General features: G+C 36.1%; 3 protein-coding genes and 2 long non-coding RNA genes across 11 annotated transcripts; 1 reads left to right on the forward strand and 4 right to left on the reverse strand.

The window, feature by feature from the left end:
- Positions 1 to 8,136: 8,136 nt before the first annotated feature.
- Positions 8,137 to 20,970, reverse strand: LOC107870360. The gene is made up of 4 exons (XM_047412523.1): positions 20,535 to 20,970; positions 19,691 to 20,039; positions 9,593 to 9,660; positions 8,137 to 8,286 (listed from the first exon to the last, which is right to left on the reverse strand). The coding sequence occupies exons 1-4, from the start codon at positions 20,703 to 20,705 to the stop codon at positions 8,176 to 8,178; spliced, it is 699 nt and encodes a 232-aa protein (XP_047268479.1). The 5' UTR covers positions 20,706 to 20,970; the 3' UTR covers positions 8,137 to 8,175.
- A 3,449-nt stretch (positions 20,971 to 24,419) lies between these two features.
- Positions 24,420 to 42,081, reverse strand: LOC107870359. 7 transcript variants are annotated; one of them, XR_007055639.1, is made up of 11 exons: positions 41,940 to 42,081; positions 39,165 to 39,235; positions 37,496 to 37,563; positions 33,246 to 33,311; positions 33,029 to 33,128; positions 32,092 to 32,317; positions 31,346 to 31,407; positions 30,112 to 30,188; positions 26,954 to 27,881; positions 24,863 to 24,951; positions 24,420 to 24,740 (listed from the first exon to the last, which is right to left on the reverse strand). It is a non-coding gene; the product is annotated as an uncharacterized LOC107870359 (long non-coding RNA). The 7 variants fall into 7 exon arrangements; XR_007055640.1 differs by having other exon boundaries at positions 26,954 to 27,788; positions 31,346 to 31,393; positions 31,474 to 32,317; XR_007055635.1 differs by having other exon boundaries at positions 31,346 to 31,393; positions 31,474 to 32,317.
- Positions 42,082 to 44,284: 2,203 nt separating this feature from the next.
- LOC124898869 lies at positions 44,285 to 46,571 on the reverse strand. Its single transcript, XR_007055641.1, has 2 exons — positions 46,255 to 46,571; positions 44,285 to 45,564 (listed from the first exon to the last, which is right to left on the reverse strand). It is a non-coding gene; the product is annotated as an uncharacterized LOC124898869 (long non-coding RNA).
- A 4,591-nt stretch (positions 46,572 to 51,162) lies between these two features.
- LOC107871622 lies at positions 51,163 to 51,630 on the reverse strand. Its single transcript, XM_016718546.2, has one exon. It carries the CDS (start codon positions 51,628 to 51,630, stop codon positions 51,163 to 51,165), a length of 468 nt encoding a protein of 155 aa, XP_016574032.2.
- Positions 51,631 to 107,040: 55,410 nt separating this feature from the next.
- On the forward strand, positions 107,041 to 107,495 carry LOC124898421. The gene is made up of 2 exons (XM_047412071.1): positions 107,041 to 107,230; positions 107,335 to 107,495. The coding sequence occupies exons 1-2, from the start codon at positions 107,041 to 107,043 to the stop codon at positions 107,493 to 107,495; spliced, it is 351 nt and encodes a 116-aa protein (XP_047268027.1).
- The last annotated feature ends 4,400 nt before the right edge of the window (positions 107,496 to 111,895 follow it).

Raw genomic sequence — 111,895 nt, forward strand, 5'->3', positions numbered from 1 at the left:
AAGATAAGAGGAGTTTCCACTAACTGATAAAAATACAATATGCAGTGTACCTTGGTGTATGCTATATGCAAATGATGGTGTGTCAATTGACAGAAACTTGCACTTGAAAGAGAGTCAACCAAAATTTGGAACCATGATGAAGTTGTATAGGCTCGCCAAAGCGAGAGAGTGGAGGGATTAAGACTTGGACCAAGTGATGCCAAAGACAAGAAAGACAATGTGTTGGTGGAAGAGTCGCACATTAAAAGAAATTGGAAGACGTACTACCATAAATTTTTGAATGAAGAAGCGGACAAAAGTATCGTGTTGGGTGATTTAGAGTTCTGTGAGAGTCGTCGGTATTTTGGGTATTGTAAGTGTTAGAATATGTGTAGAAATAGGAGTAGTATATCAAAATCCTACTTGGAAAAGGATTTACTATAGTGTCTATAAATAGGATCTCTATGTAATTATGTAAATACACAATTTCAATAATATTTTCTCTATTAATTCTCACATGGTATCAGATCGTTGGTGAGAAACTTCAGAAAAAATAATTCCAGTCACCGTCGTCAATTCCGGTGATTGATTTGTACTATTTTTCATTTTGTGGGTTGTGCGAAAAATAAAACACCACCAAGAGGATCGGAAAGCTCAGGCGACACAAACCCGACCCAAACCACTGGAAAATCACCCTCCACGCGCCTGCCGGAAATCCGGCAACATCAATCACGCGCCGGCGAGTGAGACTTCGCCGGTTGAATTTTTTGAGTGGTTCCCTTTTTGTTGGGGTCGACGTTCTATTCCGATCCGACCACTTATTTTTCTTTCAAATTCCGGCGAGGTTCCGGTGACTGGAAAAAAAAAATCAAGATTTCCAGATCTATTTCCAAATCTGTTTCTTCATATTTCAGATTTCCAGATCTGTTTCTTCATATTTTCAAGTTAAAATTTCCAAGATGTCTTTTGGGTATGATGTTTTTGGTCCCAAAACTACCGGTATCGGAAATTCAAGTCCTATGATCACTTCCGAACCATTAATGGGAAGTTCAAATTATTAGCATGGGCTTCCTCAGTTGAGTTGTGGTGCAAAGGTCAAGGTGTCCAAGATCATTTAACGAACAAGGCTAGTGTGGTAGATGAAAAGGGAAAGTCTAGCACGGAAGATGCGAAAGCTAAAGAACAATGGGAGAAAGTTGACGCTCAATTATGTAGTCTCTTATGGCGATCTATTGATTCCAAGTTGATGTCTTTGTTCCGTCCATTCCAGTCATGTTATTTAGTTTGGGAAAAGGCTCGGGCTTTATATACTAATGACATATCTCGTTTTTATGATGTGATAGCTCGAATGACCAACTTGAAGAAACAGGAATCCGATATGTCTACTTACTTGGGACAAGTACAAGCAGTCATGGAAGAATTTGATACATTGATGCCTGTCACTGCGGATGTAGAAAAACAACAAGAGCACAGACAGATGTTGTTTTTAGTTCTTATACTTGCTGGACTTTCTACTGACCATGATGCTGTACGTGATCAGATTTTAGCTAATCCTACGGTTCCTACAATTGATGAGTTATTCTCTCGTCTGCTTCGCCTTGCCGCGCCTTCCAATCAAAGAGTAGTTTCATCACCCACTGTTGACTCATCTATTCTTGCATCTCAAACCATGGAAAAACGAACATATCAGCCTATGGAAAATCGACGAGAAGGAGGTCGTTCTGGCAAATCTCGATCGAGGTGTAGTTATTGTCATAAAGTTGGACACACTCAGGATATATGCCATCGTTTGCATGGTACACCACCCAGTTATGATCCTATTGCTGTAAAGGAATATAATGAGTTCCTTTGGAATCGAGCAAATAAGCAGATATCTCCACAGCCTAATCGACCACCCAATAATGCTCATATTGCCCAAACAGAATATGATGAGTTCCTTCAGTATCAAGCAAGCAGACATCTCCACAAGTAGCCTCGGTTGCCCAGCCTAATGCTTCTGTTGCTGGTAATCTTTTTGCTTGTGTTTCACAGGCTAGTACCCTTGGATCATGGGTTGTGGACTCAGGTGTTTCTGATCATATTTCCGGTAACAAATTACTTTTGTCTGATATTGTTTATTCACAATCTCTTCCTGCTATTACCTTAGCCAATGGGATCCGAACGAAACCAAAAGGAGTTGGACAAGCCAAACTCCTATCTTCTGTCCCTCTAGACTCTGTTCTTTATGTCCCTGGTTAAATCTTGCATCTGTTAATCATTTGACACGTGCCCTTCATTGTAGCATAACTTTTTTTATGACTCTTTTCTAATGCAGGACCGCAGTACAGGACAGACGATTGGCGCAGGACACGAATCACAAGGCCTTTACCATCTTACTTCTTCAAATTCCTTCACAGCATGCTCCGTTACAGACCCTCCCGACCTAATTCACAAACGTTTGGGACATCTGAGTCTATCCAAGCTCCAAAAGATATGCCTAGTTTGTCTAGTTTATCCACATTAAATTGTGAGTCATGTCAACTTGGAAAACACACCCATGCTAGTTTCTCACGTAGTATTGAGAGTCATTCAAAGTCTATTTTCTCATTAGTTCATTGTTTGGGATCCTAGTAGAGTCAGTTCACCTTTAGGTTTCCGTTATTTTATTAGCTTCATTGATGATTTTTCAAGATGTACTTGGGTTTTCTTAATGAAAGATTGTTCTGAGTTATTCTCTATATTTAAAAGTTTTTGTACTGAAATACAAACTCAATTTGGTGTTTCTATTCGTACTTTTCGTAGTGATAATGCCTTATAATACTTATCCTCCCAGTTTAAAGAGTTTATGACCCATCATGGAATTGTTCACCAGACATCTTGTCCGTACACCCCTCAGCAAAATAGTGTAACAGAAAGAAAAAATAGGCATCTTCTTGAGACTGCTCGCACACTTCTCATTGAATCCCATGTTCCGCTGCATTTTTGGGGCGATGCAGTCCTCACATCTTGTTATCTAATTAATAGAATGCCATCATCTTCCATTCAGAATAAGTTTCCCCATTCTATATTGTTTCCACAGTCACATCTCTACTCTATCCCCTCTCGTATCTTTGGGAGCACATGCTTTGTTCATAACTTCGCCCCTGGAAAAGATAAATTAGCTCCTCGTGCTCTCAAGTGTGTGTTCCTTGGTTACTCTCGAATTCAAAAAGGGTATCTTTGTTATTCACCGGATCTTCGTCGCTACTTTATGTCCGCTGATGTCACTTTTTTTGAATATCGACCTTACTATATATCTTCTGATCATCCTGATATCTCTGAGATTTTACCCGTATCTCCAGTCTTACCCACGCCATCCTTGGTCTTACCCGTATCTCCAAACTTACCCGAACCAACCTTTGAGGAATCAACGGTTACTTCTACATCTCCAGCTACAGTGCCACCACTTTTGACTTATCATTGTCGTCCGCGTCCACCAGTAGTCCCAGATGATTTATGTCATGCGCCTGACGCTGCTCCTACTGCGGACTTGCCTTCTCCTAGTCACTCAATTGCACTTCACAAAGGTATGCGTTCCATCCGTAATGCTAACCCACATTATACTTTCTTGAGTTATCATCATTTATCATCACCCCATTATACTTTTGTATCATCTTTGTCCTCTATTTCCATCCCTAAGACTATAGGTGAAGCACTTTCTCATTCAGGATGGAAGCAAGCTATGATAGATGAGATGTCTGCATTACATGCGAGTGGTACTTGGGATCTTGTTCCCCTTCTTGCAGGTAAATCTACTGTTGGTTGCCGTTGGGTTTATACAGTCAAAGTTGGTCCAAACGGTCAGGTTGATCGGCTTAAGGCTCGCCTTGTTGCCAAAGGATACACGCAAATATTTGGGCTTGATTATAGTGATACTTTCTCTCCAGTGGCTAAAATAGCATCTGTCCGTCTTTTCTTATCCATTATTGTCGTTCGACATTGGCCTCTTTATCAGTTGGATATTAAGAATGTTTTTCTGCACGATGATCTTGAGGAAGAAGTCTATATGGAGCAACCACCTGGTTTTGTATATGGAGCAACCACCTGGTTTTGTTGCTCAGGGGAGTCTAGTAGCATCCTTGTATGTCAATTGCGCAGGTCACTTTATGGTCTAAAACAGTCCCCTCGAGCTTGGTTTGAAAAATTTAGCACAGTAATTCAGCAGTTTGGCATGATTCGTAGTGGAGCTGATCACTCAGTGTTTTATCGACATTCTCAACCAAATCTGTGTATTTATCTGGTGGTTTATGTTGATAATATTGTTATCACCGGCAATGATGAAGATGGTATCACTAAATTGAAGCAACATCTCTTTCAGCATTTTCAGACCAAAGACCTCGACAGACTAAAATATTTTCTAGGTATTGAGGTTGCTCGGTCCAGATCAGGTATTGTTATTTCTCAACGCAAGTATGCCTTAGACATTCTTGAGGAGACAGGAATGATGGGATGTAGACCCATTGACACTCCTATGGATCCAAATGCTAAACTTCTACCAGGACAGGGGGAGCCACTCAGTGATCCTGAAAGGTATAGGCGGTTGGTTGGAAAGGTGAATTATCTTACTGTGACAAGACCTGACATATCCTTTCCTGTGAGTGTTGTAAGTCAGTTTATGACTTACCCCTGTGATAGTCATTGGGATGCAGTTATTCGTATTCTGCGATATATAAAGTCAGCTCCAGGTAAAGGACTACTCTTTGAGGATCGAGGTCACGAGCATATCATTGGATACACCGATGCTGATTGGGCTGGATCACCCTCTGATAGACGTTCTACTTCCGGATATTGTGTTTTAGTAGGAGGTAATTTGGTGTCTTAGAAGAGTAAGAAACAGAGTGTGGTTGCTCGATCTAGTGCAGAAGCAGAATATCGAGCAATGGCTGTAGCAACTTGTGAGCTAGTTTGGATCAAACAGTTGCTGAAAGAATTAAAATTTGGAGAAACCAGTAAGATGGAACTTGTGTGTTATAATCAAGCAGCCCTTCATATCGCATCAAATCCAGTGTTTTATGAGAGGACTAAACACATAGAGATTGATTGTCACTTTGTCAGAGAAAAGATTCTCTCAGGAGATAGTGTTGCGAAATTTGTGAAGTCAAGTGATCAACTTGCAGACATCTTCACCAAGTCCCTCACTGGTCCTCGTATTAATTACATTTATAACAAGCTAGGTACATATGATTTGTATGCACCAGCTTAAGTGGGAGTGTTAGAATATGTGTAGAAATAGTAGTATATCAAAATCCTACTTGGAAAAGGATTTACTATAGTATCTATAAATAGGGTCTCTATGTAATTATGTAAATACACAATTTCAATAATATTTTCTCTATTAATTCTCACAGTAAGAATATAAAGTTTGGGGAGTTTAAGGAGGTTATTCATAAGATGAAGGAAAGCACGACCAGGCCAAACGACATCACGCTGGAATTTGCACTGAGGTGATCAACTACAGAAGTCACTTATCTCGTAAAGAGATTGGTGGAGTTGGATAAGGAGAGGAAGAGGGACTTACATATGGTGTTCATCAACCTAGACAATGCTTACGACAAAGTTCTTAAGGGGATTCTATGGAGATTTTTGGAAGCTCGAGGTGTACATGTAGCATACATTAGAGAGATTAAGGAAATGTTTGATGGAACCAAGACTTGGTAAGGATCAGCTCTTAGTTCATATTTGTTTGCCTTGGTAATGGATGAATTAGCACAGCATATCCAATAGGAGGTGTCATGGTGTATATAATTCGCAGATGTGACGAATTTAACGATAGACTGAAGGTTGAAGACTTACCCTGAAGTCTTAAGTGTTTAGGTTGAGAAAGAGTAAGACAACACTTGGAGTGCAAGTTTAGTGAAATAATTAAGGAGGCAGACGTGAATGTGAGGATTGATACACAAGCCATCCTCAAGAGAGGGAGTTTCAAGTATCTTGGGTTAATAATCCAAGAAAAATGGGAGAATATTGATGATTTACACATCGCATTAGAGTGGGGTGGATGAAATGGAGGCTATCATCCGATGTCTTGCAAGATAAGAATATGCCACCATAACTTAAAGATAAGTTTGATAGAGTAGTGGTTAGACAAGTTATGTCGTATGAGGCTAAGTGTTAGCCCGTCAAGGACTCAAACATCCAAAATTTGATAGTAGCGAAAATGAGATGCTAAGATGGAAACACCCCTCACTTTCGGGCTAAAGTTTGAACCGTCTTCCCTAGGTATATAGACCCGAACCCAATTATTTCTATTTAGAAATAAGTGTAAATAATAATTCTTTAGGGTGGAAACATCTTCGAAGATGGATTGAAGTTATAAATATCACCAAGCTCAAAGTTGAGTTGAAGATTTTCCTACCTATTGAATTTTAGTATATGATTTTACTTGGGTTAACATCCAACGACCATTACTCCTAGATATAAAGAGTTGTGTGGCCTACTGTATATCAAATTAAAGCCCTTTGAGTTCTCTTTCCAACGCTACCGACCGTTTGTCAATACGATTTCGGAGTCAAAATTTATAAGTGTTTTGGTGAGACACTGTCCAGGGTGCGCGATTAGGGTCGCGAGGCAATGTTGGTGCATCGTGTTTGGGGTCGCGAGGCAAAGCTCTTAATTCGTGTTGGTGTCTGCGGCGTGATCCTTCTTTCCCAGACGTTAAAAACACATTTTCCCCCTTTAAATCAAGGGCAAAATGGTCCTTTCACCCCTATAACTCCCCCAATACATTTTTATAACTCTAAAGTCGTCCTACACTAGTAGAAGTCACCAAAATCCTCATTCTCTTCCTCCCAAGAACATCAAAACGGGTTTCTCAACTCTAAAGCTTGTATATTCCAAACTCAAGGTTATTATTTAACTTTTCACCGTCAAAGGTATGTAGAACTATCCGACTATTCATGGGCATAAGTGTGATGTTTAATTAAGCTTTAAAATGGTATATGTATGTATATATTATGGGTTTTGAAATGGTTTGAAGAGCATGAATCATGAACCTATTTTTATGATTAAATTATGTGTTTACTATGGGGTTATTCCATAAACTTGAGTTATAGTCATGTGTATACATGTTACAAGTTTTGAGAAGTGATTTAAGAGCATGATTTATGAAATTTTCTCTCTCATGATGAAATCTATTTAACATGTTATGAGTTGTTTAATCTTCTTAATTTCCTTCATGGGATCATCAAAGTTAATCCCAAACCTCTCCACCAAAGCTCCTACATATTTCTTCCAGCTGATAACCTGTCTGTATCTCATGAAAGTAACACGCCACTGAATAGCTTCCCCTTCCAATTGTATGGATATGGTCACCTTGTCCTCAGGTGCAATAATCTCCATAGAGAAGAATTGCTCAATCTTGAATAACCAAGATCAAAGATCATCCCCAGAAAACTTTAAAAACTCCATTCCCAACCATCTACGGAAATGAGAGTGCTGAAAATTAGAAGAATTGGAAAATTGAGAAGCATTACCATAGCTAGGGCTACTTTCTCTGTCTCTGTTATTTCCCATTCCCCCCTCCTGGTCATGATTTTCTTCATGCCCTAAACGAACAGTGTTCCTCCGACCTTCCCCTACTAGTTATTGCTTCAACTCCATAACAGCACTATCCAACCTCTCCAATGATGAGACCTTGCCCGCCAAATGTCCCACCTTTGTAACTAGATTTTGCATCATCTCAATCAAATCTCCAATCTCTGCAGCAGCAGCTTCGGTTGTTGAATCACCCGTTACTCTTACACCTTTCACCCTTGTTGCTGAGGAAGAGTGGCTCTGATACGAATGTTACTCTATTGCAGGAACCACAAAAATTCGAGGATCGAGTTGATTGCCCAGGAGTTAAATCGAGGATACAATCTCAGAAGAAAGAAGAAACAGAGAGAGAAAGAGAGAATTGAGAGAGAAGGACTTGGGTTTATTTCATATTATGTTGTAAATGATGATTACAATGAATATTTATAGATAATGATGTAACTGAAATGATCAAAGCTATCTAATGAAGCAGTTATTTGATAACCGACCCAACTAATCAATACCAACTAATTCTGAAAACAGACTACTGTAGCTGCACTGTTTCCTAACTAACTTTTAAAACCAACTAATTTGGACTTCAGCTAACTCCAACTAATTTGAGCTCCAATTTATGATAAAAGAGAACTATTAACAGCTCAAATTATATCAAAATCTAGTAAATCTTAGCATGCTACAACATACCTGCTGCACCTTAGAAGCAATTTTCTGGTATAAAGCATTAAGCTCTGGTAAATGCTTCACCATCATTGACTTGATCTGTAATTGCAAAGTTACATTAAGTCAACTGCAGAAATGGCAGCACTGCATTTCCATGTGGATAATTACATCAAATGAACGATGCACTAGAGAATCTTCAGAAAAGAACCTTACAACTTCCAGATAAAAAGGTTAAAAGTGAAGTAGAAGAGGAACACTACGTCTACAACTGACTTAACATGTAAGTGGTAAAATAAGCAACTGAGAAGAAGTATACCAACTAATACAGATGGGCAGATGTCTTTTCACAGAGAACATCTTCTCAATAGTCAGTTACATCAAATGAACGATGCACTAGAGAATCTTCAGAAAAAAACCTTACAAGTTCCAGATAAAAGGTTAAAAGTGAAGTAGAAGAGGAACACTACAACTGATTAACATGTAAGTGGTAAAATAAGCAACTGAGAAAAAGTATACCAACTAATACAGATGGGCAGATGTCTTTTCACAGAGAACATCTTCTCAATAGTCAGTTATTCAAGTATAGCATGACTAGGTTTTCCCTTCAAACTTTTGGTTTTTAGCTTTGAAATAAAAGAAATAACAGAGAAAGACTTGGAGAGAAAAAAAAACTGCAATTGTATTGTCAAAGGAATTATTTTATTAATAACTCAAGACATATATTTATAGCTAAATTTCTAACTACAGTTCAATTTAAATTGGAATAACTAATTCATATTCAAATAACAAAGGAATAACTAATTCCTAAGTCACGTAGAACTCTAATAATTTAAACTACTAAAAGTATCTATTCCTACTTTATTTCTGAGACATATTTTCAACAAAACTTGCAATTTTAGGTTAAGTTGCTGGGAACTAAAGCAAATTGGTGACATGTCATGAAAACTTCGACCGTAACTTACAGACATGATACCTCATGAATTTAGATAATAAGATCAAAGCATTCAACAACTAATCTTTCTAATCAATTAATTTATCAAGAAATACTCCACATCTCACTTATGCCAGTGCTTGTGAATCTAATTTCTTATCATTGACAATATTGGACTAGTATCGGATAGTAAGATTCACATAGCCCAACTCAACTTGCTTGGATTGAGGCATAGTTGTGGTTATTACTTGTTAACATGCTCAATTATCTATTTTCTCTACGAATGGGAATACATAAGTACCTTAGGGTGAAGGGTACAACTATGGATTTAACTGAACAGTTACTCCATTAATCACTGGAAATGTTTCTGAACATTCAGCAATTTTTTATATAGTTATAAGCAGACAGTACATCAAAATCCACATTAAAAAGCACGAATTCTTGAGCAAATAAAAATATCATTACAAACAGTACCTTTTGGTAAGTCTCTTCCTGCCAATTAGTTCCATCGGCATTTTCCATCTGAGATGTAGAATCCATATCTACAAATAAAACAAAAATTCAGGTTAACACAAATATAAAAGAATCTGATTTCTTACAACATTTAAGTTTCAGGCAAATTTTGATAAAGTGTTAGATATTTCTGATATATGAATACACCAGATGCAAAGTCTCATGCCAGCGACATCAGGATCTTGAAACGATAATTTTAAGGAAAAAAAACGTTAAAGAAGACATACCTGATGCAGAAGACATTATCGCTAAGAGAAGCGGTGCAAGTAGAAAATTAGTTTCTACCTCCTTGACCTAGCCTATATTTTCGTTTTGCACAATTTATGCTTCCAGACTACCAGTTGAGAGTTGGAACTGTTGCAAACTACATACGATATCAATCACTACAAGTACGTCCGCTGGCTTAGAGCAGATTTTACCTTGGTTATCCTCCCCCTCCCTCCCTGTTGTTTTGTCATCTAGCCACTGCTATCGCCGGAGGATTAGTTTCTCCGCCGGCTCGACTCCGGCGACGGAGGATTGGTGATGCACCGGTCAGATCCGATTTAACTGAGGAGGTAAGACGTCAATCGGAGACCAGCTTCTGGCAACACCAGGAAGAAACCCAGGTGACATTCCGGCGACGTGCAACCAGTCGATTTCCGGCGACTTTACTCCGACAACCAATTTCGACATCAAAATTGTCGTGTCCAACATACGCAGGAGTATCCAGGTGACATCTAAACTTTAATACTTAGTTGTTTTACATTCTAGTTTCGTGTAATTTTATTCTCAGCTTCCTATGATTATTGCATGCCTGGTCTGTTTATTGGCAGATATTGTTGTGTATTTTTGTGCGTGCCTGCTACTATTCTCCTACTGTTTTCCCACTGTCCCTTTGTTTTGGTGGCGGGTTGTTTTGTTTGTTTTTATTTTTACCACGTATTGTCGGTATCTTCACTGCCGGGAATTTGTGATTGATTAAGCTGCCTGTTAATTTGGTGCCTACTATCTGTTGTTCGCATATTTTGGAGGTATTTTTGGTGATTTGCGTGTGCCTTTTACTACTGTGTTGTTGTGTACCGTTTTCTTGTTGTCCGGTTTTGAGTAGTGGCTTAGGGGGTAAATGGTGGAATAGGGTCATGTCCTGTGGGGTTGAGGGTGGAGGTGGGGTCCGACGTTGGGGGCAGGTGTAAAGGCGGAGGTATTAGGGGAGGGGTTTCCAGAGAGGATAGGTTGAGAGTAGGGTCGTGGAACATAGGGCCCCTTCAAGGTAAGTCGATAGAGCTGGTTAAGATCCTTAGGAAGAGAAGAATCAATACTACGTGTATTCAGGAGACTAAGTGGGTAGGTTCTAAGGCTAAGGATGTGGATGGGTACAAGTTGTGGTATTCGGGTAACGAGAGGCGTAGGAATTGGGTAGGTATATTAGTGGATGAAGAGCTTAGGGAGCAAGTAGTGGAGGTTAATAGGGTTAGTGATAGGGTGATGACTATTAAGTTAGTGATTGGGGGGTTCACGGTGAACATCTGTAGTGCTTATGCGCCACAGGTGGCCTGCATGAGGAGGAAAAGAGGAGATTTTGGAAAGTTTTGGACGAGGTGGTTAGTAGCGTGCCTAGCTCGAAGAATTTTTTCTTAGGAGGGGACTTCAATGGGCACATCGGGGCTTTACCGGTTGGTTATGGGGAGGTGCATGGTGGCTTTGGCTTTAGGGATAGGAACGATGCTGGAGCCACTCTTTTGGATTTTGCGAGAGCCTTTGAGTTGGTGGTAGGGAATTCCTGCTTCCCGAAGAAGGAGGAGCATCTGGTTACTTTTCGCAGTAGGGCCAAGACTCAGATTGACTTTTTGCTGCTTAGGAAGGGGGATAGAGCTTTGTGTAAGGATTGTAAGGTCCTTTCGAGTGAGAACCTTTCGACCCAACATAGACTTCTGGTGATGGACTTGGTTATGAAGAAGGTAAATAAGAGAAGGGGTAGGAAGGGTCGATCTAGAGTAAGGTGGGGTGACCTGACCTCGGCTACTGCTTTGGAGATAGGGGCGAAGTTGGAGGGGATGAGGGCTTGGGAGTGTAGGAGGGATGTGGATAGTATGTGGGATACGGCTGTGAGTTGTATCAAGGAGACAGCTAGAGAGGTTCTGGGTGCCTCGAGGGGCTGGTCTGGCCGGCATCGGGGGGATTGATGGTGAAATGAAGAAGTTAAGAAGAAAGTGGAGTCGAAGAAGGTGGCTTACGTAAAGTTGGTGCTGAGTAAGGATGATGAGGAGAGGCGAGTGAGCAAGGAGGAGTACAAGTTAGCTAGGAAGGAGGCTAAGTTAGCGGTCACCGCTGCTAAGACAACAACGTTTGAGAGATTGTATGAGGGACTTGAGGAGAAGGGCGGGGAGAAGAGGCTGTTTAGGCTTGCAAAAGCCAGGGAGCGTAAGGGTCCAGATCTGAACCAGGTTAAGTGCATTAAGGGGGAGGATGGCAGAGTTTTGGTAAATGACGTTCTTATTAAGAAAAGATGGCAGTTGTATTTTCATAAGCTCCTGAATGATGAGGGGGACAGAGGCATTGTACTAGGGGAGTTGGAGCACACTGAAGAATTTTGTGATTTCGGTTTTTGTCGGCGTTTTAAGGTGGAGGAGGTTAGTGAGGCTATTCGCAAGATACGAAGAGGCAAGGCGATGGGGCCCGATAAGATTCCGGTGGATTTTTGGAAGTTTGCTAGCGGGACGGGGTTGAGGTGGTTGACCGACTTATTCAACAACATTTTCAAGTCCGCTAAGATGCCCAAGGCGTGGCGATGTAGCACGATGATTCCTCTTTATAAGAACAAGGGTGATATTCAGAGTTGCAACAACTACCGAGGTATTAAGTTGTTGAGTCACACGATGAAGATTTGGGAGCGGGTGATGGAGCGGAGGTTGAGGAGGATAGTGTCTATTTCGGAGAATCAGTTTGGTTTTATGCCTGATCGCTCGACGACTGAGGCAATTCACCTAGTGCGGAGAATGGTTGAGCAGTATAGAGAGAGGAAGAGGGATCTTCACATAGTGTTTATTGACTTGGAAAAGGCGTATGACAAAGTTCCTAGAGAGGTTCTTTGGAGATGCTTGGAAGTGAGGGGGTTCCTATGGCGTACATTCGTTCGATTAGGGACATGTACGAGGGGGCGAAGACTCGGGTAAGGACTGTGGGAGGGGATTCTGACCATTTTTTGGTCCTGACTGGATTGCACCAGGGATCGACTCTTAGTCCGTTTTTATTCGCCGTGGTTATGGATGTGTTGACAAGGAGTATTCAAGGTGAGGTGCCATGGTGTATGCTTTTTGCGGATGATGTAGTCTTGATTGATGAGTCGCGTCGAGGTGTTAATGATAAGTTGGAGGTTTGGAGACAAACCCTGAAAACTAAAGGTTTTAGGTTGAGTAGGACAAAGACAAAATACTTGGAGTGTAAGTTTAGTGACACGAGGCAAGAGGACGAGGTGGTAGTGAAGTTGGAGTCTCAGGTGGTATGTAAGAGAGATAGTTTTAGGTACCTTGGGTCTATGATTCAGGGGAATGGAGAGATTGACGAGGATGTCTCTCACCGTATTGGGGCAGGTTGGTTGAAATGGCGGCTCGCCTCGGGAATCCTTTGCGATAAGAAGGTGCCTCCCAAACTGAAAGGCAAATTCTACAGAGCTGCAGTCCGGCCGGCTATGTTGTATGGCGCGGAGTGCTGGCCGGTTAAGAACTCTCACATTCAGAAGTTGAAGGTGGTAGAAATGAGGATGTTGCGTTGGATGTGCAGTATCACGAGGGCTGACAGGGTTAGGAATGAGGCTATTCGGGACAAGGTGGGAGTGGCGTCGGTGGAGGATAAAATTCGGGAAGGAAGGTTGAGATGGTTTGGGCATGTGATGAGAAAGGGCACGGATGCTCCAGTTCGTAGGTGTGAGAGGATGGCCTTGGATGGTTTCAAGAGGGGTAGGGGTAGACCGAAGAAATACTGGACAGAAGTAATTAGGCGTGACATGGAGCAATTACGGCTCACTGAGGACATGACCCTTGATAGGAAGGTTTGGAGGAAGAATATTAGGGTAGAGGGCTAAGGGGTGTGGTTAAGTCATAGGCTGGAGTTAGGAGAGTTTCGTGTAGCTTGGTTAGTAGGGCTAGGGTTGGGGGGAGGGGGTGCCTTTTGTTGGTTCATGTACTTATTTGAGGTTGTTGTATCGTTGTTATTTTATCATGTTGTATGCTTTGCGATATTTGAACACGGTCTCGGTCTTTTCTTGAGCCGGGGATCTATCGGAAACAGCCTCTCTACTTCTTCGGATGTAGTGGTATGGACTGCGTACATTCTACCCTCCCCAGACCCCACTATGTGGGAATATACTGGGTTTGTTGTTGTTGTTGTTGCACAATTTATGTGACATTTTTCTTTTTAGTCAGTTCCCAAAAAAAAGGCATATTTTCTTATTTGACATATTTTTAATAAAGTCGTTATCAACATTTAACCACTTATTTGGCAAAACAAAATCTTTAGATATGCTTTATGCTTGCCACAACGGAAAAGCATATCTAAAGGACATTTAAACCATAGACATTGAAATTCCAAAAATATCCTCAGCATAAAGCAAGCACGTTGATGAATAGGTTTGAATTTCAAAAAATACCCTCGACATGAAAGAGGCACATCGACGTAGACAAAGAGGTGCTTGCTTCTAGCCTCTTATTAGTATTGATTTTAATTTCACTGCAATTGTACTGGTCTAAAAAAGTTAAAGTTTTTCCCACTTTACACTAAGGTATTGATTGGGTACTTGGTAATGTACTAATATCTCCATCTTTTAATCTATACTATTATAAAAGTAGGAACCTCCAACACGAAATTTTGATCACATTTCATAAGTCCATTTTTTATTAGATAACATTGAAGTTACAATTAATTATAAAAGTAGGAACCCCCAGCTAAATTTTAGCGTCTTTTTGTCAATCTTTTAAGCCGTGACACCTTTTATTAACCTTGTTAGCTAATGTGGCACCTTTGACGTGGGACCTATTTTATTTTATATTATAAAGGTACCACATCAGCACAAAAGGGTGACAAAAATTTGTTAAAATTGAGTTCAGCGGGGTAATGGACCCCTGTAAATTTGGAGTGTGTCGTCGCAACTTTGGTCATGGGAGGCACTGGATGCTTATCTCCAATTTTTACAAGTTTCATTAGTTTTTTTTACCTTTCTATACAGCCGGCGAATCCCAAGGTCAATCAAGTAGAGTTAGAAACTCGACGGATACCCTTTAGGGGTCGTTCGGTGCACAAATTAATCCCAAAATAAATTTATACCATCAACCAAACATGATACAAATTTAATACCAAACTTAATCATTGGACACACACAGGGATTTGATCTTGGCTTTAATTTATTTTTGTCATATGGTTTGAGTCATGGGTAGCATAAACAACTAAAAACTCTAAGGGATTCATACTTCGAAGACTCTTGAAATAGAATTTCATAAGGACATTTATTTTGTAAATTTGGAGTTGTTAGATGGTTTATAAGGTAGACTGCTTGGTGACAGGCAAAACTCCAAAAATTGGGGGCAAGGAGGTTTGGTGCAATAAGGTTTTGGCCGTCTCAATAACATTATTGTGACGGCATTCAACTGGTGCCACTTTTTAGGGTGTTCAATAGCACTTCAGAGTGTTTTCATATCGTCATTGGTTATTTTTTCCACTGCACCATGGTTGGTTGGTGTTGGGGCAATTTGCACTGGGACGCCTGTTGGAGTTGTTTTCTTGGCGAGGATATGTGTTTGCTTAGGGCAGAAGGCTAGGGTCAGTTTGGGTCGCTAGTGTAGGGAATTACTTGGTGGGGGTATTATTCTTGTTATGATACCTTGTTTCATGCTTCATTACGAATCTGTTTACTTTTCTCTGTTTTCTCTTACTTGTGGGTGTCGTATTTATGTTATGCCATCTTGTTCCATGCTTTGCTATGAATTTGTTTAGTATTCCGTGTCTCGAGCCGAGGGTCTATCGGAATTAGTCTTTCTACTTCTTTAGAGGTAGAGGTATGGACTGCGTACATCTTACCCTCCCCAGACCTCACTACGTGGGAATACACTGGGTTTGTTGTTGTTGTTATTGTTCTATGCGATAGCAGAAACAATTGGTGTTGATAGTAGCCTCTTTGCTTCTTCATGCTTTATGAAAAGTTCATGATCAAGAAACTTTCATGAAGTTCTGGCTTGAACAGATAGCAGCAGCTATTTCACAGAATTCAGGACCAATTCCAGTGAAGATTTTGACAATCAGTTCCTCATTAGACACAGGAGCTCCAGCAGTGGCAAGTTCGTCACAGAAAAATCTAACTTGGTGAAGATAATCAGCGATGGGAAGGGCTTCTTTCGAGAGACGAGCTAGACGATCACGCAAACTAACGATTCTTGTTTGCGATTTGTTGGCATATGCAGTGTGCAAAGCATCCCAAATAGCCTTGGCGGTGGATGCAGAGGCAACTATAGCAGCAAGTGGCAAGTGTAGGATCAACTGAGGCCAAGATGACATTTTGAATTAGCTAATCTTGGCGATACCATGAAACAAACTTAGGATTTTCGACTTCCTAATTATTTTGAGTCATTGTACGAGTAGGGGCAGGGCGAGAACCGTCGAGATGGCCATAAAGGTTGTGACCACGCATAAGCATGGACACTAGCGCTTTCTAAAGGGAAAAATTGTGGTTGCCAGTTAGTTTGATTGGTAACTGGGTGACAATTAAATTGGACAATTGTGGTGTTGGCATCTGAATTGGTTACAGTGACGTTTGTGGTCATTTTGAAGTGAAAAGTGGGAGGGCTTATCGAAAGAATTATACTCGTGAGAGTTAATTAGCTCTGGATACCATATGAAGTATAACACTGCTATTGGAATAGAAGGAACTATGTTTTTCATTGATTGTACATTGAGTATTTATAGATTCTATACAACAAAAAGATAAACTAAGAAAAGGATAGTACCTATCTACATATAACCTAAATACAACAAAGTCCTAAAGGAAAGGAACTACTAAATTTGAAATTTAAAAAATAAAAGCTGATTTTATGCTTTATTACATTCACCATCCTAAGTATCAATATCCATCTCAATTCTGATCAATTGTTTCCCCGCTTGAGCCTAAACCCTGGAAGATTTTATTAGAATAAATTTCTTATTGTATTTTGATTTAGTCTAGGTGCGCAAAAGTTGTCCCAAACACCACAGTTATCAAAGAAAGAATCTAAGTATTAAAGTTAATTTCTCAAAGGCATAATATCACCATATCCCGTGTACCAAACAACCCCTTAGAGCTTTAGACTGTAACAGGGTTCGAACCTGTGACGTGCCTATAACCCATATGTCACGAATTAACTCGTACCACTAGACCAAGTCCTTAGAGGTTTCATCATTTCCTCTTTTTCTTTCTTATGACAAGGGTACCCGCAATCGCTACACCTTAAATCCCGCTAGCCATTCAGGAGAGATAAATATCACTAGGCAATTTTTATGCGACGAGCTCGATTAAGAAAGCATGAAAGGTTTTGAAAAACAAGTACAAGTTGCAATAGGAAAAGTAAACTACCTCCGGTCGAACATCTGATCTGACGGGTACTCCGGCGATATTTATCTCAGTTTTTATCCACTTTTTCCTTTAGCCTAAACCCTGGAAGATTTAATTAGAATAAAATTTTTATTGTATTTTGATAATCTTAGTATTAAAGTTAACTAGTGGAACTACCCTCTCTTCGCATAGTTGTAAAATAAATCCAAACTATTACTAAAGCGTACTCCATTTCTTGCTTTCTTTTATATATAGTTCTACAATAACACATATCTAGTGTACTCCCACAAAGTAGGAGGGTCTTGAGAGGGTAAAGTGTACGCAATCCATATCACTACCTCATATGAGGTAGAGAGGTTGTTTTCGATAGACCCCCGGCTCAAGACATATAACAGTATAACAAACAAAAAACATAAAATCACACAACAAAATGAAATAACACACAGCTAGATAATAAAGGAAATAAGACACCCACAATGTACTACTATAAATTATCTATCCAAATTCATAGACATCACTGAAACACCACGAACAATAAACCTAAGAAACCTCAGGTGCAGATACAAACAAAGCAGTCTTCCCTACTATAACTGTCGGACTCCTGCCCACCAACCCTCTACTCTAATCTGAGTCCTCCACACCTTCCTATAAAAGGTCATGTCATTTGTAAGTTGTAACTACTCCATGTCATGCCTAATCATCTCCCAATATTTCTTCGGTCTACCTCTATCACACCTAAAACCATCCATAGTCAACCTCCCACACCTCCATACATGAGCATCCGTGCACCTCCTCATCACATACCTGAACCATCACAACCTCACTTCCTGCATCTTGTCCACCACCGAAGCCACTTTCACCTTCTCCCGAATGATCTCATTTCTAACCCTATCTTTCTTGGTAAGTCCTCACATCTATCGCAATATCCTCATCTCCGCCACCTTCAACTTTTGGATGTGGGAGTCCTTAACTGGCCAACACTCCGCTCCATAAAATATAGTCGAACAGGCTGCCACTCTATAGAACTTACTTTAAGCTTAGGAGGCGCCTTCTTATCACACAAGACACTCGAAGCGAGCCTTTATTTCAATCACCCTGTACCACTACGGTGTGACTTCCTCGCCAATCTCACCATTCTCCTGAATCATAGACCCAAGAGACTTGAAACTCTCCCTCTTCTGAATGACTTGAGAATCCAGCTTCACCACCACTTCAGCCTCATGTGACAACTCACTCAATCTTTGATTATTAAAAAATCTTAGTGATTTTACTATTTACTATTTCAACTAATATTGACATATTACAAATATTTAAACTGCATTAACAATGCAAAATCTCATCTTAAATTCTCACCATATGTTTACTTAATTCTCACCCCTAACTACTTAAGAGTGAGTCAAAATCTCAAACATAATATCTCTGACGATTATTTACATTATACTTTTCTCCATCTTACTTCAGAAATAATTTCCACTCATTGCCCCTTACTCTGCAATAACAAATGGTGCTTCTAGCTAGCAGAGTTATCTACACCTTATTAAGAGACGGATTCAGGATTTAAAGTTTGTGGGTTTCCTATGTTAGATAAAAATAAAACCAAAGAGTATGGATACAATATTTGAACTCACAACCTAGAGGTAACTAAAACTTTTACAAGTCCATCTACTCCACTAGACCAACAATACACTTTGTTCATGGGTTCCCAACTTATAATTTTTATATATTTACAAGATTTCTCTATATAAATACTAGACCCGCACGAAGGTTACTGGATACCCGGGAACCCCCACCCAAGCCCCTAGATCCGCCCCTGCCTTATTTGTATGAAGTTTAAAAATTAAACCCAAAGGATCTACGTACTAACCACCCATTTTCATGGAAGTTAAGATAATGGATTATGATGTTACACATATTATTGGTGTGGGGTTAGATAAAATTAAGGCTCACCTTGAGTCTTATGTGATAAAAAGATATCATTGAAAATGACCTAGTTAGGAAGGTATGGATGTTGTGGCATAGGGTAGAAAGTAAGTAGTTGAACTTTATCGCATTTTTCGGCGGGATTAAGCTTGGTGAGAGTCAGAAAGCACATGTGTATGTCGTAGTATTAGCCTTATACATATAGTTTCTTACTTTAGATATCTGTTTTCATATGTAGTATTTTATGTTTCAGTTATTGAATTATTTTGTTGTTGTTACTATTCTTTTTCTGAATGCAATGTACAGATGTTCACTTAACGAAGAGATTGTGTTTTATTTTTGATAACTTGAAAACGAAAAGATTTATAAATTGCTAGAGATGAATTATTTTAAACATAGGAGGACATTGACAATGCAAAAGAAATCATTCAAATAAAACATCATAGATGGATTATTGTGCTAGTCATAATAACAATCTTAATAGAGCCTAGTCTAGGAAAAAAGAATATAAGTAATTTTTAATACCCCATAAGCTCATAGTAGTAATTATCATCAATTTTGTTGTTCTTCGGCATCCAACTTACTTTGGTCATTTTCGACACAATCACGCCGCGAAGCAACTGGATGAACTACTGCCTTATCACCTCTTCCCAATCGCTGATGCTTCCACGACTGCCTTATTATCTCAGCTATTCTATCTCTCCTCTTTGGTCGGCCATTACCGGTCCACGAGGTGCTCATGTACTTAGCTGGACATTTAACGTCCCTGGAAACTTTAGCACCTTTTATCTTCACTATATAGTTCAATTTTTCGTCCATATCAACCAGCAAAGTTTCCAACTTTTCTGAATGAGCCTCCATTTTCTCCAATCGGTCCTGAACTTGCACTAAACGCACATCAAGTTTAGCACCAGAATTCAATCCACAAGAGATCTGACAACAAAACACACGAGCAACTATTAGAAACCTAGGAGGTTTAAAAATAGTGAGACCATTAACTTATAAAGTTTAAACACGAGATCATTTATACAAAACACAAGAGATCATTAGTGAGTTGAGAAATTATACTGGGAGAATAATCACAGTACTAAGTTAACACCACCTACCCACACAAAAAAAACACTCAGTTTAATATTTGATTACTACATGACAGGTGGGCAGCTCGATAACTGATCTACATCCCACATCTAGGACAAGGTTTGGCAAAATCGATTATTGTGGATTCTAGATTGTGTAGTTAATAACAAAATATAATTCAGTGGCCTTATGCTCTTTTGCTAGCTAATCAAACTTAGCAATTGCAAAATTCAATTTGTATCATAAACGATATATAGATCAGAGGTATAGTCCCGTTTATTCTCTTCCATCGGTAATAGATAAAAGGCTTCCAAAGAGGAAAAAATTGGAAAGTAGAACAACAAAAATTACCTTATTTTCCCTAACTTTGATATTCTCTTTGTGTCCAACAGCAGATTTTTGTTCCTCTGTCATGGACACCTCCTCTAAAGAATCCTCCTTCAACACGTCCTCAGCGTCCTCATCCTCGTCACTCACCTCCGGCCCAGGAATAGTTTTATAGGAAGCAATTCCTGTAGTCATCTCGTAGGTTCAAATTTCAATTTTGAAAGGGGATTTGGTTGATACAAAAAACGGGGGATGTGGAAACGAGTAGAATAAAGGAAACAGGGGGTTTCTTTACAAACAAATCCCTTTAAGAGAGTGTTCGGTATGGAAGGAAACAGTTGGTCCATTAAAGTTTGGCGGCCTTTTTGATGAGCGACCGTCTTGAATCTGATAGTTTGGCCATCGGATCTTTACTCACTCAAGTGCGATTAAGCAACACTTCTTTTTCTGAGTCGACTGATCAGGTAGTCATTCACCTATAGGTAGGATAGGCATATTTTGGTTTAAACTGAAAAATTAAATCAAAATTTAATTTTGATTTTTTGGATCGGATTTAATTTGTAATTTTAAAATTTTAATTTTTCGATTTGGTTTTCGATTTTTCTGAAAAAACATTCGATTAAACCAAAAAATCAAAATTTTATAAATAAATAAATAATAGATATTCTATTATATATATATATATATATATATATATAATATTTAGTAATTCACATTCACTTCGCATACGCTGCAATCATTGCCCGTTGCCAACCCTAAATCCCTATTTTTGTATTTCCTACGCCGTTTCTCACGTACACCGGCGACGACGAGTCACGACTCACGAGTGTTCCTCCGCTCCACAGAAGGCAAGGCGGTGTTCCTTCGTTGATTGTTTTGACTTCTACTAGTTGTGGATCTGTGGGTTCTGGCTATCCACCGGCGAGAAATAGATGAGTTTTGTGTCGTTTTGGAGACTATTTATGCAAGTTTATATTATATGTAATGATTAATGACGTTATGTATTATGTTAAGCTTATGATTATTTCATTTCGTTTCATCCGTGTTAAGTTATTTATAGTTATTTATATTTGGGAATGAAAAATAGGTTTGAAAAAAATAATTTTTCTAAAAAAAATCATCAATTTTAAATGCTCAATTATGAAAAAGAGAGACTAATTACTTTAATATTTCAAATCGAAAAAAAAAATCGAAATAACCGAACTAAATTTATTTCGGTTTGGTTATGGATGTCATTTTTGTCAATCCAAAAATCGATAAATCGAACCGATATTAAACAATCAGGCCGAACCGACCGAACGTCCACCCCTACCTACAGGTTAGTATAATAGTATAATATGTAAAAAAAGAATAAAGTCAAAAAATGTAAATAAGCAAATAATTAAAAATACAAAGATTTATTCCGCCTCGAATCACCGGTATGATGTCTACTTCAGTCCCTTTGGTTACAAGGGTTTCGTTTAGAGCTTTCAATAAAAGAAACAGATTATAAAGGGTTTAAACAATTTCTGAATAGTATTTTATTATTCAACTTTTGTGACAGAGCCTCAACTGATATTAGTATGACTAAGTTGACTCGATCAGGGGCGGCTCAACATAATTGATGGCCTAAAGCAAAATTTTAAAATGTGACTTTGAATTTTTTTCACATATTTATATTTATAGCTTTTTAGGTGTAAAATTATAATAAAATTGCTTCCAAAAAATTTCTTTTTAATTAATAGTATGCTTAATTCATTTGATATCTCTTGAAATTTTTTTTTAAGCTCAAGTAATATTTTTGAAATTTTATTTTTAAAAAACTTCTTTCAGCTAAGACAATTATATAGGATCAAGAAAAATATGTGTTCGTAAAATAATAAAATCTTTTTATCTGATTGAAGTCATCTTACCTTTCAACTTCTTCGATTTCACTGTAATCGTTGCTTTAATTCTTTTCGCGTTCATTAATCAAAATAATAAATGGAAGGTATGGCTTTCTGAGCTACCTCTATTTATTAGATGTTTTTTTTAGAATTGAGAGTATTAAAAGAAAAAAAAATTAATGTTAATTATCAACTTTAATCTTGAATTTCTAAAGTAATATTTTTATTTAAGTTTAAGAGAAATTAAAATGTGATGAAGAAAATATTAAGAAAAATTGATATTTTCTAAAGAAAAAAAAATCTAAAAAAACTACAACCCTATAATGTTTTAAAGAAATGGGCCTCCAAAAATCGGAGGCCTAAAGCACTTGCTTCTGTGCTTCACCTTGAAGTCGGCCCTGGACTCGATCTTTCTCTTTTGTAACTATTGTAAATTAATAATTACAAAGCTTTTTGGAGACTTAAAGATTGAGACACACTAAGAATTTCTATGAAGTTGTGTATCGTCTTTGGTGTTCAATCTTCCTTTTTATAACCTTCAGCTAATCTGGCTTCTTTGTTGTATAAGGAAAACCCAGGAGATATCTTCTCAATCATGGATTTGAATTGATCCCTTGATTGAGGATTCACTTCATATGGTACGTCCATATCAGATATATTCGTACATATGATATGACCTTCCTTTCTCGGACATAGACTCACATCCATACAGGTCCATGTCAAACATGTCAATGTAGAGGGTGTGATCTTCCTTTCTTTGAGAAATCTGCTTTCCATGTTGCTTAATGATTGTTGATTGTCTTCCTTGTAATTTGGGATGTAATGAGATCTTTTTTTGTTGCTATTCCAAATACGGCTCTGACTTTCTTGTAGTTAGGGATTTTGCGAGATGCTTCTCCAAGTTTCGCTCCGGAAACGATCTTGCTTGCCTTGATTACATCTTCAATGTATCCTGCATGATTTTCGTTATTAATTTGTCATTATTAAAATATATTATGTCAATATAGGAAGCTAACACTTTTAAATTTCGCGATAATGCATTAAAATAATACACCAATAGTGTTCTTGTAGTGAGAAAAATGAAGGAGAAATCGTTTTTAATCATATTAGCCAACAATGTCTCCGTCTTCCTTTGATGAGACTCAATTTTCTGTGACTCCCCTCAACCATACCTGATCATTCCTCAACATGCTATAAACGATCATTAAGTTTAGTTACCGACTCAATTCATCCAAACTAGAACCCAACCTATCAAAAGTCCTTATATTGTCAAATGAAATCTTTGCAATTATATTAAAGGCACATTACATAAACTTGCCCTTTAACTTAAGGCACTTCAACTTGTATAAAATTGAACAAGTAGACATGTATGGCCTATGTGGCATCCTACGTGGCAAATTCTTGTCCGACATGACGGCTTATGTGTATTATACCATATAGGACGTGTGTGTCTACTTGTTCAACTTTATACAAATTTAAGTGACTACTTGCGCACACCAAAAGTTTAAGATAATAGATGTAATTTGAGAGCAATTTAAAGGACATGTTCATGTATTATATCTCTATTAAATGATGAATCTAGAAATGTTTTATTTATCTCGCTCATGCATATTAATTTTGTATAAATTCTGCCTAACCATGTTAGGGTGTCTCTATGACACATACTGAGTACCCATCGATTTGTACTCAAGACTCCCTTTTCTTGTAATTTTCTGTCACAGATGCAAATGTCAAGACTGACGAACAAGTAGTGCCTAAGCCACACGTGTCCAGTGTGACAATTCGTGTCCAACATAAAGTCCGACATGCATTATGACACATAAGATGTGTGTCTACTTGTTCAACTTTATACAAATTTAAATATCTACTTATACACATCCAAAATTAAAGAATATAGATCCTAACTGAGACCAAGTTAAAGAGTATTTTTATGTATTATGCCTAATGTGTGTCTAAATGTGTGTGTGTGTTACAATTGAGTCTATACCCTAAACGTAATACGATGTTTAGAACAACAAGTGGTCCCAAGCTAACCCATGACATGTAGCATAGTACTAGAACGGAAGCTAATCCAATATATTTAAAGGTATCTTGTAGTCAACTGAAAACTCCGAATGTAAAACACGTGAAGAACCCAACATGAAATCTAAAGTCTCTTTAACCCTGGTTCTGAAAGCCTCAATAAACTGATGAGTTACTGGGACAAACCCCCAGCTAACTCTAAATACTGAATTAAACCCAAAACTAACATGAGAAAAACTGAAATAAATTTCTGTCCTCGGAAGATGACAACTCATTGAATATCAGTTGTTGAACAGAGTACCAAAAATGTATGAACTGAGGAACTGAGACTGGGTGTCGGTACCTATATTATAATACAAATATAGTGCAAAAAAAGTATGTGATTAGCGCTATAGGATGTATTGAATATGTGAGATATGCAACATCATAAGTATGTTATAAAATCATTCTGAAAACATGACTTACGGGAAAATGCTCGATTCATAATAAACATTTGTAAAAGGGGTAGACATGGACTCAGGATGTCATAAAATTAAACCAGAAAACTGGATCACCTGAAATAGCCATAAACAAATCATTTAAGTACGGAAAATTTTGTCAGTCATGTACATAATAAATAAAAAATCATGCATGATAAATTTACAGTAACTCACTCTATTTCATGCACAAAGCTGAAATCGTGAAACATACAAGTAAATCATAAAAAGTCTTAGTCAAACTCGTATAGTGAGGCATATACACTTAGTTTCAAAAATTTCTTTTCTGTGGGAGATTCTCTTAATCGACATGCCTCATGGAGTCCAATTTGTATCCTCGGTGGGAGGGCTTCAAACCTTGCAAGGGATAGGACACCATGATTTGATGTGAATTCACTCATGAGCCATTTTGGGTGAAGGGAGACAATCTCAACTAGCAAGGACCCCTCCTTAACCTGCGGTGGCACGTAGTTTGGAAATTTGAATTTTTGTCTAAAGCCCGCATTTCCTTGGTATTAAATACTACTCCCAAAATTGTATACTATTTGCCCATATATATAAGTGGAAAAATTATTTTTCTAAAAATAAGCATGAAACTAGTTTAATTTATCTCAATAGCTAAAATTCTGAAATACCAAAACTAGCCAAGCTCGCGTTTTACTGAATTCTGGGATTATGTATTCATAACATGCCAAGTAGTATTAAAATAAGTTGAAATCTTTCAAACCATGTCAAATCATTGCCCAAATATTAGGAATAGGAAAAACATGTATAATTTCATGCATAATTACTTTAACAAGAACTAAAATCATATAATAACGTAAAGGACTTTCAAAAAAATATGCATAATTGGACATAAACCCTAAATCATGAAATTTCATGCTAAGCCTACAAATGCATAAATCATAGGTTTTAAATCATATGTGAGATATAAAGATAAGCCATAAAAATCACAAGTTCTTGCAAGAGGATAGATTATGAACCATAAGGAGGCAACATACTTCAAAACCATGAAATTCATGCAAAATCTCGTGTAAATTCATAAAGTTTTAAGAAAACTGAAGTTTCGGGCACGAGGATGAAAGGAGTATCCTCGTTGAATACCCACATACATGAAAGAGGAAGATTCTTGGAGAAATTCTTGAATTTGGGAGCTTTGGAGTTATTGGGTTTGAGAAAATCCTCTTACATGTTCCTTGCGTTTAGGAAGAAGGGAGAAGGAATTAGGAGGGACCATGAATATTTTTTTCTTCAGAGAAATAACCCTTTTTAGGTGTTTAAAAGTGTGGGGAGGGCCTTGGGTAAAGAAAGCACCAAACTACCCCTCCGAAAACTCTTTACAAAGTGCAAAAAAACTCGTCAGACGATTTCAGGAACGGACTGTGGTCCAAACCGTCGCCCTGGGACAATTTTCGAACTCACTAGTTAGGCCCCACAGCCAAAGGGACGGACCGTCATCCAGAGGACGAACCATCCTTCAGGGGACAAACCATTATTTTGCCCGTCGTTCTTTAGCAGACGGATACCCTCTGAAAAATGGTCATAACCTTTTACTCTGGTATTAGATTGACGAACGGTCAGTGGCGTTAGGAAGAAGAATCTAAGACCCTGAACTGAAAAATTCTTCACATTTAAGTATTTATGTGCATTTGAAGTTGACCCTAGTAGAATCTTATACGGTAACTCAATCGGTAAAGAAACTTTCTAACTTAATTTTGAGCTAGAAGTTCCTTATGACCTTAATTCATATCTGAAACTCTTCCCACACTAAGGTTGGTCTTTAACGCCTATGTAAAAATTTGCAAATTTATCGGGTTCGGGTCCATACATATTTGAAGAATGACTCGGATCATAGTTTGGAAAGTCGGGTGACAATATAAATATCTATACATACATACACACACACACCAACTACTACGAATTAAGGCTCAATCATTGTAGTAACAGTTACATTAGGTAAGCTGTTTTCCAAGAGTCCTTTTATAGTATCAAAATCTAGTAAATCCAGCATGATTCACCATATAGCTGATAGAATTGCCTCCAGAAATGATAATAGTGGAATAAAATGTTGATGACATACCTGTCGAGATAGTACCATGGAGCTGAGGTAAAGATATTCCCGACTTCAATTGAGGATGAAGAGATCCAACATGCTGGCCAACTGACTGCTGTTGCTGTAAAACCTCCATATTCATTCCCATTTGCTGCCTCATCATTAGGTCATTTGCATCAGTCACTTGGTGAAGCCGTGACATCTGGCGGGCTCGCAATTGCACAATTTGCAGCTGCATTGCCTGCTGCTGCTGCATTAACTGTTGTTGCATTGCTTGCTGTTGCAGTAACTGATGTCTATGAAATAATTGCTGATGTTGCATTAACAGCTGGCTATGAAAAGTTTGCTGCTGCATCTGCTCATACATCTGTCTTCATTGCTGGTCCTGCAACATTTGCTGCTCGTGCAGTTCAAACAGTGACTGTTGCGGGATGCTTGAATTTTGCTGTAGGGAACCGAAGTTTGCCTGCACTGGGTTTGTTCCACTTTGTGAACTTAATGAGCTTATGTTTACTTGTTGAGGACTGTAATTGACAGGATTCTGTGGTAAATTGCCAGTAGCCACACCGGAACCAGGTTGTACAGTATTTACGCCTGACAAGGAAAGATGTTGCAAGTTGGTGAGATTATTCTGTTGCATTGCCGGCATGAAACCATGTACAGGTTGTGTCGGTGGATTAGCTTGAACATCAAGAGATTGTGGTTGTTGAAGCTGCGTGCAAGACAGAGGAAGTTGCCCCTGGCCCCCCCACGAAGGAGAAGAAGTAGGCTTACGCAGCCTTTTGAGAAGAAAGAAACTTATGTGCTTCTCAACCGAACACAACTTCTCCTTGTGAGTAAGCTGAATATCATGCTTATTGAGCTGCAAGAAAATCATAATGTGTTCCAAATTAGACTTGAGCATCTTGAGCTTTTCCACTTGCTCATGTTGAAGACGCTGAGGAAGAGAATCCCGCTAAAATCAGAGAGAAAAAAATCAGTTTTGTCACTCTTGCTTCTTGCCCTTTGCAAACTTTTAAAAGTCATGCTTTAAGTACCTCCCGCGGACAAGAAAAAGGGCGGAAAACTTAAGAAATGGCATGAAGAAACAAATAACATAGCCAGCAAGGCCCCCACAATTCAGTAAAAAGTTTACTCGAGTGCTCTTTAAGTTCGATAAATCAAAGCCCTTTTGCCTGAAGAATCAGGGAGGTCTTGATTCCTTCCCCAAAAGGAAAACAAAACTAACATAAAAATGACATCTATATCGCAGTGTCTACCTAGATATGTGAAAGTACTCCTTTTATGGCGTCTTCCACAACCTCTACTTCACAATAATACAAAATGCTTCAACACAGACAAATGATGCAGATGCAATAAATGAAAAGGAATTAACTGCACAACGATGTATTCCCACTATGAGAGCACTGTTTCTCAAGATGACAGCAAAGGAACCAAAGATGCCAAAATGAGAATTTAGAGCTTTAAGCTTTCTGCATCAGTTCTCAGTTAAATGCCATAAAATATATGTAAGGAGTTCTAATAGGTGTGAGAGACGTGCAAAAACATAAGAGTTTCCAGCAACCGATAAAAATACAATATGCATTACACCTTGGTGTATGCTATATGCAAATGATAAGAGTATCAATTGACTGAAAGGAGTCGACCAAATTTGGAAAAAAAGCAAGAGAGAGGCGGAGTTAAAACTTGGACAAAGTGATGTCAAAGACAAGAAAGACAACGTATTGGTGGAAGAGTCACGAATTAGACAAAGCTGGCAGACTTGCTTCCATAAATTTTTGAATGAAGAAGGGGACAAAAGTATCGTGTTGGGTGATTTAGAGTACTCTGGGAGTCGTTGGTATAATGGGTATCATAGAAATATAAAGTTTGAAGATGTTAAGGAGGCTATTCGTAAGATGAAGGGCAGTGCGACCAGGCAAGACGAGATCATGGTGAAATTTTGGAAGACCGCAAACAGGGCAGGTTTGGAATGGCTAAGTAAGTTGTTTAACGTCATTTTTAGGACAAGAACAATGATAGAAGAATGGTGGTGGAGTATCATGATCCTGTTGTACAAGAACAAGAGTGACATTTAGAAATGCAACAATTATAGGGGTATCAAAGCTACACAATCAAAGTTTGGGAGAGGATGGTGGAGTTGAGGGTGAGGCGGAGTGTGTCAATCACAAGAACCAGTTTGGATTTGCATCGAGGCGATCAATTACAGAAGTCATTCATCTCGTAAGGAGATTGGTAGAGCTGTATAGGAAGAGTAAGAAGGACTTACATATGGTGTTTATCAACCTAGACAAAGCTTACGATAAAGTTCTTAAGGGGGTTCTATGGAGATTTTTGGACGTTAGAGTTGTACATGTAGCATACATTAGAGAGATTAAGGAAATGTATGATGGAACCAAGACCGGAGACTCAAAACACTTTCCAGTCGTGATGGGGTTGCACCAGGATCAGCTCCTAGTTCATATCTACTTGCCTTGGTGATGGATGAATTAGCACGGCATATCTAAGAGGATGTTATGGTGTATATAATTCGCAGATGACATAGTATTGATTGACAAGGCACATGACGAATTTAACGACAGACCGAAGGTTGGAGACATACCCCGAAGTCTAAGGGTTCAGGTAGAGCAGGAGTAAGACAACACTTGAAGTGCAAGCTCAGTGAAACGATTCAGGAGGCAGACGTGAAAGTGAGGATTGATACGCAAGCCATCCCCAAGAGAGGGAATTTCAAGTATCTTGGGTTAATAATCCAAGAAAAAGGGGAGATTAATGATGATTTACTCATCGCATTGGAGTGGGGTGGATGAAATAGAGGCCTGTGAGAAAAGAATGTGCCACTACAACTTAAAGGTAAGTTATATAGAGTGGTGGTTAGACAAGTTAAGTCGCATGAGGCTAAGTGTTAGCCCGTCAAGAACTCAGACGTCCAAAATATGATAGTAGCTAAAAGGAGATGTTGAGATGGATGTGTGGGCATACTAGGACAGATATGATCAAGAACAAGGATATTCGGGACAAAGTGGGCGATACCTCAGCGGTGGACAAGTTGAGGCAAGCGAGACTGAGAACTATTAACATCTCAAACTATATCAAAATCTAGTAAATTCAGCATGCTGCACTGTACAGCTGGTAGAATTTCCTCCAGAAGTAATAATAGTGGGAATAAGAGGTTGATGACATACCAGCTGCACTGCAAAGGCGATTCTCTGGTATAGATCAGTGATCTCTGAATTAAGTGCTTATCCCTCAGAGTCTTGATCTGCATTGCAAATTTTCATTAACTCAACTTCGGAAATGAAATGACTGCATTTCCATGTGGATAGGTGATAATTACATCAAATGTATGATGCACTGAAGAATCTTCACAAAAGAACCTTCCAAGTTCAAGATAAAAAGGCTAAAAGTGAAGTAAAAGAGGAAGATTACAACTGATTAACATGTACATGGTAAAATAAGCAACAGAGCTTTGGTTCCTTTGGCTTCTTGGTACACATTTCTGCTCACATCAAGAGTACAAACTTATGTGATCATAGCCCAGGAGGAATTAGAAAATAGTTTTTTATAGTGAGGTTGGGAGATATAATACGGTTTAATGGCAATCTTTTATTAATTTCTTTTTCACTTTAATGAAGTAAAACGAGGATAAAGAATGAAATAATAACGATGTAGTTTCCTTCACAAGTAAAACACAACAGGATGGAGTATAGTGAGCATGTTAATGTTACAAGTTTATTCGGAAAAGTCAAAGTATTGAAACTTATTCCTGGCTAGTAAAACAAGTCAGGGATGTGAGTAGAGAAGATAGAGAGGTGGACCTGTTACCCACCAAGTTTCGAAGATAGAAGCATCAAATTTTTCTATTATAAAAGAATAATAAACAACAAAAAAAGTATACCAACTAATACAGATGAGCGGATTTTTCACAGAGAGCCAGTTATTCAGGTATAGCATGAATAGGTTTTCCTTCAAACTTGCAATTGAAGATTTAGTTACTGGGACTTAAAGCAAATTGGTGATATGTCATGAAGACTTCGACAGTATCTTAGAGACATAATACCTTATGAATTCAGATAATAAGACCAAAGTGTTCAACAACTAATTCTCTGTATCAATTAATTTATCAAGAAACACTCCACATCTCATTTATGCCAGTGCTTGTGAAACTAATTTTTTGTCGTTGACAATCTTGAACTAATATCGGATTGTAAGGATTCACATAGTCCATCTCAACTTGCTATTAAGGCATAATTGTTGTTATTACCTGTTAATATGCTCAATTTTCTATTTCCTCTACAAACTGGAATACATAAAGTACCTTAGGATGAATGGATTTGTTGTAAGAGCAGACAGTTCATCAAAATCCACATTAAAACACACGAAATCTTGAACAAATAAATATACTAAGGCAAACAATACCTTTAGGTAAATCTCTTCATACCAATCGGCTCCATCTGCATTTCCCATCTGAGATGTAGAATCTAAATTTGCAACAAATAAAACAAAAATTGAGGATAACAGAAATATTAAAGAAGTTGATTGCTTACAACATTGAGGTTTCAGCAAATTTTTGGGAAGTGCTAGCACTTTTACGATAATCACCAGATGCAAAGTCTTGTGCCAGCGACATCAGGATCTTGAATACGATAATCTTACGGCAAATTTTTTTTAAAGAAGATATACCTGAGGCGGAAGACATTATCGCATAGAGAAGAGTGTGTGGGGGGTATGATGGAAAATGTTTTCATGAAAAATAAGTTGATTTTCTATTTATTTTCTCATGTTTGGTTGGTGGATAGAAAATATTTTTCGAAAAATATTTTATGGTATTTGGTTGGTGAATAGAAAATATTTTTCTAAAAAATGTTTTTAGTTGTTTGATTGGTGAGAGGAAAAAATATTTTTTGAAAAATAGTACTGAACAATTAACTACTATATTAGACAACTCAACATTCTATCGGAACTAATTTAAGCATAGCAAATAATACAAATATCGAGTATCAAAATATTACAAGACACTAAAATTTAAGTAATTATTACTTACATAATTCAAGCTTCCTAATCAATTCCCACAAATGCACAAAAGAGAGAAGTTTGGAAGCAAATACACGATACGTTATAAAAACAAAAGAAAGGAGAGAAGTTTGGAAGCAAATACGCAATACATTATCAAAAACAAAAGCGTGCGAATAATAGTTGCTTCCAAATCCTATGAAGCTAAACCAACCAATAGGTGCACTACTGTTGTTGCTTGAATCGTTCCAACCACACCTTACGAAGATTTTGATTTTTGACCATGAATGCCTTAGCTAAAGTGTCACTTTGCACCAAATAATCAAAAGCATCACCGAGGCCTTCTATCATTCATCAAGGATCAATTTAGACCAATTTCTGAAGCAAAACCAGAAGATGATTTAGCTTTCAAAAATAAGATACTTGAAACATCAATACACTACAGGATACACGTTTTCGCATTTTTAAAAGGCTTAAAACACTTCTAAAAACTCATGAAAGTGGATCAATCCTAAAGGTAAAATGCCAATTAAAGTCACTAAGTTTAGGATTGAGGGCGGCCAGACCCGGTCCATTTTAAGGACCCCAATGTCTTGGATTAAGGTGGACATGCATCACTTGTTAACTAGGTTTTTCCTCAAGAAGTTGGTTAATTGTTCTCATAGACCTTATCAATACAACTAATAACGAAACCAAAACAAAATGGAGCAATTGTATTGATAAAGTATAAGAAGCCAAGGCCACAACCCTGTCCAGGCTACACCAAAGAAAGGCAAGAGGCCCAAGGATAATAAAAAGATAGATCTTAGTAAATTTAGCTTTGCTTTCTGATTTTGGCCAATCTATTTAATAGTGGACTCGATCTCTGCAATGAACAAATATCTGCAAATATTGAACTCAATAAGAAGTATTTGGCAAACTCACTCGTTTGCCTGCACATATTTTTTGACAGATAGATTTAAAACCCTAACTTACTGATGCAGCAACTAGTCAAGAGCTAAATAAACTTCAAAAGAGAAATGTAACAGAAATAGAACACAATATACCAGCACCTCCATAACTCGCAGAAGGTAAAAGAAGAATGCTTACTTTCATGATCTGCTGAGGAAGCATTCCTCCCGTTGTCCATATCAGATTTATGCTCAAATGAAATGTACTTATTACCATTAGCTCCTTGTGACTCCTGATGCTGCAAACTGAAGACATATTACTACCTCCAAGTATATTGAGACAAGAAGAGGTTGAAGAACTATATATCTTAGGAGGACATGTCAAGGGTCAGCTTTAATGCAAAAGAGAAAACAACCTGATAAATGATTGATTCAATTTTTTCTTTCCAAATAAGTGCCTCCTGAATGTTGAAAGCTGCCATCTGGAACAAGATAATGGTTAGTATGAATAAATTTTCTTCAATATCTAGACCTTCCTGTATTTGGCGGTCTATTTGGAGGGAAAGAAATATGAGGTGCTTTGACGAATGACGATAAAGGAAGCTCGATTCAGAAGATCAAAATTAACTAGTGTAAACAGAGAAACTGATAGATCTGATAGGATCCGTCTAAGAAGAGAAGGGCTTTTGTTCTGTAAATACTTTTGATTGCACTTTCTTGATGTTTTTTATTAATACAATTACCAATTCTCAAGAAAACAAAAAACAGTTTGCACCCCAGTTAAATTTTTGTTCTTTCTGACATACACCATTTTGTCCCAAAAGGTTCACGAACACCATCACAACCACCACCACTACAACAACATACCAGTGTAGTCCCGCAAAGTGGAGTCTAGGGAGTGTAGAGTGTGCGTAGAACTTACCCCTACCTTAGAGATAGAGATGCCGTTTCTGAAAGACCCCCCGATCAAGGAAAAACAGTCCAAAAAAAGAAGTAACGGAAGTACAATAAACATCAGATAATAACAAAAAACAACAGATAGTAACAGCATAGACACTACAATACTTCAACACGGTGATTGAGGTTCACGAACATATGCCAAATTCATATTTTTACCAACTCCCATAGCTCTGCACCAAAACAAAATGATTGAATGTCCTATGCTATGCACCTGATATGTTAGAGACGCGTCTCTGATAAATTGCCCGTATTTTACTTTTTTGCTTCACCTGCTTTTATTTGCCAGTTTCATTGGTTATTATTTTTTAGTCTCTTGCTTGTCAAATTGCTATTTATATATATCAGGTATAAGAGCTTCTATGGAAATGGTTGTTTTGTCTCCTCAATATTATATCTGCATACAATTTGTAAATCTCAGCGAGGAAACTAAGCTACGAGTAGACCCGTAAATCAGAATACCATGATACTTAACTGGCGATCTAATGATTTTGCCATGATATATAACCAGTTTGACCGTACAGAATTGAAGTTAACCCATGTTAACCCAAATTTTAATTTTTGAGCAAAATTGAACACAAATCAGAAATCCAAATTTCAATTTTTGAACAAAATTGAACTCAAATCAGAGACCCAAACAAGCAAAAGAGAAAATTGAAGAAATTTTTGACCAAGTACCATAAAAGAAATTAGTTATGGACATACCTTTGAAATTCTTGCACTGGGGATAAGAGAGAGAGGGAAGAAAGCCCTAAAATTAGAGACGACGTGATCTGCTTGTGGGTGCGATGAAGAAGAGGATCAGGGTGGGTGCGACTTCATATTTTTTTTTATGGAAAATGACTTCCCTTGACTTATCAGGGAAGTCATTTTCCCTCAAATGATGGAAAATAAGTCACCTTGGAAAATATTTTCTCAAAATTTTTTTATAACCAAACATGGGAAAATGGGAAAATGTTTTTCCATCATACCAAACACACACTCAGTCCCATAAAAAATGACATATTTCCTTATTTGACACATCTTTAATGATATCGTTATCAACATTTTACCCACTTACTTGGCAAAAGAATCTTTTATTGATGTGGGACCACACTAACACCGGAAAAGCATATCTAAAGCACTTTTAAACCATAGACATTGAAATTCCAAAAATATCCTCGACATGAAGTTGACACGTTGAGGAAGAGGTTTGAATTTCAATACCCTCTGCATGAAACAGACACATTGACGTAGAAAAAGAGGTGTTTGCTTCTAGCCTCTTATTTAGTAGTGATTTTAATTTCCCTCCAAATGTACTTGTCTAAGAAAGTTAAGTTTTCCCAACTTTACACTAAGGTATTGATTAGGTATTTGGTAATATACCAATATCTCCATGTTTTAATCGATACTATAACAAAAGTAGGAACCTCCGACATGAAATTTTGATCACCATTCATAAGTTCATTTTTTGTTAGATAATATTGTAATTAAAATTAAGTTTTACAAGTTTCATTATTTTCTTTACCTTTTTTACTGCCGAGAAATCCCTAAGGTCAATCGCGCAAAGTTGGAAACTCAACAAATACCCTTTAGGGGTTGTTCAGTGGACAAATTAATCCTGGAATAAATTTATACCATCAACAATAATGATATAAATTTAATACTAAACTTAATCATGGGATATCCCACCTTATCCTGTGTACCACACGACCGCTTAGAGCTTTAGATTGTAACAGGGTTCAAACCTATGGCGTGTCTCTAACCCATACATCATAAATTCACTCTTACCAATAGGCCAAGGCCATTGGAGCCATCATTTTCTCTTTTGTTTTTTTTGTGTAATCACAAGGAAACCGTCGCTGCCCTTAAATCCTTAAATCTTGCTCGAGTGTAATAACCCGCAAACCACTTAGAAGAGATAAGTCACACTAGGCAAATTTTATGCGACAAGCTACACCAATAAAGGAAAAGGAATTGCATTCAGAAAAGGAAACTACCTCCATTAGAAGCTCCGTAGGGTGGTTTAGTGGATACTCAGAACACTTTTCAATTGTGATGGGGTTGCAACAAGGATCTTAGTTAGTTCTTATTTACCCTAATAATGGATGAATTAACACGACATAATCAAGAGGAGTTGTTATGGTGTATATTATTTGCATATGACATAGTATTGATTGAAGAGACACGCGATGGATTCAACACTAGGTTGAATATTTACTGACAAACCCTAAAGTCTAAGTTGTTACATGTTGCTAGTGGGAGGTGGGAGGTATCCCGTGAAATTAGTTGAGGTGCGTACAAGCTTGCCTAGACACCACGATTATCCAAAAAAAACTAAACTCTAGGCGGTGTAGTGACGCGATTCACAAGGCAGATGTAGAAGTTAGGATTGATACACAAGTCATATCCAAAGAGGGAGTTTCAAGTATATTGGGTTAACAATTCAAGGAAATTGGGAGATTGGTGATTATGCTACTCATCGCATTAGAGTGGGGTAGAGGAAATGAAGGCTAGCATCTGGTGTTTTGTGTGATAAGAATATGCCACCACGACTTAAAAGGTCGAGATTTATAGAGTGGTTTAGACAATTCATGTTGTATGAGGCAGAATGTAGTCGGTCAAGAGCTCACGCGTCCAAATATGAGAGAGAGAAAATGAAGATGTTGAGATGGGTGTGTAGGCATATCAGGAGAGATATGATCAGGAACAAAGATATTGGGGACAAAGTGGTTTTATCCTCTTGGTGGACAAGATGGGGAAGCGATGCTGAAGTGGTTCGGGCACGTGAAGAGGAGATGCTCCGATGATCTAGTGACAACAACAACAAACCCAGTGTATTCCCACATAGTAGGGTCTGGGGAGGGTAAGATGTACGCAGTCCATACCACTACCTCCAAAGAAGTAGAAAGACTGTTTCCGATAAACCCCCGGCTCAAGACAAGGAACAATAATCAGATCCGTAATAAAGCATGGCATAGGCTGACATGACATAAATACGACGTCCACAAGGAATAGTACACAAAGCCTAGTAAACAAGTTCGTAATAAAGCATGAAGCAAGGTAGCATAACAAGAAAAGTACAACCACTAAGTAATACCCTACCCTGACGACCCAAACTAGCACTAGCCTTCTATCCGATGATCTAGTGAGAAATTGTGAAATGTTGGATATGGTGGTACGACAAAGGGTAGAGGTAGACTAAATAAGAATTGAGGAGAGGTGAATAGACATGATATGGCACATTTGTAGCTTACCAAGGACATGATCCTATATATAGGAGGATATGGAAGTCATAGGTCATAATAAAAGGTTAGTAGGTAGTCGAGTGTTGTCTAGCTTTTCCAATTAGTAGTATTATTACTACCTTTCCATTATCTTATTATGTGATTCTTTATTACCACCCATTGTTTTATTTGCTTCAATTATCGTATACTTGTACTTGTTACTATTCTTTACTCTATTATTTTATCATGGCTTCTTCACTACTGTATTTCCTTTTCATAGCTGCTTAGAATTGGTTTACTTGAGCCGAGGTCTTTTTAGAAACGGTCTCTCTACCTTCACAAGGTAACACCACTCTCCCCGGACCCCACAGACCGCACTAGTGGGATTACACTGGTTATGTTGTTGTCATTGATGAAGCACTTAAGAGGGTAAATGGCTTCTGTGAACTATAACACCTCAAATCCAGAAATGATAATAGCGGAATAAGGTGTTGATGACATACCTTCTACACTTTAGGAGCAATTTTACAGTAAACAGCTCTGATAAATACATCTCCCTCATAGACTTGATCTGCATCGCAAATTTTCATTAAATCAATGGTTGCGGAAAAGGCGAGACCGCATTTCCATGTGGATAGGTGTTAATTAGATCAAATGTACGATGCGAATCTTCACAAAAGAACATTCCAGATAAAAAGGTTAAAAGTGAAGTAGAAGACAAAGACTACAACTGATTAACATGTAAATGGTAATATAAGCAAACTCAGCTCTGCTTCCTTTGGCTTCTTGGTACACATTTCGGCTAACATCAAGAATACGACTTCCACGATAAGATCATATACTTTCTAAGAGTTAGGTTAGAAGGTATAACACAATTTAATGGTTATCATCATTTTTTAATTTTTCTTTTTCACTTAAACATTTTTATCATCAATGAAATAAAAAGAGGGTAAACAAGGAATACTAACAATGTAGTTGGTTTCACAAGTGAAAAACGATGGAGTAATATACAGAGCATGTTATATGTTTATTCTTGGAGAAGTTATACTGTATTCCAACTTATTCCTAGCTAGTAAACCAAATCGGGGATGTAATTAGACTATGGGGGGGGGGGGGGGGACATGTTACCCACTAGGATTCTAAGACAGAAAAAGTATACCAACAAATACAGATGTCTCTTTTTTTTTTTTTTTTTTAACAAAGGTAAAGTTTACAGATGAACGGATGTCTTTTCACAGAGAACGTTTTCTTATAGCCATTCATTCAGACATATACTTCTCCCACGAATAGGTTTATCCTTCAAACTTGCAATTAAAGATTTTAGTTGCCGGGAAATCAAGCAAATTGCTGACATGACATAAAGACTTTGATCTGAACCTACAGACATATTACCTCATGAATTTAGACAATATGATGACAGTATTCAACAACTAACTTTCTATAATCAATCAATTAACCAAAGAATACTGCAATTCTCAATTATGCCGGTGCTTATGAAACTAATTTTTCGTCGTTGAAAATATCGGATACTAAGGATTCACATAGCTGAACTCAACTTGCTTGGAGTGAGGCGTAGTTGTGCTGTTACATGTTAAACATGCTCAATTTCTATTTCCTCTACGAATTGGAATACATAAAGTTCCTTGGGGTGAAGGATACAACCATCAATTTAGCTGAACTATCTTGGTAAGAATCCTTTAGTACACCACTAATCACTGTATATATTTCAGAACCTTCACCGATTTCTTCTATTATTATAACATTTCAAACACGCACACCTTTTTTCTACCTCAAAGATAGAAAGGTTGTTTCCATTAGACCCTCGACTCAACAAGGCAGTTCAAAGCAGTTCCGAAAAAGGAAGTAACAGAAGTACAAGAAATAGCAAACACTAATAACAATAGCACCTAGTAAAAGAACGGAAACCAAACAAACCAACACAATAATCGAGGTACATGAAACAACATATAGTAAAAAAAATTGAAGGACGAGAAACTACCGTAGGAATACTACGACTACTAATATGAACGGGCAGCAAGACAAAGCACTGCTACCTAATACCCTTCTACCCTAATTCATGTCCTCCACTCTCCTATCTAAGGTCGTGTCCTTGGTAAGTGCATTACTAAACAGGAAATTTTTAGCAAATAAAAATACTAGTGCAAACAATACCTTTTGGTATGCCTCTTCCTGCCAATCAGCTCCATTTGCATTTCCCGTCTGAGATGTAGAATCTAAAGGCTCTACAAATAAAACAAAAATTGAGGATAGTGCAACTATTAAAGAAGTTGATTGCTTACAACATCGAAATTTAGGCAAATTTTTGGAAAGTGTTAGATATTTCAGATATATTAATACATTTTATGCAAAGTCCCGTGCAAGCAAGGCCCCAACAAATAAAACTAGATTTATGTTTGTATCTTTTTACCCCTATTTATGTGACAATTTTCCTTTCTAGTCAGTCCCAAAAAAACGACATTTCTTTATTTGGCATATGCTTAATGATGTTATTGACATTTTACCCATGTTGGATCCTACTTATTTGGCAAAAAATCTTTTATTGATGTGGGATCAAACTACTAGCAGAAAAGCATGTGTAAAGCACCTTTAAAGCATAGAAACTGAAATTCCAAAAATATCCTTAGCATGAAGCCAACACGTTGATGAAGAGGTTTAAACTAGATCTTTGGCATGAAGTAGGCATGTTGACAAAGAGGTGTCTGCCTCTAGCGTCTTATTAGTATTGATTTTTAATTGCTCTCCAAATGTACTTGTCTAAGAAAGGAAAGCTTCCTACTTTACACTAACGTATTGATGGGGTATTTGATACTATACTAATCTATACTATTAAAAAAGTTGGAAACTTCCAACACCAAATTTTGATCACCATTCATAAGTCCATTCTTTGTTGGATAATATTGTAATCACAATTAATTTTTACAAATTTCATTAATTCTTTTACCTTCTTTGTAGCCGAGAAATCCTCGAGGCCAATGGCGCGGAGTTGGAAACTAGGTGGATACCCTTTAAGGCTCGTTTGGTATAAGGCATAAGGGACTACTAATCTCGAGATAAGTTATTATTGGATTTCAATAATCTTAGTGTTAGGAGTTAATTTCCCATATGGTGTCTCAAGTATTAACTTTAATCTTATAAAGTCATTCAACTCTATTTTATAGCACAAAAGTTAATTAATAATAATTATATTAAAAAGTTATTTAACGTTATTTCGTAATACAAAAATTATTCTATTTAAAATGGACAATTATATCATAAAGTCATTCAACTTTATTTTGTATCAAAAAAATTACTCAACGAATATTAATTATTTCAAAATTTTAACTTTATCTTTTATTTAAAAATCACTCAATTATTATTATTTTACCTACAAAATCATTGTTGATTGCATTATCATATAAAATTAACTCCGCAACTAATAGTATTAAATTTATGAACTTTTTTCTTAAGAAAAAGTATAGAATTTGAAAGAGAATTTGAAAGAAAAGACAAAACGAATGATTTCAGAAGTTTTCTCCATCGTTAAATATATAATAAAGAAGAGATAATAGTGTTTTTGATCCTTTAATAGTGTTTTTGATCTTTAAGTATCTTTTATGAACTAAAAGTGGTTTCATTCTTGGAGACTTTGGTGGAACTTAAGAATTGATGATGATGTTACACTTTGTACGGTGTGTGTTGGATGTAATGAAGGCCCGCCTCGAGCCTTATGTGATAAAAAGTTACCATCAAAATTTAAAGGTAAGTTCTACACAATGGTAGTTAGAGTGGGTATGAAGCCGAAGTGCTGGTCAGTAAAGAATTTTCATATTCAGGAGATGCAAGTAGGGAAATGAGGATGTTGAGATGGATATGTGGGCATATACGGAGAGATAAGACTAGGCATGAGGATATTCGAGATGAGAGTGGCCTTCGTAGTGGACTAAATAGGGGAACGGGACTAAGATAGTTCGTACATGTGAAGAAAAGAGATGTAAAAATCCGGAGAGAAGGTGTGAGAGGTTGGATTAGTGGGTACGAGGAGAGGTAGAGGTAGACTGAAGAAGTATTAGGGAAATGTAATTAAACAGGACATGAAACAACTTTATCTTAACAAGAAAAATACCTTAAATATGTGGATATGAAGGTCGCGATTTAGGGTAGAAAGTTTGGTAAATAGTTGAACTTGATCATGTTATTCGACCAGATTAAGCTTGGTGAGAGTCGGGAAGCACATTATATGTTGTAGTATTAGCCTTATACGCATAGTTTCTTTAGATGCTTGTTATCATTTGTTACCTTTTATGTTTCAGTTATTGCACTATTTTGTTGTTGCTTCTACTCTTTTTCTAAATGCCTCATACTACTTTCCGTATTAATTGACATGTATTATCCATTGATGTTTTTCCATTTTCATTACTTTGATTTGCTACACTAAAACCAAGGGTCTTTTAAATACAATCTCTCAACCTACACGAGATGGGGTAAGGTTTGCAAATACTCCACACTTTCCGGACCCACTTATGGAATTACACTGGGTGCAATCCTACAAGTGATCGCTTGTAAGGGAATGTAAGAGTTCTTACCATAAATAATAGAGATTTTATTTATTTATTATAACTTGGTAAACTAAGGGGTTGTTTGATTGGGAACAAGTTATTCCGCAATTAATTATTCCGGCATAAATTATCCCATCATGTGTAAGGGGATAACTAATCCTATCACTATGGTATAAATGGTGGAATAGAAAAATCCCCAGAGTACCTAATACCTCCAACCAAACTCAGGATAAAATAATCCTGCATTTATCTCGGGATTATTATACTTTATATCTCACACCAAACGACTCCTAAGAGATTTAAAAATTGCTAGAGATAATTTACTTTAAACATAAGAGGACATTGACCATGCAAAATAGATCATTCAAATAAAACTTGAGAGATAGCTTACTGTGCCATTCATAATAACAATCTTATGAGTCTAGAAGAAAAGAACATAAGTCATTATCATCAAATTTTTGTTCTTCAGTATCCAACTTCCTTTGGTCATTCCGACACAATCATCACAAAAAGCAACTGGATGAACTACTGCCTTATTCCCTCTTCCCAATGGTTGATGCTTGCACCTTAAGAGGTTAAAAAATTGTAAGAGACCATTAACTCAAAAGTTTAAACACAAGAGATCATTTAAAAAAACACGAGAGATCATTAAGTAACTTAAGAAATTATACTGCGAGAATACTCACAATACAAAGTTAACACCATCTACCCACCCCAATAAAACACTCTTTAATTTCGGATTGATACTCCATCAGAAATTCATTTTTTTTTTTGGCGGGCGGGGATGGGGGAATTTGGAGAGGGGAGTCACATTCAAACCCCCACCACTAGGATGAAGGTATGGGCAGGCTCGCCACCTGAGCTGCACCCCACATCCAGGACAAGGTTTGGAACAAACGATTATATGGATTCTTTTGTGTAGTTCATACCAGGAGAGTCGAACAACAAAATATAAATTAGCAATTGCAAAATTCAATTCTTATCATTAACGATGGATAAATCAGTGGTACAGTCCCGTTTCTTCTCTTCCATTGATGATAATTGAGAAAAGGCTTCCAAAAAGGAAAAAATTGGAAAGAACAACACAAATTACCTCATTTTCTCCAACTTTAACATTCTCTTTGTGTCCAACAGCAGATTTTCGTTCCTTTGTCATGGCCACCTCCTCTAACGAATCCTCCTTTGACACGTCCTCAGCGTCCTCATCCTCGTCACTCACCACCGGCCCAGAAATAGTTTCATAGGAAACAGCTTCTGTTGTCATCTCATAGGTTAAAATTTAAATTTTATAAGGGAATTTGGTTGATACAATAAACGGGGGGATTTTAAAAACGAGTAAAACAAGGGATTTCTTTGCTTCCAACAGAACTCTTAGCTTCAAGCATTAATTTCAAGTTTCCTCTTTACAAACAAGTCCTTTAAGAGAGTGTTGCGTATGGAAGAAAACATCTCACAAAATATATCCTTTTTTCTCGTGTTTGTTTGGTTAAAAATTTTAGAAAGTAGTTTCTCTAAGAAAATAAGCTCCTTAAAAATCAGAAAAGCCCTCCTCCACCCTAGCACCTCGCCCCACGTACCCACCCCACGACTAAGAATCTACCTTTATTTAGAGAGGGGTAGTGGTACCATGCTCTTCCGTGATCGTAGGTTGACTCACCTATGCATTTATCCCGAATGAGGGAATTAAGGCGGGTATAGTCTAACTGAACACCCCAACACCACAAACCTCTGCCCTCACCCATACTCCACCACCACAACACCGATCAACAAACACCCCCGCACTCCACACCCTACCTTATCCCACAAACCCCTGGCCTCCCCTTCCTCCTCCCCCACCATAACACCCATCACCCGTCATCATAGTTTTTGTGTTAGATATACACAAATGCTTTTAGGAGAATATTTTTTAATTACATACCGAACATAGGAAAATAAGTTAAAAACCACGTGTCTTACTAGAAAATGTTTTCTTGAAAAATATTTTCCATTAAAAACATTTTCCTCCCTACCGAACACACCCTAAGTCTACTTTTGCCCAAAAAATAGGCTTCCCTGTTGCTATGTACGAAACCACATAAGAGATTTGAAAAAAGAAGTAAATCGATAAGAACATTAAAAATGAGAGGATCATTTTTTTTTTCTTAATTTTAAATTGTAAGTGAAAATGTGAAATGCAAAACATGAACTTTCATTATTCACCTGGGCCATGGGCATTTGGGCCACTACTAGCTGCATTGGGAAGTAGCGGATTGATCACACGATTTTGAGATCTAATATCAATTGTACGCATCTTTAAACATATCCTTTGCAAATAATCTTGCTGCAATATTAGATAAATTTCAGTTAAAATGCACACATCATGTCTGGATAGCTGAAAAACGGACGCAAGTTAAACAAGCGAGAATAACAGTGGAGTACAAATTGCATCATTCACATAAATAGAAACAAGTTTAGAATGCATACCAGACTTGTCGCAGCAGTATAGACCTTTTCCTCAAACATCACTGCAATTCTCATAAGCTCGTGTCCTAATTCTTGAGTATAAACACGAGTATAAACACGAACGTGCCATATTAAAGTGTCCCTTCTATACAGACATATCAACAAAGAATCAACTTAAGGGATTCATAATAGCACAATCTATATAAATACATATATATATATATTAAGAATAATTTGGCATTATGCCCATTTTCTCTAAAGAATATCAGTACTTATATTATTTTCTTTGAATTGTTTTTCCTTGAGTTGAGGGTAGTTAAGGGTAAAGTTTGTGTACACTGTACCCACGCCAGACCCCACTCATGGGATTATACTAGTTATGTTGTTGTTACAATATCAAGAGTTATAATCCAATTAGCTCGAGCAACAAGCTGCCATTTCAACAAATCCAAAACAAAATATAAGGTTTAGAGAGCAAAGTAGATCTTCCACTTGGGGTGTATTCAGTATGCAGGAAACATTTTGTTATTTTCTCGTGTTCAATTGGTCAAAGAGATAATGCACAAGTATCCCCCTAAACTATACCCCAAGTTGCTATGACACACCTAAACTTTACAGAGATTCTATTACCTCGCTAAACTCATATTTTTAAAATTTTTGTGCTCCTGTTTTGCTGACGTGGCTGCCAAGTAGCAGAATATTTCCATACCCCTTTTGTGCTGACTTGGCAGCTATGTCAACACAAAAGAAGTACATAAATACAGAAAAATGAGTTTAAAGGGTAATAAGACCCCGTACTTTTCGGGTGTGCCGTAGCAATTTCGGGTATAATTTGGGGTATACTTGTGCCTATTTCATTGGTCAAACATTTTGAAAAGTATTTCTAAACAAGCTCCTTGAAAGTAATGAAAATGACTTCCCAAATAAAAGTGGGAAATCAAGTTGCATTTTTTCCTCTCCACCCACACAAGTCACAACTGACTACCACGAAGTAATACTACAATTGATCTACTCGAAAAACACAAAAGCATCACCAAACTCCAAAAAAAAAATCCACTACAAGCGTAGCACTACGACTACTAGTACAAACCAAAAAACAAAGCACACTTACCTACTAGCAAGGACGCCCTCCTCCCTATTAAACTCCTACCTAATGCGCATCCTCCACACTCTCCTATCTAGGGTCATGTCTTCGATAAGTTGTAACTTCTCCATATCCTGTCTAATCACCTCACACCAATATTTCTTCGCCTACCCCTACCTCTCCTAAAACCATCCATTGTCAACCTCTCATACCTCCGCACTGGGGCATACGTGTTTCATCTCAACAACAACAACATACCCAGTATACTCATTACTCTCACAAAGTGGCGGTCTGGGGAGGGTAAAGTGTACGCAGTCCATACCACTACCTCAGAGGTGAGGTAAAGAGGTTGTTTCCGAAAGACCCCCGACTCAAGACAAAATATTCTAGAGAAAAACATAATATAAGAACAAGAAACAATAGGTAGAAATAAACAATAGATAATAACAAAAAATAAGCCTACCACAAAGTAGAATCACACTCGACCTCCCTGAAACAATAAACATCATCAAAACTCTAAGATCAAGACACTACAAGCAGAGCACTATAACAACTAGCACGGATAACACGACAAAACAAAGCTACCTACTACCAGAGACGCACTCCTACCTACTAACCTTCTACTTATCTAGGGTCATGTCTTCAATAAGTTGTAACTGCTGTATGTCCTGTCTAATCACCTCCCTCCAATAGTACTTCGGTCTACTCCTATCTTTCCTAAAACCATCAATAGCCAACCTTTCACACCTCTGCACTGAGGCATCTGTGCTCCATCTCATCATACATATACTCCCTGTACCCCCAATTCATGCGCCACTTTCCATTTTTCGAGAGTCAAAACAGTTTAAGTTTGAACATAAACCTGGGCACGAAATCTTCTAAGTTTTTTGAAATAAAATTTATATATATGAAAAATACATAAAAATAAAAATTACAGTCAATGTAAACTTGTGGGAATCTCAAAATCCGAAAAGTAAAACATAAATTGAAACTAAAATTTCTGATTTCGCCACTGCCCAGACCAACCCCCAATCCCCCTGCCTCCCCCTACCCCACCACAACACTATAACATTTTTAACTAGCTTACCCAACACACAAAAAAAAAAGTAATAAACCACTTATAACCCGAATTTCCATATCCAAAATCTGCAATTTAAAAATAAAAATAAAAAAGGATTACATGTTGTTGACAACCGTTTGACGAGAATGAGGCGGAAATTGAGTCCGCCAGTCACCGGAATCCATAGCTCCGGCGGAAGAATAAAACTAAAAATGTAGTCCGCTGCACTGTAGTTGTATGTTACTTCTAAATTTTTTGAAAAGGAATTACGGAATACACGAGGTAGATTGAGTGTGTGAAATTCCCAGAGGGGCAAATATGTCATTTCATCTTTAAATTTTAATTTACCATTTTGCATATGAAGTAAATATTTATATCCAAATATTTACTTTTTCCCCAAAACTTTCACTACCATAATTTAAGTATCATAATTTTATGTGTCATACATCTGAATGATTTTAATTATAACCAAAATGTTTACTAAAGCATACCTCGACATTGAAATCAATGTTGTAAAATAAAATAACGGAGTAAAGAAATTGAGAAACAAATAATAAGAACTTTTATTATATTTTGGTTTGTGTAGATAAAATGGAGATAAATGATACGCCTTTATAGGCAATCTTGTCAACTATTGTAACCAATAGGCTTATGCATGGGAAATATACATTTGACAAATAAGACAATATTGAAAATTAAAGAGACATCCACACTTATGTTATTTCTTAACACTCCCTATTGGATGTCTAGACAATGTGTGTCTAATTTAACACAAAATAAAGAGAAACTCTAATTATGCATGTCTTGTAATACACAATTTTTTTTAACTGCCTCATTAAAAACCTTATCAAGGAAAAACCTAATGGGACAAATCCTTGATTAAGAAAAAAAGAGTGCAATGTGTATTTACTCCTCCTGGTTAAAATATCACTTAACATCTCAGAGATGTCGCATCCTAATTTTGTATATTATCTTCTCGAATATTGAGGTTGGCAATCCTTTGGTGAACAAGTCTGCTAAATTGTCACTTGAATGAACTTGTCGTACGTCGATATCACCATTCTTTTGGAGTTCATGTGTGTAGAAAAGTTTTGGCAAAATGTGTTTCATTCTATCTCTTTTTATAAATCTACCATTTAATTGCGTTATGCATGTTGCATTATCTTCATATAAAATCATTGGTACTTTGTTGCATTCCAGACCACATTTTTCTCAAATAAGATATATCATAGATATTAACCACACACATTCCTGGCTTGCTTCATGAATAGTTATTATCTCCATATGGATTGATGAATTGGCCATGATAGAATACTTTGTAAATCTCCAAGACATAGTAGTACCTCCACATATGAAATCATAGTCTGTTTGAGATCAAGCTTTATGTGGATTAGATAAATACCCTATATCAGCATAACCAACAAGATCGGGACTACAATCTTTAGAATAAAATAATCCCATATCGGTAGTACCTTTTAGATACCGCAATACGTGTTTGATTTCATTTCAATTCCTCCTAGTAGGAGCAGAACTATACCTTACTGACAAGTTAACAAAAAAGACTATATCAGGCCTTGTAGAGTTAGCAAGATACATTAGTACACCGATTGCACTAAGATATGGTACTTCAGAACCAAGAATTCTCTCCTGCTTTTCTTGACGTCGGAATGGATCCTGAGTCACATCAAGTGATTGAACAACCATTGGAGTATTTAATGGATGTGCTTCATCCATATAAAAACTTTTCAAAACCTTTTTGTATAGTTAGATTGATAGACAAAGATATAGTTTGTCAAATGCATAATTTATAAACCAAGACATAATCTTGTTCTTCCAAGATCTTTCATCTCAAATTTCTTCCTTAAATAATCAATTGCCTTTTGAAGCTCTATTGGAGTTCCAATAAAACTTATGTCATCAACATAAACAACAAGTTCAACAAACTTCAATGTTATTTTCTTTATAAAAACACATGGAAAAATTTCATTATTTATATAACTTTCTTTAGATAAATATTCACTAATACAGTTACGCAACATGCATTCAGATTGCTTCAAACCATATAATGATCTCTGCAATTTAATTGAATACATTTCCCAAGATGCCTCATGCATTTTATATCCTTTAAAATTTTTCGTGTATATCGCATTATCAAGTGATCCATAAAGATAGGTTGTAACCATATCCATCAAATGCATTAGCCTCTCATGAACAGTGAAACTAATGAGATAACGTAATGTTATTCCATCTATAACTGGTGAGTATATCTCTTCATAATCGATACCAGGCCTTTGTGAAAATCCTTGTGCAACAAGGCGTGCCTTCTATCGTTGTACTTTATTTTTCTCATTTCTTTTACACAAAAAGACCTATTTATAGTCAACGGATTTAATATCATTTGGTGTTTGAACAATAGGTCCAAAAACTTCACACTTGACAAGTGGATTCAACTAAGACTGAATTATTTCTTGCCATTTTGATCAATTATTTCTTTATCGATATTCTGTGACTGATTGAGGTTCGAGATACTCGCTATCTTGCATAATTTTTGTTGCAACATTATATGCAAAGGCATAGTCCATCACTATTTTCGATCGATTCAAATTAGTTTCACCATCCTTTGTATATATGGATAATTCTTCATATTCTTGAGGTTCCAGCTCACTGGTTCCTTCAGGGATATCAAAATTGTTCAAATCTTGAACTTTCATATGAGATTCTTTTGTAGTGTCATCTTGACCATTAGCCACAACACCAGTAGATGGTCCTACAGGGATCTCAAGTATTGGGACATTCACTGTAGGAATGTATGATTTTGTAATTCTTTTTAAAGTTGTATATGTGTTGGGCATTTGATTTGTAATTTTCTACAAGTTAATAATCTTTTGTACCTCTTGCTCACAAATAGAAGCATGTGGATCAAGATGAGATAGTGATGGATTTTTTTCATAAATTTTATATTTTGATCTCATTATTTTCTTCCCCTAATTTTGAAGAAAAAAAATGATCTTATCAAATTGATCATCCGTAAATCGAGCAGTAAACATATCTTCAGTTAATGGTTCAAGGTAGCGAATAATAGAGGATGATTCAAACCCAATATATATTTCTAACCTCCTTTGGGGACCTATATTTATGCGATGTGGTGGTGCAATAGGCACATACACAACACATCCAAAAAATTTCAAATAAGATACATTTGGTTCTTAACGCAAAACCAATTGTAGCGGTGAAAATTTATGATAATTCATCGGTCTGAGACGAACAAGTGTTGCAACATGCAAAATAACAAGACCCCAAACAGATATGGGCAACTTAGTTTCATAAGCAATGATCTTGCTATCAATTATAGACGTTTAATTAATGACTCAACAAGGCCATTTTGAGTGTGCCCATGAGCTACAGGATGTTCAACTTGTATTCCAATTGATAAACAATAATCATTAAATGCTTGAGATGAAAACTCTGCAGCATTATCAAGGCGAATAGACTTGATCTGATTATCAAAAAACTGCGCCCATAATTATATTATTTGTGCCAACAATTTTGCAAATGCCAAATTGTAAGATGGCAATAGGCATACATGGGGTCATCTAGAAGAAACATCTATTAAGACTATGAAATATCGAAACGATCCATTAGGTGGGTGAATAAGTCCACAAATATCTCCTTGTATATGTTCTAATGCAAGGGACTCAATCTCAATCTTAGTTGATGATGGCCTCAGAATTAAAATACCTTGATAACAGGCAGTACAAGAAAATTCATTGTTTGAAAGAACCTTTACATTCTTTAGTGGATGCGCATTTGAATTTTCTATAATTCATCTCATCATTATAGATTCAGTATGTCCCAATCGATCGTGCCAAAGTTCAAAAATATTGAAATTAGTAAATTGTCGATTTACAATAGAATGTGCCTCAATCGCACTAATCTTTGTCCAATACAAGCCATAAGATAAAGCAGGAAACTTTTCTACAACACATGTCTGTCTGGAGACATTCTTGGTAATACCAAGATATTCATGATTCAACTCATCAAGTGTCTTGATATGATAACTATTTTCATGGATATATTTAAAATTCAACAAGTTTCTCTGAGACTTAGGAGAAAACATAGCATTATTTATAGGCAAAATTATAATGACTCTTCTGAAGCCTTCAATCAAATTAGTACTACCAGAAATTATAGTACTCCCTCCGTCTCATTTTATGTGTCATCATTTTCTTTTTAGTCCGTCCCCAAAAGAATGTCATCTTTCCTTATTTGATAATTATTTAAAGACACAATTTCACTTTTACCCATGTTGATCCCACTTAGTTAAGAAAAAATAGTAGCACATTTTTTGATAAAGGACAATTTGGTAAACATTGCCAAGTCTTTCCTTAGTTCTTAAACTCCAGGTCCGGTCAAATGGCAACAAAAAATCAAATGGAGGGAGTAGCATTTATTTTGCACATACTTAAATGAGAAAAATATTTCTCATTTTTAAATATTGTATGTGCTGTACCAGAATTAATTAAGCAAATTTCTTCATAATTACATAACTTGCTTTTAAAATTATTCATATCTTCAAATAAAATTCTAATACAAAATAAATATATATTAAATATTAATGATAGATAAACTATAAAGTCAACATCAAGTAGTATAATAAATTTGAGCAATTAAATGAGGAATGTTCACTTTCATGGTAAGTATTGATAGAAAACAATATCAATACTAATAGTTATTCTATGTTAAAAGAAAACTTATAGGTAATTTGTTTAAATGTTTCTCTATAAACATAATCCGGAGAACCATATTTTATGATATCCAAAAAGATGCAAGAATTAAGACTATAATTTAATCAATAATTTTTTTATTTTTCGTAAGTAGATAGTGAATTGTAATATTAAAATGTGATAAGATCAAATCAAAAATAAATTACTAATAAACTTACGATAATATGACTAATTTTCAAAAAAAATAAAACTACTTTAATATTTATTCATTACACTACTATTTATAATTAATATTAAAAGTTGTTCACTCTTCCATAGCCACAGAACCATCACCAATCAGGTGATCTATCTTTCCTTCAGTGTGCTCGAAAAAATCTGCTACATCTAAGTGAGCGGTGCCAACATGATTTTCAGAGACAAAATTAGCTTCAAGATTTTTCTCTTTCTTCTTTTGTGATGCTTGATAAAGATCAACCATGTGTTTGGAAGTACGGCAGTCGCGTGCATAGTATCTTTTTGCACCACATCGAAAACAAATGCATGCTTTAACTGTTTCACGTTTCTCATTCTTTCCTTGTTTCTTTTGATGGATCCATTTCTTTGATGGATGACTAACACCAGACACACGATTTCTTTCTTGACCATAATCATAGCTATGATCACGTCTGTATCCACGTCCACGATCCTTTCCACGCCTAGCATGGTGGGCGTACACCTCATTCACTTCAAGAAATGATGTATATCCAGTAGGTCGAAGCTCATGATTTTTCATTAACAAACCATTATTTTGTTCAGCCACAAGAAGATGAGAACTTAATTTAGAATACTTCTTGAAATCTTTTTTTTTCGATATTGCTATTGCAAGAGCACATTCGAGGCATGAAAGGTAGAAAGTGTCTTTTCCATCATATCAACATCATTAATAGTCTCTCCATATAGTTTCAACTGAGAAATTTTTTTTGAACATGACAGAGTTGTACTCATGAACAGACTTATAGTCTCAAAATCTCAGATGCATCTAATCATATCGTGCTTTTAGATGTATGAACATCTTTAGGTGGTCATACCTCTCTTTTAGGTTATTTTACAAAATAAGTGGATCCTTAACAATAAAATATTCAATTTTTAAAATTTCGTCAATATGATGACACAAGAATATCATAGCCTTAGCACAATCTTAGTTTGATGCTTTATTTTTATTTTAAATGGTGTCTCTGAGACCCATAGCATCTAAAAGAATTTCAACATCCAATACCCATGAAAGGTAGTTTTTGCCCGAATTTTGAAAGGCAATGAATTCAAGTTTCGTAAGATTAGACATATTAAAAGAAAGAGAAAATAATACCTTAACCTTCAAAGTTTGATACAACATAGTCTCGTGCTGATAACGCGTTATAAAATAAAATAACGGAGTAAAAAACTGAGAAACGGATAGTAGGAACTTTTATTATATTTTGATCAGTATATAAAATGGAGACAATGGTATGCCTTCATAGGCAACCTTGCCAACCATTGTAACCAATAGGCTTATGCATGGGAAATATACATTTGACAAACAAGACACCATTGAAAATTAGAGAAACATTCAACACTTATGTTATTTCTTAACAATTAAGTATTTGTATACAATTACTTCTAGATGTCCGGTAGTCTGACAAATTTATTTATTGATAAAATTTCGTCCACATGACATATGTAATGTCTATATGAGTTGATTTTTTTTTTTTGAATTTTCTAATTAATTCCTTAAAACACTAAGCTCTCCTTTCTTGTCCATCATTTTGATTAATTTTTTCCTTTTCTTCTCTATTGCATATTTTCTCAACCTACTCCTTCTTCATTTATCATCATCGTTCTTCTTTTGTTCTTTAAATTTTATTTGAATTAGTAGAAGGATCTCTGATGAAGATACCTGACATCATAAATTTTATCCAAATTCAATAAAGAACCATATCTGAAAACTAATTTCTTTTACCATAACTTGTAACTTTTACCAAAAAATATTAACTCGGAACTTTTAACTTTAACAATTTATTAAGTTTTGTCATGGTGAAATTATTTGTCCATGTGAAGTGCATACACTTTGTACAACTTCTAACAAAAAGAAAAAGAAAGTGTAATTTACACACCATCAAATATTAATCAAGATATATTTTGATAGACAGTTGGAAATAGTTTAAGTAAGATACCCGTACAAAAGGAACACCTCCCTTTTAAGTACCTAAGAATACCCTTAACTACTAAAAAATTGTCCCTCGCCTAATGGAAACCAGTGAGTACCAAGATGGTTGCAAGAATCTCATCCGGGTGGTAATAAAGATCTCATACAGTGGAATGGCTACAAACTGTGTTATTTGGTACACAAGCCTACTGGTCACAACTGTTCATACCCCCTTCGAAAGTGCTGAAAACAATCAAAGAAACTTATGGACACAGATTAATGTCATAACCAAAAAAGCACTCATCTCTTGGGATAAAGTTAGTACTCCAAATTCCAATAGGTGGTTTGGAACTGATCAGTTTGAAAGAGTAGAACAAGGCAACCAACTGATGTTCCAAATTTTGACAGAACATTTAGTATCATATTCTTGGGAAAATTGTACGTTTTCAAGAAATCAAAGTGGTATTTAACGAGTCTTTTTAGTGTTTCAGGGAAAGGAGTGAACCACAGAAGAAACGTGGAAAAAGTAGAAATAAAATGGATTTTGACGGTCAAAATAGTAGCGTCAGGCTTGGGACTGACCACCAGTTGAACCATCAAGCCTTATCCAGAACATGGCCTTCCGAAGGACTCAGCGACGGACCAAATGGTGGATCGTCAGTATTACGACAGACCACCAGGTGTACCGTCAGGCCATATCCAGAAACCACTCCTTTTGAAGGACTCAGTGACGGACCAAATGGTGGACCATAAGACTTTCGACGGACCACCAGTCTGACCATCATGCCTTATCCAGAAACCACTTTGCTGAAGGACTCAGTGACAGACCAACTGGTGGACCGTCAGAATTTCGACGGACCACCACTTTGGCCGTCAACTTGGACGTGGTTTTACTGATTTTAAATTTAAATTCCTTTTTACCAGGGAACATATAAATACCAAATTTTAGGGTTAGTAGAGTATCACTTATTAATTTTTTACAATTTTATCATCCATTGAAACTTTCTGTAACCTAGTATTTTTGGGAATTTAGCAAATCTTATGGACTTAATCATTACATCTCCATTGAAGATTCAAGTACTGATTCTTGAGATTTTTTTTAAGTGAATTCTAAATCTATTTATGAATAATACAAGAATTGTTTCTTCTTCTTCTATGGAATTTTGTGGCTAAGCTCCCGTAACTAGGGTTATGGGATCCTTAATGTAAAGAGCATCTATGGGTTGTGAATTAAATTGAGTTCCATGAATAACTGATATTGTATAAACCTTTCTTCAATTTAATTGCTTTTCTTGGTTACAAACTTGAAAAGTGAGCCCAAGAACATCACTTGTCTAAAAGAAAAGTGTTTGTTGGGAAAAAAGAAGTGTTTACATGAATTCTAAGGGCTTTAACCTTTGGAGTAATGGCAAATTCCCTAACAGGATTAGCCTACGTGAGAAAATGGTTGAAAGAACAATGTATCCTTAAGTTTGAGAGAATTAGAGGATAATCTATCCACTTAGGTTGAGAAACTAAGGGATAAAGAATAGGATTCAACCCTTCTTGCAATTGAATTTGCTAAATGGAACTCTTAAGTGATTCACAACCCTAGCTGTGCTAGAATTTTGGTAACCATAGCCCTGGTTTGTTTAATCTCATTAAATTACTAATTGCAAAGAGAATCATTCGTTGGAATACTTTTGTTACAATTAATTACTTTATAAGTTACAAATCGAAATCCCCCTTATTCAGGAACCTCTGATCAACAGTCCAGTGACGATTACAATACTTAGTGAGCATAGTATTCCCTGTGGGATTCGACACCCAACCTAGTTAGGTTCTATATTTGACAGCGACCGCTTACATTTTCTAACGAGAGTTGTAATTTGGGCGTATCAAATTTTGGCACCATTGCCGGGAAATACGGTTGTCAACTAAGTTTGTGATTGTTAATCGACCCTTTGGTCAAAGATTCCCAATTTTTTTTTATTTGTTGTTTTTGTTTTGTGCAGGTTGAGTGTCTTGTATGCCAAGTACGCGGAGATCAGTTCAGCCATTATTATCTATTCATCCAGAACCGCAGCTCATTGGCAGAATGGACGGTCAACAGGACTCGGAAAGAATAGTTGCTCAGCAGAAGCAGGCTAGATTAGCAGCCTTGGTAGTCGCATAAGTAAACTAGCAGAATGCAAACAATGATGGTCGAGAAGTACACCTAGATGATGAGGACCTGGGAGATGATGAGTTATTAAACCCAAGACGTGCAGATGATGTAGCCGCACCAGCAAACAAGAATATCAACAGAAATCGCCATTCTAGGATGAGACCTGAATGCCAAGCTGTCCGGTTTGCTCTAGATAATGATGATGATGACCTGGATGGGGTTGGTGCTACAGGGGATATTATTCCCCCACCCCTAGCACCTGGAGCTAAGTATAATATCATGAGTACCATGATCTAGTTATTATATCTTAAGGGACTGTTCGTTGGACTTGCGGGTGATGACCTGAATATGCATTTGATTAACTTTATCTTGACATACAAATCATTCGACAATCCAGGAGTAGGACAAAATGCTATTCGGATGCGATTATTCCCATTGTCTCTGTCTAGAGAAGCAATTTTATGGTTGAATGGGCTAACCCCCGATTCTATTACAAATTAGATGAAATTGAAAGATGCTTTCTTAGAAAGGTTCTTTCCACCATTCAAGAGGGCACAGTTAAGAGATGAAATTAATAATTTTAGGCAGCTTCCAACTGAAGCTCTCCATGAAACTTGAGAGAGGTTCAAAAAGAAGTTTACACAGTGCCCGAATCATCAGATGACCAATATCCACCTGAAGGAGATATTATATAGGGCCTTGAATTCGTTGACCAAGCTAGTGGTGGATAATGTTGTGGGTGGGTCATTCATGGACCTCACTTTTCCTGAGGCGTCTGAGATGCTGGATCGTATGACAAAGCAGAGTAGAGCTTGGCATACCAGGGATTCTGAGGTAACAAGCTCTACTGTATCTATTGGCATGACTGCAGAAGAGGTGAAGGAAAGAAGAATGTGACCAAGACATGACTCATATGAAGACACAGATGGACCTTCTTACTAAGTATTTATTATCATAAAAGACAGAGAAGGTTAAAGCTGTTACATCAAAGGGTAGAGCTGACTCTGATTCTGAGGAGGAAGCCAATTATTTGAGCAATCAGGGGGGTTTCCATGGCAGTATCCAAGGAAACCAAGGTCGAAACTACTATGATAAATCTGGATACAAGGATCGAGACCAAGGAAATTAGAAAAACAAAAATGATAGGAGTGGGTTGTATGTGCCTCCTGGAAATCGTGAAGCCACTACAACTAGCTCTAGAAAGATATCTATGAAAGATATGATGGCTAAATTATTAAAAGGGGTGGAAGCAACCAATACTGGAGTAGCAGAGATGAAAAAAGATTTATCCTCGATGAATCAATTGGTTGACTCACACTCTACTTCAATAAAACACTTGGAGCAGCAAATGAACCAACTTTCTGCTACGTTTAATCAGAGGAAGGCTGGCACTCTACCAAGTGACACAGTTCAAAATCCAAGGAAGGATGGTTTGTGCATGGCAATTACCACTAGGAGTGGTAAAGTACTAGCAAACCCATCTGTGGGTAAGCCTGTGGTGGATATTTTGGCGGAGGATATTGATGAAGTAGATATTGATAGAGTCTGAAAAATTAGATGATATTATTCATGATGTTGCATCCAACAGTCTGCAGGCTGATGAGTTGAAAAAAAGGAAGACAAGGAAAAAAATGAGCGGTGAACACTCTCCTAAAACCACCACCTCCCCTTCCTCAAAGATTAAAGAAAAAGGCTAAGGATACGAAGTTTAGGAAATTCTTTGCCATGTTGAAGCAGTTGATGGTAAATGTGCCTTTGGTTAAGGCACTTGAGCAAATGCCAGGGTATGCCAAATTTATGAAGGACCTTTTGACAAAGAAAAGAGCAGTGAGCTATGAACCGGTGGTTAATCTCCATCATTGCAGCGCTATTACTACAAGGTCCTTGGTGCAGAAGAAGGCAGACCCAGGAGCGTTCACTATTCCTTGCACGGTAGGGTCTTTGGAATTTTTCTAAGGCTTTATGTGACTTAGGAGATAGCATTAACCTGATGCCGATAGCTATTTATAAAAAATTGGGTTTGGGAAACCCAACACCCACCAACATGCGACTCGTAATGGCTGATAGGTCGGTAAAATAACCTGTTGGTATTTTGTATGATGTGATGGTGAAGGTGGCTACCTTTATATTTTCTATGGATTTTGTAATTCTGGATTGTAAGGTGGACTTCAAGGTGCCTATAATCTTGGGTCGACCTTTCCTCACAACCGAAAGTGTGCTGATAGATTTGTGAGCTAATGAGCTTTTATTTAGGATGAATGATAAAGTGGTGCATTTTGATGTGTTCAAATCAATAAAATAGCATAGAGAGATGAGTGTGTTCTTAATTGTTGATGTATATTATAAGGACGAGCAGGAAGTACCAATAGAGGAGCAACTTGCTGTTGAGCCGTTAGTCGTAGTACTTATGAATTTTGATCGTGAAGATGTTGTAGATTATGAAAAGACCATTTGTGCTTTGACAGGAATGGGATCATATTCTTATGCTCCTAAGAAGCTTGATCTTGATCTTAAGAATCAACCAACACCACCGGCAAAACCATCTGTTGAAGAGCCACCAGTGTTGGAATTGAAAGAGTTATCCGATTATTTGAGGTATGTTTTCCTGGGTAGTGGTAATTCACTACCCATCATTATTCCTGCTGATCTGGGTGAGCAATAGATGAAAGCTCTCATCTCTGTTCTTAAGAGATATAAGAGAGTTATTGGTTGGACTATTGTGGATATCATTGGTATTCCTCTTGGCATATGTATGCATAAAATTCAGCTAGAGGAGGATTGTGTACCTACTATTGAGCATCAGCGTCGCCTGAACCCACCTATGCAAGAGGTGGTAAAGAAAGAAATCATCAAGTAGTTAGATGCAGGTGTGTGGGTGAGTCCTGTGCAATGTGTGCCTAAGAAAGGGGGCATGACAGTGGTATCTAATGAGAAGAATGAATTAATCCCACTCTGGCCTGTTACTGGGTGGAGGGTGTGCATAGATTACCAAAAGCTCAACTCGTGGACTTTAAAGGATCACTTTCCAATGCCCTTCATGGATCAAATATTTGATCGATTGGCTGGAAAGAGATGGTATTGCTTTTTGGATGGTTATTCTGGATATAACCAGATTTATATTACTCTTGAAGAACAGGACAAGGCCACTTTTACATGCCCGTATGGCACTTTTGCATTCAAGCGGATGCCGTTTGGTTTATGTAATACACCTGCCACCTTCCAACGGTGCATGATGTCTATTTTTTTAGATATGGTTGAAGACACCTTGGAGGTGTTTATGGATAATTTTTTGGTGGTAGGAGATTCATTTGAATTGTATTTGGCAAACCTGAGTGTGGCCTTGCAACGATGCATGGAATTCAATCTTGTACTTAATTGGTAGAAGTGCCACTTTATGGTTAAGGAGGGCATTGTTCTTGGGCATAAAATTTCAGCAAAAGAAATTGAAGTTGATCGAGCCAAGGTTGAAGTTATTGAGAGACTACCACCTCCAGTTTCTGTGAAGGGGGTTCGCAGTTTTCTCGGCCATGCTCATTTTTATCGTAGGTTTATTAAAGACTTCTCTAAGATTGCAAACCCACTCTTTAAACTTTTGGAGAAGGAAGCAAAGTTTTCCTTTGATGAAGATTGCTTGAAGGCATTTGAATGCCTTAAAGGAAAACTGGTGGAAGCCCCTATCATTATAGCACCGAATTGGTCCAAGCCGTTTGAGATCATATGTGATGCAAGTAGTGTTGCCCTTGGAGCTGTTTTGGGGAAAAAGAGGGACAAATTGTTTCATCCAATCTATTATGCCAGTAAAGCACTAAATGGATCTCAATAGAACTACACTATCACCGTACGGGAACTCCTTGCTATAGTATATGCTTTTGAGAAATTTAGAGCTTATCTTTTTGGAACCAAGGTGGTGGTACACACTGACCATGCAGCCTTGAGATATTTGATGGCTAAAAAAGGCGCAAAGCCAAGGTTGATTAGATGGTTGTTACTACTCCAAGAATTTGACTTTGAAGTCAAAGATAGAAAGGGTTGCGAAAACCAAGTGGCGGATCATCTGTCTATGATTGAAGGTGAGTGAGTAATTAGAAATGAGATAGAGATTAATGATGCATTTTCGGATGAGGAAATCTTAGCTGCTGCTTTGAAGAAACTACCTTGGTATGCTGATTTTGCGAATTATGTGGTGAGCGAGGTGATTCCAGAAAATCTTTCTTTCCATCAATGAAAGAAATTTCTTCATGATGTGACACACTAATTTTGGGATGAGCCATATCTTTTTCGGCGATATGCTGATAATATAATAAGGAGATATGTTCCAGAGGTGGATGTATTAAGCATATTGGAAGCATGTCATGCTTCCCCAGTCGGGGGTCACCATCCAGGTGATCGAACTGCGAGAAAGGTGTTGTAGAGTGGCTACTATTGGCCATCATTATTTAAGGACACTCACAAGTTTGTGTTGAAATGTGTCCAATGTTAGAGGCAGGGGTCTATCTCCAAGAGACATGAAATGCCTTTAACCAAGATGCTTGAAGTGAAATTATTTGACGTATGGGGCATCGATTTCATGGGTCCATTTGTAAGCTCGTATGGAATGAAACACATTTTAGTTGCTGTGGATTATGTATCCAAATGGGTTAAAGTTGTTACCTTGTCTGATAAAAAAGGGAAGAGAGTTGTTGCATTTCTTAAGAAGAACATCTTCTCTCGTTTTGGAGTGCCACAAACTATTATAAGCGATGGAGGATCCCATTTTTGCAACAAAGTATTTCGGGCAGCTTTAGTGAAATATGGGGTGAAACAACATTGAGTAGCAACTCTATATCACCCACAAAGTAGTGGGCAAGTGGAGGTGTCCAATCGGAAGATTAAAACCATCCTAGCCAAAACAGTGAATGCTAATAGGCAAAATTGGGCTCGAAAGCTAGATGATGCTTTGTGGGCTTATTGGACTGCTTTTAAGACTCCAATTGGCATATCACTGTATCAGCTAGTCTATGGAAAAGCATGCCATTTACCGGTTGAGCTGGAACACAAGTCTTTGTGGGCTTTAAAAAAGTTAAATCTGAATTGGAAGGAGGCAGCAGAGCTAAGATTGTGGCAACTGAATGAGATGGACAAATTTCGTCTTGGGGCTTACGAAAGAGCGAACCTTTACAAAGAGAAGATAAAAAAGTATCACGACCGAAGACTTGAAAGTAGAGACTTCCGAAAAGGTGATTTGGTACTTCTGTTCAATTCCAGACTCAAATTGTTTCCAGGTAAACTCAAGTCTAAGTGGTCAGGACTATTTAAAGTTAGTCAAGTCCACTCATCTATAGTAGTCGATCTTAAAAATGAAGACGGTAGCGTCTTCAAAGTGAACGGGCAACGAATCAAACTTTATATCTGTCCAAAAGACTCGATAAGAAGTGTTGATATCTTTTATCTCGATGAAGTCTGAGTAATCGAGATAACTGAGTCGTTCCACGATAATAAATCAGGCGCTAGTGGGAGGCAACCCACAACATGTTGTTGTAACCATAGTTAGAGTTCATTTCATGTTTTTGTGCAATTTTAATGTGTTTATGAAGTGTGCAGGACCAGAAATACAGTAAAAAGTAAAAGAGGGATACAAGTGAGCTACTGGAACAAGGTGACGGACGACTTGGTGGACCACCAGTCCCCTGACGGATCACCACTTTCACCCATCAAGAAATGGCAAGAAAGTTCATTGACTGGATATGACACAAAGGCCTAAGTGGCGGATCATCACAAACCTGGTGGGTTGTCATAAAAGTCATCAAAAGTAAGATCAGTGATGTACATTCTGGTAAAAAGTGACGGTTAGACTGGTGGACCGTCACATTCTTGGTGGACCGTCCCACTTACCGTCATACCGAAATAGAGACACCCAAACTCTGGTGATGAGTGACGGTCAGGGTGGTGGTCCGCCATACTTACGACGTACCATCAATATCACCGTCCCTTTAACCATAATTCGAAATAAGGTTGGGTTAAATCGATACTCTTTATAAGTACTTTGTATTTGACCCAAAGTGAGATTTCAAGGATAAAATTGAGCGGGTATATTCATTGTAACTGTCCCATGACCTTTTGCTGTTCCACTTCCTTAAAATTCAAAGAACCTGAAGGGAGTTATCCCATCTGAGATTCCCTATCTTCTCTATTTTACCTTATTTAAACTAGCTTACTACTTCCCTCTCTTCATCACAAATAAAGAGAAATACAAGAGCTAAAATTTGTAAGTTAGCTTTGTCTCTGAAGTTTCAAGCGTGTAGCATACCTGCATAATCTAGGTATGTGCATACCCTACTCTTTTGGTTGTCCATATTAAATGTAAGAGCATGATTTGTTTTCTTGGTTTGTTCTTATTGTGTTGAATTTGAATGACTTGAGTTGGACTTCAATGTGCCAATTTTTGTGAAATCTGAGTAGCATAAGTTGTAAAATTCGAAGAATGTGCTTAAAATATGAGTTTAGTGCTATGTTGATAGTTGTAAATTGATCTGATATGAAACTGCTCGATAAAAGGGTCGAACCTAAAATTGTGGCTGAAGACGAAGGTGCGATGGTTGAATTGGTAGGCCGTCAAATTTTTGATGGACCACCAACTTTACCGTCACAAAGCACTTTGAGATGACACTTTTTTGATAAGCAGCGATGGTTGAATTGGTGGACCATCAGCTTTTTGATGGACACAATGAAAAATTACATAATGTAACTGTGTTTGAGTTTTGAACTAATTCATTACTTTTTTTCAGGTGTTATGGCCCCTAAACTTCTACAAACTAGAGGAGGAAGATCTCAACGAGGTAGGAATGAGTCAGCACCGACTTACAACACCAGACAAAATGAAAGAGAAACTCTTATACTCTCCCAGTTTAAGGAAGAGAATGAGAGTACCTCTAGCAGTATAAGTTCAAGCCCTGATGAGGCAACTGTTGCTACAACTTAACCATTGCCTATAGAGGATGATACTGAAACTGTTAACGCAGAGGATCAAACGGGAGTTCCTAATGTTGTAGCTGAACCTGAGGGTGATAATGTTATCAGGCGAAAGGATCTGCAGATTTGAGAAGCTATTAGGTGGTAGATAGAGAGGGCACAAAAAGAGTTCTATGATGGGTTAACACCCACAGCTCGAGGAATCAGGAGATCATTTATAAAAGAACATCAGATTATGACAACAAAATATCATGAATATCCTGAGTTAGAGTGTCGGTTCAACGAATATGGACTGGCATGGGTGAACAGACCACCAGAAGAGTACCAACCGAAATGGGTAAGGGAGTTCTTTACAAATTATCTGTGTTTGGTGAAAGCGGAATGCCCAAAGGTGACTCCAATCTCAAATAGACCAAATAGGGAGTTTGTCCCAGTTCGAGGGGTCACCGTTGATATCTCAGCCCGAACAATTAATAGGATGCTATTCGGGCCAGGATATGAGGCTCCACCCGCTGTCCCAAATTTTGAATATAGAATGAGAAAAGCTTCCGATCAGAGACGTTGGGCTGCTTCTTTATTGACTGATGATGGAAATCCTTCCTGGTTGACTAATTCCAAAGAGCGCATTACAAAGTTCACTCTTAGCTTTAAAGCTAAGTTCTGGTGGTCTATTGTTCGGTTGAGGTTAATTCCAACAAAAGTAGATGGGAACTTGGATCATCACAGAGCAGTAGTAGTAGCCAATTTAGTTTTAGGGCTACCAATGAATTTTGGCCAGCTAATTACAGATGAGATGTTCGTGCGGGCACATAAAGTGACCACTTTTGTACCTTTCCCATGTTTGATCACTAAGTTATGCAAATGAGTCGATGTGTCACTGATCCGTGGGTTGACAACGAAGTACAGGCTACACATAGGCATGACATTAAGAAGTCGAAAGACAAATCAAAGTTCGAAATTCATGTGACCAAGCCTCCATCATATCAGTCTCAATCTGCACCAACTCACGAGGCCACAAAAATGCCTGAAGGTATGCCTTTACCTATCACCACGTATGTACCACCTGATTATGTACCCCAGGGTACGTCTGCAGGGTCAGGTTCTACACAGTTTGCTGGTGGAGTGGAGTTTACGGAATACAGGTTCAGTCCAGAAAACTTTGTTAAGGTGGTGAAGAATAAAAAACGATTTCAGAAACAGTTAGAAAAGTGGGCTGGAGATTTCAAACCTTTTGTGGATAAAATTGTGGCCGAAGTAGTCAGGCCATTTCAAACTATTCAAGTTAGGATGGATAACATTGAAGCCCGCATCAACAAAAGGGTAGACTCACTGTCTCTCCCTGATCTTGCCAAGCTCATGGCAGAGTTTGAGCAGGCAAAGGCTGACATAACAGAGTTAAAAGGGAAACAAACACAACCGCCTGTATTTGAACTTACTTTAGCAGTAAGTGATGATGATAAGGGCATTCTAGATCTAATGGGTAGACCCATGAAGGACAAAGCCAAGGAGGAAATGGATGAAAAAGCAGTAAGGAAAGAAGAAAAAGGGAGGAAAAGAGAAGCAATGTCACCTGAGGAGTTAGACCAACATAACCTGAAAAAAGTTACAAAGAAGTCAAAGAAAGAAGCTGAAAAGAAGCAAAGAGAAGCAAAAAATGAAGCGGCAGGAGTCTCTACTAGTTCTTCCCCAGCAAGGGGGCGAAGTGCAGGTTCAGTTCGGAAGATGATCCCTCAAATTATAGAGGGTGAGGTTGTGAGTGCTCCTACAACCATAGGGGCCAACATTGCACTGAGTGAGGACGCAGGGACCTCACCCCATCTGATAGATGCCTCGGATGAATTGGAGGCGAAGTAAATATCCCAACCCAACCATGTATGGTAATTTATTGCTTTGAGGATAATGCATATCTTTTTGTGCGGGGTGGGTGTATTTACATCATGGTTGGATGTTGTTGCTGATATTTTGAATCCAATCATGTGCTACCTAGTAGAAGTGGCTTGTCTAGAGTGTTTTTATTATTGCATTTCAAATTCTGCAGCTTGTGATGTAAATACCTGTGTTTAATGCTTATCTATAAAATATTTCTGTTTCAGTACTTCCTTGTAAATATGGATAGTAAATGATGTTGGCATAAAATTATGAGCATGTGTATGTAATTATTTACTTTATTCATGCAAACATGTGTCTATAACCTTTAGTAAATCTGCATTTGGCATTATTCTGTAAGAGGTGCATAAATCATATGATGAACATTCTAAGAGTTGTAGAAGAAGTTTAGCTTAGTTGACTGTGGGTGTGAGGATCTACTTTCAGTTCTTGCATAGTCTAATCCCTAAAACTTGCCTGAGTCATTGATATGGTTTTCTAGTGCATTCAATAGGTTAGGATAACATGCCTTTTTGTACTTTTAGCCCACTTAGCCTAAATAAATAACCCCACCAAAAAGATTTTTATCTCATTTGAACCCGTCTTGTGCCTTTAGGACCCTTTTTTTTCAATTTCAATAACGTCCATTTACTCTCCGTAGGGCATTAGCAGCCTACCCTGGCCCAATATTTGGGTATTGTGCACTTTAACTTAGGCAAAACACCTAAGTTGAGAGTGACTTTTGTCAAGGTTCAAATGTCAAATGAAAAGTGAGTGTAAATTTTAATCTAAAAGCTTTTGGCCCTGATCAGTTCAAAGATATTGTGCACCTTAACTGAATGAATCAGCATAAGTTGAGGGTGACTGATGCTTGTCTTTTTCACTTTAAAAAAAAATAGGGGGTCTTATGTCTGAAGATAAGCCTGTTATTGGAAGTAGTAAATGAGTTGATCTGGGCTACAGCAATGCCAAGGCAAGGAGAGTTAAGTCTTAATAAGTCACTTTATCCCAAAAACATGTCCTTACCTAACCCGAAGCATCATTATAAGCCTTGAAAAGACCTGTTTGATCCTAGCGAGTCAATCTTGAGGAGGTGTTATATGGCGAGGGCAAGCCTATGGGTATTTTGGACTATGCTTGTAACTTCTTTGATGAGTGTGAGAGGTTATATTACATCCACATCATGTGATGAGTGCTGGATTTCATTGTTGTGAGGGCAACTGGATTTTCACTGAGTTTTGCTGTTCCCTGTGGGATGTAACATCCATGTTTGTGTGCTGAATTATGATCAATGCCGGGTGTAGACCCTGATGTGTTAAATTCATGTGAGTGAAATGATGAGTGAATAGTTGCATCAAAATATTTCAGTGGTTGGTTGCATGTCATTGTATCATTTATGTTTGCAATTAGGTGCTGAGTTGCTTGAGGACAAGCAATTATCTTAAGTTGAGGGTGTTGATGTTCCGGCTTTTGACAGAATATTTAACATCATATTCTTGGGAAAATTGTATGTTTTCAAGCAACCAAAGTGATATTTAACGAGTCTTTTTAGTGTTTCATGGAAAGGAGTAAATCACTGAAGGAACGTGGAAAAAGTAGAAATAAAAGGGATTTTGACGGTTAAAATGGTGGACCGTCAGGATTGCGACGGACCACCAGTTGGACCGTTAATCCTTATCCAAAACATGGCCTTCCGAAGGACTCAGTGACGCACCAAATGGTGGACCGTCGGTATTACGACGGACCACCAGGTGTACCGTCAGGCCGTATCCAGAAACCACTCCTTCTGAAGGACTCAGTGATGGACCAAATGGTGGATCGTCAGACTTTCGATGGACCACCAGTCTGACCGTCAGGATTTATCCAGAAACCACTTTGCTGAAGGACTCAGTGACGGACCAACTGGTGGACCGTCAGAATTTCGACGGACCACCACTTTGGTCGTCAACTTGGACGCGGTTTTACTGATTTTAAATTTAAATTCCTTTTTACCTGGGAACATATAAATACCAAATTTTAGGGTTAGTAGAGTATCACTTATTAATTTCTTACAAGTTTATCATCCATTGAAACTTTCTATAACCTAGTATTTTTGGGAATTTAGCAAATCTTGTGGACTTAATCATTACATCTCCATTGAAGATTCAAGTACTGATTCTTGAGATTTTTGTAAGTGAGTTGTAAATCTATTTATGAATAATACAAGAATTATTTCTTCTTCTTCTATGGAATTTTGTGGCTAAGCTCCCGTAACTAGGGTTATGGGATCCTTAATGTAAAGAGCATCTATGGGTTGTGAATCAAATTGAGTTCCATGAATAACTGATATTGTATAAACCTTTCTTCAATTTAATGGCTTTTCTTGGTTACAAACTGGAAAAGTGAGCTCAAGAACATCACTTGTCTGAAAGGAAAGTGTTTGTTGGGAAAAAAAGAAGTGTTTACATGAATTCTAAGGGCTTTAACCTTTGGAGTAATGGCAAATTCCCTAACAGGATTAGCTTACGTGAGAAAATGGTTAAAAGAACAATGTATCCTTAAGTTTGAGAGAATTAGAGGATAATCTATCCACTTAGGTTGAGATACTAAGGGATAAAGAATAGGATTCAACCCTTCTTGCAATTGAATTTGCTAAATGGAACTCTCAAGTGATTCATAACCCTAGTTGTGCTAGCATTTTAGTAACCATAGCCCTGGTTTGTTTAATCTCATTAAATTACTAATTGCAAAGAGAATCATTCGTTGGAATAATCTTGTTACAATTAATTACTTTATAAGTTACAAATTGAAATCCCCCTTATTCAGGAACCTCTGATCAACAGTCCAGTAACTATTACAATACTTAGTGAGCATAGTATTGCTTGTGGGATTCGACACCCAACCTAGTTAGGTTCTATATTTGACAGCGACCGCTTACATTTTCTAACGAGAGTTGTAATTTGGGCGTATCACCAATATCAAATCCCGTTGAAATATTGAACATAAGACCAGCAAAATATGGATTAGATGGATCCAATGCTAGTCTACTACATCTAGAACCAACAGTTTGATTATGATAAGAACCCTCCACAGGCCTCCTGGATGGTCAGAAAACTATGAGGCAAGAGTTCTAATAACAGAATCAAGCACTTGTATCTGCAACTAGTTGGTCAACATACCAGGATTACCTGGAAATGTCTAATGTATTTACTCTATGGATGACGATGCATGGTAGGCTGCAAACATTAGATAAGTTGCACAGTTTAGGTATGGGTGTGGATGCCAAATTTCCTATGTCTCAAACTCAAGATGAAACAAGGAATCACCTCCACTACTCTACGTTGGTTTTGCAAAGCATTCTTAGGTAGATGAAAGAAGAAGATAAATGAGTAATCAACTTGGATCAGGTTTTTAATTGGATCATCAACAACTCCAAAGGCAAGTCTCAGAGAGCTCAAATTTTCGAATTGGTGTTCGCTGAGCTTATATACACCATATGTGAGGGAATTTGAAGCTATATGAGAAGCAAGTCAAGCATAGGAAGCAACTAGTGAGGGAAATTGCATACATATGCAGTGAGCGAGCTTCCTCTAGGATACAGGCTACATTTCAAAATTTCTTCTTGTAACTCTAGAGCTTAGCCCTATGCTATATCTTTTTTATACTTTGAGATAGCCAGCTGCGTTAAGTTGTGCAATGAATCCTTTTGTTCTGATATTTTGGTGATTAATAAAACCGTTAGTTATCAAAAAGAAAAAAACTTGCACATGTGGTAGTTTAAATATAAACTTAAAAATAGAATTGTTGAGATGATTACCAAACCAAGAGCTTATTTTTTGATATAAATAAGACAACAAACAACAACATATCCAATGCAATCTCACTAATGAGGTGTATGCAATCTTATCTATACCTTTAACCTCAACTCAAGTAAAACATATAAAAATAAATATAAATATGTAAAAATAAATATTGTAGAGAAGACAACCTAAATAATTAAGAGATACATAAATTGCTAGAGATTATTTACTTTAAATATAGGAGATATTCGACAATGCAAAAGAGTTTATTAAATACAACATGAGAGATAGATTTATATTACAGATTATGTGTCACGACCCAAGCCTGTGCCCTAGCCGTAACGGGCATCCCGAACCGTGAAGGCCTGAGCACCCTTCTCTATCTGGCAACCATACACACTTTCATATAACAACAACAACAACGAACCCAGTGTATTCCCACATAGTGAGGTCCGGGGAGGGTAAGATGTACGTAGTCCATACCTTTACCTCTAAGGAAGTAGAAATGTTGTTTCCGATAGACCCCTAGCTTGAGACACGGAATACTAAACAAATTCATAGTAAAGCATGGAATAAGATGACATAATATAAATACAGCACCCACAAGTAATAGTAAACAGAGAAAAGTAAACAGATTCATAATAAAGCATGAAACAAGGTATCATAACAAGAATAATATCCCCACCAAGTAATTTCCTACACTAGCGACCCAAACTGACCCTAGCCTTCTGCCCTAATTCGCGTCTTCCAGATCTTCCTATCTAGGGTCATGTCCTCAGTGAGCTGTAACTGCTCCATGTCCTACCTAATCACCTCTCCCCAGTACTTCATTGGCCTTCCCCTACCCCATCTAAAACCATCCAAAGCTAGTCTCTCACATCTATGAACCGAGGTATCCATTCCCCTCCTTATCACGTGTCCAAACCATCTCAATCGGACTTTCCACATCTTATTCTCCACTGGAGTCACACCAACCTTCTCTCTGATAGTCTCATTCCGAACTCTATCCCCCCTAGTCAGCCCACACATCCAACGCAACATCCACATTTCCGCCACCTTCATTTTTTGAATGTGGGAGTTCTTAACTGGCCAACATTCCGCTCCATACAACATGGCCAAACAGACTGCCACCCTGTAGAATTTGCCTTTAAGCTTGGGCGACACCTTCTTATCAGACAACACCCCCGAAGCGAGCTTCCACTTTATCCATCCCTCCCCAATACGGTGCGAGACATCCTCGTCAATCTCACCATTACCCTGAATCACGGACCCAAGATACTTAAAACTATCCCTCTTACATACCACCTGTGATTCCAACTTCACTACTACCTCATTCTCCATCCTCACGTCATTAAACTTGCATTCGAAATACTCTGTCTTGCTCCTACTTAACTTGAACCCTTTAGACCCAAGAGTTTGTCTCCACACCTCTAATTTATCATTCACACCCCCCGTGCCTCATCAATCAAAACTACATCATCTGCAAAAAGCATACACCAAGGCACCTCTCTTTGAATACGCCGCTTCAACACATCCATCACCAAAGTAAACAAAAAGGGACTAAGAGTAGATCCCTGATGCAATCCTGTCAAGACAGTGAAATGCTCTGAGTCTCCTCTCGCCGTCGTCATCTGAGTTTTAGCTCCATCATACATGTCCTTAATTGCTCTAATATATGCCACTGGGACTTCACTCACCTCCAAGTATCTCCAAAGCACCTCCCTGGGGACTTTATCATATGCCTTCTCCAAGTCAATAAACACCATGTGCAGGTCCTTCTTCCTTTCCTTATACTGTTCCACCAGCCTTCGTACCAGGTAAATTGCCTCAATCATCAAGCGTCCAGGCATAAATCCAAACTAGTTCTCCAAAATAAACACTATCTATCTCAGCCTCACCTCGACCACTCTCTCCCAAATCTTCATAGAGTGACTCAATAACTTAATACCTCTATAGTTATTGCAACTCTGAATGTCACCCTTGTTCTTATAAAGAGGGATCATAGTACTCTACCTCCAAGCCTCGGGCATTTTTGCCGTCTTGAAAATTCTGTTAAATAATCCAGTCAACCACCTTAAACCAGTCTCGTCAGAAAATTTTCAAAAATCCACAGGTATCTCATCAGGCCCCGTCGCCCTACCCCTTTGCATCCTGCGAACAACCTCTCTAATCTCCTGTACCTTAAAACGTCTACAATAACTAAAATCCCGATACTCCTCTGAGTGCTCCAGCTCCCCTAACCCAATAGCTCTATTCTCTTCATCATTCAAGATCCTATAAAAATACGACTGCCATCTATTCTTAATGTGGCCGTCCTCCACCAACACTGTACCGTCCTCCCCCTTAATAGACTTCACCTGATCGAGGTCATGACCCTTTTTCTCCCTAGCCTTAGCGAGTCTAAACAACTTTTTTCCCTCCTTTTCTCCTATAACCCCGCATGCAAGCTCTCAAATGCTGTCGTCTTAGTCGCCATAACTGCTAACTTAGCCTCCTTCCTAGATAACTTGTACTCTTTCCTGTTTACCCGCTTCTCTTCTTCGTCCTTACTCTCAACCAACTTAGCATACACCCCTTTCTTGGTCTCCACTTTCTTCTTAACCTCTTTATTCCACCACCAATCCCCCCGATGATGCCCGGCTCAGCCCCTAGAAACACCCAATACCTCACTAGAATTCTCCCTGATGCACCTACCCACCCTATCCCACATACTATCCACGCCCCCTACACTCCCACACCCCCATTCTCGCCAATTTTTCCCCTATCTCCCACGCATTTACTGGCGTTAAGCCGCCCCACTTAATTCTAGGTCTACACTACTCACCCCTTCTTTTCCTATCCTTCTTTATACCCAAATTCATAACCAAAAGCCTATGCTGGGTCAAAAGATTCTCACTCGGGATGACCTTACAGTCCTTACACAACACCCTATCCCCTTTCCTAAGCAACAAAAAGCTAATCTGGCTCTTGGCTATCGCACTTCGGAAGGTGATCAGGTGATCGTCCTTTTTCGGGAAGCCCGAGTTCACCACCACCAGCCCAAAGGACCTCGCAAAATCTAATAGAGTAGCCCCCTCTTCATTTCTTTCCCCAAAACCAAAACCACCATGCATATCACCAAAGCCTCCCGGTAACACACTTTCATATAACATGAAGGAAAATATGGAAATATAAAATAATACAGAATCATTATCAATATTATAATTCAATTGAACAATCGTGAATGGAAACCATAAACCTCTGACAACGTCTAACATCAATTTGCGAAATCTCTAATATATCAAAACCAATATTTTGTCTAAGATTAGGAAAAGGCCCCAGTCGGACCATGAATCAAAATTAAATAACAATAACAAGTTTTAATCAAGGCCTTCCGAAGTAAGGGAGGCTCACCAGCTGCAAACTTCTGACTGTCACACCCTTTTTTTCGCCCGAAGGGTCTCGAGTCGAAGATTTTTTCCAATTAAACTGACAGTTTTGAATAGGGATTATTTTATTTACAGAGTTGCCACTTGGAATTGAGTTATTGTGTTCCAAGTCACCTTTTTGAATCCCAAATCAAAAGGAAATGGTCTGCAAAAACAGAAGACCGGATAAGGAATTCTATTGACCGAGGGGAAGGTGTGAGGCACTCCTCGAGTCTCGTGGTTCAAGCACGGTCTCTTTATTAACTTATATTGACTTAAACTATTTTGATAATTATGTTAGTAGGCCCTAAAATTGCTCATTTTATTATAGTAAAACTCGTCTATTATTTCATATTAAATAAATGGTGTGAAAGTTAATTTTAGAAAATATTTGTCAAAGTGCATTATTACATCCTTGAATTTTTGAATGTCTCAAAAGATGCATACGCCGCATGCTTAAATGAGACTAAAATTTTAAACATGCCTAAAACCTGCCTTACATTTAAAACATTGATTTGTTTTTTAAAAATTCGAGAACCTTATAGTCTAAAATCAAATTTATGTTGGAGAAATTACGTGTGTCAATGATTATGGAATCAAAATTACTATACTAAACTAATTAACTATTTACCCCAAAAAAATACAGATTACTAATAACTCTACTAAGAAAAAAATATTTACCATTTTTTATAAGTAATTAATAATAGTTTCTTCTCGATCTTTTTAAAAAATAAAAAAAAACTCTTTTTTTTTAAATTCCCTAAACTGATGCCTAATGGGAAAAGCAGATTAGGCACAATCTGCCAAACATATATCTTTCATTTTAAATTAATTATTCAAATAATTCTTCTTAGTCAAAACACATGTCACGTAATGATAATAAGTTATATGTGTGATATATTTTCTAGTTGTAAGTTATACTGATTTTGTAGTATCAATGTTCATAAAGATTTTTTTTATAACCAATCATAATCACTATTGTCATTTAATAAAAAAACAACAACAACTCACATTTAACATAACTAACAACAATACTCCTTTGGCTAATTTAATAGCAAGGCAGAGACGTATGATCTCAAATATCCACATTATCAACCTTTAAATATATAATATAAAGAAATGAACACAAACATTCAACAAGCAAATTAAACTATACATCAACGGAATTAGTAAGAAAATCAAGAAATAGTACACTTTAACATATTAAATAATGCTAGTGACATAAAAATGAAGTATTACAAAAGACTAGAGTAAACTTTCGTATAATTGGTCAAGATTAGCTAAATTACTACGTTCTCTCTTTCTCTTACTCTAATCAATGTTGCACTTTTTTTATATATAATAACACACAAACGTAAGTCACATTAATGAGAAACATAATCTAACGAATTAATGAACAAAGCGTTGAGATTGAACTCATGTGAGCAATTAACTATATATACCAAATAACACAACAAGTTGTTTAAATAGCTTCATTCATGTCATTGTTCATGATAAAAATTATATAGAACAAATAGATAGGATAAGAACCTGTGTGAAGAACTAATTAAAAGAAAAGTGCGAATGTCGTCACCGAAAACTTCAAACGGAACTTCTGAAACTCGAATTCTGACTCTTTCTCTTCTTTATCTTCTCTTTGTTTTTCCTTCTCCCTTTCTTTTTATTCTTTGTTTTTCTCTCAGTTTATGTTTTCTTCTCTGGTTTTTCTGCTCTCTTTTTATTTTTTCCGTGCGTGATAATGTAGACAGAATGTATGTCTTTTCTCTATTTTCTCTTAGTTCCAGTCTCTGTAGGAATACTACATATGTTTTTTCTTTCTGAGGGTGAGTAAGTGTCCTTAAATACAGGGACTGTTGGGGGGGGGGGGGGGGGTTGGGGGGAGTAGTTATTATCTGATAAGGAATAACTTTTAAATTTTTAATTGTTATTTTTCTTTTCTCTTTTTTTAATAGAAGATAATAATAATAATAATAAATAAAAATAATAAAGAAAATAATAATAATAATAATAATAATAATAAATATAATAATGACTAATTAATTTTTATATTTAAAAAATATAATAAAAATTTATAAAAAAGAAAAATAAATATAATAAAACAGTATTAAAAATACTAATTTATTTATTAAAATTTAGAAAAGACAAATATTTTTAATTTTTGTATTATTTTTTAAAATTATAAAAAATAAAAAATAAAAAATCTCAAAATTAAATGTATTTAGTTATTTATTTTTTAACTAAAAATTTATTAAAAATAAAAATAAGAATGTAAATAGTATCAGATCAAATACAAATATTTAATATCGAAAAATATATATATTAAACTCGGGGAGGGTCAAAATCACGTGTCTACATTTTGTCCCTCTTTGTTTGAAATCTCGCAGAGTTTTCATACAAAGAAGTAGCCTAAGAGATGATTTTTGACCCTACGATTATTCTAAAAGTGAAGATAAAATAAAAATAAAATAAAATAAAATAAGTGATCGAGTTCTGATTTTGGACTGCCTACATATCCCGGATTATAAGAGAATCAGGTCACATGTAGTTCAAAGGTAAAATGGTGAGAGAACGAGTTAGAGATCGAGTGAGGTTCCATTGAGCTTTCGGTTGACGACTTCTCCTTTTACATTCACATGAATAACAAACATAAAATTGAAGATACAAGTGAAAGATCTTATCTATTAAGCTATTCTGGAATCTTGACTTGAATCTTCATGACTTCTCAAATGGTAAGATAGTCTTTATTCTGAGATGAACTTATGTTCCTCCTCGTTGGTTTTTGACATTAGAGAGGAACTTGACAATTGATTTATTTTTCAGATTTTCTTCTGGTTTAAACTTGAAAATCTTCATCCTATTCTTTAGGAAGAGGCTCCTGGCTTGCTTTTCCTTTGCCCTGTTCTTCAGGCGGACTCTTGGACTTGATTTTCTTCACCCTGTTCTTTACGCGGGCTCCTGGACTTCCATTTTTCTTCACCTTGTTCTTTAGGCGGGCTCCTGGACTTCCTTTTTACTTCACCCTGTTCTTTTGGCGGGCTCCTAGACTTCCCTTTTTTCTTCACCCTGTTCTTCAGGCGAGCTCCTGGACTTACAATTTTTTCACCCCGTTCTTCAGACGGGCTCCTGAGCTTACAATTTCTTCACCCTTTTCTTCAGGCGGGCTCCTGACTTGTTACTTCTTCACCCTGTTCTTTAGGCGGGCTCCTGAACTTCCTTTTTTTCTTTATCCTGTTCTTTAGGAGGGCTCCTAGACTTCCTTTTTTCCTCGCTCTGTTCTTTAGGCGGGCTCCTAGACTTCCTTTTTTTTTCTTCACCCTGTTCTTCAGGTGGGCTCTTGGACTTACAATTTCTGATTTTTTAAAATATGTTCCTGAACTCAAAATAAAAGGTCAAACAGAAAAATAACATCCCATTCTTCAGGTGGGTCCTGAGCAGAACATAAAATTCAATGAACGCGAACAAAATTTTTGCCCAAGTTTATACTTAGAAAATGACTCGACTAAAAGGTACGTCTTATAGGAATCACGGGGAGTGACTCGACTAAAAGGTTCGTCTTATAGGAATCAAAGGGATGACTCGACTAAAAGGTACGTCTTATAGGAATCACGAGGAGTGACTCGACTAAAAGGTTAGCCTTATAGGAATCAAGGGGAATGACTCGACTAAAAGGTATATCTTATAGGAATCCAGGGAATGACTAGACTAAAAGGTACGTATTATAGGAATCAAGAGAGTGACTTAACTAAAACATATGTCTTATAGGAATCAAGTGGGATGATTCAACTAAAAGGTATGTCTTATAGGAATCAAGGGGATGACTCGACTAAAAGGTTTGTCTTATAGGAATCAACGGGAAATGACTCGACTAAAAGGTACGTCTTCTAGGAGTGAATATTAAATTTAGGAAGTGCTTCACCTAACAAATGAAAACTGACTTATTCAGACTAGGAAGTGGGTCTCCTAAGGTTTGAATGAAATTACTCCACCAGAAAATGCGTCTTATAGGAGTGATGGTTCAAGTTAGAAAGTGCTTCACCTAACAAATGAAACTTGAATTATCCAGATTAGGAAGTGCGTCTCCTAGGAGTTGAATTTTTATCATAATTTGATTACCAAACCTGTGCAACAACATTGCTTCCTGCATCTGTGGAAATGAGGCATTGCAGCCCTTGATATTTATGCTCTGATGTTCTTAATTTGAAGGTAACATGTTTCCTGTTTCATCAAATAAAACTTGTGAGTTCAAAAACATGGTGGCAAGTTTGTGGCTTTAGCTTCCGTGGCAATCACTCTTGCTCTCGTCACATTAAACCTTGCTTCCAACCATTAGCATCTGTCACCGACTTGCTGCATCGTTGACCCAAACTCAGATTATTAGAAGTGACTCTGAAACAAACACAGTATCTTTGCTTTGCCATGCTCCTCAAATAAACCCTTTAAACCTTGGTATTTCCATGAGTTTCCATACTCGTCTGTTGACAAAACTTTTCTGCATGCCTTATTTCGGCTTACAATCATGTCTCTTTTATGTGTTGGCTTTTTGTTTTGATTTGTGCAATTGAAGAAGCTGGGTAGCTAGTTTTGAAATCTTTTCTCACTTGTTATGACACAGACTCGACTCAGAGACACAAGAAAAATGACAAAAAAAATTATTTGATGATAAAGATACCAAAAAATCTAAAATAGAAAAATAAAAAGAAAAGGAATAAACAATAAGCATCTGTTTTTTTAAAAACGACAGAAGAAAACTTATTTGGGTGTGGTAGCCGATTCTAGCAATTATAACATGCATTTTGAATTAAACAACCTGATCTACCTACACTAATCATTACAACTCTTGTTCACTTATTGAGTTTGAAATGGAATCAATCTTGAATATGCCCCCTCTAGATCACAATCCTCCTTCGGCTAGTGGTACCTCAATGAGTTTTATCAATGCCTATCTCATTTTCATTTCTTTCTCAGCTCACTGTCGTTTTATGGTGCCTAAAAGGGTTTTTACCAATAAGACTCTCTCATTTTTACTCATTCATTTTTTCATCATTCATTTTTTTTTTGAAAAAATAATGCCCAACATACGAAACATCATGAACCCATAACATGTTTAGCCTTGACATTCTCAAAGATAGATCTGAAGGTCTTTCTTTGGTTGTAACTTGGCTTTTGAAAAGGTTAGAAAGAAAGGGAGGCATGTGGCTCAAAAATTTACATAATATTGGGTGAAATATACAACTTTTGGAATCGACGTTTTTAAGAAAATAAACTTTTCCCCAGTTTCATTTCATTTTGGGTAATTTGAATTTTCTTTTGGTTGGACCGAACCTAGAGTAGGGCGGCTTACATATCTTGTCATAGCAAGAATCAAGTCAAACGTAGTTCAGACAAGTCATTCTTTTTTTTTTTTGAAAGGAACCTGGGCTCTCATTTTTTCTTTTCTTTGATTCTTCTCTTTTTGATTTTTTTTTTCAAATCCATTTCTTTTCTTGACATTTTTTTTCCATTTTCTTCTTGACACATTTTTTTTAACTTTATTTTTTCTTGACATTTTTCTGACTCCATTTTTCTTGACACCTTCTTTTTTATTTTTTCCAAACTCTATTTTGATTCCAAAAGAGGGGTATGAAATAAAATAAAACTAAAGCTCAAAAGGGGTAACAAAGGATGACACAACATTTGGATAGCAGAATGAAATTCCTTCGTCATATCAATCCTTAAAAATGCAAGCACTTAACATGCAATCTGTGAGTGAACATAAAGATCATGTATATTTTTTTTTCAATATTGACCTTGACTGAATACATATGTCACTACTTCTCATGCACTTGTCAAATAGAAAGGTCCAATTATATTCACATTCCTCCCATTAAAGGACTCATGCGTTTTTAAGCTTACTTCTTTTTGCTTCTCCTGACAATGGAGACTATATATCTTTTGATCGCTCTCATTTAAAGTGTTTGAGATTGACCTTCTCATTGATGACCAAGTCATTTTTTATTCACAAAGTGATTATTTCAATCCATTCAAGTGAGGCTTTAACTCAATCAACAAACATCTCAACATTTTACTTATTTCCTTACATGATTTTTCCTTTCAACTCTATCTTCTTGGTCAAGTGTTTCAGGATTAGATTAGGTTTTAATATCTGGTGAAAATTCATCATGCATATCATATCATTAGAATCACCATAAAAGAATTGTATGAAGAAAAAGAAAGACAAATAAATAATATTTATTAAAAAAAATGAAAACAGAAATATAGGGACACACATTTTGTTGACAGAAAGACAAAAGGGTTTGAACAAAGACGATAAGAAATAAGATAAGATAAATCCCGAACTACAACCCTAAAATAATTCGGATAGCAAAAATAAAAATAAAACATACTACCAAAAATCCCTCATCGTGAGGAGTAAAGATTGACTTCTAAATTGCCGAACTTGATATTTTAGCCACTGAATTGCACGTCGGCCTTAATGGAGTCTCCACAATCATTGATACATCATCTTTTTTTCCAACCATTCTGAAGTTATCGCCATTAAAGTCTCTCCAATATAAATCGTCAGCAGTTTCTCTTTTCCCTTACTCCGCATAATTGATTTCAAAACCTTTTTAGATGAGTCAAAGAATGACCATGACCCTCGTACATATCCAACTTTGGTGTTTTGGAGTTTAGAGGTAAGTGAACATTGAAACATGTAAAAATCCTTATGAGAATTCTCTTTCTCTCTCTCAATATTTGCATATTTCTCATATTTTACTCCAAATTTCTCACTTTTCAGGCCATTTCTTCATATTCCTCATTTATAACAGTCTACACCACCTTATATCAGACCCTATACCATATTTGTGTGTCATCTTGCCTGTTCTTTGAACCTGATGTTGTATTGGTGAGATGCCAATTTGGCCACAAGCCAACCACTAAATATTATTTTAATTTTGGAGAAAACTAATGTGTTAGAGTTCAAATTTTTTTTTTTAAGACCACCGAATCCGTGAAGGACTGCCTATGTATCTCATTAAGAGTGAGAATCAGGTGTGCGTAGTTCTTGAAATATATGTCGTACAAAATTCAGCCTCAAGACCCCTAAAGGTTCAGGGCTATTAAGATTTATATATATATATATATATATATTTGTAAAAACTTAGCCTCATGATCTTTAAAGATTCAGGACTGTTAAGATTTATATTTTTATTTATTTTGTAAAAACTTAGCCTCATGATCCCTAAAGATTCTGGGCTATTGAAATATATTTTTATTTTATTAATTTTTTTTTGTAAAACCTTAGTCTCACGATCCCTAAAGATTCAGGGCAATTAAGATATATATAAAAATTGGACTTGAAAATTAGAAAAATAATTATGAAAGTAATCATATTTTCAAAATATTTCCCAATAAATCTATGAATAATTTTTTAAAAGATAGGGTCGTATCCTAGGAAGGACTTTCTACGTATCTCACTAAGATGTGAGAATCAGACCCTCGTAGTTCATAAAGACCGTAAACCTATGTTACTAAAATTTTCCCTTCTTTAAAAAATAAAATTTTCTTTCTAAAAAAAAACGATTCACTAAATGTGAGGATAATTTAATCTCTTGCATTTTAAAGTTGCCTAAAGTCGGTCAACAAATAAATAACCCTCCAAGTCAATGTCAAAGAGTAAGTAGGATGCACATGTTGGTTTTTATAAAGTAGGTTACCTGCCCTAGACAGACCCCGTCCCTGTGCCGAGTCCCGCTAATTCAAATGCATATGATGTCAATAAAGCGACACCTAATAGGGATAACCAGATTCTGAGTTTTCAGTTCTTCTAAGTTTAAGCCTAATAGGGATAGGTGTCTAGACTGGCTTACTCGAGCGAGCACTCGAGCCGGGGAGGGACAACTTGGTCTGTAGCAGGGCAACACCGCCTTCGTTGTCGATCCAAACCCCATCTAACATGTGTGACTATATCCTTCCCCAGGTGCCTTGACACTCCGGCTATCTCAAAAAAGAAAGTAGGATGCATATGCTGCATTCCTTCTATCTTATTTCAGAGACTCAGAGGGGGTGCGCAAGAGAAAACAGTATATAATATAGTTCAATCAATATCAAAGTGGTAAATAAGCGACAAGTAGCACATAAGGCCAACAAACACAATACAATAATTAAAACAAGTATAAGTCAACATAAAAAACTCGAATTCTTATTATTCCCCAGCAGAGTCGCCAGAGATGTCACACTCTTTTTTTTGCCCAAAGGGTCTCGAGTCGAAGGGCTTTTCCAACTAAAGTGACAGTTTTGAATAGGGATTATTTTATTTACAGAGTCGCCACTTGAAATTGAGTTATTGTGTTCCAAGTCACCTTTTTGAATCCCAAATCAAAAGGAAATGACTCTTTATATTGGTCTGCGAAAACAGAAGACCGGATAAGGAATTCTATTGACCGAGGGGAAGGTGTGAGGCACCTCTCGAGTCCCGTGGTTCAAGTACGGTTGCTTTATTAACTTATCTTGACTTAAACTATTTTGATAATTATGTTAGTAGGCCCCAAAATCGCTCACTTTATTATAGTAAAACTTGTCTATTATTTCATATTAAATAAATGGTGTGAAAGTTAATTTTAGAAAATATTTGTCAAAGTGCATTATTACATCCTTGAATTTTTGAATGTCTCAAAAGATGCATACGCCGCATTCTTAAATAAGACGAAAATTTTAAACATGCCTAAAACCTGCCTAACATTTAAAACGTTGATTTGTTTTTTAAAAATTCGAGAACCTTATAATCTAAAATCAAATTTATGTTGGAGAAATTACCTGTGTCAATGATTATGGAATCAAAATTACTATACTACTTAACTAGTTAACTATTTACCCAAAAAAAATACAGATTACTAATAACTCTACTAAGAAAAAAATATTTACCATTTTTTATAAGTAATTAATAATAGTTTCTTCTCGATCTTTTTAAAAAATAAAAAAATAAAAAGAAACTCTTTTTTTTTTTTACATTCCCTAAACTGATGCCTAATGGAAAAACAAGATTAGGCACAATCTGCCAAACATATATCTTTCTTTTTAAATTAATTATTCAAATAATTTTTCTTAGTCAAAACACATGTCACATAATGATAATAAGTTATATGTGTGATATATTTTCTAGTTGTAAGTTATACTGATTTTGTAGTATCAGTATTCATAAAGTTTTTTTTATAACCAATCATAATCACTATTATCATTTAATAAAAAAAACAAAGCAACTCACATTTAACATAACTAACAACAATACTCCTTTGGCTAATTTAATAGCAAGGCAGAGACGTATGATATTAAATATCCACATTATCAACCTTTAAATATATAATATAAAGAAATGAACACAAACATTCAACAAGCAAATTAAACTATATATCAACGGAATTAGTAAGAAAATCAAGAAATAGTACATTTAACATATTAAATAATGCTAGTGACATAAAAATGAAGAATTACAAAAGACTAGAGTAAACTTTCGTATAATTGGTCAAGATGGGCTAAATTACTACGTTCTCTCTTTCTCTTACTCTAATCAATGTTGCACTTTTTTTTTATATACAATAACACACAAACGTAAGTCACATTAATGAGAAACATAATCTAACGAATTAATGAAGAAAGCATTAAGATTGAACTCATGTGAACAATTAACTGTATATACCAAATAACACAACAAGTTGTTTAAATAGCTTCATTCATGTCACTGTTCATGATAAAAATTATATAGAACAAATCGATAGGATAAGAACTTGTGTGATGAACTAATTAAAAGAGAAGTGCGAACGTCGTCACCGAAAACTTCAAACAGAACTTCTGAAACTCGAATTCTGACTCTTTATCTTCTTTATTTACTCTTTGTTTTTCCTTCTCCCTTTCTTTTTATTCTCTATTTTACTCTCAGTTTATGTTTTCTTCTCTGATTTTTCTGCTCTCTTTTTTTTGTGTGTGTGATAATGTAGGCAGAATGTACGTCTTTTCTCTGTTTTCTTTTAGTTTCAGTCTCTGTAGGAATAATACGTATGTTTTTTCTTTCTAGGGGTGAGTAAGTGTCCTTAAATACAGGGACTGTTGGGGGGGGGGGGGGTGGGGGGGAGTAATTATTATCTGGTAAGGGATAACTTTTAAATTTTGAATTGTTACTTTTCTTTTCTCTTTTTTTAATAGAAGATAATAATAATAATAAATAAAAAGAATAAAGAAAATAATAATAATAATAACTAATTAATTTTTATATTTAAGAAAATATACTAAAAATTATAAAAAATTGAAATAAATATAATAAAATAGTATTAAAACTACTAATTTATTTATTAAAATTTAGAAAAGACAAATATTTTTAATTTTTGTATTATTTTTTAACTAAAAATTTATTAAAAATAAAAATAAGAATTTAAATATTATCAGATCAAATACAAATATTTAATATCAATATATATATATATATTAAACTCGGGGAGGGTCAAAATCACGTGTCTACACTGACAAGTCAATCTACTGCTTAACGGGACCTCAGGATTGTGTCTCAGAATCCTGAAATATAGGGGGTCAATACAGATGTACTGGTACGCAGAGTAATCCAAAAACAAATTATATTTTTATACAACATAGGTGAGAGTCTTTGTAAAACATAGTATCGCAAAAATCATTCAAAAATACATGGGCAAGGTATTTGAGTTTTAAGAACATTTTCACCCTATGTGGTTCAATTTTCCTCAACACGGTTGAGCTAGGTGGTACACCCTATAATTTCATTATTTTCACCGACTACCAGAACTCGGTTACCGCCAAGATTGGAGTACTAGTGAGGGAAGGACACACAAAATCACAAAGCAGGGTGCCAAAGCCCCTAATCAAAATAACATGTCGTGGTTGAGGGCAATATCACAAAGCAGGGCTCCAAACTATAGTCCCAAATTGGGATGACACAAGTCATGGTTGGGTGCAAGATCACAAAGCAGGGCTCCAAACCATAGTCCCGAATTGGGATAACATAATATTAGGCACATAAGATCACATAGCAGGGTACCAATGTCCTGTGTCAGCAAATTGCGATTTCCAGCATAGTGTCTTCTGACTCGTGCTTTCTTCGAGTAACCACTTAACTCGTATTAACCCAATTTCAAAATCTATTATAGAAAAACATACATCTCACTCATAACATTCTTTTCTTGTTATCTTAAAGGCAATTCACAAAGGAGTATCGTCACAACCCAACTTGCAAGTCATTTACATCACATCATTCCACAACTCTTCTTATTCAAAAAAATATATATGACCATCAAAAATTTATCAAGTCACGTGAGGGTTCTTATCATCAAAATAACATGAAACTCATTCAAACACACTATTTTTACGAATCTTGAAAACATAGTGGCCTTTTCATTTATTCTATTCATGCATAATGATTAAGGAGACATTTAAAACTCAAGAGTTTCTCATCATTCATAAATCAGCCCCCAACATTGGTTATACATAAATTTCATGATAAAAAGAAGGGCTCTTAACTCATGCTCTCAAAAATAATTCACAAATTATATCATGCCAGGTTCATAAATTTCATCATGGGGAGTGAAATTACACAAGTTACATTTGTAAATCATCTTTCGAATTCAAATCACATAAGTACAAGATTTATAAATCAAACGTATAGAAAACCCCATAACAATTTCATAATTCCATCAAATTGATTTCACAATGTATGATCTTAAAATAATTTACCAACACTCTTTTTCATATACATATATAAATATCTTCAAAGCTTATAAAAAATCATAGAACCCATGCCCATGAGATTTAGGATAGCCTCACGTACCTTAATTGCGAAGGATTACGAAGAAATTTTTTGAAAAGATTGGGCCTTCAAGCTTGATTGCCCAAACCCTAGTTGTTTTCTCCTCTTGTGTTCTTGAAAGATGAATTAGGGATCTTGAGAGAGTTAAAACATTACTAAAAGGATTAATTTTGTTCAAGGATGATTAAGGACGAAATTTGGGTGAGGTAATATGACTAAAGTTCCCCTAGACCCTTTAGGAATTGAAATAACGCGTAAAACCACTTTAGATTCACGTCAGGTTTCGTATCGGAGCGCAGTCGACGCGACGCATCAAGATCGCGTCGGCTTACTGCACGAAACTCGGTTATCAAATTTAGGCAAAATTGGTATCGTTGGAAAGCTAATTCAATTATCTACCATTTGGTGGGTCTTAAGCTGAAGAATTCTATGTGTATCAAAAGTTACACACGTTCAAAGTGGACCCTTGTAGAATCGAATATCAAACTTTGGACGAATGAAGGATTCTTAGCTCAACTTTGCTTTAAGTGATTTCTATGAACATTTTACACCTCCAAATCACTTCATATACTAGGAGAAAGATCATGACACATTTAAATTTAAACCATGGAATTTGAGCTTACACACGTAGGAATGATGATCTGATTTCTAGTTCGAAAATGCGGGGCATTACATTGTGCTAGTCATCCCCCCCCCCCCAATACAGGGGTGACCTCATGTGTTTTTTTTTGGAGTGCTCCAGCATCCACTAGACTCGACGATAGACTATATAAGAAATATAGAAAAACTGATATAATTTATAAAAAAAAAACACCTAGAGAGCAAAAACATGGTTGGGTGTTATGGCTTTATGTGGAACTTCCAGGCCGAATTGTCTGGGTTTGGATTCCTGCAGCTACTTAATTTTTATATAATTTTTTTGTAACTTTACAATTACATTTACGCGGGCACAACAAGTCAGCAGGAAAATAAGGAGTATCTTGAGAAGATTTGGGTTAATGGACACTTTGAAAATTTATTTTGGAAAATAGACACCAATTTTTTTTTTTGAATTAATTTTCTATGGTTTGAGGAGAGAAAAATAGAAAAGGTGGGGGGTATGGGTTAAAGTGTAAAAAAGAAAAAGTTATTGGCACCCCTTGAGTCTTTTTTAAATACTTTTAACATCCCACTTTTATATAAAATACTAAAAAGAATTTCTCTCTCTTCACTATCACCATCGACTCTCCCTCTGATTTTGCACACAATCTCCATTTTTTATTTGTACCTTGTCTAAGCTTTAAGAACTTTCATCCTCAACTTCTGGTAATTTCTATTCATCTCTTGAGTAATTTGTGCTCCATATTGATTATTTTTTTTCATTTTTTTCTATTTTGATTTGTGTCAATTTAGTTGCTTTGGGAGGAAACCACTAATTTTTTTTTAAAAAAAATAGGGGTTGATTTTAGTGATAATTTTTGTCTTTTAGTTGGTATTTGTTTGGTTGTTGATGGATAATTGATGGATATCGATTATCCTTGTTGATTGCATGGTGAAATTATGTTTGCAAATTTCATCGCTAATGTGCCAAGAAATTTGATTTTTCTTCAAATTATTCATCAATGTAATGGTGTTATAGATGCATGTTCTTATTGGGGATTTTCTGGTTTGAACCATACGTTGTTCTTGTTCTATTAATAGACCGTTCAATTGATTAAGTATTTATTTGATTTCTGAATTTGATCTTCAAGTGCGCTTGATTATAATGGTGTTTTAGATAGGTTTTCTTCTTTTTTGATTCCATATTCATATGCTAGAGCTATTGTTATGTTAATAGGCTGTTAGGTCGATTAGATACTATTTTTGTTGTGATAGTTGAGAAATCTCATATTTTGTATATAGATCATAAAAAATGGCTAAAGGTAATAAACACAAGGCTATAGAAGTTGAAAGATTCTAGAAAAGAAAAAATGAGTAGTCTATGAGTCGGAGAATAAAAATTGTAGTGATGAAGTTGTTCAAGCTTCGGGTTGAGATGAGAAGGAGGAAATGAAAATCGAGCATATGATAGATGAGGAAGTATTGATTTTGCCCCATTTGTGCAAGGTTTATTTCGACTGAGATGTACGACCTCGCCATAGCCATGGATGATGTTGTATTGTTTTTGGCTAAGATATCTGTTAGGTCTAGTTTGAAAATATTTTATGAATTCAAACAAGTCGTGGTTGATCAATGTCTAAAGTCGAGGTTTAAGAATTCCTATTTTGGTTGTTTATGGGGTTTTCCAGAACATATGAAGTTCAATCGACAACTTTTCTACTATACACTTCTTCATTGAGTTCAACAGGACATCATGCTGCATGAAATATGATTTTGCATCAACAACAGGCCCATATGTTTTGGTCTGAAGGAGTTTACGCTAATCACAAATTTAAATTGTGGGTGTTATCCCCGTGATTCAAAATATCTCAAAGTGATGGAAGAGGGTCAAGCTTTTTTCAAAAGGATTGCGAAAAAAATAAATGTAAATATCAAGAGATTAGTGAAGCTTATTAGAGGTGGGAGGCTGGACAAGGAGGACAAGTTCAAATGCTGCTTGGTTTGGTTCGCGCACTACATATTGTTTGCACGTGACTTGTCAAAAATCATGGACATAGACACAATCAAGATGGTGGATAACTTGAGCTTTTTTGAGAGATACCCTTGGGGTAAGGAGTTATTCGCCTTGACTCTAGACTATCTAAAAAAGCAGATAGACTTCACCAAGCAGAAAAATACATATGTGATAAAGGGAGTTTCATTGTACACGCTCTACGAATTTCCCTAGACATTTCTAGTATTGATTATAAACCATTATAGTAGTTTATTCTATATTGTAATTTATCTATGGTGTCTATACTATACCGATAGATTTATAATTTTTTTTCCTTTTGATCATAAGTTTGAAAATACGAAGCCTTTTTCGAGCTCAGCAGGGGAAATAATAAATCAATAGAAGACCCGCTGCCCATTCCCTAATTGCTCAGATGGCACACTTCATAAGGCAATAAATTTATCGAAGGTGATCTATATATTTTGAACGGATGGAGCACAAAGGTATGAGACTATTTTTCTGAAGAATATTTTTAACAATATTGTGTTGCTTAATAATCATATTTGCTTATTTATTTGTGGGGAGTGCACCCTTACCTTATTTCCACAGTCCATAAAATGAAGCAACAACACATGAAAAAGTTTAAAGCATTCACGGACGAGGCGAATTACACATTCAACAATGGCTTGAAGATCCATCTGGAGGGTATGACTATCATCACCTCATCGGAGGATGGTAAGGACGAGTATGATAACTGAAATTTGGGTGAAAATCTTGTGTCAAGGCATGTCACTCACGATGACGGGACAAGCAAGTTGAGAGCATCAAAAAAGTCACCAGTGATTGAAAATTTAGAAGAGCGCATGTTTAGGATGGAGTAGATGATGAAGTGTATTATTGATTTTGTGAAATAAGAGAGGTTAAAGAGAGCAGAAAAGGAGAAGCAGAAGAAGAATGAAGAAGATGAAGGTGATATCTCCTCGGTATATTATAAAAGTTGTATATTTTATATAATCCATTTTACTTATAGTAGAATCTATATCATTCTTTATTAGTTGATAGCATAGTTTATTATAAATGATAAATACATGAAAATTCGGGTGTGCAGGTCCAAAGCTAGCATTCATCTGTGAGGGTTGTCTACGATGACGGTGGCATTAAAAGTTCTCCTTGAGGTGACAATTTTGAAATAGACCCCGATCAATGCTGATGAGATGATGATCCCTAATGATGCAACTGTTGTAGGGAAGAAAAATCAGGATGAAAACGATGAAGAAAAAATAAAGAAATTGTTTGTGAAAAAAAAAACAAAGCTGATGAATCAACTGATATAGAGAATGATAATCATGATGAAGGCAGGCAGGAGGAAGAAGAAAAAAATAAAAAATCTGTTTGTGAAGAAGATGGAGAGAAAGCAAAAGAGAAAGAAAGAGAAGGGAAGAATGCAGTAGGTGAAGAAGAAGGAGGAGAGAAGATAGCAGCAGTAGAGGAAGAATAGAGAAAAGAAGAAGAAAAATAAGGAACCATGACAACAATAGAAGAAGAAGAAGAAGAAGAAGAAGAAGAAGAAGAAGAAAGAAGAAGAAGAAGAAGAAGAAGAAGAAGAAGAAGAAGAAGAAAAATGGTGCAATAGAAAAAGTAGGTATTGCGGAGGATGAAAAAGAAATGCATTGGGAAATATAGATGATTTTCTTAAGGAAGTTATTGATGACATCAACAACATGAATGTGGAAGACAAAAATGTTGAGGAATCACAAGAGAATGTATAACTTTAATTTTATTTGTGGGTGATGTTTATTTGTGGAAGACAAGACAATTTAACTTTAATTTTTTTATTTTACAGCTCTAGATGTGTGGATCTTAAACAATTTTATTTTCAAAACTGATTTTATTTTATGATAAATATTTTACAATTTATATAATCAATGTCTCATTACTTTTACATGAATGTCATTGTTAATTATAGACTCTAACTAAAAGGTAAAGCATATTTAATACAGTGTTGTGTAATTGATGAACCAAAAAGATAAAGTAAAGCATATATAATATAAGTGAAAAGTAGTCGATTAATGAAAGAGACATAAGACATTCAATTCCACTACACCCCCATTACACCTTTTCAAAAAGCCAAAACTAATAGTAAACCATACACCATAATTTTTAGGTCCTTCTTTTTTTCTTCAGCCATAGCTAACCTATGCTTAAGTTAATCCCTCTCAATTTCGACGTCTTTCAACAATCCTTTTAAGTGATCAATCTTGTGTTCCGATTCTCTATATAATGTTATAAGAAGATCCTAATTTTCTTCAAATTCTCTAAGCCTTTCCAACATTTTAAACTTTGCAATGCCTTAAAATTTTGATTTTTCAGAATCAGAAGAAATCTACTTGAAATAAGATCATCCACCATTATCCTAAAATAAAGACAATAAATTAGAAAATTATATTATGTGATGAACATAAGTAAATTTTTATTTAAACGAAAACACGCCTTTCCAACCGCACAGTTGTAGAATTTTTGACCTGAATTCTTGTCGGTTGGTGATATCTTAAAATAGCGGGATTACCACAATAATAAATATAAGTACTTTTGGATGTTTGAGATGATTGTGACATTGTTATTGTTGAAGAAAATCAAGAAAGGAATGAATAAATGAACATGGGGGAGTTCAAAAAGGTCCCTTTCCTTTATATAGTAGGGCTATCAAAAACTGACTGTTGCAAAATTGTACCTTGTTATTGTTGGTAAAGGATCAAACCATTGGGAGAAATTCAAATGGTTTATCATTTACTTCAAAGGGACTCTAAAGAATGTTTATTTATTCTATGATCGACTACGCGTAATAGGAATTATATACTGATGTCTTTGTTGATGATTCAGTGTATAGACCTATTATCGATTTAAAAGTACTTCGATTATCGATCTATGCAGTGGTCTATGCTCAACTTACTGAATGTATGGATAATTTAAAATAATGACAAAAAAAAAAAGAAATTAAATAAAATAAAATTAAAGTATGTCAATTAACACCACTCAAACATTGTAAAGCAATTTAGATACATCAATTGTGACACCCAATCACTTTTGAACATGATCAAGTGTTATCTAATACACGCTATAGTCGTAGATCATTGAGATGGAACTAAAAAGAGGAAACAAATAAATAAAATAAAATTAAAATAAAATTAATATAAATCATCCAAGCACCAAAGAACAACTACATATCATGACATGAGATTAGACGTGTGTAATGAGCATAAGGAAGAGTAATGGTTGTCACTTCATGGTGTTCATGGGACAAGTAATGTTTGAGAACAAGAAGTCCTTCTCAATGCAGGCGTTTATTTGGAGTAATTGCTTGTTACTATCATTTTCCTCCCTTATACTCATTTGATTGAGTGTCCAATTATTTTGTACGTGCATATGATGATATTTAGTCACTTTACATTGCGTGAATGATGTTTATTTATTTTATTTATCCTTTTTAAATATCATATTACTTCTTAATAGACTTAATTTATCGATACATGACTATTAATATAGTCTGATATAGATAAAGATATTCATCTATAATATATGCATGATATCATCATAGGTCTATTGACAAGTAAGATGGGATTAAAAAAAGAGAAATAAAATAAAATAAATAAATATCATTCACGCAATGTAAAGTGACTAAATATCATCATATGAGAGTAAGAAATAATTGGACACTCGATCAAATAAGTATAAGGGAGGGCAAAGGTAGTAACAACCAATTACTCAGAACAAATAAACGTTTGCATTGAGAAGGACTTCTTGTTCTCAAACATTACTTGTCCCATGAACACCCACAAGTGACAACCATCACTCTTCCTTGTGCTCATTACACATGTCTAATCTCATGTAAGGATATGCAGTTGATATTTAGTGCTTAGATGATTCATATTTATTTTAATTTATTTTATTTCTCCTCCTTTTTAAGTCCCATCACAATGATCCACGACTATAGCGTGCATTGGATAATACTTGATCATGTTCAAAAGTGATTGAATGTCATAATTGATGTATCTAAATTACTTTACAATGTTTAATGGTGTTAATTGACATACTTTAATTTTATTTTATTTTATTTTTCCTTTTTGTCATTATTTTAAACTGTACATATATTCAGTAAGTTGAGCATAGATCATTACGTAGTCGATAATCGACCTACGTTTAAATCTGTAATAAGTCTATACTCTGAATCATCAACAAAGACATCAATATATAATTCATATTTCGCATAGTCGATTATATCTTCAATATTTTCTTTCTTACCTTTAACTAAACAGTCTTTAGTAATGTTTAAACATACCGTACTGATGATTTTAGAAGACATAAAATTCATTATACATAAATAAAAGATAAATTAAACACAAAGTTACACATAAATTAAACACAATGCTGAAGATAAATTAAACACAAAGTTATACATAAATGAAAGTTTTTTAATTATAAAGTTCACTACATTTACATATACGAATGTTGGGACAAAATCACAATAAAAAGAACAAAAATGGAAGCTTTCATTTATAAAATAAAGCCATCATAAAAACTTCCACAATGAACTACATTTTTCTAAACTATACTATACTAGGGGGAGATAAGAAGGGGGGGTGATGAGGTATGGGGGTCCAAGTAGAGCCTCTCGGCTATGTACTGAAGAAAATGGTTCATCCGATAGAGCTCCATGTCCAGCCGCCGCTGATCAACGGCAAGACCCTGGAAAAGAAAGTCGAGGTCTCTCCTCAGTCGAAGAAAATCAAGGTTGCGGGTTGTCGTCATCCTTCGCATAGGACGAAAAAGGTACCTTCTTATTGTTTTTTTTCTCTACTTTTCTTATGGCTTAGCGATGTAGTAAAAGTGGGTTTAGAATCAACCGTTAACCTCTTTAAATAGACCATAGAAGAACAAAATCGACCAATAAATGCTAGACATATGTAGAAGAAAGGTGAAAAGGCATGTGAGAATAGGTAACGAAAAATCGCGGCAGCCACGATAGTCGAATTATTTCAAAATGACACTTTTTTGAAGCATCATTATTACATTGAATTGTTCAGTGTACGAAGAAAAGGATTTTGTTAATAGACCACTCGAAAGGTGTATTATTTACTACGTATTTTAATCTTTACTTTGTAGACCACACATAGATTTATTATATATTATGAGTCTAGTCGACGTATAATGTGCATAATAGATTTCATACATAATATTTAACAAATAAATTAGGATGGAACTTTTCAAAACGACACCTTTTACAATGCTTCATTATTATTTTGAATTGAACAGTGTACGAAGAAAAGAGTTTGGTCAATAGATAACTTGAAAGGTTTATTATACACTACGTATTAAATATTTACTCTGTAGACCAAGCATAGATTTAATATATATTATGAGGCTAGTCGATGGTTGTAATGAATAACCTATTTAATAGTATATAATAAATGAATTGGGATCGATAATACAAAATAAAAAAAAAAGTCAATTTTGACTGTAGTTCATTACCTTTGAAAAAATAATATGCATTACAAATTGTCTAGTGCATTTGACAGAACAAAAAAAAATACAATGTCAATCCTATTTTCCTACGTTAAGACTACATGGTGTTCTCTTATGTTCCGACCTTTTGCACTTGGAGCACTTGTTCCTTTTCTTGGGCCTTAAAGACTCCAACACACTCTTAACGCATCTCACCTCCTTCTCCCTAGTTTGAGATCGAAATTGGGTGGAAAAACTTGCATTTCTAGATACTCTAGTGCCATACTTCATTCTAACTCTAGAGGTACTGCACAAATAGGTTTCAAGTATGCGGGGAGGTATGATTCTTTTGAATATATGAGCAAAGAGTAGTTGTAAATGCTACTACCATAATTATCCCCGTGCTTCAAACACAACACTGCCATTGCATGAGCGTATGGCAATTTCACCAAGTCGTACTTCCTGCAAGAACATGACCTTTTCAATAGATTAACTCTGGCGGAAGGAACACAACCAAGAATGGTGAATTTTTCGGTGCTTCCATTTATGTTGTTCAAATACAGTTTGTCGCCCTTGATCATGTTTTTTCTCAAAATCTTCTTGGCTTCGGGAATGAATGTTGTCCTTGAATTGTTCACCTCCGCATATCTCTTCCAAAATATTTTGCCAAATCTATGTGCAATTAAATTGAAGATGGCCGTCACTGGATACTCTCTTTCATCGAGCAACATTGCGTTAAGTTACTCAGTGATGTTTGTGGTCATGACCTTGAATCTATTTTCTGAAAAGTGAGCCCGAATCCACTATTCAAATCCAACGTCATGCTCGAGGTAAGTTGTTGCGTCAGGACATTTTTCTTTAAGGATGTTGAAGTAGTCGTTAAATTCTTTCAATATGTACGCCTTGGCCGCATGGTAGTACAAATGGAGATAATCTGCACAATGGTGATTCTTTCTTATATTTTCATCGAGATGCCTCATACAAACACCATGATGCGCAAGCGGATAATGCTTTGCGAGGCTGTTGGCTATGCTTATGTGTCTGTCAGAGATAACGCATAGTTTTGATTCATCGACAACAACCGACTTAGGTTTAACGAAGAAGAAGCCTCACGACGCATCATTCTCCTTATCCACCATACAATATGCTAAGGGATAGATATGTTTCTGCGTATCTTGCGCGACATTGGACAACAGCACACCCTCGTAATTGTCGGACAAATATGTTTCATCAACAACAACGTTCTTTCTTATGTATGAATGCATATTCATGGATGGAAGCCCCAAATGCCATAAAGTATTACATAAACTTGACCGTCTCCTACTCTACCATGAGAAAATTTATAGACCTGGGATGAGGCCGTTAAAAACATATGAAAAAAGCGGGCAACACTGCATATCCGTGCTCGAGTGTTTCTTTAATTATGTTCTTCGCAATGATGCCTGCCATCCAACACTTTCAATAGCACATCCTGCAACGTGGCTCCCTAAATACGATTATCCCGATCTCTTTCGGGCATGGACCTTTGTTGTCGATGAAAAAGTTCAAACAAAGTGAGGCAATGACTTCCACGGTGACATTTTTGTGCTTTCCCATGACATGTTCAATGCCATAACTATGCTCTCCCATATATTTGTGGATTTAAAACCAACACGATGCTCTGTTCGCATATGCACGCACCATCCACTGGCAAGTAGGATCTACACACCTCACCTTGAAATATTTCTTACAACTCTTATCCATTATATAATTGAAAGACATTTTCATTGATACCTTCTTCAAGAAAAGCTTCAATGTTTTCTTAGTTCTTGAATGTTTGTCCTACACAAAGATCGGTGTCATCCGAGAAAGAGTGACTTGCTTGTGGTCCAGACAGCCCTTCCTCACCTCTTCCATACTCCTCTTATTTATATTCTTCAAAATTATTCCATTTATGACCACCCATGCAGTAGTATTCCATTAACCTATCATCCACTGCTAGGGGTAGGGGTGGGGCTAATGTGGAAGGTTCTTTCCGGGACCTTTCAACAACTTTAACCCTTAATATAAGCCCGAAATTATTAGAATAAATGCAAAGCATGTATAATTTTATGTGTCTATCATTCCTTATAAATGTTGGATAGATTTCCCCCCTCCCGTTCATCAATTAACTAAAGACCACATCACTTGGATCATAACCAAATCGTCGTATGAACCATTACGATGAAGGGCAATGGACACTGTCTCTTTAGACATAGTTTTTCAAATCCAACATTTAGGAGTCTCCTCACATTTACTAGAAAATTCAATACCAACACCACGCATTCTATAATAGACATGATATACCTCGATGATAGTATTTAATAAATCCAAATAGTAGTTTATGAGCCTAGACTTAATAGACTGCAGTCATCTTCTTTTTAGCTGCTTTCTATACAGTACCTGATCTCGCCTTTTCCGAAAACTACCAGAATAATGCAACGGATTACAACTTAGAAACAACCTAAGGAGCGTTAGAATATTGCTATTGAGCCTAGAATTAATTTCAAAATATGGGACTGATTTTTAAGTTTTTGAAACAAAATGCGAGGCTAAAAATATGAGAAAATAACTTAAAACAATGGAGGTAATGCCACTTTCCAATGAATGCCAAAAAAATGATCGAAAAATGGCCAAAAAATTGCAGGAAAATCGGAAAAATAGTAGTTGATAGTGGAGCTTGGTCGAGATGCTTGAGCTTTTTATTTTATTTTAAATTAAATATCTAATATTTATATTTTTGGACATGGATTAAAGTGTCTAAAATGAGAGTGGGACTAAATTGAACGTTTTTTATTCATGCGTGCTAGGGTTGACACTTGTAATACCCTGTATTTCCCTAACTTAAATTAACCCTCAGTACATGGGTTACCCTATATAAAATTTTCAACATACTTTGTATTTTTCAGTTTAAAGCCTGCCAATGCGTAGGAAATTCAGTTAGCTTTCCAATGATGTGAAATTAACCCAAATTCGATACCCGGGCGAAGAGTTATGACCATTTTTGTAAAGCAGTGTGCCAAAATGCATGTCAACGCGTCGTGGAGACCAGCCAAATGGCAATGGTCACTTTCTAGTGTTACATCGCGATATAGGCGCATTGCGCCAAGCATCCTTTTCATAATTGTCAATTTCTAGTGTACCAACGCAATCCCACCACGTCGTGGTGAGCTTCCAGGACACATTCGGTGTGGCAACGTGATACCGTCGCGTCGCACCACTAGCCACATTCCCAATTTTCAGTTTCCAATGGCTTGGCGCGATAGTGGTGCGTCGCGCTAGGTGCCCAAAATGGGTTTTTCCAGTGAAGATTTTTAAATCATTCCCAGGGGTAATTGGGTATTTTTTTCATCACCCAAGTCAGCCTTTAACACGTAAATTACCCCTAATTAACCTAGATATACCATTATTCACTTAATTTTTCCCCAAATCCAAGCATTCTCTCTCAAGGAAACAAACCATAGCTTCAAGAATTAAGGTCAAAACTCAAGAGTTTCTTCAAGTACCTTTAAGAAATAACAATCCAAGGTATGTTAGGTGTTCATCTATGGGTCCCTTTCACCCATAGAGTCCAAGAATCCATTTTTAAAACTTTAAGATTTACAATTCATGATTTACATGCTTGAAATTGGATTGTATTCATGTTCTTGATATTAAGTGAGTTTTAATTCATGATTAATTATAGATCCATAAAGTTTGAATAGAATGTGTATTGTATTGTGTAATCCCCATGTTATAATCCATGAATTTGCAAGTTTGGGCATTGTAAGTGCCATGCTTATATGTTAACCATGATTATGTGCATTAAGTTGTGCTCCCTAAGTGTTTGATAGAATTTCCATTTGAATCAATTAATAAAATCATAACATGTTAAGATATGTGCAAGCTTATGCCCTACAAGTGTCTGATAAAATGTCTTTATAGATAAATTGTGAACAAGTGCACATTGTTATGCTTTGTAAGATCATGTTATGCTTTACTATCCATGCTAACGAGTCCTGGGGGTATTTAATGCCCGATAATTTAGTTGTGTACCTAGAGCCAGTATCAGATACAAAATAGTATCAGTCATGTCCCAATAAGTAAAATCCAGTCAGTTATAGATTTCGGTAAAACTCAGTCAGTTACAAAATTCAGGAAAACTCAGTAAACTCAGTATCAGTCCAGTCTAGTTTAGTATACTCAGTTCAGTATCTTTTAGTTGGTAGTAAGATTCAGCACCAAGTGAACCCAAGGATGGTGGCTCACTTGCCAGTAGAGGATGTGATCCTTAGAAACAATCCTTACATTCGAGATTTACGTAGCCAGCATAGGTTGAGACATCAAACCTGCCAGCTGAGGGTTGATAAGATGTTTTAACCTGCCAGTTGAGGGTTCCATACTTCTCATTAGAGTACCTGCCAGATGAGGGTAACTCTCGGTGTCTTTACTCATGGCATGGTACTGACACCCTTCCAACTGGGGTCACGGGTTGGACCCCAACTATCTTATTTGGGGCATGTCGGTTAGATGATTACCTCTCACAGTTTTAGTCTCAGTCTTTAGAACAAAACTCAATTCTGTTCTAAAGAATCAGGACTGTCAGATACAGTCAATTAGTATCAGTAACTCAGTTATCTGTAACTTTATATATCAGTTACTCAGTATCAGAACTCGGGACTTAGCTTTAGACAAGCTCAGTCATAGTATTTATTTATATGCACAATAGTGCATACTTAGTATTTACAGCAGTATCAGCTATCCATGTACTCTCATGTTGTTACTTTATATCATTCAGTCAGTTATTGTTCATGTATATGAACCCTTACATTTAGCTTACCTCATCTAGCATACCAGTACATTCCACGTATTGACGTATACTCTTTCTTTGCGCTATGATCTCGCATATCATAGGTTCAAACACTCAGGTTCCCAACCTATATAAACAGATTTAAATTCAGCCAACAGTATCAGAGTTAGTAGTGAATCCTCATCTATCGAGGATATTTTATTATTTTAATTTGTCGGTAGATGTAGTATTTCAGTAAATGGAGTTAGTTGGGGGATTGTCCCATCAACTCCACATTTAGACAGTCCAGTTTAGAGACTTTTTAGACATTATTCGGTTTTACAGATTACTATTATCAGTTGCTATTCTTTATCAGTATTTATAGATTTTGAACCTTTTGGCATTTTAGCCTATTTTTTGCATTTATTTATGTATTATTATTCAGTGTTCACAGCAGATATCAGTCATGGGTTAGCTTGTGGTCCTCTAGGATCGTAGGCACCGTGTAGTGTTTGGGGTACAAACTCAGGGCATTATAAACTTGGTATCAGAGCCTAAGGTTCAACAGAGTCCTAAGGAGTCTGAAAGTCGTATCAAGTAGAGTCTTATACATGGGTGTGTAGCGCGCCACACTTATAGACAAGAGGCTATGAGATGTTTTAGGAAAAGTATCCCTTCTTTCAGTAGTCATGTCATGCGAGTGAGCATGAGCTCAAGTTAAACTCTTAGTCTAATCCATTTTTTCCTTATATTTATAGAACATGCCTCCTAAAAAGACTAACAAAATGAGAATCAGCAATCAGTCAGTACCTCGGCCCGTTCAGGCAGATCCCCTGGACGAGCATGTCTTTCATGCAGAATTCAAAATTGTATTCACTACTCTAGCTAATTCTGTAATAGCTCAAAATAAATGACCAGCTGTTGTTCTGGCCAATCCAGTGGCTAATATTGTTGCATCCAGGATTCAAGACTTTACCCAAATGAATTCTCCTCTATTCTTAGGATATAAGTCAGAAAAGGATCCACAGGAGTTTATCGATCAGGTTTAAAAAGTCACAGATATTATGAGAGTGACTTCCAGTGAGAGTACTGAGTTAGCTGCCTATCAGCTATAAAATGTAGCTCATACGTGGTTTAAGCAGTGAAAGGTAGATAGGGGCACAGATGCAGAGCCTATAGAGTGGGATGAGTTTGCTACTACTTTCCTAGAGAGATTCTTTCTCTTAGAGCTTAGAGAAGCCAATGTGTTTGAGTTCATCAATCTCAGGTAGGGTAGTATGAGTGTGAAAGAGGATTCCCTCAAGTTTACTTAATTATACAGGTATGCTCCCCATGTAGTAGCAGACAGTAGGTCCAGAATGAGAAAGTTTATGTTTGGGGTGTCAGATAGTGTGGTTAAGGAGTGCAAAACTTTGATGTTGATTAAGGAGATAGATATATCCAGGATCATGGTCCATGCTCAGTAAATAGAAGAGGCTAAGAATAGAGAGAGAGAGGCAGAATAAGAGAGCTAGAATAAATAGCTTTAATTTCAATCAGCCTAAGTAAGAGGGAGGTAATCGTTCTCAGTTTTGCCCAAAATCTTTAGTTCCAGCTCCGTCCTCAGTAGTGCTCCAGTACTTAAGTTCAAACATTGTGACAAAGATAGGGCGCTAGGCTCTAAATCTCAAGGTAGTGCCAGCAGTGCTCGAATAAATCATCTTTGTCAGACATGTGGAAGAAACCATAAGGGTATCTACAGAGCTGGTAGTGATGTTTGTTTCGGGTGTGGTAAGACAGGCCACAGGGTCCGAAATTATCCTCAGTCAGGTTCTCAGGGTCAGTATAATTATTCTTCAGCTTAGTCAGGTCGCCCGAATTAGCAGGGTACCGCTTTTAGTGCCACCAGTTGGCAACGACCAAACAAGCTTTATGCACTTCAATCTAGAAAAGGTTAGGAAAATTCTCCTGATGTGGTCACTGGTACATTACAAATCTTCTATTTACATATTTATGCCTTGCTAGATTCAGGAGCTTCTTTATCTTTCATAACTCCTTATATAGCCGTTAGCTCCGAAGTTAGTCCAGAAATTCTAGTAGAGCCTTTCTCAGTTTCTATCCTAGTGGGTAAATCTATCATAGCCCGATGGGTATACAGGAACTGTCCGATTATGATATCTCAGAAAGTTACTATTGCAAACCTTGAAGAGCTAGAGATGGCAGATTTTGATGCCATTCTTGGCATAGATTGGCTCCATTCATGCTATTTCTCAGTTGATTGTAGAAACAAAATAGTTCATTTTTAATTTCTAAATGAACCTGTCCTTGAATGGAGAGGTAGTACTACAATGCTTAAGGGTCAGTTGATTTCATACCTTAGAGCGAGAAAAATGATATACAAGGGTTGTGTTTATCATCTTGTGTGAGTCAACGACTCTAGTTCAGAGACTCCCAGTCTTGAGTCAGTTCCAGTAGTAAATGAATTCTCAGACGTATTTCCTGATGATTTTCCTGGAGTTCCTCTCGTTAGGAAAATAGACTTCGAAATAGACCTTTTTACAGATACTCAACCCATATCTATTTCTCCATATAGAATGGCACCAACAGAACTTAGGGAGCTAAAAAAATAGTTGAATGATCTCATAGATAAGGGATTCATCAGACCTAGCATTTTTCCGTGGGGTACACTAGTTTTATTCGTGCGTAAAAAAGACGGTTGTCTTAGAATGTGTATAGACTACCGTTAGTTAAACAAAGTCACAATCAAGAATAAATATTCACTTCCTAGAATCGATGACTTGTTTGAACAACTTTAGGGCGCCAGTTACTTTTCAAAGATAGACCTCAAATCAGGCTATCATCAACTCAGATTCAGAGAATGTGACATTCTGAAAATAGCTTTCAGAACCTGGTATGGTCACTTTGAGTTTTTAGTCATGTCCTTTGGTCTTATAAATGCCCAAGAAGTTTTCGTAGACTTAATGCATTGCATGTTCAAGAAGTACTTGGACATGTTCATTGTAGTATTCATTGATGACATTTTTTTCTATTTCTGTAGCAAGAATGATCATGCAGATCACCTTAGAATCGTACTTTAGACTCTCAGAACTCATCAGTTATTTGCCAAATTCAGTAAGTGTGAATTTTGGCTAAGGTCAGTAGCATTCCTTGGTTATATTGTTTCCGATGATGGCATTAGAGTTGATCCTTAAAAGACTGAGGCGGTGAAAAATTGGCCTAAAGCCATCTCTCTATCAAATATTTGGAGTTTTTTGGGTTTAGCTAGCTATTACCATTAATTTGTTGAAGATTTTTCATATATTGCATCCGTCATGTCCAGATTGACTCAGAAAAGTCCAGTTTTATTGGTCAGATTCTTGCAAGAAAAGTTTTCAAGAGTTGAAGACTCGACTCACCTTAGCCCCAGTTTTGACTATATCAGATGGTTCAGAAGGGTTTGTTGTGTACTGTGACACATCCAGAGTAGGTTTGAGTTGTGTCCTCATGCAGAGAGGTAAGGTCATAACTTGTGCTTCCAGACAGCTTAAGCCCCATGAGAAAAATTACCCAACTCATGATCTCGAGTTGGCAGCTGTAGTATTTGCCTTAAAAATTTGGAGGCATTACTCGTATGGGGTGCATGTTGATGTGTTCATAGATTACAAAAGCCTATAGTATGTATTCTCTTAGAAAGATTTGAACTTGCATCAGAGAAGCTGGTTAAAGTTATTAAAAGATTATGATATGAGTGTTCTGTATCACCCGAGCAAGGCCAATATAGTGGCTGATGCTCTCAGTAGATTGTCTATGGGTAGTGTTGCTCATGTTGAGTATGATAAGAAGAAGATAGTTCAGGAAGTTCATCAGCTTTCCCGACTAGGTGTTCACTTAGTCGATTCAGAAGAGGGTTGTATGTGGGTGCAGAATAGTTCAGAATCATCTCTAGTTTTTGAAGTGAAGGCAAAGCAGAATAGAGATCCCAGTCTTGTTAAGTTCAAAGAGTCAGTTGGAGATCAGAAAATGGAGGTTTTCTCCTAAGGGGGAGATAGTGTCTTATGTTACCAGGGTTGTTTATGTATGCCAGGTGTAGATGACTTGAGGCAACGAATTCTTGTTGAAGCGCATGGTGCACGATACTTTATTCATCCAGGGGACACTAAGATGTACCATGATTTGTAGGAGATCTATTCGTGGATTGGGATGAAGAGGGATATTACAGAGTTTGTAGCTAAGTGTTATACGTGTCAGCAAGTTAAGATTGAGCACCAGAAACCTAGTGAGTCCACGCAGGAGTTTAGTATTCCCACCTAGAAATGGGAAGAAGTAAACATGGAATTTGTAACGGGTTTGCCGCATACTCATTATCAACATGATTTTGGATTATCATAGACAGGATGACCAAATCAGCTCATTTCTTGCTAGTTCATACTTCATATTAAGCTGAGGACTACGCCAAACTCTATATCAGAGAGTTGGTCAAGTTAAACGGAGTCCCAGTATCCATCATCTTATATAGAAGTACCCAGTTTACCTCTTATTTCTGGAAAGAATTCCAGAAGGGTCTTGGTACCCAAGTTCACCTCAGTACAGCCTTCCACTCTCAGACAGATGGTCAAGCAGAAAGGACCATTCAGACTCTAGAAGATATGTTAAGAGCCTGTGTTGTCGATTTCAAGGGTAGTTGGGATGACCACTTACCTTTGATTGAATTCGCATGCAATAACAGCTATCATTTCAGTATTCAGATAGCTCAGTTTGAGGCTCTCTACGATAGAAAATATAGATCTCTAATTAATTGGTTTGAGGTAGGTGAGGTCGCAGTAGTATGGCCTGACTTAGTGTTTGATGCCTTAGAGAAGGTTCAACTGATCACAAAAAGGTAGTTGGGATAACCACTTGCCTTTGATTAAGTTCGCATACAATAACAACTATTATTCCAGTATCCGTATAGCTCCATTTGAGGCTCTCTATGATAGGAGATGTAGATCTCCAATTGGTTGGTTTGAAGTAGGTTAGGCTACAGTAGTAGGGCCTGACTTGGTGTTTGATGCCTTAGAAAAGGTTTAGTTAATCAGAGAAAGGCTTAGGGCTGCCCAGAGCCGATAGAAATCATATGCAGATGTGAGGGGAAAGGATCTCGAGTTTGAGATCGATGATTTTGTGTTCTTGAAAATATCTCCCATGAAGGGGGTAAAGAGGTTCGGCAAGAAGGGAAAGCTCAGTCCCCGATATGTCGATCCTTATAGAATTCTTAGTTATTTCGAAAAGGTAGCTTATGAGCTTGAGTTGCCTTCAGATCTAGCCTCAGTACACCTAGTATTACATGTCTCCTTGCTAAAGAAATGCATTGGTGACCCAGCAGTCATAGTTCCCTTAAAGGGTGTAGATATTCAGAATGATCTCCTTTTCGAAGAGGTTCCAGTCCAGATCCTCGATCGTTAGATTCACAGACTAAGGAACAAAGAATTTTCCTTGGTCAAAGTTCTTTGGCAGAATCAATCCATTGAGGGAGGTACTTGGAAAGCGAAAATAGATATGCGGACCAAGTATCCTCACCTCTTCTTTGCAATCTCAGATTCAGCTTAAGGTAACAGTTTTCCTTAGCCCTACTCAATTTCATGTTCAGTTACAGTTATAATCTTGGTATTCGTTACCGTTGCATATTCATTCATGCATTCATGAATCAGTTCAGTCATGAACTCATACATCAGATATGCATGTTCAGTATGAAAATTCAGCTTATCAGTAACTTCAGTCATATATTCTATGCATCAGATATGCATGTTCAGTATGAGAACTCAGCTTGTCAGTAGTTCAGTCATGTAGTTATATTTCAGTGTCTAAACTCAGTCTATCAGTGTATCTCAGCTCAACCAGTCTCATTCGAGGATGAATGTTCCCAAGGGGAGATATTGTAATACCCCGTATTTCCCTAACTTAAATTAACCCTCAGTACATGGGTTACCCCATATAAAATTTTCAAAATATGCAGTATTTTTAAATTTAGAGCCTGCCAATGCATAGAAAATTTAGTTAGCTTTCCAACGATATGAAATTCACCCAAATCCGATTCCTGGGCGAAGAGTTATGGTTATTTTCGTAAAGCAGTGTGCCAAAATGCATGTCAACGCCTCGTGGAGGCCAGCCAAATGGCAATGGTCACTTTCCAGTGTTCCATCATGCTATTGGCATGTCGCGCCTAACAGCTTTTTCATAATTGTCACTTTCCAATGTACCAATGCGATTCCACAGCGTCGCGGTGAGCTTTCAGGTCACATTCAGTGTGGCAACGCGATACAGTCGCATTGCGCCATCAACCACATTTCCAATTGTTAGTTTTCAGTGGCTTGGCGCGATAGTGGCGCATCGTGCTAGATGCCTAAATTGGTTTTTTCCTGTTACAATTTTTAAATCATTCCCAGGGGTAATTGGACATTTTTTTCATGACCCAAGTCAGCCTTTAACACATAAATTACCCCTAATTAACCTAGATATACCATTATTCACTTAATCTTTTCTCAAATCCAAGCATTCTCTCTCAAGGAAATAAACCCTAGCTTCAAGAATCAAGGTCAAAACTAAAAAATTTATTCAAGCACCTTCAAGAAATAACAATCCAAGGTATGTTAGGTGTTCATCTATGGGCCGTTTTCACCCATAGAGTCCAAGAATCCATTATTAAAACTTCAAGATTTACGATTCATGATTTACGTGCTTGAAATTAGATTGTATTCTTGTTTTTGATATTATGTGACTTTCAATTCATGATTAATTGTAGATTCCATGAAGTTTGAATAGCATGTGTATTGAATTGTGTAATCCCCATGATATAATTCATAAATTTGCAAGTTTGGGCATTATAATTGCCATGCTTATATGTTAACCATGATTATGTGCATTTGATAGAATGTCTATGTGAATCAATTAATGAAATCATGATATGTTAATATATGTGCAAGCTTGTGCCCTACAAGTGTCTGATAAAATATCTTCACAGATAAATTATGAACAAGTGTACATTGTTATGATTTGTAAGATTATGTTATGTTTTACTATTCATCCTATCGAGTCCTGGGGTATTTAATACCCATAATTTAGCTGTGTACCTAGAGCCAGTGTCAGATGCAGAATAGTATCAGTCATGTCTCGATCAGTAAAATCCAGTCAGTTACAGATTTCAATAGAACTAAGTCAGTTACAGAACTCAGAAAACTGAGTAAACTTAGTATTAGTCCAGTCCAGTTCAGTAACTCAGTTCAGTATGTTTTAGTTGGGAGTAGCATTCAACACCGAGTGAACCCAAGGATGGGGGCTCACCTGTCAGTAGAGGGTGTGATCCTTAGAAGCAATTTTTGTATTCCAGAACTACATAGCCAACGTAGGTTGAGACATCAAACATGCCAGTTGAGGGTTGATGAGGTGTTTTAACCTGCCAGTTGAGGGTTTCACCGTTCTCATTAGAGTACCTGCTAGATGAAGGTAACTCTTCAGTGTCTTGACCCATGGCACGGTACTGACACCCTTCCAACTAGGGTCACAAGTTGGACCCCAACTCAGTTATCTTATTTAGGGCATGTCGATTAGATGATTACCTCCCATGGTTTCAGTCTCAATCTTCAGAATAAAACTCAGTTCAGTTCTGTAAAATTAGGACTGTCAGATACAGTCAATCAGTATCAGTAACTCAGTTATCAGTAACTTCAGATATTAGTTACTCAGTATCAGAACTTAGGACTTAGCTTCAGACAAGCTCAGTCACAATATTTATTATATGCACAGTAGTGCATACTCAGTATTTACAGCAGTATCAGTTATCTATGTACTCTCATGTTGTTACTCTATATCATTCAGTCAATTATTGTTCATGCACATGAACCCTTGCATTCAGTCTTACCTCATCTAGCATACTGGTACATTTCACGTACTGACGCATACTCTTTCTTTGCGCTATGATGTCTCATATCATTGGTTCGCAAGCTCAAGTTCCCTATTGCGCATAGACAGATTCAGATTCAGCCAGCAGTGTCAGAGTTAGTAGTGGGTCCTCATCTATCAAGGATATTTTATTATTTCAATTTCTCGGTAGATGCAATATTTCAGTAGATGGAGTAGTTAGAGGATTGTCCCATCAACTCCACATTTAGAAAGTTCAGTTTAGAGGCTTTTTAGACTAGACTTTCAGACAGTATTCAGTTGTACAGATTACTATTATCAGTTGCTATTCTTTATCAGTATTTACAAATTTTGAATCTTATGGCATTTTAGCCTATTTTCTACATTTATTTCAGAATTATTATTCAGTGCTTACAGCTGATATCAGTCATGGGTTAATTTGTGGTCCTCCGGGATCGTAAGCATCGTGTAGCGTCCGGGGTACAGACTCGGGGCATTACAATACTTTTTTAGTGGGTTCATTAGGGTGTCTATGTTTCCATTTTTTCAACATTTGTGTGTCTATTTGTCAAAATAAGTTGTCAAAGTATGTCGAGTATCTTTAGGGTTTGACTTTTTCATTTATTAACATATTATTAATTATTAATTTATTTTTATATTTCCTTTACTTCTTAATTTATTAAACAAAAAGTGAACTCTTTTGTAACTTTACAATTACATTTACACGGGCACAACGTCAGTCAGTCAACAACTAAATGGGGAGTATCTTTGGGGTTTGATTTCACTTATTAACATATTATTAATTAATAATTTATTTTTATTTTTTTACTTCTTAATTTATTAAACAAAAAATGAACTCTTATAATTTGTTAATTAAGCTACTCAAACGACAAAACCCTCCTGGCCTTCTCCACCAAAGTCCAAAAACCTTTCTCTTCCAATATTTAAATACCAAATTTCATCTTCTTCTCTTATTCTTTTAATTTTATTTTTGATTTTCATGATCTTCATTCACTAATCTCAAAATGCAGGTACTTTAATTTTCTTTAGAGTTAAAAATTCGAAATATGATTTTAAATTTGAATTTTTTTATGGTATTTATCTATTTCTTATCCATTATAATTGCTATAAAAAATATCTGAGTTAACAGAAATTTGTTCTCCTTGTTTTTGTCAAAGAAAAGGAAATTTCTTCAATATATTTTCCTCCTATCCAATAAAAAAGGAGGAAAATGATATCTTACGTTTAGCAATTAGTTTTGTGAGGATCCACACAGAATGGTAGTTATAGCTGTACTTATTTTCTGTGGCATGTGATCCTTAATTGCATTGTCTATTTAGAGCAACAAAGTGTGGCTACTAAACGTCTAGCAAAGCTAGAAAATAAAATATCCTTATTAAAATATTTTGCTACGTCACCATTCTCCTAAATTTCACAACACTGAAATAAGGATTTTAGATTTTTTTTTCTTCATCAATCTTTTATAGATATGATTCTATGAATAATTCTTTCTTGAAAATCATATTAATTAGATCTTGTTTTGCAGGAATTGTCATAAATTTATGTAAATCAGGATGGATAAGTTTGTCATTAGATCAAAATGTGGGAAATCATGCTCCAATGCTACTATCCCATCCGTTGTTTCATCCATACCTTCGGAAGCGATACTACTCATTCGAATATCGAATTTACATATTTGAAAGCAGACCCGGCAGAGAAAAAAGGCCTATAGTAGAATATGGTGCTAATTTACGTGATGAAGTTAAAATATGTTATATTCAAAAGGGACCTTGTCAGCCTAAGGATCATATTTTTTTGAAAACTCAATTTGAAAAGAAGAAAATTACAATGCATAAATTTCATCCTGATTGGTTTAAGGGTCAATATTCCAAGTGGTTAAAGTACAGTGTATCAAAAGATGCTGCATATTGTTTGTGTTGCTATTTATTTAAAAATGGGCACGAAGTTCGTGGAAATATGATAGATATTGATTTTACACAACATGGATTTAAGGGTTAGAACAAGACTTTGGAGAGATTCGAAATCCATATTGAAGAGGTTAATAGCATCCACAACAAGTGTTTCAACATGATGATTGATTTGATGAATCAATCATAATCTATTTGCATATCTTTTGAAAAGCATTTTGAGAAAGAAAAAAATGAATCTCGTCATCGCTTGAGTGCTTCAATCGATTTGGCAAGGTTTCTTTTGAGATTGAGATTGTCATTTCGTGGTCATGATGAGAGTGTATCATCTACAAATAGAGATATATTTCTTGAGATTTTGTGTTGGTATGAAAATATTGATAAGGATGTTGAGAACATTATTTTAGAAAATACCTCAAAAAATGAAATGATGTGTTGTCCAAAAATTTAAAAAGATATTGTTGATGCTTGTGAAAAATAAGCAATCAAAGTTATCATGGAAGACTTAGATGGTAATAATTTAGGAATACTAGTTGATGGATCAAAAGATATATCACATAAAGAGCAAATGTCACTTGTTCTCCGATATGTTGACAAAAAGGTGAAGTAATAGAGTGATTTATTGGTGTTGTCCATGTTAGTGATACATCTACATGATCATTGAAGGAGTCAATCTATTCTTTTCTTTCAGATCACTCACTAAGTCCGTCCTAAATACGTGGACAAGGTTATGATGGTGCAAGTAACATGCAAGGAGAACTAAATGGTCTTAAGAACTTAATTTTGTGTGATACTCTATCTACTTATTCTACCCATTATTTTGCTCACCAATTGCAGCTGACACTTGTGGCTCTTGTGAAGAAAAATTCAGATTTGTGATTTTTTTGTTTAGTTACTAATGGGTTGATATTGTTAGAGCATTTTATAAGTGCAGGGATTTGCTCAAACAACATCAAGCTGCAAAGTTAGAGGAGTTGATTATTTTTGGTAAAATGCACACAGTACGGGGACTAAAATAAGAACGTGGACTTCAACAGCCATGCGACACTCATTGGGGTTCTCACTGTACAACATTAGAGAACTTCATTGACATATTTTCATAAATTCTTTATGTTCTTGAATTTGCTGCACGTGAGTGCCTAAATTATCTTGACAGACTTACAACTGGAACTCTGGAGAATATGATTAAGGGATTTGATTTTGCTTTTCTGCTACACTTAATGTTGAAAGTTCTAATGATAACAAATCATTTGAACTCCTCGTTACAAAAGATGGATCGAGATATTGTCAATGCTCTGAAACTGCTCAATACTGCAAATCAAGAATTGCAAAGGATGAGGGATAGTGGATAGAGATCATTACTTGATGATGTTTTTTCTTTTTGTGATAAATATGAGATATTGATCCCAAAAATGGATGCTCGTTACATTCTTGGTAAGTCAAAACGTAGAGCTCTTGATGTTACATATTCTCATCATTTTCGGGTTGAAAGATTTTGTGTTGTTATTGATTTGCAACTTCAAGAGCTTAATAATTATTTCAACGTTGTGAGTACTGACTTACTTTTTGGTATGGCTTGTTTACATCCAGCTAAGTCATTTGGTAATTTTGATAAGAAAAAAATAATAAGGTTGGCTGAATATTATCTGAATGAGTTTGATAGCAACAAACTTCGAGATCTCAATTGTCACTTGATAATTTCATAGCACTTGTTCGAGGTTCTGATGAAAGATTTTTCAATACGAAGGAAATTACTAATCTTGCTAAAGCATTGGTTGAATCAGAATTACATCAGACTTGGCCTCTTATTTATTCGCTCATCAATTTTACTCTCATTCTTTCCGTTGCTATTGCTTCTGTGGAATAAGCTTTCTCTTCCATGAACTACATAAAAAATGAACTCCGCAACAACATGGGTGATGAATTTTTTAATGGTTGTTTGGTTTGCTACGTAGAGCGTAAGATATTTGTAGGTGTAAGTAATGATGCTACTATTCATCATTTTCAAAATATGAAAAGTCGTAAAGCTCAGTTATGATTGGTGTCCTATAATTAGAAGTTTTTTTCTAAATTCAGACTTATGACCCTGAAGTCTTTTTTGTATGTAACTTGTGATTGGAAGCCTTTTTTGACAATGGTAATATTAATCGTACTTTTATTTTAATGTTACATTTAAATAGTTATATATTTACATTATGTCATCATTAGCAAATTATGTTAAAAAAAGTTAAAGCATCCACAACCTTTAAATTCTGAACCCGTCAGTGTGTGCATAACGAAAGTTTTAATGTATGTGGTGCCCTTTTTAATTGTGCTAGTAATAACAATCTTAGATCATTAAAATCAAGATGTTGGTTTTTCAGCTTTCAACTTCCTTTAGTCATTTTCGACACAATCATCATGCAAATAAACTGGATGAACTACTGCCTTATCACCTCTTCCCAATCATTGATGCTTGGACGAATGCCTTGTTATCTCAGCTACTCTATGTTTCCTCTTTGGTCGGCCATTACTAGTCCACGAAGAGCTCATGTACTTAGCTGGCAATAATGTCCCTAGAAACTTTAGCATCATGCATCTTCACTAAATAGTTTAGTTTTTCGTTAATATCAACCAACAATATCTCCATTTTTCTGAATGATCCTCCATTTTCTTTAATCGTTTCTCAAATTGCGTTAAAAGAAATCATTAACTTAAGAGTTTGAACACATCAGATCATTTATACAAAATACGAGAGATCATTAGTAACTTAAGAAATTATAATAAGAGAATAATCACAAGCACAAAGTTAGCACCACCTCCACCCCTTTAAAAATCACTGTGGATTCTAGAGTAAAGCTAATAATTGGAGAGTCGAACAACAAAAGATAAATCAGTGGCCTTATGTTCTTTGGCTAGCTAGTCAACTTAGCAATTGAAAAATTCAATACCTCTAATTAACAACAGAGAAGTATATAGTCCCGTTACTTCTCTTCCATTGTTAATTGAGAAAAGGATTCCCAAAAGGAAAAAATAGGAAAAGTAGAATAACAAAAATAATGTTATCTCATTTTTCTCAACGATAAATGTTTGCTTGAAAAATATTTTTAATGAAAAATATTTTACACCGTACCGAACACATCCTACATCTACTCTTGCTAAAAAAAATTAGGCCTCCCTATTGCTATGCACTTCACCACGTATGAGATTTGAAAAAGAAATAGATGAAAAACAACATTAAAAAATGAGAGGATCATTTTCTTAATTTCAAATTGCAAGTGAAAATGTGAAATACAAAACATGAACTTTCATTGTTTACTTGAGTCATGGCCATTCTGACCACTACTTGCAGCATTGGAATGTAAATTTTGAAATTTTAACATAAGTGAAATAGGAGTGAAGTTTGTAATAGATATTTTCTTTAATTTGATGCTTTTATGTTATCCTATTTTATTATATTTTTTGTGCATTTATGAATAATTTACTAGTGCTGCACGTTGAATGAGAAATATATTTATTTATTGAAAAAATTAGATCAAAAGAAATACAAAATTAAGAGAGGGGAATATTTGTTTGTATTTTTTTGTGGGTAGAATCTGGCGGTTTAAATTAAGGTGTGTTTATTTTTTTAAAAGGATCATTTAGTGTTGATTTAGATTTTTTCGTTAAAGAAAGGGTAAATAAAGTATGACGAATGGTATATATAGTCAATTTGTTAAGTAAAGAGATAAAATTGGCTTTGACCATGAAGTATAACCAATCAATGTTATATTTATTCAAATTTTTAAAGTAAAAGATAAATTTAACCTTTTCCCCTATATTTTATATTTATACAACAATCAAAGATACTCTTCACGTGCAACCCTAGAAATATGTTGATCGAGTCCTAAGGATGAGTGTACGTAACACCTAGGGAAATCTCACATCAATAAAATTCGAGAGAGATGACATGTATATAAGAAAGTAGGTCTTAGACCTTTGTGACACGTTTTAAACTCATGCAACCCTGAATTCAAAACGGATAATATCACTAATAGGCTGGACTATGACAGAGAGGAGATAAAACAAAAAAAAAAAAACTACGCTTATTATGCACACAAAGCTACTTTGTATCTCGGACAGTTGAATTGGTGTAGCGAACTATAGCCTAAACAAAACCAACAAGAAGTATTGTCACTTGGGACATAATGACGTATATTAATATGATGATGATGATATAATATTCACATCTTTAACCAAGAAAAAAGACATAGTACATAAATATATTGAGTACAAATGTGTACAAATAAATGCTTAAACTTGCATAAAATTAAATAATAAGACACATACATTCTACACTTATTGTTTTTTAAAAGATATAGTTTCTCCAATCAAACGTGTCCTTAAAAATTGAGGGGTATATTTGTTCCACTTGTTTAATAGCTCGTTCGAGGAACAAGTTATTAATTATTTCAAAATTATTATTCCACCCTTAATAAAGAATAAATAACACTATAATTCAGAATAAGTTATCCTACCAACCAAACATGAAGTCATTATTAAAATTATTCTCGAAATTAGTTATTATTTTTTACTCCCTCTATTTCAAAATTATTGAATTGTTGAGGTAGATGAATTCATTAAAAAAAATCTTTTATTTGTAGGGGGGTGCACGGATTTAATAGGTATAATAGATTTAGTAGGTTTCTAGTGAATCTATTTTTATTAGTGCGTGGATATTTTTTAAATTTTGTTTCAATATCTTTTAATAATTTACTTTTTTCGTAAGATATATTCATTGATTATTTTATCCTGTAGTAATTGCAGAGTTACAAATTTCTGTATAATAATTTATCCTATCTGTGCTATAATGTATATCTAATTCTAGATTTTCAATGTTATTTATTATCTTGTGTTGTTCTTCTCGTAGTGAGTTTTTTAAACTATATAGACTATCACATGTACTTTTATCTAAATTTTCTAAAGTTTTTTCTATCCATATTAATTTTTCTTTTAGGTTTTCCATTATTTTTCTAATTCGGTTTCTATAATTAATTTCATTATTTAGATTTTCTTGATTTTCTCTAGTTTTCCTAATATATTCTAGCATTTTTTAATCTGAATAATATCCTTCTGGGTAAATTTCTTCGTATAACTGTTCTAGACAATTTGTAGTTTCAATTTCATAGTTTATTACTTCTTTTAATATTATTTTCTTGATATCTATTATTTCTATATCTTTGAGTATATATAAGATTAAAACTTTGAGATAATCTAGATAACCTATCTTTTAAAATTGGTTTTATTATAGTGTTTTGTAGTTGTTTGTTTTAGCCTTAGTAGTTTTTGCATATTTTTATTAAGAAATTTTATATCTTTATTTCCCATGTATTTATCTATATTTATTTTTATCTGTTTTTCTAGTAACTGCATATTTTTTATATTGTTTTCTAAAAATTTTATGTAACTTATCATCGTAAATATTTGTAAGAATAGTTAGGTAGATATGGTATATAACTTACTCTAGTCATGTAATATTCACCAAAAGCTTTTTCTAATATGATTTTTCTTATATCTGCTACTTTTATATTTCTAAGTGTATACAAAATAAGTATTTTGAATTTATCTACCATCACATCAGATATATTATCATTCATTTTCATAAATTTGCTTTTTTCAAAATATTCCCTTCAACCATGTACATAAAATATAGTCATCTTAGCTTACTATATACTAGATTATTCTTAAATAATATGTTCTTCCGTCACTATTAACATGGTAATCCGGATACTTTTTCCCTTAAACAGCGCCTCTACTCTGGTTAATCCCCGCCACGGCTTCTTGCCTCATTGGTTTCACCTTTAGGATGGCATAGTCCTTAGGGACATTTCTCCGTTTCCTCTTTGTTAATAAACTTCTTAACATATTATTCTTCGAATAATTCTACTATAAAGTAACTAATATGAATTTATTTTATCATATCATGATTGTTGGGAATTATGAAATTAGCTATTCATAATCATAAATAGATATACCTGTCCGGGTAGCTTTGTTATTTCTGAGTTTTGCTGTTCCATAGCTTTTTCCATTGAAATATGTTTATCTAATTAACTGAGTAATATTTTTTTGTGGATTGGAGAGAGCAAGGGTGCTTCAACGCATGAAGGCTTGCTTTTGCAATGCCTTCTGCCTTTGATATATATAGAATGAGAATTTACAAGTTTTTACATTCACGTGTTTTTAATTCTTAAAACTAAGAAACAAAAGTCAACAAAAGTGGCCATAATGGCCTAACCTACTCTACCCTAA

Source organism: Capsicum annuum, chromosome 5 (genome assembly GCF_002878395.1).
Source record: "Capsicum annuum cultivar UCD-10X-F1 chromosome 5, UCD10Xv1.1, whole genome shotgun sequence".
Taxonomy (NCBI): Eukaryota; Viridiplantae; Streptophyta; class Magnoliopsida; order Solanales; family Solanaceae; genus Capsicum; species Capsicum annuum.

Coding starts and splice junctions, on each gene's coding strand:
- LOC107870360 (XM_047412523.1), bottom strand. CDS start 20,705: ATGACTACAGGAATTGCTTCCTATAAAACTATTCCTGGGCCGGAGGTG. Junction 20,040..20,534: donor TCAAAGTTAGGGAAAATAAG/GTAATTTTTGTT, acceptor TTTTGTTGTCAG/ATCTCTTGTGGATTGAATTC. Junction 9,661..19,690: donor TTGTGTCGAAAATGACCAAA/GTAAGTTGGATG, acceptor TTTTATTTGTAG/ATATGGATTCTACATCTCAG.
- LOC107871622 (XM_016718546.2), bottom strand. CDS start 51,630: ATGAAAAATCATGAGCTTCGACCTACTGGATATACATCATTTCTTGAA.
- LOC124898421 (XM_047412071.1), top strand. CDS start 107,041: ATGGATGCTCGTTACATTCTTGGTAAGTCAAAACGTAGAGCTCTTGAT. Junction 107,231..107,334: donor ACATCCAGCTAAGTCATTTG/GTAATTTTGATA, acceptor ATAATTTCATAG/CACTTGTTCGAGGTTCTGAT.